This window comes from Wolffia australiana, chromosome 20, assembly GCF_029677425.1.
Source record: "Wolffia australiana isolate 7733 chromosome 20, ASM2967742v1".
Classification (NCBI taxonomy): Eukaryota; Viridiplantae; Streptophyta; class Magnoliopsida; order Alismatales; family Araceae; genus Wolffia; species Wolffia australiana.
Window position 1 is genome coordinate 6,459,274 of NC_135854.1, and position 144,179 is coordinate 6,603,452.

The 144,179-nt window shown below is 39.1% G+C and overlaps 6 protein-coding genes across 10 annotated transcripts; 2 read left to right on the forward strand and 4 right to left on the reverse strand.

Moving 5' to 3' along the window:
* Positions 1-25,047: 25,047 nt before the first annotated feature.
* LOC144716295 (beta-galactosidase 7-like) lies at positions 25,048-31,307 on the reverse strand. 2 transcript variants are annotated; one of them, XM_078591412.1, is made up of 11 exons: positions 31,124-31,307; positions 30,244-30,387; positions 30,073-30,169; positions 29,265-29,405; positions 29,072-29,175; positions 28,246-28,341; positions 28,075-28,175; positions 27,219-27,325; positions 26,266-27,127; positions 26,099-26,198; positions 25,048-25,357 (listed from the first exon to the last, which is right to left on the reverse strand). In XM_078591412.1, exons 6-9 carry the CDS (start codon positions 28,339-28,341, stop codon positions 27,093-27,095), a joined length of 339 nt encoding a protein of 112 aa, XP_078447538.1. In that variant the 5' UTR covers positions 29,072-29,175; positions 29,265-29,405; positions 30,073-30,169; positions 30,244-30,387; positions 31,124-31,307; the 3' UTR covers positions 25,048-25,357; positions 26,099-26,198; positions 26,266-27,092. The 2 variants fall into 2 exon arrangements, with proteins under 2 accessions (XP_078447538.1, XP_078447539.1); XM_078591413.1 differs by lacking the exons at positions 29,072-29,175; positions 29,265-29,405; positions 30,073-30,169; positions 30,244-30,387; positions 31,124-31,307 and having other exon boundaries at positions 26,266-27,146; positions 28,075-28,156; positions 28,246-28,820.
* A 3,056-nt stretch (positions 31,308-34,363) lies between these two features.
* On the forward strand, positions 34,364-39,765 carry LOC144716174 (uncharacterized). The gene is made up of 3 exons (XM_078591247.1): positions 34,364-34,546; positions 36,484-36,584; positions 39,170-39,765. Exons 1-3 carry the CDS (start codon positions 34,449-34,451, stop codon positions 39,667-39,669), a joined length of 699 nt encoding a protein of 232 aa, XP_078447373.1. The 5' UTR covers positions 34,364-34,448; the 3' UTR covers positions 39,670-39,765.
* A 7,357-nt stretch (positions 39,766-47,122) lies between these two features.
* TAPX (thylakoidal ascorbate peroxidase) lies at positions 47,123-51,618 on the reverse strand. 2 transcript variants are annotated; one of them, XM_078591046.1, is made up of 13 exons: positions 51,406-51,618; positions 51,166-51,303; positions 50,475-50,595; positions 50,304-50,404; positions 50,139-50,226; positions 49,621-49,688; positions 49,458-49,544; positions 49,057-49,131; positions 48,876-48,953; positions 48,686-48,790; positions 48,546-48,620; positions 48,131-48,199; positions 47,123-47,355 (listed from the first exon to the last, which is right to left on the reverse strand). In XM_078591046.1, exons 1-13 carry the CDS (start codon positions 51,583-51,585, stop codon positions 47,218-47,220), a joined length of 1,323 nt encoding a protein of 440 aa, XP_078447172.1. In that variant the 5' UTR covers positions 51,586-51,618; the 3' UTR covers positions 47,123-47,217. The 2 variants fall into 2 exon arrangements, with proteins under 2 accessions (XP_078447172.1, XP_078447173.1); XM_078591047.1 differs by lacking the exon at positions 47,123-47,355 and having other exon boundaries at positions 47,831-48,199.
* Positions 51,619-55,243: 3,625 nt separating this feature from the next.
* LOC144716152 (putative methyltransferase PMT26) lies at positions 55,244-73,541 on the forward strand. Of its 3 annotated transcripts, none has more exons than XM_078591214.1 (9): positions 55,244-55,359; positions 56,735-57,741; positions 58,116-58,265; positions 58,355-58,625; positions 58,715-58,825; positions 58,990-59,164; positions 60,155-60,427; positions 71,680-71,874; positions 73,091-73,541. In XM_078591214.1, the coding sequence occupies exons 2-9, from the start codon at positions 56,770-56,772 to the stop codon at positions 73,344-73,346; spliced, it is 2,403 nt and encodes an 800-aa protein (XP_078447340.1). In that variant the 5' UTR covers positions 55,244-55,359; positions 56,735-56,769; the 3' UTR covers positions 73,347-73,541. The 3 variants fall into 3 exon arrangements, with proteins under 3 accessions (XP_078447340.1, XP_078447339.1, XP_078447341.1); XM_078591213.1 differs by having other exon boundaries at positions 55,254-55,589; XM_078591215.1 differs by lacking the exon at positions 55,244-55,359 and adding an exon at positions 56,234-56,341.
* Positions 73,542-127,990: 54,449 nt separating this feature from the next.
* Positions 127,991-131,203, reverse strand: LOC144716050 (putative transcriptional regulator tpeD). The gene is made up of 5 exons (XM_078591065.1): positions 130,613-131,203; positions 129,731-130,553; positions 129,503-129,570; positions 129,116-129,428; positions 127,991-128,139 (listed from the first exon to the last, which is right to left on the reverse strand). The coding sequence occupies exons 1-5, from the start codon at positions 131,201-131,203 to the stop codon at positions 127,991-127,993; spliced, it is 1,944 nt and encodes a 647-aa protein (XP_078447191.1).
* A 9,119-nt stretch (positions 131,204-140,322) lies between these two features.
* On the reverse strand, positions 140,323-141,081 carry LOC144716051 (uncharacterized). Its single transcript, XM_078591066.1, has one exon. The coding sequence runs from the start codon at positions 141,079-141,081 to the stop codon at positions 140,323-140,325; it is 759 nt and encodes a 252-aa protein (XP_078447192.1).
* Positions 141,082-144,179: the final 3,098 nt, after the last annotated feature.

The window sequence follows — 144,179 nt, forward strand, 5'->3', positions numbered from 1 at the left end:
TTATTGTTATAATGTGTACGTATCTGATTATAGTAGTCTATTTTTTACCTGGCCTTCACTATCGAGTGAAAATACTTTGTATTTTTATCCCCTTCTACGAGCCATTTTTTATTTGCCTTTTGTTTTAGAAACATTTCTCATTGTTCCTCTCTTTGAGCCAAATCTTTCTTTAATTGGATCCAAATATTGTGTTTGGTTTCATCCCAACAATTTAAAAGATCTATTTCCAACAAGTCAATTCGATTTTTCAATCTCTCTTTTTCTTTATAGATGTTTCCAAATGATATTTTATTCCATAGCTTCAAAACCATCTTTATAGATTTAAGTTTCATACTTAAATTCTCCATGGGTTCAACATGACTTACCTTATGCCAGTTATTCTCTACTAGTTCATAAAAGTCAGGATGTCAAGTCCACATGGATTTAAAGGGGAATGGTGGTTTCCTTAGATGTTGATGGGATTGATGAAATCGAATAAGCATTGGGGTATGGTCGGAGAGCCTTCTAGGAAGGTAGCTAATTTAATATGCAGGAAGATTGTTAGTATGAATGTTCATGAGAACTCTATCAAGTCTTTCATAGATCCTATGGCTACCCATACGATCATTACACCAGGATAATTGATTACCTTCATGTATAGGTTCCATCAATTGTAACTGCATAATAGTATTGTTAAAATTATCCATATCACTAATATTTGGGGCATTACCTCCTTTTTTCTCCCCTGCATGACGGATAATATTGAAATCACCACCCATTATCCATGGTAAATTCAGATTACTGAATTTATGGATTAGATTGTTCCATAATACTTCCCTAACTTCAGAGCGTTATGAGGCATATATGAATGTAAACATCACAATATGTGTGCCCTCTTGCACAGATGCCGTAATACTTTGTGAACATTCATCTATAATTTGTACAGTAATTTCTTTGTCCCAAAAAAGCCATATTTTGCCATTTACTTGTGCCCTATTGGTATCTAGCCCAGTCTTTTTTCTATATTTTTCAATATGCATCTTATTAGTTATGGGTTCAATGATTCCTACAATTCTGGCTTTATATTGTTGAGTCAACTGTTTTAAACGCAAAGTTGTTTCTGCTGTTGCTATTCCCCTACGATTCCAGATAATGGTATTTATCATTTTATAAATTGCATATGACGCCTCATATCCTCTAGGGGGCTTGTAGTAACAAGTGAATTTGGTTCATCAAAAAAATGATTGTGTTGGTTTGTTCTCAAATGGGTATCGAATGTTGGTAAGGGTTGACCTTCAAGATTTGTGATATCTTCATCATTTGAGGTTACATTTACTAGGTAATCATCAATAGTCCTTACCGTATTTCCTTGAAGTATATCTAATGACTTAACTCGCCGGGGCTTGAAGAGAAATACTGGGCTAATGCAATATCTATTACTTCGTGAATACTGTTTTTCATTTCTAAGGTTGATTTGTGTGATTTGTGCGGCCTTAGTTATCTCATTAACTGAGAGAGATCGTTTTAATTTAGGAATAGGATTTGTAGTGTTCTCTATAATAGGGGTAATGTCATTGGATATGGAGGTTAATGTCTGAAAGGAATTTTTCACATCTATTCGGTATGTACTTTGTGTTGAGACATTTGGGGTAGGTTTTTGAATTTTTGATCCTATTTCGAGATTTGTCTTGTGAGGTGTAGGATTGATTTTCTGTATCCATTGGAATTTTTCCACAGATGTAGATTTTTTAATGTCATTGTAGTTGTGTAGAAAATGTTGAGGCTGTCCCACATGAGTGGGTGATCGTTTGAATCGAGCACTTGCATACGAGCTTTGTTGACCATATCTGTAGATTTTCCTGCATGTATCCACGTTAAGTCCAACAATGTGACAATGTGAACAGAACATAGGCTGCTGTTCTACAATTATCCTTTGTTTAATCATACCCCGGGATCCGTTTTGGATAAGTATTAACTCCGGGATTGGTTTTTCCACATCCACTTCCACACAAGCTCTTGCATACCCTGGACATGTAAAGTTACTTACTCCTTCATCTGTAGCAATGAATGTTCCCACCATAGATACAATAGATTTAAAGGGTGTTGGGTTGAAGAATTGAGGACAAAGGCCTGGGAACCCGACCCATAGTGGAATACGAGTAGATTCTTCTTCTAAAGAGAAGTCAGGTGTCCATCTAAAGATTCTCATTATAGTGCGATCTAATCTCCAAATATTTCTACTCCAAGCCCTCTTGAAATCCTCTGTATTTCCAAATCTAATCAAGACATGTCTCACAAATAGGGCAGTAACAGAGATCATATTCATGAAAATGCATAAATTTTCCATCTCATGCTTAATATGTTCCACCTCAGGTCGTCCATATGTAAATTTACCTATTATTGATTCCTCAAATGGCTTGGCCATTTGGACTATTTCCTCATCTGAAAAACTAATCATTTTAAGCCCTTTATGCATGATGCATTCTCTAGGTGGAATTGACGTGTTGAACTTTGGGATAAAGTTGCACACTTTCCTTGATTCCGTTACAAGATCTATATTTTGTCTGGGCTTTAAAAGAGCTTCTTTATATGAATTACGTAAGAGTGACCCATCGGTAACAGTCTGATTTGGGTATGGGTCTTCGTTGATATCTATATTGGATGTATGGCTGTGCTGTTTTTTGAGTTGATCAGATATGATAGGCCTTTCTAGACTTGCATTGCTGAATTTTGTATGCTTCATTTGTTGGATTTTATAGATTTTATGTTTCCTGATCCACCTTTCAGCTAATTTTTTAAATTTAAATGGAACAATGGGCAGGGAAGGGTATTTGTTGTATCGAAGTGGTTTCTTTATAATTTGAGGTGATAGTTTAGTCCTTACAGGTTGACTGGGATTATGCTTTCTTAGATGATGATTCAAATCATTCATTTTGATTTCCTTCATAACTTCAGTTTCATCCTCAAATTTTCGAATCATTCTATAATTCTCTTCGTTCATCATATTTTCAATGCAAACATCTTTCTGCCCTTCCAGCCGTGTATCTAAATTATCCTCCCCGGTTCGTTCTCTCCCCATATGATTATCAATTTTCCTCAATGCATGTAACAAATTACATTTAGGGGTCATAAATTCATCCTCTATTTTTGTATCTGTTTCCTCAACCATCACAGACTCCTCAGTATCCAGCATATCACCTCTAGGCGTAGTCAATTGCATTACTACTTTCGGTTTTTGATTCTGAATCATCAAGTACCAAAGTTGGGCGAGGTGACATTTTCCAGTAAGTTTGACTTCTCGTAATTCTCGTTCCAACATAGCCCATAATACAGCTGACCATTCAATTTTGATGAGTCTTCTCTCTTGTACATATTCAAGTGCCTTATCTATAATCTCCAATGTATCAGTATTATAAATTCCTCCCATCGATCTCCAATACTCGAATATGTATGTGAGCCCTTGGCAAATTTGATCACATGATTCATTTTGATAAACTATACATTCAGAGTGTCTATCCTAAAACTTCTCCTTCTTCCAATCAATTCCTATTGCTCTAGCCAAATCTGGGCGGCTCATTGAAATTCTATTCTTATTTATCCAACTGGCCCTCTGTTGTGGTATGTAGCTAGCAAATAGTTGCTGAAGGAAATCTTCCTGGTTTGGGATATCTAATTTAATTCCCGCAATACTCGAAATCCCTAAATCTTCTAATACACCTTCAAGGTTTTTCCATTCAAACTCTGTCATAAGTGGGAAAGGGAGGACTTTTAAATTGACAGTTAGAAATTTCAATGTGGCATCATATTCTAATTTTTGTTTAGAGGTAAAACTTTTCCTTCTAGAGTCAGAGTGATTTACTGTTGTTTTCATGGTGTTATTGTGTTCCATGTTCTTCTTTCCTATTTTTTCTTAAACTTTGCTCTTTTTTGTTTTTTTGTTTTTTGTTTTTGACAGAACCTCTACCTAAAATGGCACTCACTGTTCAAGATGATAAAGTATATAAATAGCTATATACTTACCCTATATGTATTTTATGTTCTGATTTTGTTTCTAACTAGGGGACTACGTGGTAGTTTGGTTTGGTCTAATTTAGTTTATACTTAGCCAAATAGAGCACTAAATGCATGAAACAAATCCACTCTCGTTAAACCAAAACAAAACACAGTTATGCCTCCCAAGCATTTAAACCACGGATGAACATTTAACTCGCGCGCGAACCTTTAAATCAAAACATCAAAAATTAATATTGATCTAGTTGGACATACCTTTTGTGTTACCTGATTCTGTAGTCTATCTCTAGCTCCAGCAGGAGATGCCCAATCCGAGATGTCCGGTGGCTCTGAGACGTCTCTATTGTCGTACTATTCCTCTGGAAGCTCGTCCTTCACCACTGTCTCTGTCTGTTTTTGTGCTCTCCCCTCCACCTTGACCCTCTATTCTCTTCTTTGATCCTCCACCTCCTCGCCTTCCTCCCCTCAATTTCAACTTCTCCCTTTTTGCTTGACCACCATCATCCCTCACCCTCACCCTCCTCAACTGCCCCACCTTCCTCCGACCCTCAGCCTCGATCCACCTCTTCCAATTCTCAACTCTCACCCCTCCCCCATGCTGAATCCCTCCTTCAATCCTCACCCTCGTCCCTCCCTCACCCTCAACCCCTTCTTCTCCAACCCTCACCTTCCTTCACCTTCCTTCTTTCCTCCTCCTTCAACCCATCTTCCCTTGCTCGCCCTCCTTCTCCCTTCCTCGCCCTAGATCCGCCCCTTCCTCCCTTCCTCGTCCTAATCCACCCCTTCCTCCCTTCCTTGTCCTCCCTCTTCCTTCCTCGTCCTCCCTCGACCTTCCTCAACCTCTCCCGACCTCACTCGCCGTTCCTCGCTTCATCAATTACTTTCTCGCTTTCTTCATTTGTATTCCATTCCTTTGTGATGGTCCCCCATTTAACTTTGATAGGCTCCTCCCAGTTTTCATCTCTGATTTTGGTTCCCTCGTTCGTTGACTATTCTTCTGGTTACATCCGTCATTGGTCCAAGCTTACACCATGAGTTACCTTTGATACAGATCATGCTCTAATTCCTTGAATGACTAGTACCTGCCACTCCCAGATTAAACATAGAAGACCATAGTTCATATCTTGTTTCCTCTGCAATTTAGCGCTAACTATCTAAAATGATAATGTCATTTAAATAGGATATGGAGTAAATTTAAACAGGATATGTAGTCAAGATTAAAGTTATAGATCAGCTCAAAACCTTAAAGCAACTAGTCACTACTAGTCAGACTTTGGATCTAAATGGAGTTTTTCAAATTTTGGCTTCCCCTTGTTTGGAAGTTAGCAACATGGGGGCATGATCTGATAGCCTTTTAGGTAGATATCTAACTTCTATAGAAGAATTAGTATGCGCAGCTGAGTTGATTAAAATCCTATCTATCATTTCATATATTCTGTTGGCACCTTGTCGGCCATTACACCATAATAAAATGTTTCCCTCATGTGAAGGTTCAATCAGATCTAGAGACGTAATCAATGTATTAAATGCCTCCATTGCTATTGGATTAGGATCCTTTCTCCCTCGTTTCTCTCGACTATTCCAAATGATATTAAAGTCTCCCCCTATGATCCAAGGATTAAATATGTTACTGAAGCGACAACTGAGATGATTCCATAGGTTTTGTCTCACTTCCATACGATAGGATGCATAGACAAAAGTGGCAGTTAGTACACTGGTTCCCTTGGTGAATTCCATTGTAATACTTTGCTGACACTCCTCTAAAAACATAACAGTCAGGTCATTCTCCCAGAAAATACATATCTTTCCTCTCTCTTGAGTACGATATTTTCCTAAACCAATTTTTCTACTATATTTATCTATTTGTTCCTTCTGTACTATTGGTTCTAGTAAACCTAGTATTTGTATTTTATGTGTTCTAATTAATTGCTTTAATCTAAGGCTAGTTTCTGCTTTGGCTATTCCTCTACAGTTCCATATCAAGATGTTAAACATTTATCTTTGCAACATTTAGGCCTTTCTTCTCTAAGGGGCTTTGATTTTTGGGTGATTTGTGAATTGACATGTGTGCTTTGTCCTTTCCCATCGGTAAGTGCTGCGGACTATGAGGTCTTATATTAAGATTGTGTGGAATGGTAGTATCTTTTTGTGGTGTGTCATTCTCCAAGTAATTTTCTATATTTATTTGTCTTGTAGTCCACATATCATTTAGGGAACTCGATTTCCTTAAGGGGTGTATTGACTTTGGATGAAACTCCTTGTTGATATCTGTATTGCTTTCCTTCACTAGGTGCCTTCCTAAATTCTGATCTAGTTGAATCTCTAATGACTTCCTCATGCGAATCTGTTAAGATCCCAAAACTATTGCTCCTGCTTATGTTTTCTTGGGTTTCTACTATTTTTGTTTCCCATGTCTGTTTGATTTTTTCAGGATCTGTTACCATATTGGGGAGAACTGCTGTAGTAGATTTTTCTTTCCATTCAAAGCGAGGTTTTCCTCTCATTCCATGTCCATCAATCTTGTTGGTCTCTGTTTTCTGCACCCACTTTAGCTGTATATTTTGGGGTGTCCTTTTCCCTTTTGTCTTCCAACATCTTTGGGATGAGTGGCCTACAATTTGGCAGTGTGTGCATAACAATGGTTGTTTTTCTACGACAACTCTTTGTTTGATGAGTTCTTTGGACCCATTTTGGATTAATATAAATTCCGGTATTTTCTGCGAGATATCTATCTATCTATCTATCTATCCATCTATCTATCCATCTATCTATCTGTCTATCTATCTATCTGTCTATCTATCTATCTATCTATCTATCTATCTATTTATCGATCTATCTATCTGCCTATCTATCTGCCTATATCTATCTATCTGCCTATATCTATCTATCTGCCTATATCTATCTATCTATCTATCGATCTATCTATCTGCCTATCTATCTGCCTATATCTCTCTCTGACTCTGAGTCTCTCTCAATCTCTCTCTCTCTATCTATGTGTCTGTCTCTCACTCTATATCTCTCTTTTTCCCCTCACTATCTATCTATCTCTCTGTCCTATCTCTACCCCTCTCTACTTATCGCTCTCCCTCCTCTGTATCACCTCCGCTATCTATCATTCTCCCTTCTCTCTCCCCTTCTTTTTCTATCTATCCCTATTTATATCTTACCCTATCTATCTGTTTATCTCTCTCTAGCTATATCTTTCAATCTCGCTATCTATCAATCTCACTCTATATCTATTTATGTCTATCTATCTGTTTATCTGGTTCAATCTAACTTTAGACCTCTGTGGCTATTTCTTTCTATCTATATATTTTTGTCAATCTCTCTCTCTTTCTCTCTCTTTCTTTTGCTCTCACTATCCCCTGATTTCTCCTTTAATTTCTATCTCTTTCTCGCCCTTTTCAATACCTCCTTCAATAAATAGATATAGACAGGTAGAGGTAGAGACATGGAGAGATATAGAGATAGAGTGACCAAACACAGGTACAGAATGACTGTTTCCGTCTCGGTATCAGTATTTGGCCAATACCTATATTTATAACTAAACTTTGGTACGGTCTCGGTTTGGTTAGCAGTCTGGCTCAGTTCGGTAAGACCTATATGTTCGATCACATGCCTCTGAAAATGTCATATTGAAAGTTTTGAAATCAGAGTCAAAATTTTACGCACACTAATTGAAAGAGTTAATAGACAACTAGACAGCATAAAGATTCCACTTTTCAATGAATTGAGTAAATAACCAAAGGCGAAACTGTATTTTTGCACGTTCTTATATATTTATATTGAAATTTATGTACTTACATTGTCATAGATTTACATATTTACATAGTCATAGATTTACAAAATTATATATTTAAATATTTAGGTATTTCACAATCACATATCTAGGTGTTTAAATTATTGGGTAGTTATGTATTTGAATATTAACATATTTTTGTCCTTTGTGTAATTTTGTATCTATATTATTTGTGTATTTTTTTATTTATATTATTTTCATAGTTAAGTTATTTTTGTCTTTATTTTATTTACGTATTTATGTTATTTTCATATTTATTTATAATATATATGTGATTCGTGTCATTATTCATGCACAAGTTTGACCTTAGCCGTGTGTGGTTGGTGCTAGGCCTGCCGCCTAGCGCTGCGACTGGCTTTGGCGTCGGCTGCCGCTAGGGCTGGAAAAAGACCTTATGGATGTCCAAAATCAAAATTTTGGACGTCCTATTGGATCATTTCAATTCCCTTTGAACCAAGGCAGTCAAAAACCTAGTTCTCATACCATTGTAAAGCTCATCTGTGAAAAAAATGGTTTCCATAATGCACAAGCGTATGAATTGATTAAAAAATAATATTTAACATCAATACATCCAATGTACCATTTGGAGGACTTTTTGCACCCTTGACGTGCTCTAAAGCTTTTCACGTGCCTGGCGACTACAAGTATCCACACAATCACTTGACACTTGGATCCCCACTTCTTTTTCTTCAACTCTCCTTGAAAATCTTGAAGATCTTCACAACGTGAAGATACTCCCCTTGTTTCAGTGGCTAACATAACAGTGGAGTAAGGGGGGGCTCTCAAATCTGGATGGCATGAGTGTTTGAAATGGGTGCCCATTCCCTATTTATATTTTACTTAAGTTCCTCTCAGGAACCCATCAAGTAAAATATATTCCCCGATGCCCTTATGATCTTATGCGTGTGACCCTCTAGGCCCATGTATCATTCTAGTTAATTACTTTAGTGGCCCAATAAAAATTATTGGCCAACCTTATTAATTAACTATATCCACATATAGATTAATTGACTACGGATCAATATAACCAAATTGATAGATTAAGTTTCCAGCCCGTGGGGATGCAAAGCTACACCTCATCCTCTAGAAGATACCAAGTAGTGTTTGAATTGTCTCGTGGAACCTTTACCATCATAGGTTACCATATATGTATAGTTCATCATTCGCACGAAACTCCAGAGCAAATTAGGGTAAGGTTTATCGTCAAACCCTACTCCGACCTTCAATTAGCATTGATGCGTAACAGCGATCATTGGATAATGCCTCGTCTAGTATCCTCACTACCCTAGCGAGGAAGTTTTCTACATCATCTTCCTTGACTAAATCTTATCTTATAACGGGGGCGGATATTCTGATCTTGACCACTCAATCACCTTCATGAGCTTCTCACTACATCTGAGCTATGACTTATTTGAATCCCATGATTAAAGGCTTGAAAATCGTACTCAAAATGTAGTCGTCCATTCAGAAGATGCCCTTGGTGTCTTAGGTCAGTGGATCATTGATAATCTCAATTTTAGGGGTTTAATTCATCATTTTTAATTGAGATAATTCAATAAAAATATATTTAACCGTGCATACTTAACAGTTTTTAGTTAGTGATGAGTACAGATCATCTCCATAGGGAACGGTGATTAAGGAATTCATTTTCTTACTATAGTGATTAGCGATACGAGAAGAGATAAATGCGAGAATAGAATAAGCGAGATGGTGATATCAAGGAAAAATAAGTAGAATTATGTGAAGTGTTACGGGATTAAGGTGGATGATGTGACGGATACTATAGTGATCGAATGCGCGAACGGTATGATGATAACGATAGAGATGAGATAATGGGGACGTAAGTACGTAAAATGATAAATGATAATTTATAAGAAACTATAATTATCATAACGATGATGTCGGGAGAGAAACAACGTAAGGGGAAGACACTTACCTTAGATCCTTACGTCCAGCCAAGATCACGGTGATCTACGCGTGCCAGTAGGCTCCCCCTCTTCTTTTATGCTTCTTCCCACACACCCAAGATACCAAGAACAAACTTGATGGATCTCACAACTCACTCTTTCACTCAGCTCACACAAGTAGGAAGCAAGTTCAAGATGAATTTTGCAGTGATCTAGGCCTCTATTTGTAGATCTGAGGGTATAGAGGAGAAGAGGAGGGGAAGACAAAGTAGTGCTAAATAAGTCAACTCAATCAGAGTTGTAGATCCAAAATTATGGCTGTTTAAAGTTGAAGCAATCCTAGCCCTTGAAGGTTTCTCTCCCCTCATCATCGTCATCATTTTCAGTGCATTTTGAGAAGTCAAAGTGCTCTGTATTCCGCAGTTTTTGTATTCCGTACAGCGCTCTTTGTATTCCATGCCACGTGTACCTAAAAAGAAGACACAAAGACAAAAATGGAAGAAAAGACAGAGAAAAAGACATCCCAAGCATTGCTAATGTGCTAAACATTGTTTGGCAAGTTGCCTTGAAGTCCACTGTCTTCAAGGAGGATGGAGTTGTAGTTTGTCATGTAGATGAGACTAGCATATATTATTTGGATGACATTTATGAGGCTACAATTATCCAGGCAGACATTGCCATTCATAATCATGAACTTTTCACGGGGGATGATATCACATGATTGAGAACCTTAGTCACATGCATCCCAGTACTGGCACATGGAGTTACCCTCAACTAGTTGCGCTGGCATAAGAGTTTTTCTCTGGATGCACAACTAGTGGTCCAATGGAGCACTTGTTATCTTTAGGATGTGCAGTTTTCACATTCAAAAGGGCATGCCTTGTTGCAGAAACCATTGAGATTCTTATCACTATGAAGTGCTGATTACATGATGACTCTCAAATATGTCATCAAATAATTAATCTTCTTAGTTTTCATTCATCGAAATTAGAATGTTAATTCATGCTAATATCATGCATATCCATCATTTTATGAAATCACTAACCCCACTTGATTCTTTGAATCAAGTGGAAGATATTTAACATTTTATGGTTAGTGAACATTCAGAGACAGGTTAAGAAGATCAAGGAAAGAAATGAGGATCAAGAGGAGCGGGCGAAAATTCAAAGAAGCAAAAATTACGAAAATGCCCCTGGGCATGACTTAAGAGAAACCTATAAATACTCTCTTGAGAGTTGAGTTTAGGCTGTTCAGAATTTTCTCTAAGGAAACTAGGGCTTGGAGAAGAGGATTTCTGCACCCTCCAGGAGCTGATGAGCTTGTGGAGTTGGAGAGGAAGATCAGACTGAAGATAGCTTGGATTGAAGACCTACGCCTCGCCGCAAGGACGTGACACCCGGCATAGAGAAATCTCAAGCTTCAGCCTTGTAATCCCTCTCCATTTTAGACAGTTTTGGTTGGGTTGGAAGAATCTTCAGATCTTCCAACAATTCCAATCAACATTGTTTCTGTTTAGTTTGGATTTGAAAGTTTATCAATTTTTTTTAAGTTTTGTTCTTGTTTTCCATTGCCACTTCGTTCCTGTTGTTCATCCTCTCCGTCCAATCGAATTCTTCCCCCGAAAGAGCCAAGCTACCCAGCCTCAGCAAGTTGAGCAGCCCTACAGCTGCGTGGCCGTTGCTCTGCGTGCCTTAGCAGCGCAGCAACGCTCGCGCGCAGCCCTGCTGCGAGCGCTCGACGGCGGCGCGCGGCCGAGGCCACGCATTGCAAGGTCGCGTGCGAGCGCAGCTGCATCGCAGCCTGCGTGCGCAGTAGCGCCGCGGCCGCGACGTGTAGCTGCAGCCACGCGCAGTGGGGGCTACGCGCGTGCACGCTACCTGCAGGTGTGCACGTGCAGGCACATCCCCCTCGGCAGCTTAAGCTGCGGGTGAGGCGGCCTGCACAAACGCTCACCACCTGTTTGGCAAATTGCCAAACAGGCTGGCGAGAGCGTGAAGACTGGTAAGCTGAGTCGCTTATCAGTCGTCTGCTCATTCCTTAAGTAGAGGTTACCACCTCAAAGTTAAGGTCGCCTGCGCATCTTCCCTGAAAGAATTTATTGAGTTCTATTGATTAGTATCCTATAAAATGCAAGTGCAGACCTACAACCTGAAAGTTATATTGCATTAAAATGAATTCCCTGCTGATTTCCTTGCTCCCTGTGGATCGACCCTCACTTGCCCTAGGCCGTGAGGTTTATAAATATTGTTGTATAAGCTCTCAACCTCACACGATTATCTTGCTAAACAACCAGAAAATTCACCTAAAATTTGAGCTTATCATTACATACATAAAATCTCAACTTCATAGTGTCAATGGTGACGAGGGGTTTTCTGATGATGAATAGGTGTGTTAGTTAATAGTTATCATCTTCAACATCCATATCGCTTAGTGAAAATTATGTTTTTGTTATTAACTATTTATTTTTTCATATAACAATATTTGCCTCACAACACTAGTGGAATGGAGGATACCAATATGGACGTAAGTAGTTGTACCACTTGATAGAGTTTTGGTTTTGAGTTTACTGATGATCTGTCTAGACTTTCCATTGGAATAATCCATACCAGTTGGGAAATCTTCTTGTATGTAAGAACAGATCTTTCGAAGAATAAATGGGATCAATTCTTGTTTCAAGATAGTTTATAATTTAACCATAATCAAATTATAAAATAATTATTTTGCACATAATATATCAAATATATTTAACATTTGACAATAGTTTATATTCATTTTGGCATCATTGTATCTCAATAAGACCATTAATATCAAAATAAAATTTGATTTTCACCGTTATATCTCTCATTTTATTCTAAACCTATACCAACTTTTATTTCTGATTTGATTTTGCTTCTCTACATAATTTAAAATTTAAATATGTCATAAGCTGCATTAAATAGATGAATCTTGGTCAAATAATGAAAGTTAATATATCATAATGCACCATTAAGTAGACACCCTATTCAATAGATAGAGCTCCATTGTATAAAGAATGCTAGTATATCAGAATGTTTATCATTAGTTAAACATAAATAAATTTTGAGAATTTCATTGTATAACATGAGGGAATGATTAAGGAAACAAGTGTGGATAGAGAAAGTCTAAAAAAAATTATTAAACTCCTTTTACATATAATGAAACATATATAGTGATATACATACTATTATGTGCATGAATGCTCACGCCAAAATAGTGAGAAGTATGATAGAGAGAGGCATACCTAATTATACACATATATACAGACAACGATTGTTTTCAAGATTAATACATAGCAAGATAGATGGAGAGGGATCAATCAACCTTGAGCGTGTTGCGAGGATACTGCACTAGTCTGGAAAAGACGATCTTCCTCTCACTGCCACCGAGGACCGATCTTCCGTCGTACGTCCCATAGCCCGATGACGATGACGCCGGCGGCAGCGTCACTCCCTCTGCCATCACCATTGCCAGCACCGTCGCTGAGACCAGCACCACTGCCACTCCCATTCTGACAGTTTCACTGTCACAGATAGAGATCGAGAGCGAGAGAGAGATAGAAAAACTCAGATCAAAACTTCCCAGAGAGAGAGATAGAGGGCTTGGTGTTTATGTAGGAGTGGCAACAACTCTTAGGTGTGATAACCTCACCATCCACTAACGAACCCTTGCACGCCTGTTGGATTGCAGTAAGGTCACTGCCATGACGGCCTTTCCCTCCTTGACTCGTTCCCCTGCTTCTATTTATTTTGTGTTGTCCGTTGTGTATATATTGGAAACTTGCTCGTTCATCTCCTGTTCATTTTTTTCTGTAATTTGAATATTAGCTGTCCAATTTTGGCAGAATTCATTTTAACTTTGGACAAACATTTCTCGAGCTATTTTTTAGCATTAGTGAGCTTCTTTCAAATTCACTAACTAAGGCAAAGAATTTAAATTGAAAAAACCTTTTGGAAACTAGTTCATTATATCTCGCCTATCATGCGTAATTGCATGCAGCGTCGCCTGTCGTGTGCAGCCGCCCGACCACATAGCCGCCGCGCTCAGTCAGTGGTCGTACGGCTGCCGTGGCAGTCCCCTGCCGCACGGCCGCTGCACACAGCCACCTGCCTGCTCGATCGCCACAAGCAGCCGCTCCCGCTCAGGCACTGCATACAGCTGCCCACCCCCTTGGCCGCCGCGTGCAGCTGCCTAGCCCCCACGGCCACTTGCAGGACCGCTTGCGTAGTCTACTGCCCACGTGGTCGCTGCTGCAACCACCTACCTGCTCGGCCCTACTGCAAGGGGGCAACTCCTACTTTGACCCCCTGCCAATTGACTGCGTAGTTGGATTCACATCCACCATGTCAAAGTGCACGTCACTTGCTCCCACCATTGACGAGTCGACAACTTTCCGCATCAACCCATCACGCTACGCTGGTGCTAAAGGTCCACTCTTCCCTCTTTGGTGTTCTGCCTTATTTCCTCCAGTGTTTTCTCGTATGTTTTTCCACCACCATCGGGCTTAGTAGAATAGGTGTGCGTATTCTCATAATCAACCATTTGAAATATTAGATTTGGAGCTTTGTTTTCACCGCGATGGTTGTAAGATAGTCCTCCCGTCCTCGGCCAAGGAAAGGGACTGCACCATCAACATTTTGTATGACATTAAATGTTCAAAGTTGATCATGTTTATTTGTGTTCTGTTTTATCCATCTTTAGTTGAGTTAACCATCCTACCCACATCAGTCCTAGTCATCCTACACCACGCAAAGCTGATAGAGCAGCTGATGAGGCTTGCTGATGGGCAGTAGAGGGGTACACCGATCAGAATGGGTCCATGGCTACAATTTAATTGCAGCTGTTAACCTAAAATAGAAGAAGAATGGGATGGCCAAGGTGCAATCTTGTCCCTTTTAGCCCCCGACCATCCTCCTCGTTGGCCGCCCTGTAGAAGCCGCCGACGAGGGGAACATAGGCTGGCCCAACGGCCTCTGGAATGTCGTTGGATCTAACCTACCCCGCTAAGGGGTCAAGAGAACCTCTCTCGATCTTTTAAAAGAGAATTTTGACACCTAATTGCTATCTTTCGACCAAAAGCCACATGGCGGTGGGGATCCCATCCGATAGCGGTGAGAGCCGAAGGAGGGTCGTGACAACCACCTGCCTTCTCAAGAAGCTCCGGGCGCCACCGACAGAAGAACGAAGGAACTCCTAAAGCGAAGCTTGGCGGTGGCAATCGGCCCTGCCACTATCGTATTTGAATCGGTACGTTCATGGATATCTACAAGTTGATTTGTATATTTTCTTTCATCTCGATTCTTTAGAATTTGTTAGGAGTCAAATTTTTTGTTGAAATTGGTACCGTGGACTCTTTCAGCGTTTCATCGAACATATCATGTGTTTGATGAAGATTTATTGACTTATCTAAGTCTGACCTTATCAATCTTATAAGATTTTTAAAAATTCATTGCCCCCTATTCCAACTTCAATCGAGCATTCTGTCGAATACCTCACGCGCTTCGATAGAAACATCCTCTTATCTTCGATTTTGTTATAAAATCTACATAAAGTACATTAGAAAGCTTACTATCAATTTAATAATACACACCTCCCTTACTTTTTGATCTCCTTTCGGGTATTTGTCAAACACCTCTCGAGTGTTTGACTAAATCATCCTTTATTTCATTATATCGACTAAATATAAAACATATAAAAATATAAATCATATATAAACCTATAAAACTACCTATATTAATCCTTTAATAAATATCTTAGCTATATAAGTAGTATTCTATAATTCTAGCCTATCCTATAGTTATATAAATACTTCTTAACCACATTTTTTACTCCTTTATATCTCTCCATACTTATTTAAACTCTGACTTAGTATATTATATTAGATATTTACTTACTCTCTCTTTATATATATACTTATATATACAAATACATTTCTAGCTTTATTAATTATCCTCAATTAAATATACCTATACCTATCTATCTAGCTTCTCTTCATTATTCTAAACCCTAATTTTATTAAAGTAGTTACTGATATTAGGTAGCCCTCAACTTCTTCTTTCCTCTTATTAAACTACTAACTCTTAGTAAATGCTATCTATATTTCACTAACTATATGCATATCATCCTTAAATATAATATCTAATATAATATATGATTTTCCTTCTATACTCATCTTATTAGACTAATATTCCCTCTACTTTTTAATTATTTTTCTCTTCTTATACTTATTATCTTTAATAATATTATTGTATCTTATTCACTAAAAACTCAATTATTGAATACATCCCTAAAAGACAGTCACTGTGGAGAGGACCTTACTCACACTATACATTTGAGTAAGTTTATATATTTAATCAAATTTATTTGATTGTAGGCAAATTAAATTCACAACCACAATTAAAATTTGTACGCAATTTGCCTTCATCAGCCACATAGAGAGAGAGAGAGACATACAGACAGACAAACAGATAGACACATAGAAGACAAATAGAAATAGAGAGAACCACGACGAGAGAGAGAGGAGAGGTGGACAGAGACAAAGAGAAACATATGGATATATGGAAAGCTATAGACAGAGATAGACGAACAAACAGAAACTAAAGAGAGAGGTCGCCACAGTGAGAGATAGATGGATAAAGAAAGCCATAGAGAGGGTAAGACATATAAAGAGATAGATAGATAGAGAGAGAAAGAGTGAATGAGATAGAGAGAAATACATAGATAAAGAGACATTCAGAGAGACATGCAAGAAGAGAGAGAAAAAGGAAGAAATAGAAAGGGAGAAAGAGAAAGAGAAAGATGGAGGAAGGAGAATTGATATAGAGTATAACAATACTTAAATTATTATTTAATCCGTACTAGATTCTTAGGCATATATTTATTTAATCTCATGCATTAAATGAATATTATCTATGGTTATTCCTAACTTTCTTCAATCATAACGACTATAGGATTCATCTCTACGGGGGGTCCCTATTCTGGGGGACTCTCTCTATTTTCCTCAAAAAAAAAATAGGATTCATCTCTAGTCACTATATTTAATCCTAGCTGTTTGATATATCATGTACATTTATTATGTAGGCATCAATTATGATTTTATTGATGTCTTTTAAAAATTTTATTGTATCGAATCAAACTCTGTTCAATTAGTCTAATTTTAATCAAACTCGGCTGAACTATTCAATTTTTAATCATCTACGTATCTGTTCTGTCATTAAAGGCCACTCCATCATTCTAGTTTTTATCATCCCAATGCCCATCCCATCATTAAACTCTTAATTAGTCCAAATTTTCAGCAATCCATTGTCTGTACCGCCATCAAAGTTTGCTCAACTAGCTTATTGTTAATAATCACACCATCCATCCGATCATCAGATCCCACTTAACTAGTCTAACACTTACTGTCGGATTTTTCAGATCATTTTCGTTTGTCTTAAGATTCTCTCATCAGATATTTTGTTTCCTTGTTCTCTACTTCTCTTGTTTAATATCTCATTAAACAGTTCACCCAAAAAAAAAAACTTGTCTAACACTTGTCAAATAACCTATTTTTAATCATCAGTCCTGTCATCAACCTGCACTGCTGTAGTCTTATTCCACCCGACTAAAATAGTCATACATCCTCTTATCAAACATCCAGTTTAATCATACACTTTGTTATCAAACTCCTCACAACTAGTCAGACTTTGGATCGTCCCATCATCTGCCCCGTCATCAAAATTCTCACAACTAGTCTAGTTTATTATCCTCCCACCGGTTGTCCCATCATCCAACTCCATTCAACTAGTTCAATTATCCAACCATCCATGCTGTCATCAAACTCCACTCAATTATTTGGACTTTTGATCGTCCCATCATCCACCTTGTCATCATACTCCCTCAACTATTCTTGTTTGTCATCCATTTGTCCCATCATCAAACTCTGCTCAACTAGTTGAGTCATCCAACTATCCATTCTGTCATCAAACCCTGCTCAATTAGTGGAAGAATCGTCCAATCATCCATCCCGTCATCAAATCCATCTCAATTAATATATTTTTAGTCATCCCTCCGTCTATTCCGTCATCAAAATCTGTGCACTTACTCTAATTTGTAATCCCCCTACCATCCATCCCGTTATCAGACTCCACTCAATTAGTCCAAATTTCAATCAGCGCGTCATCCATCCTGTCATCAAACTCCACTGAATTGGTATCCTTTTAATCATCCAACCTCCATCACGTTATCAAACTCCACTCAATCAGTATAGTTTTGTTGTCCAGTGTCCATCCCGTCATCAAACTCCACTCAATAAGTTCAATTTTAAATCATCCCTCCATCCATCCCATTATCAAACTTCACTCAATTAGTCTAATTTTTTATCCCACCATCCATCGCATCATCAAACTCTGCTCAATTAGTCTAAAATTTAATCATAATCCCTTAGGAAGGGAGGCCATTTATTGTGTTCCAAACCGGCATCGGTCCCCAAACTACTCCTGATAAAAATATATATATATATTGATCTATCCTCCCTTCATCTATATCTATATCTTTCAGTTCTGGTGTTCATATATATGTTGTTCAAGGTTGGAATCTTTGGATACTTGGGAAGAGTGGCAAGGAAATGCTGAGAGCCTTCTTCTTGGCCTCTACTTCTTCTTGCGAGAGAGGAATCATCTCTCTCCGGTGAGGGATGAGAAAAAGAAAGATGACGAAAGCCATGGCAATGGAGGGAGAAGAGGAGGAGAGAGAAGAGGAGTACCGCGTGGGCATCTTCTCAGGTTCTGGAAAGAGTGTACCGTCAAAGGGAGTCAACGTCGTTCTTGTCATCGTCGTTGTGGGAGAGGGATGAAGGAGGATGATGACAAGAGCTCATCTAGAAGATGATTGAGGGCCTAGAGCCACATGATAAGGGTGGAGTTGACAGAGAGGAGTCGCCGAGAAGAGGAATGGGAGGGTGTGAAGTGAGCGGGCATGACATTAGGGCTGTCCACGCATTCAAGTTTGTGAGGAAGCCCACGGGTGGTGGTGGTGGTGAAAAACAATGGAGAATGTGATGAACACACATGGGTACACACTAGTTTCCTTTCTCGATGTGTCTCGCTCTCAATTTGCCTCACTCTCTCCCTAACTCTCTCTGCCTCTTTCTCTATATATCTCTCTCTGACTTTATCTCTGTCTCTCTCCCTCTCTCTCTATCTCTCTATTTCTCTCTTTATGTCTATGTCTCTTTCTCTATCTCCGTGTCTCTTTGTCTGTCTCTATCTCTTTCTGTCTATGTCTCTATCTTTCTCTCTTTATGTCTACCTCTCTCTTTCTCTATTTCTTTGTCCCTTTCTCTCTCTCTCTCTTATGTTTCTCTTTCTCTCTCCTTTTCTCTCTGTCTCCCTCTGTCTCTCTATATGTCTTTCTGTATCTCTCTGTCTTTCTGTCTGTCTGTCTGTCTGTCTGTCTGTCTGTCTGTCTCTCTCTCTCTCTCTCTCTCTCTCTCTCTCTCTCTCTCTCTCTCTCTCTCTCTCTCTCTCTCTCTCTCTCTCTCTCTCTCTCTCTCTCTTTCTCTCTCTATCTATCACTGTCTCTCTTGCTGTGTCTCTCTATGTCACTGTCTCTCTCTTTATCCATATCTCTCCCTGCGTCTCTCTTTATGCCGATGTCTCTCTCACTGTCTATCTCCCTCTCTCTAGCTGTGTCTCTCTTCATTTGTAGATCTCTCGCTTTGTCTCTCCCTCTCTTGCTCACTCTCATTCGCTCTCTCTGTGTTTGTCTCTCTCTATGTCTGTCGCTCCCTCTATATTCGCTCTCTATCAACTGATTCCTCCTTTTTTTCTTTTGATCTCTCTCTCTATCCCTCAGTCTGAACTCTCTCACTATGTGTTAGATTAAAGCTCTGATGAAACTTGATATAGCTTCTTTTTCTACTAATATTCTCTACTACATCTTCCCTCTTTGCTCAGATTTTATTCACGTGTTACCACAATTACTCACTTACTGCTGGAGCTGCTATTCTAAGCTCAGCCACTTCTGTTTCTTCAAACATAGAGCCAAGCTTTCATTCTACTACGTAAAATGCCAGGCTTTATGATTTGGTGTGCATTATGATATTCAGTCTTCTATAAAGACTTTTTATGCAGCAAAAAAATTGAAGTGTTACAATCTATGTAAGCGATGACAAAGTGGCTACCACTCCAAGAGTTGAACCCACGTAGGTGGCTACTTAACTAGCTCTACCAGAATAAAGTTTGCTTTTATGTAAAGGTATATATAAGATTATACTTAGGTGCCTCTGCTCTTGCTTCTGAGTTTCATGCATAAATTTCTATCTCCTTGATCTCTTCTTCAATTTCTCCTTGATCTCTCCTTCAATTTCTTTATCCTTCTCTCTCCTCAATATCTCTTTCAATAAATGGCTCAAAGCAAAAGACCTCATCGTCAGCCACCCTATAGAACATGGACAACACAGAAACCAACAATAGGAACAGGACTACGGATGACGAGTCAGAGTAAAACCGGAGCTCCACAGTATCCCTGATGGAGAATTCCATCTTTAAGTCGCACTTCAGCAGAACCTTCTCCTTGCTCCCCTTGAGAGAGAAGGACACATCTCTAGAGAATAGAATACGGCCACCATGGTCAAGGGGTCAACCAGGAAGTCAACGCCAGACTTGGGCCCAGACCTGTAGACCATAAGATCGTCGGCACCACAAATGAGAGAGCCGATCTGGAAGACAATGGCTGGGATTTTAAAGGGATCGACAGTCTGTCGGCAGCGCGCTAGGAGGCTGCTATCGGCTAAGGATCTCACCACAAGGCGGCGGCCATGAAGGAGATAAAAGAAAACAAAAGAAAGAGATGGTTCGGGGGGAATGAAGTGAAAGAAAGAGAGAGTCAGGCAGGAGGGACTGTAACAGAAAGAAAGATTTTGGGAGTAGGGGAGAGTAGATGAGAGAGCAAGAGGGTAATAGAAAGAAAAAGTTTGCGAGGGAGAAATAGAATAACAAAAATTAAGAGAGAGTCAAAAGGGATATTAACTGAAAGCAATGTAGATAGAGAGTGAGTAAGAGAAACAAAGAGAGAGATAGGTAGAGAGAGTAAGACAAAGAAACAAAGAGATTAAGAGGGAGTTAGGGTAAGTTAAAGAGAGATAGACAAAGAGAAACAAAGAGACCTCATGGGGAGAGAAAGAGTAAGCAAAAAAGAGAGAGATTAAGAGCGAGAGAGAGTAAGTGAAAGAAAGTTAGAGAGAGAAAGCGAGAGAAACAAAAAGATAGTCAGGTAGAGAGATCATAAGAGAAAGAAATAAAGATTTTGGGAGGGAGAGAGACAGTAAGAGAAAGAAAGAGATTTTGGGAGGGAGAGAGAGATAGAGAAAAAAAGAAGATTTTGGGAGGGATAGAGAGTAGGTGAGTGATAGACACAAAGAAAGAGAGTTTAAGAGGGAGGGATATAGAATATGATAAAGAAAGAGAGAATTAGAGACGGAGTGAGAGGGAATAAGGGAAAGAAAGAGAGATTTTGAGAGGGATATAGAGTAGGTGAGAGCGAGAGAGAGAGAAAGAGTTTTAGAGGAAGGGAGAGAGAATAAAAGAAAGAAAGAAAGATTTTGTGAGGGAGAGAGAGAGTAGGTGAGAAAAAGAGAGAACGGCAAAGAAAGAGAGTTTGAGAGGGAAGGGGAGACAATAAGAGAAAAAAGAGTGAGATTAAGAGAGAGAGAGAGAGAAGTAAAGAAAGACAAAGAAAAGGAGTTTGAGAGGGTGGGAGAGAGAATAAGAGTAAAAAGTGAGATTAAGAGAGAGAGAGACAAAGCCAAATAAATAGAGTATGAAAGAGAGTGCCAACCTGGTAACTGATACGATCGCTCTAACTAGAATTGGATGCACTTGATAGATCCAATATCTCGTGACATTCACTGATAGATGAATGTACGATATAGATGAGAGGGACAGATGGAGAGAGGTTCCTAAAAGAGAGGGAAAGATCAGGAATGGTCGGGAGAGGCCGAGCAGAAGGGGAAGGGACCGGCCAGGGACAAGCCGCCTTTAGATACGGTGAGGTAGAGACAATCTCGAGGAGGAGGATTGTAGAGGGGGATGGAGCTTGGATATATGAAGTGTTGAAAGGAGGGAAACAAACAATCACTTAAGATCAACTTTTAGTCTGCCCTCCCAGGAGGGCTGTGCTATTTAAAGAAATATGGTAAGAGAATGGCCTAGATGCCTTTAATTTTCAAATGACAATAATGCCCCCAACGAGGGCTTGGGATCCTATCAATAATCTCCCTTTCAATGACTAGCTTGTCCTCAAGCTGAGAACAAAACAGCTCATGGACCTGGAAGGTCCTCGTCCAAAACAACAGCAGGATCATTATCGCGTAGTCCTAGATCATCTAGTGGATAGGTAAAGTTGTGGATATGGAGGCCCTTCGTGCAATGATGCCCCAACGTGAACTTGTCATTGCAGTGGAAGCGAAGACCTTGTGCCCAGTGGCGAAGAAATTCATCATCCGTGAGTTGTAGGCAACGTGTTGGAGGTACCCGGTCTCTCCCAGCTCGAGGGTTTCCTGATACATAAGGGGGAAATCGAGGAGGCACCTCTTCAAGGAAACGCAACGGCTGCTCTGGTTGGTGGTCCCCTTGATCTTGTAACTCGACAAGGGTAGATTCCACTTCGATGGAACAAGCAATCAACTTGTCAGTAGTCCTGGGCAGGAGACGCTTTACCTCGACACATACAACGGGGTGGAGGGGGGGCGTGTAGGGCATGCACTGCAGTGTTGTCAATGAGGGCGAGTAGGTAACCCATGAGATCCATGAAAGAGGCTATCAATTCGTCCACCGTCCCGGTCCATTGAAGGTGAACGAGGTGATGATACGCCACAAGAGGGTTGATGTTGAAATAACGATTGAGTTGTCGTTTGAAATCAGCCCAGTCTAGAAAGCCTGCACGATCATCGATGATGGACCATCGAGAAGACCTAGCATGAGGTCATCAGCAGCCGCATTGTGGAGCCTGGGCTGACGCGAAGGACCCAAGCTTCAAGTACATGGCTTGACGAATGGTCCTGACAGTTTGTTTGTTTTTGCATTTTGTCTGAATGGACCTTTTATGCCCCCCGTGTTTGGGGCTCCGTTGTCTTTGTTTTATGTTTGTTCTATCCAGGCCATGAGGGGAATGTCTCTCTTTGGACAGTTCCCGTAAGTGGCCCATTAGGGCAACCACCCTTACCTATATAACGGATGGTATGCCCTAATGGCCTTTTTGGACTTCTTGGTTGAAAATTTGAGTTTCTTTTCTCTTTGGAGTTCCACCATCCCTGCTAGGGAGATTATCTTCCTGTTTATGTTAGACTAGTCTGAGAACGACACCCGCCCATCGATCACTGCCATCGCTAATTCACGACCACAAAGACAATATTGCTGCCGGAAAAACTGCTTAAGTCACTGCTATCGACGACCTATCTTTCTGTCACTAGCATCACAGCCTCTGGGACCCTCTCACACAACTGCTTTGCGCCTGTCTACCAACTCCCTCAACTGCCGCTGCCATCATTCTGATTCCCTGGGGCAGCCTTGCATAGCCACCTCCCCCCACATTCATCGCTGCGACCACCAGTAGCCAACTATCTGTCACTGCTTGGTGCCACGCACGACAGCAAATTGGACGCAACGGCCTCTCACCAGCCGCCGATGGACAATGTCGCCCTACCTCACTGACGATCGGGTCGCGGGTTTAACGGCCGCCCCTTGGGCATTCGCCTGGTCCTCAAGACCTGCTTGACTGACAACTAAGGTGTCCCTTGGACTCTCAATAAATCCATGACAGGGCTGCCCTCTGAAAGCATTAGTCCATGCGAAGACTGCCCTCAAACTGCGCCCATCCACGCCAAGACCGTCCTACAACTAGATCATCTTTTGTCTTTCCGTGGGCTGGGGTTAGTTCTGACCACCCGCTCATTGTGCCAGCCTGGACTACCACCGCCCCTCAATAGACACTCCCGACGGGTTCCATATCTGTCCCTTGAATTTGCTTTTGCGTAGTTCGAGAAATCTCTTCCATGTCACTCTTTCTCACCCCTTCCCCGTGTGTTTGATCAGCTTGATTATTGTTTTACTATTGTCCCTGATGCTCCTCTGTCTGCGCTTAGTGTCATAGAGTTAGCCACGATCGCGAGGATAGGGAAAACCTCGTTCTTGGTGTGTAAATTGGGTCTGCTATCGACGAAGGTGGTGGACATGTTAGGGTTGTAAATTTATTTTCATTTCGTCAGTATTTGAGCAGATTTTTGGGTCATTGGGGGCATGTCCAGTCCCTAGACCCCTCGTGTTGTCTTTCAGGTCCGTCAATCCTTGTCGGTAGCAACTTGCGTGCTCTTCAGTTGATTTCAAATGATTGCATCATCATTCATTTTGTATTTTCACACCCTTTCCCCTTGTGGTTAGAGTATGATAGCTATATAGATAGTTAGACATAGCTGGATAGATAGATAGTAAGAGACGGATAAAAAAAAATAAAAAAAGAGATATTGCTATCTAGATAGATAGATCGGTAGTTAGACAAAGTTAAACAAAAAAGAGGTTATCATTATTTAGATACATAGACAGGTTGGCTAGTAGTTAGAGAGAGATAAACAAAAAATAAATAGAGATAAAGGGCGAATAACTAGTTAGATGAGTAGATGCTTAAAAACAGAGATAGAAAAAAGTATAGAGAGATAGATATAGGCAGATAGATAGATATAGGCAGATAGATAGATCGATAGATACATAGATAGATAGATAGATAGATAGACAGATAGACAGATAGACCAATAGATAGATAGATAGATAGATAGATAGATAGATAGATAGATAGATAGATAATTAGGTCGACATAGCAAGTTAGAGATCGCTGGGTAGATAGATAGTAAGAGATAGATGAATAAAAAAAAAGAGAGAGATTTCTGTCTAGATAGATAGGTTGGTAGTTAGAGAGAGACTAAAAAAAAGAGGTATATCGTTATGTACATAGATAGATAGGTTGGATGGTAGTTAGCGAGAGATAGACAAAAAATAAGTACAGATAAAGAGGGAGTGACTAGCTAGAATGATAGATAGTGAAAAAGAGAGATAGAAAAATAGTATAGAGAGAGAGATAGAGCTAAACGATTAGATACTTAGAGGGAGAGATACCACAAAGATAGAGCGTGAAGGCTACATCAATATATGTATTTCGAGGGACATGGATATATGCGATTGGTAGGCAGAACACAATTAAGAATGACAGAGATAGCAATATATATACGTAGAGCGACAGATAGACTGATTAATAGACAGAAAAAAAGTAGAGAGAGAGAGAGAACAGATAATGAGTAATTTAATCTGAAAATTAACATCTACTCCAAAAAATGATAACATTTCCTACCCAACATCCATTCAGATTCCATTTAGGGCTTGATTCTAAGGCTGGCATAGAGACCATGCGCTTGAATCTCTTTGATGAACCCTAAAAGATCATATCCTCCCTTAAAAAACATACTGCAATCGAGATTGGGAATTAAGCGAATGTGAAATATCTGCTGCACAAAAAGCCTACCCGTCTCTGAAGAGGCCAGTGTAGGTTCGAGAAAATGTAGGTCTGGATCGCGTCGAGCTCTTACTCCTTGGCTTTTTTTAATCAAATACCACCACATCTGCAAACAAACAGCTAGAGAGCAATTTCTAAGGAGATAGGTAGATAGATCGACAGGGATAGCTAGATAAGTAGAAACTGAGTGAGATACCTATATATTTAGATTGGCATCTAGAGTAGATAGCCATATAGATATATGGTTAGAGTAAGATCGCTAGATAGATAGTTAGATAGACATAGATAGTTGGAGATATCTGGATAGATAGCTTTTTAGAGACAGATCAATAAAAATAAAAAAAAGATATTACTATCTAGGTAGATAGGTTGGGAGTTAGAGAACGATAAATAATAAATAAAAAGATGGATATCGTTATCTAGATAGATAGATACGTTGACTAGTAGTTAGAGATAGATAAACCAAAAATAAGTAGAGATATAGACCTAGTAGCTAGCTAGATCGATAGATGGTTAAAAAGAGAAATAGACAGAAAATATAGAGAGAGACACATAGAGCCAAACATTTAGATAGATAGAGCTAGATATACCACATGGATAGAGAGCAATCACTACATATACATCAATATATGTAATTAGAGGGACATAGATATATCAGACTGGTAGATAGAACACAATTAAAAATGACAGAGATAGCTAGATATATACATACAGCGATTGATGGACTGATCAATAGACATAAATTAAATAGAGAGAGAGAGATATAGTGTTAGATTTAAAAGAACGGATAATAACAATTTATTCTTGAAATTAACATCTATTTCTGAAAAAAAGAAACATATATTACCCCAACTTTTAGTCAGATTTCATGTAAGGCCTGATTCTCAGGCTGGCGTAGAGCCCTGGCGCTTGAATCTCTTTGATGAACCTTACAAGATCACATCCCCCTTTAAAAAACACACTGCCCCTTAGAAACCCTACTTGTTGAATATCTGTTACAAAAAAAAATCCTACCTATCTCAGAAGAGGCCCGTGTGGGTTCCAGAAAACGTAGGTCTGGATCGCGTCGAGCTCTCTGTCTTTGTATTTATGAATCAAATACCGCCACATCTGCAAAAAAAAGCTAGAGAGAGAAATAGCAGAGGAGATAGGCAGATAGATTGATAGGGATAGCTATATAGCTAGATTGGCATCAATAGAAGATAGCTATGTAGCTAGATAGATAGTTACATAGACATAGAAAATTACAGATCACTGGATAGATTGATAGTTACAGACAGATAAAAAATATAAAAAAAATAGATAATGCTATCTAAATAGATAGGTTGGTAGTTCGAAAAAGATAAATAAAAGAAAGAGGGATTTTATTATAAAGATAGATAAATGGGTTGGCTAGTAGTTAGAGATAGTTTAACAAAAAATAAGTAAAGATAAAGAGGAAGTAACTACCTACATCAATGGATTAATAAAAAAAGAGATAGACAGAGATAGAGCTAAACGATTAGATAGATAGAGTGAGAGATACCAAATAGATCGAGAGCGATTGCAAGATATACATGAAGATATGTATTTAAAGAGACATAGATATATGAGATTGGTAGATAGAACACATTTAAAAATAACAGTGATAGCTAGATATATGCGTAGAGTGATAGATAGACTGATCAATAGACAGAAAAAAATAGTATAGAGAGAGAGAGATGCAGTTAGATATACATAGAGACAGAACAAAAAATAATGAACAATTAAATCTTGAAATTATCATCTATTCCTTAAAACGATAAGATTTCTTACCCGACCTTCCATTCAGATTCCATGTAGGGCCGGATTCTAAAGCTGGCCTAGAGACCCTGTGGTTGAATCTCTTTTATGAACCCTACAAGATCATATCCCCCCTTAAAAAAACATACTGCAATTGAGAGTGGGAATTAAGTACGTGTTGAATATTGGTGACAAAAGAACCCTACCTGTCCCTGAGGTGGCCCATGTAGGTTCCAGAAATCGTAGGTATGGATCGCGTCGAGCTCTCCCTCCTTGGCTTTCTGAATCAAATACCACCCTTGCGAAAAAGCACCTAGAGAGAGAAATAGATAATGAGATAGGTACATAGATCGACAGGGATAGCTAGATATGTAGAAAGTGTGCAAGATATCTAGATAGATAGATTGGCATCTAGAGTAGATAGGTAAGAAGAAAGTGGGCGCGATATCTAGATAGATAGATCGGCATATAGAGTAGATAGCTATATAGATAGATGGTTAGAGTAAGATAGCTAGATAGATAGTTCGATAGAGATAGCTAGTTAGAGGTCACTGGGTCGATAGATAGTTAGAGAGAGATGAAAAAAAAAGAGATATTGCTAACTGGATAGATTGGTTGGTAGTTAGAGAGAGATTAAAAAAATAAAAAGAGGGATATCATTATCAAGATAGATAGATAAGTTGGCTAGTAGTTAGAGAGAGATAAATAAAAAATAAGTAGAGATAAAGAGCGAGGAACTAGCTAGATCGATAAATGGTGAAAAAAAATAGTCAAAAAGTATATATAGAGAGAGATAGAGCTAGACTCTTAGATAGTTAAAGCGAGAGATACCACATAGATAGAGAGTGAAGGCACTAGGTATATGTGATTGGTCGATAGAATACAATTTAGAATGACAGATATAGCTAGATATATACATTGAGTAATTGAAAGACTGATTAATAGACAGAAAAAAAATAGAGAGAGAGATGCAGTTAGATTTACATAGAGACCTAAGAACAGAAAGTAAACAATTTAATCTTGAATTTAACATCTATTCCTCAAAAAGATAAGATTTCTTACCCAAACTTCCATTCAGATCCCATGTAGGGCCTGATTCTGAGGCTGGCGTACACCCCGTGCGTTTGACTCTCTTTGATGAACCCTACAAGATCATATCCCCCCTTAAAAAACATACTGCAATTCAGATTGGAAATTAAGCGCATGTAGATTATCCGCTTCTAAAAACCCTACCTGACTCTGAAGAAACCCGTGTAGGTTCGAGACAATCCAGGTCTGGATCCCGTCGAGCTCTACCTCCTTAACTTTCTGAATCCAATACCGCCACATCTGCAAGAAAATAGTGAGAGAGAAATAGCTAAGGAGATTGGTACATAGATCGCGAGGGATAGCTAGATAAGCAGAAAGTGGGCAAGATATCTAGATAGATAGATTGGCATATAGAGTAGATAGCTATATAGATAGATGGTTAGAGTAAGATAACTAAATAGATAGTTAGGTAGAGATAGCTAGTTAGAGATCGCTGGGTAGATAGATAGTTAGAGACCGATAAATAAAAAATAAAAACAGAGAAATTCCTATCTAGATAGATCGGTTACTAGTTAGAGAGAAATAAATGAAAAGTAAAAAGAGGGATGTTTTCTCGATAGATAGAAAGATAGGTTATCTAGTAGTTAGAGAGACATAAACAAAAAAAAGTAGAGATAAACAGCGAGTAGCGAGCTAGGTCGATAGATGGTTAAAAAGAGGGATAGACAGAATGTATACAGGGAGAGATAGAGATACACACTAAGATTGATAGAGCTAGAGATACCCAATTCATAAATAGTGATCGCTAGATATACATCAATAAATGTATTTAGCGAGACTTTGATATACAAGATTGGTAGATAGAAAACAAATAAAAAGGACAAAGCTAGCTAGATATACATATACAGTGATTGATAGACTGATCAATAGACAGAAAAATAAATAGAGAGAGAGAGAGATACAGTGAGTTATTCATAAAGACCGAAGAACAGATACTAAGCAATCAAATATTGAAATAAACATCGATTACCTAAAACAAGAAGATTTCTGACCCGAACTTCCATTCAGATTCCATTTAGGGCTTGATTATGAGGCTGGCATAGAGACCTTGCGCTTGATTGTCTTTGATGAACCCTACAAGATCATATCCCCCTTAAAAAACATACTTTGATTGAGATTGGGAATTAAGTGAATGTTAAATATCCGCTACAAGAAAACCCTACTCGTCCTCGAAGAGGGCAATGTAGGTTCCATAAAATGTAGGTCTGGATCGCGTCAAGCTCTCCCTCCTTGGCTTTCTGAATCAAAATTTTTTTTTGAAATAGCTTTCTGAATCAAATACCGCCACATCTGCAAAAAAACAGCTAGAAAGAGAAATAACTAAGGAGAAAGGTACCTAGATCCAGAGGGATTGCTAGATAAGAAGAAAGTGTGCGAGGCATCTAGATATATAGATTGGCATCAGGAGTAGATAGCTATATAAATACATGGTTAGAGTAAGATAGCTAGATAGATAGTTATATAGACATAGATAGTTAGAGATAGCTGAATAGATAGATAATAAGAGAAAGATAAAAAATAAAAAAAGAGATACTGCTGTCTAGATAGATAGGTTAGTAGTTAGAGAAAGAGAAATAGAATGTAAAAAGAGGGATGTTGTTGTCTAGATAGGTTGATAGATAGGTTGGCTAGTAGTTCGAGAGAGATAAACAAAAAATAAGAGGAGATAAACTGCGAGTGTTTATTTAGAGAGACATACATATATCACATAGATAGAGAGCAATCGCTAGATATACATCAATATATGTATTTAGAGAGGCATAGATATATCAGATTGGTAGATATAACACAATTTAAAGCGACAAAGATAGCAATATATACATAGAGCGATTGACAGACTGATCAATAGATAGAAAAATAAATTAAGCGAGACAGAGATGCAGTAACATATACATAAAAATATAAGAATAGATAGTGAACAATTTAATTTTGAAATTATCATCTATTCCTTAAAACGATAAGATTTCTTACCCGAACTTCCATTTAGTATCCATGTAGGGCTTGCTTATGAGGCTGGCGTCGAGACCCTGCGCTTGAATGTCTTTGATGAACTCCACAACATCATATCCTCAATTCAGAAACATACTGCAATTGAGATTGGAAATTAAGTGCATGCTAAATATCCACTAGAAGAAACCCTACCTGTCCCTTAAGAGGCCCGTGTGGGTCCAATCTATGTATCTAGATATCTTGCTCACTTTCTATCTATCACTCTGTCTGAATCACGTTGAGTTCTCCCTCCTTGGCTTTCTGAATAAAATACCGCCATATCTGCAAAAAAAACATCTACACACAGAAATAGCTCAGAAGATAGGTAGATAGATCAAAAGGGATATCTAGATAAGTAGAAAGTGAGCAAGATATCTAGATACATAGATTGGCATATAGAGTAGATAGCTATAAAGATAGATGGTTAGGGTACGATAGCTAGATAGATAGTTTGATAGAGATAGATAATTATAAATCGCTGGATAGATAGATAGATAGTAAGAGACAGATAAATAAGTAATAAAATAAGATATTACTATCTGGATAGATAGGTTGGTAGTTAGAGAGAAATAAATTAAAAAATATATAGAGGGAGATTGTTATCTCATTAGATAGATAGGTTGGCTAGTAGGTGGAGAGAGGTAAATAAACAATACGTACAGATAAACAGCGAGTGGCTGGCTAGCTCGATAGCTGGTTAAAAAGAGAGATCGACAGAAAGTATAGCTAGAGAGATATAGCTAAACGATTAGATAGAGCGAGAGATACCAGGGAGATAGAAAGCGATCACTAGATAGACATCAATATATGTATTTAGACAGACTTAGATATATCAGATTGGTATAAGAACACAATTAAAAATGACAGAGATAGCTAGATATATAAATAGAGCGATTGATAGACTAATCAAAAGACAAATAATTAAATAGAAAGAGAGAGATGCAGCTACGTATACATAGAGAAGCAAATACAGATGATGAAGAATTGAATACTAAAATTATCAGCAATTACTTAAAACTACAAGATTTCTTACCCGAACTTCCATTCAGATTCCATTTAGAGCTTGATTCTGAGGCTGGCATAGACACCATGCGCTTGAATCTCTTTGATGAACCCTAAAAGGCCACATCCCCTCTGAAAAAACATACTGCAATCGACCTCAAAGCCCTCTACCTCTTCAACAACCATCTCTCCCTCGCCTTCATCCCCAACCTCAAAGCCCTCTACCTCTTCAACAACCATCTCTCCCTCGCCCTCATCGGCGAGGGAGAGATGGTTGTTGAAGAGGAAGAAGAAGGGGCTCAGCGTGAAGGACGTGGTGCTGGTCGTTGTCGGGGCTGTTCTCGTCCTTCTGATGGTGGTCTGCTGCCGCCACTCCCATTCTGACAGTTCTCGGGATCAGAGATAGAGAGCTAGAATGACAACGGAGTTCAGAACTGGCAGTTCATGCCATGACAGGTCAGGACATGGCTATTTATATACATATACACAGACAACGATATATATCGATAGTAGGCGAGACTGATAGATACAGCCAGACTGATTGATATCTATCGAGGTAGATCGAGAGAGAAAACGACGCAGAGATCAACCTCCGGAGGAGACGATCAGAGATAGAGAGCGAGAATGAGAACTGAGTTCAAAACTGGCTAAAGAGAGACTGAGAGTCGGGTATTTAAAAACGAGCGGCAACAGCCGCCGGTGCGGTTACTAACGAAGGCTTTCCCTCACCGCTTATTAACGAAAGCTTTCCCTCCGTCGTTCGTCTGCTTCTATTTATTACTTGTTGCCTGTTATGTATATATATACTGGAAACTTGCTCAATCATTTCCTATTTCTTATTCTTCCTGTAATTTGAATATTAACTTTCCGATTTTCAAAAATTCGTTTTTACTTGGGATATGCAGTTGTCGACTTTTTTTTCAGCTCTAGCCAGTTTCTTTTGGATTCATTCACTAGTGTCAAGAGTTTTCAAACAAAAGAAAATAATATTTTGGAAACTTGATCGTTATATGTTGCCCCTTATATAAATCCGAAACTTGCTTATTCATCTCCTGTTTCATATTTTTCTCTCTAATTTGAATATTAGCTTTCCAATTTTGGAGAATTCGTTTATCTTTGGAATATAAATTTCTCGTTTTGCTTTTAGCACACGCGAGATTCTTTTAAATTTATCCCCGCATGTAAAGAATTTACAAAGAAAAATAATATTTTGGAAACTTTCTCCTTATATGTTGCCCCTCATATAAATCGGAAACTTGCTTAGTCATCTCCTCTTTCTTTTTTTTCTCTCTACTTTGAATATTAGCTTTCCAATTTAGAAGATTTATTTTTTACTTGGGATGTACATTTCTCGAGTCCTTGTCAGCATTAGTGAGCTTATTGTAAAATCATTCACGTGTGTAAATAATTTATAAATAAAATTATATTATGCAAACTTGCTCATCATAGGTTACCCCTTAAATATATTTGAAACTTGCTCATTCATCTCCTGTTTTCTTGTTTTTTTGCATTTAATTCGAAAATTAACTTTCCAAATTTGAAGATTTAATTTTTACTTGGGATGTACATTTCTGGAGTTATTTTTAAGCATTATCGAGCTATTTTTAAAATCCATAAAATTATGTAAAGATTTTACAAAGAAAATAAAATAATATTTTGCAAACTTGCACGTTATATGTTGGCCGTTATATATGTAGGAAACTTGCTAATTAATATCATGTTTCTTATTTTTCTCTTTAGTTTGAATATTAGCTTTCCAATTAAGAAGAATTAGTTTTTTCTTGGGATGCGCATTTCTCCATTTTTTTGCATTAGACAACGTCTTTTAAATTCATTCACTAATGTAAAGAGTGTATAAAGAAAATAATATTTTGAAAACTTGCTCATTATTTGATGCCCGTTATATATATTGGAAACTTGTTCAATCCTCGCATGTTTCTTTTTTTCTCTGTAATTTGAATATTAGCTTTCCAGTCTTGAAGAATTAATTTTACTTGAAATGTACATTTGTTAACTTTTTTCTAGCCTTAGTAACTTTCTTTAAATTCTATTCACTAAATTGCGTAATTTGGAAAGAGAATAATCATCTTTTCTATTTTTCTCAACATTGATGTCGAATTTGGCTATAACTGGATATTTCAATATGGTGCTTAAATTTAGCATTCATTGACAAGTTGGGTAAATCTTGAACCTTATGGGATTGCCAATGTAGCCTCAGAAAAGTGTATACTTATATCACTACTCGTTATCATAAAAGATGGCAGTTACAAATGTGCTATTGAAGAATGGTATGAGTGAGTAATATATTTGTTCTAAATAATACCATTCCTCTCTGGAAATGAATTTTTTACTCATAGTAAACTTGATTTGGCGATGAGGTTAATACCAAGTTTAAGTGGAAACTTTCTTCAACTTAATTTTAATATTTAAATAATAAATGCAAGGAAGACCTTTTAGGGTAAGAAAACACATTGTCATATCCCTTCCTAGAAATTGAGAAGATACGATAAACCACAATAAATGGAACATTTTCTTGTTTATGGTATCCAATCAATTCAATAACTGCTGAAAATTCCTTGGAGCATGAAACCAATCTAGTACTTTTCGATCTGATTATGATGAGCCTGCTAAAAAGAATCCCCAAAAATTCCCATACCAATTTTGTTGTGTTGGTTTTCCTTGAAGTTTCTCACAATTTTGCATATTAATATCTGTCTGACTATATGATATGCCATTCATGCAAATAAAATAATTATTCTCTAGCTGTCGTATTGTTGGTTGGATCAAACCACCAAATCCATGCAGGGAACGGATGAAGTAGCTTGTCCTGGACACAGAGAGAAAGCAAAACTAGGTCTTTATTTTGGTCAGAATGAGAACCTCTATTATTTCAGGTTTATGTGTATTCATCAAATATAATCAAAATAAATGATATAATCCATCTAACTATAATTGGTTAATGACGTTGTTGAGAAGCCGATTAACTTAAAAGCAATATGTCCCATCTATTTACTTCACCTAATATAAATCCTATCAACAATGTATCTACCTCAGTGTACTCTAGAATTTAGTTTCATAATATAGATTTCTTTTATGACTCAACCCTGCAAAACCGATCCACCAATCAAAATCCAAATAAAAAATGCGTCTATATTTCACCCTAAAATCCAACGGCGATGGCCTGCGTAAAACGACGGTTAAAACAAACGGTTGGTTTATGAATAATATATATACATGCATTATTACTGTAAAGTGTTCTTCATCGTCGCACAGATCTCTGTTTCTGTTTTTTGCTGTTGGAAAGATGAGGAAGGAATGAAAATAGAGAAGTCGAGAGCAGAGGCGTCGTCCAGGGGATGGGGAACGTCATCCAATCGTTCTTCTCCGGCGTCATCCACGCCGTCGGCAACGTCCTCGAAGCCCCCCTCGATTTCCTCTCCGGCAAGTCCTGCAGGTTTTATTTCCCCTCTCTCTCTCTCTCTCTCTCTCTCTCTCTCTCTCTCTCTCTCTCTCTCTCTCTCTCTCTCGATATCTCTCTCTCTCTCTCGATCTCTATCTCCATCTCCATCTCAATCTCCGTCTCTCTGTCTCGCTCTCTCTTCACCTATATCCCTCTATCTCTATCTATCTCTCTCTACATGTATCTATCTCACTCAATCTCTCTCTCTCTAACCGTATCTATCTCACTCTAGCTTTCTCTCTATCTCTATCTATCTTGCTCTATCTCTATCTATCTCGCTCTATTTCTCTCTATCTCTATCTATCTCGCTCTATTTCTCTCTATCTCTATCTATCTCGCTCTATCTCTCTCTCTATATCTATCTATCTCGCTCTATCTCTCTCTCTCTGTCTCCATCTATTTATCTCGTTCTATCTCTCTCTATATCTATCTATCTATCTCGCTCTATCTCTCTCTATTTTTATCTATCTATATCGCTCTTTCTCTCTCTATCTCGCTCTATCTCTCGATATCTCTGTCTATCTATCTATCTCGCTCAATCTCTGTCTCTTTTTTCCCTCTCTCTCTCTATCTCCATCTGTTTTTCTCTCGCTCTTTCTCTGTCCCCATGTCTCTACTTCAATTTCTATCTCTTTTTCTCTCTGCGTCTCTCGAAACCCTTATTTTCTCTCTCCTACAAATTGACGGAAACCTTCAGGTCTACGTACAGGTTTCTCTCCCTCCTCCTCTTTCTATCTCTTTCTCTCTCTTTGTACGAAACCCCAAACTTCTCTCCTAAAAGTTGACGAAAACCTTCAGGCCTACGTGCAGTCTTTTTTCTTTCTCTCTCTCTCTCTCTGTCTCTCTTCCTCTCTCTTTCTTACTCTCTCACTCTCTCTTAGTCTCTCTCACTCTCTCTTACTCTCTGTCACTCTCTTCTCTTATTATTCTCTTACTCTCTCTCTTACTCTCTTACTTTCTCCCTCTTACTCTCTTTCTCTCTCTTTCAATGTGTATCTCTTTCTCTCTCTCTCTTTCAATTTGTATCTCTTTCTCCCTGTCTCTCTATCGAAACTCTTATTTTCTCTCTCCTACAGTTTGACGAATACCTTCAAACCTACGGACAGGCTTGTCCCTCTCCTCTCTCTCTCTCTTTCTATCGCAATCCTAATTTTCTCTGTCCTCAAATTGGACGAAAACCTTCAAGCCTACGTCCAGGTTTCTCTCTCTCTATCGAAAACTTAATTTTCCCTCTCTTCCATTTGACCAAAACCTTCCAGTCTACGTGCAGATTTCTCTCTTTCTTCGTCACAGACACACTCTCTCTTTATCTATCAATCTATCCATATGTCTGCCTCACTCTCTCTCTCTCTGTCCATCGGCCTCTATTAAAACCCATATTTTCTCTCTCCAGTTTGACTAAAACCTTCAGGCCTAACTGCATGTTTATCTCTCTCTCATATACTCTTTTTTCTCTTCATTCTCTCACCCTTTCTCTCTCTCACTCTCTATCTCTATCTCTCTTATCTCTCTCTCTCTCTTACTCTCAATCTGTCTCTCATTCTCTCACTCTTTATCTCTCTCTCACTCTCACTCCCTCTTTCTCTCTCTCACTCTCACTCTCTATCTCTCTCTATCTCTCTCTATCTCTCTCTCTATCTCTCTCTATCTCTCTCTCTATCTCTCTCTATCTCTCTCTATCTCTCTCTATCTCTCTCTCTATCTCTCTCTCTATCTCTCTCTCTATCTCTCTCTATCTCTCTCTCACACTCTCTATCTCTCCCACACACTCTCTACTCTCTCTCTCTATCACTCTAACTCTTTATCTCTCACTCTAACTCCATATATCTCTCTCACTCTCTATCTCTCTCCCACTTTAACTCTCTATCTCTTTCACACATTATCAAACCCTAACTTTTCTATCTCTCCTGGAATTTGACAAAACAATTAAGGCCTACGTGTGGGTCGACGTGGGATTTCATCTGCTACATCGAGCATTTTTGCGTTGCCAACCTGCTCAAACTCGTCGCTGTGCTCTTCCTCTTCTACCTTGGTCAGTGATCATCCTCTAATACTTCATCTTTTTCTCTTTCCTCTGCTTTATTGAGTTCTAGTGGCAAAGAGATGTCTGAGAAAGGAGAAAAGAGAAATAGAGAGTGAGAGAGAGAGAGAGATAGAGAGAGAGAACTAGCTGCTATAAGGAGAGACATAGACAGAATTTGAGACATATAGATATATAAAGATAGATCCAAACAGAGAGACATAGACAAACAGACAGAGGAAGATATAGAGAGGGCTAGAGAGAGAGAGATAGACAGACAGATAGACATAGAGAGACGCAGATAGATTTAGGGCGAGCTACAAAGAGAGAGATAGATAGACAGCCAGAGACACGGGGAGAGACAGATAGATATAGATAGAGTCACGGAGAGAAATAAATACAAACAGACAGGCAGAGAGATGGACACAGAGAGACAAGTAGATTTAGAGATAGAACCAAGAGAGATAGACAGGCAGAGACAGAGAGAGTCATAGAGAGAGAGAGAGAGATAAACAGATAGACATAGAGAGAGAACCAAAGAGAGAGAGAGATAGTCAGACAGAGAGTGATAGAGACCTATAGATATAGAGAGAGCCAGAGAGAGTTAGACATGCAGACAGAAACATATAAAGAGGTCGCCACAGTGAGACAAAGAGAGAGGAGAGGCCGAGAGACACCAGATTGACGGACAGGACGAGAGAGATGGAGAAGAAAAAAAAAGAAATAGAGGGAGAGGGAGAGATGGAGGGAGGAGAAATGAGGCAGAGAATAATGATAATGAAATATTTATCGATCCCTACTAGTTTTGGTTCAGATTAGTGGTATTCATAGAACAGTTCATGTATCTTCCAGTTGTCAATGTTCTGTCATGTTGTTCTCTGCTTAGACATTTAATCTCAGCCATTAAATGAATCATATCCTTGTTAATCCTATCTTTATTCTATCTTGGACACTAGATCAATACTCTGAAGTCTCTCTGCCTGTCGATATATCCTGTATATTTATTATGTGGGCATGTGTTCTGATTTTCTTGTTGTCTTCAAAGTTTTTCTTGCATCTCACCAAACTCTACTCAATATCAATTGTCCCCCCGTCCATTCCATCAGTAAACTCCATCTTAACTAGTATATATTTAATCATTAGTTCTGTCACTGAACTCTACTCCACTAGTCTAGTTCTTATCATCCCAACCACGCATCACATCATCGATCCCATCATCAAACTCCACTCAGGTAGTCTAACTTTTGAAACTCCAATTATTCAAATGTTTAAGTGTCCCCTTGTTTGTCCAATCATAAAATTTTTCCCAACTGGTTTATTATTAATCATCCCACCATCCAGCCCATCATCAAACTCCACTTAACTAGTCTAACTGTGGCAACTAATCTATTTTTAATTATCAGTCCCATGATTCTGCCTGATTAAACTATGTTTTAGCATCCCTCCTATCATCAAACTCCACTCAATTAATCAAATTTATCATCTCATTATATTTTCCTTCATCAAACTCCGCTCATCTAGTCTAGTTTATCACCCCCCCCCCACCATTCATCCCATCATTAAACTCCACTGAACAAGTCTGCTTTTAATCTTCCCACCTTTCATCCAGTCATTAAACTCTGCCCAATTAGTCTAACTTCTAATCTTCCCACCATCTGTCCCATCATCAAAGTATTCTCAACAAATATATGTTATATTAGTAAACCTTCCACCATCGATCCCATCATTAAACTCCACTCAAGTAGTCTATCTTTTGAAAGTCCCACCGTCTGTCCCATCATGAAACTCCACTCAATTAGTATATTTGATATTTGTAATCCCCCTCCATTCCTGTGTCAAACTCTGATCAATTAGTCCAGATTCAAATCGTCCCACCATCTGTCCCATCATTAAACTCCACTTAATTCGTTTACTTTTAAATTTCCTGCCCTCCATCCCTTTATCAAACTCCACTCAATAAGTCTAAGTTTTAATCATCCCACCATCCATCCCATCATCAAACTCCACTCAATAAGTCTAAGTTTTAATCATCCCACCATCCATCCCATCATCAAACTCCACTCAATAAGTCTAAGTTTTAATCATCCCACCATCCATCCCATCATCAAAGTCCACTCAATAAGTCTAAGTTTTAATCATCCCATCATCAGTCCCGTCATCCAAATCCTCCCAACTAGTATCTTTCAATTGTCCCATCATCCATTCCATCATCAAGACTCTAATCATTTAGTCTAAATTGCAATCCCTCCACCATCCATTCCATCATCAAACACTTCTCAATTAGTACAAATTTCAATCATCCCACCATCCGTCCCATCATCAAACTAAGCTCAATTAGTATACTTTATATCATCCATCATCCATCCGCCACTCAATCACTCTAATTTTTAATCGTCCAACCATCCACCCCATCATCAAACTCCGCTCAATTAAACTCAATTTTAATCATCTACCATCCATCTGTCATCCGTTCCATCGTAGCTCCTCAGACAGGGAGGCCCATTTCTTCTGTCCCAAACCATCATCCGTCCCCAAACCAGTTCAGATTAAAAAATATCCTCATCTCTCAGCCCTTTATCTATATCTCTCTCTTTCAGTGCTGGTGTTCATATATCTACTGTTCAAGGCCGGAGTATTCGGATGCTTGGGAGGAGCGGCAGGGAAGATGCTGAGAGCCTTCTGCTCAGCCTCTGCTTCTTGCTGCGAGAGAGGAGTTGTCTCTCTCCGGCGGGCGATGAGAAGAAGGAAGATGAACAAGTCCATGGCCATGGAGGGAGAAGAGGAGGAGAGAGATGAGGAGTACCGTGTGGGCATCTTCTCCGGTTCTAGAGAGAGTGTGTATCGTCAGAAGGAGTCGACATCGTTCTCGTCATCGTTGTCATGGGAGAGGGAGAGGAGGAGGAGGAGAGCTCATTTGGAGAGGTCACTGAAGGCAAGGAGCCACAGGATACGAGTGGAGTTGACGGAGAGGAGTTGCCGAAAAGGGGAATGGAGAGGGTGCGAGGTGAGTGGGCATGGCGTTAGGGTTGTCCGGGCTTCCAAGTTTGTGAGGAAGCCCAGGGGTATTGGTGGTGGACAACGGGGGAGAAGGTGGTGAACACACCTGGGGCCTTGCTAGTTTTATCTCTCTCTCTCTCTCTCTCTCTCTCTCTCTCTCTCTCTCTCTCTCTCTCTCTCTCTCTCTCTCTCTCTCTCTCTCTCTCTCTCTCTCTCTCTCTCTCTCTCTCTCTCTCTCTCTCTCTCTCTCTCTCTCTCTCTCTCTCTCTCTCTCTCTCTCTCTCTCTCTCTCTCTCTCTCTCTCTCTCTCTCTCTCTCTCTCTCTCTCTCTCTCTCTCTCTCTCTCTCTCTCTCTCTCTCTCTCTCTCTCTCCCTCTCTCTCTCTCTCTCTCTCTCTCTCTCTCTCTCTCTCTCTCTCTCTCTCTCTCTCTCTCTCTCTCTCTCTCTCTCTCTCTCTCTCTCTCTCTCTCTCTCTCTCTCTCTCTCTTTCTGTATCTCTCTCTCTCTGTGTCTCTCTCGCCCTGTCTCTCTGTCTCTCTCATTCTCTCTTTCTGTGTCTCTCTCTTTCTGTATCTCTCTATGTGTCTCTATCGCTCTGTGTCTCTCTCTTTCTGTATCTCTCTATGTGTCTCTATCGCTCTGTTTCTCTGTGTCTCTCTTTCTGTATCTCTCTTTTTCTGTGTCTCTCTCTTTCTGTATCTCTCTCTTTATGTGTCTCTCTCTTTCTATATCTCTCTCTTTGTCTCTCTGTTTATATGCCTCTCTCTCACTGTCTCTCTCTCTCTCTTTCTGTATCTCTCTATGTGTCTCTATCGCTCTGTTTCTCTGTGTCTCTCTTTCTGTATCTCTCTTTTTCTGTGTCTCTCTCTTTCTGTATCTCTCTCTTTATGTGTCTCTCTCTTTCTATATCTCTCTCTTTGTCTCTCTGTTTATATGCCTCTCTCTCACTGTCTCTCTCTCCCTCTGTCTCTCTCTGTTTCTCTCTTTCTGTGTCTCTCTCTTTCTGTATCTCTCTCTTTCACGCTCTTTCTCTCTCTTTCCATTCCTCTCTCCCTCTTTCTGTTTCTGTCTCCCTCTTTCTGTGCCTCTCTCTTTCTTTCTCTCTCTATCTCCCTCTTTCTGTGCCTCTCTCTCTCTTTCTCTCTCTGTCTCTCTCTTTCTGTGCATCTCTCTCTAAGTCTCTCACACTATCTCTCTTCTTCTCCCTATTTGTGTGTGTCTCTCTCTCGCTGTCTCTCTCCCTCTCTCCCTCTCTCTCTTGGTCTCTCTCTCTCATCTTTATATCTCTCTCTTGTTCTCTCTCTCTCTACCTCTCTCTATCTCTCTCTCTGTAGCTATCTCTCTCTCTATGTCTACCTCTATCCATCCTTCTCTCTCACTCTGACAAAGTTTAATTTGAAACTCATGACAAACCTTAACCGAAAATGTAAGCCATCTGTCATAGCCCATCATCAATGTCAACCATCAATGATGTTCCAATAAATATTATTATCATCGTCAATCACAATATATGAATTGATAATCTAATGAGAAAGGCTGTGGGGTTTGAATCAAGGACCCAAGAGGAGCCAAACATTTGTCAATTTTTCAGTGGAAGCCAGCTGGCTATCAGCTTCTGCCCATCGTTTCATGAATTCAAATATTTTATTATGTAGAAATTCTTTTATACATCTGGATGCATTTTAAGACAGTTAATCATTTGATTAACCCTGTATTTTCCGTCTGATCCTCTCCATGTAAATAATTACATAAAGCAGCATAATTTGGCTAAAAACCTATTTTTTCATAGAAATGATTGATATGAATTATTTTAGGTGAAAGTTAAAAAGTATAAACAAAATTATGGTTATATGTTCATATTGACAGTAAAATTGACATTTAGACGGTTTTCTTGGGAAGGTTAGACGCTTGGAATTATGGTAATATGTTCATACGGGTTAGTTATAAAAAAAAGGGTTGGAGGATCAACTTAGTCATTATTGTTTGATTAAAACTAAATATGTATACAAAATAAACTAGTTCTTCTCTATCTAATCCAACATCCCTACTCATATTATGTTCACCAAAGTTTTTGGACATGATATTTATAAAAATGGAATTATATTATTAAAAATAACATCATTGGCTAAGTTTCAATAGCTATTCAAGGACTATTTAATTTTCAGCAAACCTGTAACTTGAGATTTAATAGTCAAAGATGATTTTCTTATTGGAGTTGGGCCTGCTTGACATCCTGCCTAGGCATGGACTGCATCACAAAGCCCCCACAATGACACTTGGGATATTTATGCTCCTCCCACACCCTAAAAGTTCTCCAAACATTAAACTTCAGTGCATGTTGTAACAGTCTACAAGCACAGCCCTCGGGTCATTCCCACCTGGCACCCTTGTTCCTTTCAAAAAAACGTGATGAGCTTATTGCACCTAAAAAATGAAAATCTTCATATTAAATTTACATATTAATACATGCTATTTAGTTTCATGACATATATAATTTAAATATTTGATTGTCCATTCAAATTCCCGTAATTTCTGAGCATCGAAATTTGTAAGTACATTAATGAGAGTTATATGCATAAAGCCAGAGAAAAAATCAAATTAAGTGGAAAATTTACGTTAAAGGAGATTTCATGAGGAACTTGTGAATATTTTTGATATAGTCAATCATTGTAATATGAGGAAATTTCCCATTCAAGTTAATTTATTTTTCTCTAGTTCATTTGGAATCTCAGGAGAATGAAAAAAAATTTCTACACCATATTGGTCTTACGATGAGCTAACTCATGAGAGGAGTCCTACAAACAATTTTTATACTCTTCAAATCATGTGATATTCTCTCAGGATATTTTATGAATTCTGTCTCCAGAAAATTTTGAGAATGATCTCATTTGGTTGGTTATGGAATGGATTATATAGAGACACTCACATTAGATCAGTTTGATAAAATAACCATTCAATAATAGCTTATAGCTATTACAGTTTTCTAAGTGAAGAATCTGCCATGGTACATTGTTATTCTTTTATCATTATATTACTACGAGAAAATTAGTCCCTTCATAAATCTAAATTTGTGTCTAGGTTATCTTTGTAGTGATAGATAGTCACTTAAAGAGGTTTTTTAGACACAAAAGTTTTTATTGTTGAGGACTAAGTCACTCTTCAATCCATCTTCATATGTTTTATTTTTATTTATAGTGATTTAATATATGAGAACTTGGACACATTCGATGATCCCCATGGTCTCTTTAGGTTCATACATAAGCCTTTAAAACATAGTTAGCAGCTAGTGACTTATTAAATTCCTTCAACTCTCCAGAAATGTGGACACTTGAATCAATTGATTACAGGAATAAGGTGAAGAAGAAATGCAAAAGCTTCAACTAGGAGGATCTTAAATGGTTGAATGTATATTTGTCAAATTGATATGGTCTAGTTGAGTTTCAATGAGTTGGATGCAAAATTATTTACTTTAAAATGTACCATCTATTGGGAATCATTCAAATAAAGAATTCTAAGAGCATAGGTAATCTCTTATGCTTAAAAATGATTAGAACGGATATTCAATTAACTTGGTAAGTATATAAAATTATTCTAGAAGTAAATTTAGTTAAAATGATGAATAATCAAGAGATATATGATAAATAAATTTGATAGATATTGAAATAAATAACTTCAAAAATATTTATATGTATATATAATGAGTTAAAATTTGTAACTTTAATTTATCGTTAATATTTTAATAAAAAATAAAATTATATGACTAGCTAGTGAGGAGCAAGGTTCATCTTTACATGGAATGGATATTATGGTGTTGGTTAGTTTAAATTAGTAATCAAGGGATAACAGTCAAGTTTTGTGATAGTGGAAAGTTATTCTGTTTCCCTTTGGCACTCTAACTTTGATCAATTTTGACCAATAGGAAACTTGACGGTTATCACTTTCACTTTATTCCCATCGTTCTATGAAGGTAGGAACTACAGGGTTTTGGTGACTGGATTGAATGATGGAAAAAACTTATCTATGTAATGGATGTTGGTTTGTATTGACCTAGATCTGGATGAAGACGAGGATTCCACGCAGTGGAAGACATGTAACAGAATCGAACAACATGGATAAAATCATTCAAACGAGGAACCCGTGCACAGATTGCATCCTTAATTTCTTGGATCTCAGAGAGAGACGAGTCAAGCTGCTCAAGTGTGCAGCATCTAAACGTATCCACGCGATCCTCGACACGTCGGATCTCATAAGTCTCATTGATGAACCCCGTTCTACCTCCATCGTCGTCGTTACGCCATCCCGATCGCATCAGGCATGGAGAGGGGATGTGGGGAGAAGGGAGAAGGGGAAGGCTTGGGAGAGTTTCGTTCAGGGACTTCCCTTATTTATACTAAGTACGCATTTTTCATTAAAACCTCCAAAACGTAAGTTATCCTCTGACATCCAAAAGACCTTTTGCGTGTGACGCTCTAGGCCCATGTATCAGTCTTTTAATGACTCCAACGGCCCAATATCTTTTTATTGGTCTTCCAAATTAATTAAGTGTATCATCATATAGATTAATTAACATCAAATCGATTTAACCCAATCGATAGGTCGAGTCTCCAACACGTGGGGTGTCAAGCTGCACATCGTGTTCTAGAAGATACAAAGGAGTGTATATCGACTCACTCATGAAACCTATTCATCTTTGGTTACCTTGTACGTATAATCCCTCATCCACTTGATGCTCCTTGGATGACTTAGGGTATGGTCAACTATCAAACCCTAATCGCTCATCCCAATTATTAGTGATGCATTCGTAAATCATCATAGAACTCTTCTCTGATATTTTACTCCCTTGGCCAACGACTTCATCGCATCGTCTTCCTTGAGTTGTCACCTCGTATATTGAGGTTGGACGATCCCATTTTGACCACTCAATTATCTTCGTGAACTTCTTAATGCACCCGAACTAAGAACGTTTAGAACCACACGATTTGAGGCTCATTGTCCATAGTCAAAGTACAATTGTCAGTCCACAGGATGTCTTTGGTGTCTCAGGTCTAAGGACCACTTACACAACAATGACGTGAATTAAGTTGATTAACATTTTGCTATAATACAACTCAGGGATTCGTACAGATCAATTTAGTGAACTCTTTTTGCTAAATAGCACCCACTATCTATCCTTAGTGTCGTCGCACTAATGGCTATGGGACCGGCCATACTCATCATATGAGTGAGGCTAGATAGTGTTATTCTATACACATACTTCGACTTCCTTCTCTATCTTTTGAATAGAAACATTTAGAACGCATACTTAAAGACTAGGGATCTGTGTATTACGATCTCATCATAATTTATTAAGTCAGATAATGTATTCGTGGACTTCACTATAAGCATCACAAGTGCACTATAATGAATATGATGTATTAATGAACATGGAAAGCGACATGGAATGTGTGATTGGCTAGCCGACCATATTATTTTCATCAACAGAAGCATTGATCGATTACAAATTGATCTCTAAAATATAATACATCACATGTACCCTATGGGGAACTTGTTTCGCCCTTCACTTGCTCCCTTTTGGATTGTTCTGAAGCTGCTCATATGCCGGGTCTCTATAAGTATACATGCAATCAAGTTGCTCTTAGATCTCCAATTCTTTTCCAAATCTTCTTGAAATCCTTGTAGACCTTCTCACCATGAAGGCTCTCTTCTTGGATGAGTGGAGAAATCTCGGAAGGAAGAAAGGGGGTTGCACAGATCTAGCTGGCTTAGGTTCCTAAAAATTGGTGCCCCTCTTCTATTTTTAGTTTACCATAGATTTTTCATAAAACTCAATTAATAAAATATATTTACAAATGCCCCTATGATCTTATGCGGGTGACCCTCTAAGCCCATGTATCATTCTAGTTGATAATTTTAGCAACCCAATAAATTAATTATATCAACATATAGATCAATCAACTAAGGATCAATTTAACCCAATCAATAGGTTTAGTTTTCAGCCCATGGGTACCAAGTAGTACCACGTACTCTAGAAAGTTTTTGAACTCTTTCATGGACCCTTTACCGTCATCGATTATTGTCTATTATTCTCCTTCATCTGCGTATGAGTCATGAATGACTTTGGGTATGATTTATCATCATGCCCAAATCCATCATTCAATTAGTACTAATGTGTAATGTAGATCATTTAAGAACTTCTTCTCCAATATACTCACTCCCCTAGCCTTGGATTTAGCTGCATCACTTACTTGAGTCAATATCCTCTTATATTGAGAGTGAATGATCCCGTCCTGACCACTCAATCATCTATATGGGCTTCGTACTATATCCGAGTTATGACTTGGTCAAAACGTAGTTGTCCACCCATGAGATGTCTTTGTGTCGTAGGCCAATAGATCATTTCTACAAACATGAGTTAAATTAACTAGATTAATATTTAGATGTAATATTATGCAAGGATTCATACGGATCAATTCAGGGAACTCTTTCTCCACCCATCACCACCATTTGTCCTTAGTTTCTCCACACTAATGGCCTCATGATCAACCATACTTATCGTATAAGTATGATCAGATATTGTTATTTTATCTAGATAATTCGACGTCCATCTCAACTATCTATTGAATTGGAATATTTAGAATACATGTTTAAAGACTATTGATTGATGTATTATGAACTCTTCCTAATTCACTAGGTCCTCGCATGTATTCATGGACTTCATTATAAACATCATGCTGGAATAATATTGAAGCAATATTTTAGTCAATGAGCTACTAAAAAACATGGCAGTGTGATTGGCTTGACGGCCACATAACATCCATCAGGAGCAATTATAAGATGATTTTTACAACAATAGAGGGATTATTTTATAGACAAGATGGTATAAATGTATAGCCACAAAATTCTTTTGTATTGTCAAATATTGTGATTTAAACTTGAATCATTCGCCATCCTTGCATCTTTATCTCCCCATTTCTCTACGTTTGGGCTTGACATCATATCATGCAATGCTCATGTTTTTAGAAGATAATACATTAATTTCCATTTTTTTGATGATGAATTTATATGTATGTTTGGAAAAAGTGCATCCTTGAATTTTTTGAAAAGTATATTTTGGAATCAATATTTTTAAATTGATGCTTTGACATTGCATTGATCATAATGCTAATTCCTTCCTTTTTCATGTTGACGCAGGTCCTCTCACATTGATCATAACCTCATTGATTGTGCCAACCTCTCCCTGTATAATTAAAAAGAAGAAAATCTCAGCTAATGATTCCCACTATGGGATCAAAATTTAAGATGTTGTGATGGAACCTTTTCACGATGATTTGACGGCTACTCATTGCATTATGGATTGGCTACAACTAATGACTAACGACTAGCCGCGATAAAACAAGAAGAAATACCTAAATAAATTTAAATAATTTAATAAAGGATGCCTTTACTTTTAAAAATCTAATATAATTCCACAATTTTCAAACTAAATATATTCCATTTTAAAAGATCTTTTTTACAAATACGATGTTAGAAAAGTCAATAAAAATAACTTAAAATACAGAAAATTCATAATATCATTCCACAAATAGATGTTAACATTTTAGGGATGAAAAAACCGTCCCGTTTGTGTCCCTGCACTATAGTTGTAACTTCAAAAAAGTATTTTTTGGGCATTAAATGTTGTGATTTTTTGGCAATGGGTAGTTCGGATTTTCGCCTCAGGACTGCCTGTCTTAAGGGACCTGGGGCAGTCAAAAACTCGCCCCTCGGGGCAAACTTCCACACTGCAATGTGCAAACCACCCCCCATTATTTTGCAAAAAATAACATAGGGCAGAACTTTAAGGTTCAAGTGGACCCAAGAAACAAAAAAAATATATGATTTTTTTGAAATAATATTTACATCAAAATAAATTAATGCTTTTATGTTTTATAATCATAAACATTATAATTATGTTAAAACATCATTACGTAGTGCCTTGAGGGCATATCTACAGAGTATCTTGGTATCATGAACAGACAAGGCATCTACTAGTCATACGAGGGCTCATCAAACAGCATTGCATCGATTCCTATCTTCACAACAAACTGCAAGAATGTATTGTACGACTCTTTCTACATCGTTTTATAATACTTCAAAATGACTTTAATCTATAATATATATTTCTGTCTAGTCTAAGTTGGATGGTCAGATAAGAATTTACTGATTACCTTCATCTGTGCATATTTTATAAAATAAACAAGGCATTTATAGACAACAAAAAATTAAAAATATAGAACATAACATCTCATAGAATCAAAATATGCATCAGATTTTACAAGCAGCAATGCTATAAAGTTTGCTTTATTGATCCCAAAGGATGGTGGGGTTGGAAAGGTGTTTGATCTACTGGAGTGCAGCAAGTTCTCATAGTTTATTAGATGTGCATGCAGGGGATTTAATATTCTATAGAGAGATGATGAGAGGGAGAGAGGCAGCATTTAATTTGCAAACAGGGAGCTCAGGAGGGCCAAAACAGCGACGAAGATGATGATATTAAGGAAGTAGTTGGATTGTAGGGGCTTATCTGGGCTGCCACCGAGACCTTCATACTCCGCACGAATCTTCTGCTTCATTGCGCTTGACAGTTCCTTCTGCAAAATAAAACAATTACATCAAGATAAGACTCCACTCGAAAATACGAGTAGATATGTGATATCCAAATAATATGTCAATCGTGGAACGACGCAAGTGCAGTGACAATGTAGTGGATAGACGAGGGAAAGCGATACACTCGCGTCCAGAAACTGTTTCTTTATTCCAATCCATACATGCCTCTTTAACGTGCACGTATCGCTCCTCTCCTTTTCAATTTTTGATAGATTGTTGTGAGGTTTTTATCACATTACATTCCCTCTCTTCTTTATCTCTCTCTACTGGTTTCTTCTCAGAGCTTAATTTTGGATGAAATAATGGAATAATAAAAAAATAATCACAAACCTTTCCAGAGGAATACTTGGCAGCAACAAATTTCTCAGGCACAGGCTGCTTGGGATTGTCATCGATGGAAAAACCCTATAAAAATATAATCATTAATATATTTATTGTTTCACCATTTCTCGTAATATGGAGAGACTTACTTCCGGAGGATCAAACTTGGCGCCGAGATTGCTGAGCTTTGCATGGGCCTCAGCATAGTCCTTAAAGAATGCCTCCTGATCTTGAGCATACTTCTCAGCATAGATCTGGATAAAATTGATATGCAGATTTTTTATACATACCATTTTCTTGTTTGGAAGAATCATATGAGATGCAGAAATCTTGGTTTACCTTGAAAGATGGGTCCTCAAATAGAACAGCATCAGTCGGCAAGACCAGAAGATCCTCGTCTCTCTTCTCTTTGATTTCCTGTAACCAAAGAATTTATCAGAAAACATCATAATTTATTCAGTAAAACATAAATAATTCTCAAATGAAGTTTTGATTTAGGAGGAAAGATCAAAGTTCTAACCTTGAAATAGCTGTTGTCAAACTTCAACCACTGCACAGTCCATGATTGACCACCTGGTGCTCCTGGGCCATCTTTCTAGTTACATCAGAAAAAAGATCAACGCAAGATATTAATAATTATGTGTCTAGCTTAGTAATTCTTTTTCCCTTTGTGGACCTTTTAAGGATTCTTCTGAGTCAGTAATAATTATGTGTCTGATCTTTGTCTATAAATAATGAAGATTACACCATGAAATTTGAGCTTGTTGAAGAAAATTTATTGCCCTACCTCGATGTTTCTTTATTTCTTCCAACTCCTATTTCAATTTTTCTCTTCATCCCAAAATGCAATGTATTGCAATGTTTAAGATTACTTGATTAATTTATTCTAAGAGGAGCCAGATGTTGTATTTGTTGCGATACCGTATATTTAGTCTCTGGCTTGCCCCAGCCACTTCTTTCTGGTCTCGATCTTCCAAGGGTATGGGCACCAGACAAGGCGACTATTTCCTGAGATGGTGGATCAGCAGAAAAGTCAGATTTAAATGGGGTGGGTACGACTATACATTACTGGATTAGAGATAACCTTATCATCTAGCCCCATCCGATTGAAAACTGTCCTAAGATGGGTTGCTGGTGAAGGGGGCCCAGCATCTGCAAGAATCTCAATGCACTAATCAAATAGAACAAGATGAAATAAATCGAAAATTAGATTCTTTTTTCGAGAACGTTAATCAGAACTATCTATTATCCCGTGGATTACCGCCTCACTTCCCGCATCTTTATTATGATATTAAAATTCGAATAAGAGAGTGATCAACAATATCATGGTATATTGTCCATTAAGACTGATAAATCCGATAAAATGCGCATAACCATTTTTTTAATGTACATAATTTAAGAATTTAGGACAATAATTGAGGTTCTCTCGACTGTTTTGAGAAACGGCATAATTTCATACATACTGGTTGTGAAACGTTGTGAAACCCTGAATTTAAGAACGAAAATAAAAAGTGAAACTTCTGATGGAGGAGATAAATTCTGAGAAAGAAAAATTAAATTATTTATAAAAAACTCATGTGAACAAAGTGATAAGATGGTCACCTGGAAGCTTTCCCTCCTCGGGACATTGATCTGGACTGGTGACATCGACACGGCCATATTTCATGGGGATTTTAGGGCCTCCGGCTTCCTAAATCCTACTTTCCAGTCAAGTATCACCATTTACGAGCCCAAATTATAGAACAAATCTAAGGACGGAGCAAGAACCTCAATTGCAGTGGCGCTGGCTAATTGGAAGAGGTCTGCGTAAGTGATTCCTGGGTACTTGTCCTTGATTGGTTGAAGAAGATTTAATGCATTGACAAGGCCTGTGGCACCAAAACAGCATGATCAAGCACAATTGATCAGATCTAAGGTATGCTTGGGTCTGGAAAGTACCGGCATTGGCTCCATGCTTAAGCTCTGGTTCAAATCTCAGGCTACCATCTGCTCCTCCTCTCTGGGGCCATTCTTCGATGTTCTTATCATACGTTCCGGAGTCATGCCAGCCAAGACGAATCTAGGCGACGAAAAGTGTGAAAGAACCATTGAAATCGTTAGTGAAGAGGGGAATGCGCACTAAGTTAGTGATGTCACTACTTTGTGCTGTTAATTCATGTGGCTCAGTAAAAAAGTTCCTTGTCACTTGGTATTCATCTTTAAGAGCTGAGCTTCCAGCTGTTTTTCTCAAAGCTAGAGGCATCTCACCCCAGTATCTTTTAAAAGTTTCCATCTTTTTGGAGGAGCACAAAGCTTAAGAGTTGATATTTGATTCTTCATCCCATCTGGAAACATCTCTCTCCCTCGTAAATTCGTTATCTTCTGTCCTTCTCGGATAATTTTTTCATAAAATTTTAATTTTAGATTCTTTTTGTTGGAGGAAAATAATTTAAACACAAATTGAGAAAAAAAGTCAAGTAAAATGCTTAATTCTTCATTGGATTCACCTCCGGAGCTGAGCTTCTGGCAGTTTTTTTTTTTTCCCAAACTGAGGCATCCGTCAAACATATGTTGCGACAATCTCCCATCGAATCGAGGAGCACGAAAACCAAAAAGTGAAATTAAATGCATAACGCGGAAGAGGAACTACCAAAATCGGATGGCAGAATTTCGACTTAAGAAGTTCCCTGATGTCCTCTCTCGCGCTCTTCAGCTGGCCAGGATCCGAGCTGACAGAGGTCGAAGACACGGCATCCGACGACACGCGCGCAGCTCCGCCGCGGACATTCTGCGATCAAAAACCTTAAAACACGCGCTCAAAAAAGAAAGCATCAAATAAACACAAAAATCAACGCTCAGATCGTCTCAAAAACACGTTCCACAAGCTTACTTTTGGCGAATCGACGCGAAGAGGTTGAAATCGAGAAACCTTGAGGGAGCAACGCGCAGAGCAATCTTGCGATGACTTTCTCGGCAATCTCGTCGAGGAGACGAAGATCGCCGAGGAGCTGAACAAGGAAGAAGCGCCAATGGCGGAGACGGAGACGCGCGATTGCAGAGTTGCCGCCATAGCTGAGCTGAATGCACACTCTCGCCCTTTCTCTCTCCGTCGAGCCCTTTAAGTACCGTCATCGGCCGATCCAGAACCAGCGAATCAAAAATTGACACCTGTCGCGGTTGGTTGGCATCTTTTGTCTGACGTGGACCGAGATCTTTTCATGGTGTGTGCTAAACCTTTGCCCAGTCGGCTAGGGCCAGGTCTTGAGTTCTCCCTTGTCAGATATTAGCATAATGATCTATGTTAGTGTTTGGTTAGTTCGTGTTCATTGATAATTTATTCACAAACTAATTGGCTAAAACTCGTCAGAAGACTGATATCATTCTTGTTCAGCTTAATTTCACCCGTCTCTTTTATCTCCCATCATAGTTTGCAAATATTCTTCGCCTGGGGTTTTCCTGTTCGTGTTCGTGTTCGTGTTCTTTTGCGATTAAATGAAAACTTTTTTCCAAATCCCTACTGGATTCCGGTAGTCTATGACTAAACTGAGACGGTTGCTGTTCAGAATATCGAAAGTGGGAAATCCAACATCCTCTTTACTAATATCTGATATTGGTTGTGAGGAAACCTAGATCTGATGTCGGATATCATTACGGGTATGGGTTTTCTGATATTAGACAAATAAATTTAAATATAATTTAAATAATTTTCTGAATGAATACGTAATTAAGTTATTAAAGCTTCATCTTCTTCTGTAATTGAATAAAAGTAAATATTATTTTGTTTAGTTATACATAATGATAAAATTCCATCATGTATTAGGGTGAATTATAGCCATAAAGCTACTTTAATATGGCCTTATGCTAGTCATAAATCACAACTTTGTGACAGCATGTTGGCCTGAGACGAGTGGCGAGCCGGCAGTAGTATGAGGCAGATGATGAGGGGGGTGAGCAGTGTGTAATGGCCGGGTGAGGTATCCTCCTTTTTATTCTTCTTCCCCTCAGCCTCCTCCTCCAACCTATTTTATGTCTTCTTCTTCCTCTCCATCTCCTCATCCAAATTATTCTTCTACTTTTAACCAGAGTGAACACATTACTTGTTTTGTTTACATGGCTAGTATGCCGTGCAGCATCATCGCGAATACTACGTAAGTTAACTAAGGAGATGTGGATCTATACAAAGCGAGAGCAGCATAAAGAATGAGAGAGAGAGAGAGGGAGAAAAAGAACAAGAGTGATGGATAATGTGCAAAAAACCATCCAACCTATAATGTTATTCTAAGGTCAAAACAATGTTCCTTTTTTCTACACAAATGGGTGGTTCAAAAATTGAAACCCAACTGTGCCAAACTGCTGCCGTTCTAACACTCTGCCCAATGCCAGCATGAACTAGACAAGGCATGTGAGAACGTGCATCCCAAGGGAGGTCCTTTCAGGTACTGAATGGAGAACATGCGTGAAAATGTACCGCATGGTTGGTGAGCGCATCCGCCATCTAGTTCCCCTCTTGCTATCTAATATTTATGCACAATGATAGTAACTATGATGACACAAGTTAATGATGGGAAATGGCGAACCTCATTGATGAGGATTATGACTGTCTAGGGGGGGGGCATCGATTATCATGGACATCACAAAAATAGTTGTGAAAAAGGATATTGATCACGACAGTCATCAATTGGGATGACAACCATGACAATCATCATGGATAAGGATGGAGACCAGGACAGCATGTAGTTGTCAACTGGAATGGCACATGATGAAACAAAATTGGGGGTTTTCATTTTTTCTTCTAATTAATTTCATTTTAATCAATGAGTATTCATAAAATTTCAATCTCACTCAGAGATATATAGAAGAGAGTCGGGTCGTCTTCCCATGGACTAGTATTTTTGAGCTAGAGTTTATTAAATAATTTGATATCCAGGAGAACAAATATTAAGATAGTAATAATGGTGGGGATATTATTATTAATAGAAAATTTTTAGGAAGAAATATAAGAAAAGTTATGTGTATGTGGATACTAAAAGATAGGGAGATAGTTGGAGAGAGAAAGAGGTATCATGAGAGAGGAAAATAGTCCAAAATAAAGAAGATTACAAAACATTCACTACCTGTTTACATAAATTCCAACAGTAAGATAGAAGAGATTTATTCAGATTTTTAATGACTTACCAGATTTTACTTCCCAACTGAGGTTTTCATTGGCTTCACACCTCCCTCTTCTGGCTGCATCACCCTTCAGGTTCATTTTATAAGTTTCATCCCGCTTTCTCTTGTTCCACACTCTTTCCTTTGGTGCACAGAGCTGTTAGTCCCTAGGAAACAAGCGATCAAGGAACGAATTAAAAATCATTAGAGGAGACTCCATTTATATTTCAAGAAAGCTTTTAGTTTCTTAGAAGCAAGATCTTTGAAGGAAATGGCCAACGCTACAGAGCGACTTGGGAAAAAATTGTACAGCTTTGCCCATGGCCGTTTGATTTCCACTGTAGAGAGTTCAACGGCTGCGATTAAATTGCAGTAGTGACCCCTCTTCAGTAATGTTGGTCCTTGATGTCCAGAAGCATCTGCGCGCCAACCACTACTGCCATATGCCATCTTTAGATTCGTCCATGTCAGCAACCACAATCACCGATTCGCTACCTTTCCCACGTGTGCACGTGTGAGACCCTTCGCACTGTGTTTACCTCTCTTTGTGATGGGACGTGGTCTTGTAATCATAAGCTGCACCCCAAATTCCCCATGTATGGTGATTCAATTGTGGTCATAAGCATCCTCGGAGGGACCTCACAGGGCTGCATCTTCTATTATGGTAGGTGTGCATGTTCCATTGGCTGCTGCTTATTTAAAACCCATTTTTTAAAGAATTTTATTCTCTATTATAAAACTAGCATACATCCAAAATAATCAAATCGATTTTTTTAAAATAAAAAAATCCACACTTTAGAATGAAACTAAATTGAGGTTTTACTAACTCTTCAGTTTATTCATAAATCATGCAAATTTCAGAAAAATTAGGAAATTTTTATATACTTTGTGAATTAATGTGCGAAATGGGATTGCAAATGAAACACCAACCCATGCATTATTTCAACATTTGGACATGATCTAACCATTGAAATCATAAAAAGTACATGCATGGAATTTGACATGAGTGCTCTCTCTCTCCCTCTTCGTGTATGTGTGTGTCTCTCTCTTCTGTCTTTACCTCTCTCGCTCTCTGTCTGTTGCTGCCTCTCGCTCGCCCTCTCTGCCTATTTTGTCCATTCCGTCATCCCCTGTTATCTGTTCTGTAATTTGTCTAGAAAAATGACAAAATGGGACTGACGAAAGAATGGTGAAGATGATGAATTTGGCCGAACCATGATGAGGATGAGATCAAATTCAACGGACAGATAACTGAACACATGGCCATTCCGTCCCGTTCCGTCAAGCAAATCCGTCATCCGTCCAACAAGCCTAGCTAGGCGGCAACTTGATTCTGTCCTCTAAAAAATCAACCAATAGAAATAAACCACGTGTCAAAGACGGGTCCCACTGCCCACCTTGTCATTGTTTTTTTTTTTTCCCACCTTGTCATTGTAGGAAAGAGTTCTGCTGCTCCCTAGAATCACTTTAGATGTGGATAAATCCCGGCGAGTTACGAAGAAAGGATGACGATAAAGCCCACACTAAACTGTTCTTGAGGATTAGGTTAAACCACTATTTAAATGCGAGAGAGCCGTTGGATGCCCGATCAATCGTACTTCCATCGTTCTCAGCCGTAGAAAATCGCGGGAGCTGGAGAAGTGGCCACCGTCGGAGAGGGCGCGAGCTGGCGCCAGATCCTGCATTACCGAAGGTTGATTCCATTCTATGGTGTAGTTTTGATCCTATCATCGATCCATTGTCTGATCATGGCGTGGTAGAAGGAAGACGAGGAAGCTCGAGATGACAGCGGCTTTCGAGTAGCATTGTCTCCTGATCGAAAGAGCCGTGCATTTTGGTTTTTGCCTCATTCAATCTCTGTGCATTTACGCTGATGATGGAGTTTTCTAGAGTTATTAGAAGGCTCTGCCCGATCTAGATTAGGTATGTCTTTGATTTGATCTCTTGCTTTTTCAAAAGAGTTGCTGTACCCTGGACTGCCATTGTTATTGGGATTGGCTCACGAATTTGTGCTGGTCTGGAATGCGTGTTATTGAGTAGTGTTGATCCTATGATCGATCCAATGTCCGATCACGGCGTGGTAGAAGGAAGATGAGAAAGCTGGGGCTGAGTGCGGCTTTCGAGTTGCATTGTGGCCTGATCGAAAGAGCGGTGCATTTTGGTTTTTGCCTCATTCATTCTATGGTCTAGAAATAGCTGAATAATCTGGTTGATCTAGACTAGATGCGTCTTTGATTTTATCCTATTCCTTCTTGAATTGAGTTGCTGTACTCTTGACTGCGATTAGTTTGGAATTTGCTCACGAATTTATGCCGGTTTGGAATCCGTTTTATTGACTTCTGTTGTATTGCGTCCAGATCGATAGAGAGCCTCAATTTCGTTTTCTTCATTCACTCTGTGTTCTAGAATTATTTGAAGACTCTGCCCAATCTAGATTAGATACGTCTTTGATTTCATCTTATTCCTTTTTTAGTTGAGTTGGTGTACTCTTGACTGTGATTTGTTTGTAACTTGCTTACAATTTGTGCTGGTTTCGAATGCATGTTATGGAGTAGTGTTGATCCACTCATCGATCCTTTGTCTGGTCATGGCGTGGTAGGAGGAAGACCAAGAACCTCATCTAGAGGGAGGCTTTTGAGTTGCATTACGTCCTGATTGAAAGAGAGGCGCAATTGGTTTGTCTTTACAACAAGGATCAAATTTTCTAGAGTTATTTGAAGACTCTGCCGATCTATGCATTAGTGATGTCTGTGATTTCATCTTTTCGTTTCGAAACTGAGCTGCTTAACTCTTGACTATGATTTGAAATAGTTGTGGCCTCAATGTGTTGTGTTTTTTAATCTGTTTGAGGTGAGGTTTCAATAATGTTGCTCTATATTCATTCCATTGTCTCCACTATTCCTCGTTGTCCTGCTTCACTTTATCTGCTTCATGACTCACATTGTTTCTACTTCCTTGTGCAATTTTTTTTGTCGTTATTCTGGAGAATTCAATCACTTGTTCTTAATGATGATCTTGTTTATCACTTCAGCAATGAAAGTATAACTTACTTGAATCTTAATTTTCAGCCATTGAGTGAAAGCACAATTCCCCATTCAGTAAGATGGCTCTAGGAAGAAACTCTCGTTCAGAGAGGAGGTCATCGCCCTCCAACTGCTCCACAGTAACTCTTGTTGTCTTTGTCGGGCTTTGCTTGGTTGGAATATGGATGATGACTTCTTCGGACGTAGTTCCCGGCGATGTATCAAATTCAGAGTCCCAATCTGATGTAAAGACCAAAGTTGAGACTGACACATCATTTGATGAGAGTGTTGAGGAGCTAGCCAAAGATGATATCAAAGTCAACAGCTCTGCAGAAGATGGGAGCTCTCAAACTTCAACCGAGCAAGAAGACAGTGGTGATCAGGTTGAAAGTCCCCAGGACAAAAGTACCGATGTTTCATCGCCAGTTCAGGCATACGAGGACACTGATGCAAATGACGGCCAATTCAGCACCGATGGGGATACAAATCAGGATCCCCATGAAAGTGGAAATGAAGAACAGGAAGAGAAGCCGGTTGAAGTAGGCGATGAGGAAAAGGTAAAGGATGCCCATGAAGCAGAAACAGAGCAGAAGAAGCTAGATGGATCAGAATCATGGAAGAAGTCTGGCCAGGAAAAGGGTATAGATCTCAAAGGCAAAATAGAGACGATGAATGAGACTGTTCCAAGTTCGACTGATAATCTAGTAGAGAAAGAACCTGGGAAGCATAATTTCAGTGCTGCAGTTTCCGAGGAGACTACTGTCTTGACAGGGGCATGGTCAACACAAGCCGCAGAGTCAAAGAACGAGAAGAAATCTTTGGAGAGTCTCTCAAGAGGAAAAGAAGAAGCATTTAGTTGGACACTCTGCAACGTTAGTGCACGCACGGATTACATTCCCTGTCTTGACAATGAACTAGCCATTAAGAAGCTCAGAAGCACCAAACACTATGAACATCGAGAGAGACACTGTCCTGAAGAAAGCCCGACTTGCCTTGTCCCCCTGCCTGTGGGTTACCGGCAGCCAATCAAGTGGCCTCTTAGCAGGGACAAGGTAAAAGCATTGTGGCTAAACTATGACTTAGCATGCAACATGTATTATATATATCTATAAATCTCTCTGTATATCTATATACCAATCTATCTATGTATCTGTCTGTGTATAAGTCTATGTATCTATCTTTCTATCTATGTATGTCTATATATCTTTTCTTAAAAAAATCAATGTATCTATCGAAATACTTATCTATCTATCAGTCTGCAATCTATCTTATCTATGATTACATCTGTCTATCTATCCATCCATCCATCCATCTATCTATCTTTTCTTTAAAATTATCTGGGTCCTGTGCATGCACCTATTTCTATATTTATCAATCTATCTTTACCTTTACATGTCTATAATTTTTTTTTGATTTTTACTTGCAGATTTGGTACTTCAATGTTCCTCATCCTAAACTTGCAGTGGTTAAAGGACATCAAAATTGGGTCAAGATATCTGGAGAATACCTCACGTTCCCTGGTGGCGGCACCCAGTTTCAGCATGGCGCACTCCACTATATAGATTTCATCCAGGAGGTGACTCTTACAATCAATTCCGGCTTTTTTTTTCTTTCTGTGAGTTGAATAATGCACAAAAGTTGATATTTTAAAATTCTTGTGTACAGATCCTGCCTGACATAGCCTGGGGAAAGCAGAGTCGTGTCGTACTAGACGTGGGTTGTGGAGTTGCCAGCTTTGGGGGTTATCTCTTTGAAAGAAATGTTCTCACAATGTCATTCGCCCCAAAGGACGAGCACGAAGCCCAAGTCCAATTTGCCCTCGAGAGAGGAATTCCAGCCATCTTAGCTGTGATGGGAACGAAGAGGCTCCCCTTTCCGGGCAATATTTTTGATATAGTCCACTGTGCGCGCTGTCGTGTCCCTTGGCACATTGAAGGCACGTGCAAAACTCATTAAAATCCTAAATTTTATTCTTTTCCTGATAAATGATGAAAATTTAGGTATGTTTTGAATTATCCATTGCAGGTGGTAAGCTTCTCTTGGAACTCAACCGAATGCTGCGCCCTGGGGGTTACTTTGTCTGGTCCGCCACCCCAGTTTATCAGAAACTGCCTGAAGATGTTGAGATCTGGGAGGGTGAGTTATTTTTCATATATGTATTTCATGAAATAAAACTTCCTCCTTAAAGATGAAAAGTAGCGGCCTTGATATCAGCTATAGCTTAATTTAATTCAAAAAATACCTATATTTGTTTTTTCATTTGATTAATGCCATTGTATCTTGGGTTTGCCTGATGACAGCCATGAGTCAGCTGACCAAGTCCATGTGCTGGGATTTGTTAACTTCAAAAAAAGACAGTGTGAATGGAGTTGGTGTTGCAATCTACCGAAAACCTTCTTCAAATGAATGTTATGAAACCAGAGAGACAAACGAACCACCCCTCTGCCCAGATTCTGATGACCGTGATGCTGCGTGGTATTTCTCCGTGCTCATCCATTTTTCAATCCCTTCCCTTTGCTCTTCAATTTCTCTTTATTCATCCTTCTTTTGATTTATATATCTTATTTTTATCTTCATTTATATCTTTTTTAATTCTTCTTTCTATTGTTTATTTTACATTTTTCCTTATTCTTTATTTTCATTAATCTTTAATTCTTTTGTAATTTGCATTCCCATTTTTGCTTAATTTTTCTATTTTTTTTAATTTTCCTTCTTCCTTTTAATTTTATAGTATTTATTTTTAATTTTGATTCCTTTTTTGTAATACATTTATCTTATTTTTCTTGTTTCTTTGTCCTATTTCTTTTATCCTTTGGAATTTTCTATTATTTCGTTTTTCATTTTCATTCATTTTTCATTTTCATATGTTTTCATTTTAACTTATTTGAACTTTTTTATTTTCAATTTCATTTTTTCGAGTTTCTTCAATTCATTTTTTATTTTTATTTGTTATTTTTCATTCTTATTGATTTTATCTTTTATTTGTATTATTTGTTTCATTTTTAATTAATTATCGTCTATTTTTTATTAAATTTATATTAATTTATTCTTTATTATTTTGATTTCGAATTTTATTTCTATTTTCGTAATTTAGTTTATTATTTTCCTTTTTTGTTTGTCGTTTTTCATTTTTCAAACAATCAATTTCATTTTCATTTTTTCTTTTATAATTTTTGGCATTTAATTTTTATCATTCATTTTTATTTTTTGTTTCTTATTCTTATATTTAATTATTGAGTTTATTTTATTATCTTTTTATTTCGAATTTAATATTTCTCAATTTTTTTTATTTTTTTCATTTCATTTCTTTTTCATTTTTATTTGTATCATTTTTCTTTTGTCTATTCATTTCGGTATCTTGTCCTGTCTTTTAACTCTCGTCTACGTTATCAATATTGTATTAACTCATACTCAATGAGCGCAGGCCATTTGGATTTAGACTGAGCGCTTTGTCACTTTGTTCAGGAACATATCGCTACAAGCATGCATGCATCGGGTGCCAAAAAATCCAACAGAGCGAGGATCAGAGTGGCCCAAAACGTGGCCAAAGAGGTTGCAGGCCACACCTTATTGGGTGAATGCTTCCCAGACTGGTGTCTATGGAAAGCCTGCCCCGGATGATTACCAGGCTGATTATGAGCACTGGAAGCACGTTGTCACATCCTCCTATCTGAATATTACAGGCATTGACTGGTCAACTGTGAGAAATGCAATGGATATGAGCTCAGTTTACGGGGGGTAAGCACAGAAAAAAAAGTCCTTCTGTATTTGTTTTGGTGATTCTCATTGGGTTCATCGAGATCTGGTGAAGATTAATCTGCGCCTTACACAATATGAATTCATATTCTTCTCAAAATCCGGTTTTGTTTAATTACTTTACTGACGTCATAATTTCTCAGATCGGGTCAGATTCTGACACTATCTTGCAGATTCCCTTTTTCCCTCATTGTTAGTGTATTAACTGAATAATTACGTTTTATTCTCTTTTATTATTATATCATAATGTCATGACAAAATCTCCGCTAGTAATTTCCTATTGTGCCGTCTCAGAAAAAAATATACTGTTATCTTGAATTTTAGTAGCTTTCGTAAGACTCCTAAAATTGTATCATTTATTGTCAGCAAGGGACCTCGTCAAGTCAATATATTTTTCTTTATGTTTCTTTTATTTTTTATCTGTATTTCCTGTTAACTACTTTCTATGTATAAGTGTCTCAGGCCCAGTAAGTGGGGTCCTCTGTGTAACCCGTAAGACTATGGGTACAAATTAAGAAAGTAAGTTCTTTTTCCTTCCAAAACCCTAGCCGACGAAGTCCAGCTGTGGAAGCTCGACCGTGAGGGAGCTGGACTTTGTTCCTAACATGGTATCAGAGCTCCAGGCGTAGGACGCTCAGAGGAGAAATCTCCCGTCTGCTTCACTCCTAGTTCCCGCTGTGGCGCAGGAGCTCCTCAGCGGGATCGGCTTCATCTGTGGTCGACACTCCAACGCAGGAGAAGAGTCAAACTACGACAGAAGTCAAAACGAAGCTCTGTCGAGTACCTGTGGTGGAAATATTCTACGGCTGAGTGGCGGAAGGCCATTCAAAGCTTCACTGACAAGCGACTGATTCTCAAATATGGCTGGGGAAGCAAACCAGGAGGTTATCGTTCAGACTACTGAAGCTGGACGAGAGACCTTGAACCAGGTAATCTTTCCTATTGTGCCGGAGACAGTCAAATTCAACGGCTTTAATCTACTTGATTGGAGCAAATATGTTGAGATGGTTCTTGAGAGCAGGGGTCTCGATGATCACCTTATGCATGAGGTTGTCTTGAGTAACCCGAGATATGAAGTCTGGAAGCGTGAAGACGCAAATGTTCGTCAGTGGTTGCTGAGCAGTATGACTGGAGATCGATTCCGGAAATATCTATATCTGAAGACGACGAAGAAAATCTGGGATCATCTTCAGAAGAGTAATGTGAGAAAGAGCAACACCTGGAGAATATTTGAGCTGGTTACTAAGGCAACTACGCTGGTGCAGGTTGAGATGTCAGTTGCAGAATACGCAGAAGAACTTCAAACTCTGTGGTTAGCAATTGATCATTTCAGACCAATCAAAAATCCTGAGGAGTGGCAATCAACTCTACAAGATCGTATGTTCAGATTCCTGATGGGACTGAACAAAGAATATGAGAGTCTACTGAGACAGATTCTCAACCGTGAATATTTACCCAACTTGATAGTACTTGATGAAGAAAGCCGCATCAAGTTAATTCCAGGTGGTGGGAAAGATGAAACTGGAGCAGGATTCTTTGCATAAACAAAGCAATCAAAGGGAGCATCGTCAGAACGTGTAGGTGCAAGTGGCAAATATGACAAGAAGCCAGGGGAAGATGCTCAAACCCAGAAGGGTCAAGGTGGCAAATATAAGTCCAACCTTCAGTGCTCATATTGTAAGAGGAGAAATCATACAAGGGAACATTGTTGGATTTTAAATCGACACCTCAGGCCTGTCCAAGCGCATGCTACAGATGCTAAAGAAGCAGATTCAAGTGCTGGGAAAGGTCAAGCAGACGGTCTCAGGACGGTTCATATTGAAGAATATGATAAATTGAATCAGGAATTCGACATGCTGAAGACTATGATCAGCTCTACATCTATGGCCCGTGTGGGTGAAACAACTTCTTACTCCTCTAATATTTACTCCGACTGGATTTTTGATACAGGTGCCACGGATCATATGACTCCCTACTATAGGAAGTTTCATAATTATGCTCCTTATGAAGGGAGTAGACGGGTGTTCACTGCAGAAGGAGAGATGTTACCTGTCAGCCGCCTATGATGTTTTATCATGTATCTGTATTTATACGTGTTTGTATTGTCTGTAGACTTATGTCCTTATCGGATATAAGTGAAGCAGATCCAGGCTATCGGGTCCACGATAGCCTGGATTACTGAAACGCCCAGGCTACTTATAAAAAACCCTAGGGTGCGGTCTGATGCATTGAGTTCTACAGTTCTACTCTTAATGTGAGTTTCTTCTCTTTGTTCTTCCATTCTCTACCCTAAATCCGGATTAGGGTTTAACATTACCGGTTACTGGGATAGGCGATGTTAAAATTGCTAATCTGGGTTTTATTAAGCAAGTCTTGCATGTCCCAGGACTTCAGGCACAGCTCATATCTCCTCAGAAACTTGTTAAAGAGTTACATCTTATTTTTACAATGACGTCTGATGGATGCTCGGGAGCTGGAGTGTAGCAGTCAGTTGGAGCACATTAAGCTGATGCAATATCGTCTTGGACATCCGTCATTTGAACTGTTGAAACTCATGTTTCCGGTGTTCTTTAAGAAAATAAAAATTCTTCCCATGTCTTGTGCGATACGTGCCAATATGCTAAACATAAGTGCGTGCCCTTTTCTGGGAAAGGAGAACAAAGTACACAACCTTTTTATCTCGTTCATTGTGATGTTTGGGGTCCATCCTCAACTACAACTTTGACGGGAGCAAGGTGGTATCTTATATTTGTTGAAGATTGTACTAGGCTAACATGGGTTTATTTATTGAAATCCAAATCTGTGGTTGCTGAAGTAATTGGCAATTCCTTTCGTATGGTGAGAAATCAATTTGGTATCTCTATCAAGCGACTAAGGTCGGATAATGCCAAAGATTTTTTCAACAAGACCCTGTCATCTCTATTTGCTCAGGAGGGTGTGGTACATGAATCGTCCTGCGTGTATACTCCACAGCAGAACGGGGTAGCAGAAAAGAGGATTGGTCATGTAACTACAATGGCTCAATCATTGCTCTTACATTAAGGAGTGCCCATGAGTTTCTGGGGGGAGGCTGTCTTGACAGCCGTGCATATAATTAATAGATTACCATCAAAATCTTTGGACTACGATAGTCCCGGAAATCTAATGATAAAATTTTATCCACATGCTCTGTTGAAGACTGATTTGATTCCAAGGGTATTCATAATCCAAGAGATAAATTCAGTCCTCGAGCTGTGAAATGTGTGTTTCTGGGTTATTCTTATACTCAAAAGGAATATAAGTGTTATGATCCGTCTTCAAGGAGAATGCTGATATCAGCGGATGTTACATTCCATGAAAGTGTAAGTTTCTTCAAATCACAGGAGAAGCTGAATGAAGAAATCCGTGAACCACCTCTGCCTGGTATTCTGGATATGACCATGAATCGTGGTTCTCCCATTGCCCTGGACAAGACTCAAATCATAACAGACATTCGAGATGAAAGAATTCCAAGGACCGAATATAATCAGGAAGAATCATCAAGTGAAGCTGGTGAGAATGAAAGGGGTGAAGATGAAGAATCTCCAGAGAAGGAAGTAATCGACACTCTTGATAGATCAGCTGAGGTGGAGGAAGATGATAGTGGATGGCCCATTGCTCTGAGGAAGGAAAAAGGCAGTGTACTCAGAAGAACAAGTGTCCACTCTCCAATGTGGTAAGCTATCAACACTTGGGATGTGCGTATAAATCTTTTATTACAGCTCTTAATTCTGTGTCTATTACAAGAACACATGACGACGCACTCAAAGAGATGAACTGGAAGAAGGCTTTGGATATTGAGATGGAAGCACTAATAAGAAATAACACCTGGGATATTGTTGATGCTCCACTTGGTAAACGGCCTGTGGGTTGTAGATGGGTATTTACTGTGAAATATCAAGCTGATGGTACTCTAGAAAGATATAGAGCAAGACTTTGATACGGTTCCCATTAGAATATATGAGAGAAGGAAAAGAAGAGGAAGCCAAATAAAGCATGTTGACCAGTCAACAGGCACCAGAGGACCTGGTGGCCCACATGATGCTGATGTGGCCACTAGCTCCCAGTCTTGACTGGGAGTGATAAGAGAATAAAGGATGCCTATAAACAAGGGGGGAGACCTCCAAGAAAGGCACCGATGGTCAGTTAGAGTTCTTGAAGGTCGTGGGAGAGTCTTGGACAGACCAGCTGTATGCGGCAAGGGTCTTCTAAGGTCGTTCACACCAACAGGGGGGGCTAGCTACTGGAGGATCTACATCGACGGGAATTCTGAAGACGGATTTGTGGGTGGAACTAGCGATATTCCATCTGTAAGTACTTTTCTTGGTATATTTTTACCAATTCGATACAGACCGTATCATTTGGTATCAGAGCCGAGATCTTGGGAAGAATGACGGTGAAGGAGGTAGAAGCTCGTTTGGAGGCCAAAGATGCAGAGATTGCAGAAATCAAGGAGGAGCAGAGGGAATTAAGGAAAGAAATTGGACTTTACCGTGAAGAGCAGCAGGACAAATTTGACAAGTTGATGAACGCGATATCTATATGTTTTGATGCGCTGGAATCAGGCGGGAAATCAAGAAATGTGGAAGCAACAATGAAATCAGGAAGGCAGGAGAGCCAGCATTCAGAAGAATCCAGTGCCGCCGACAAGATGGATCGACGCACACCAAAGGCAACGGGATCTGAGAACAAAAGGAAGACAATGACAATAGAAAGCAAGATAGAGGCACCAATTTTTAAAGGCGAAGATGTAGAAAGATGGTTGAGAAGCGTGGAACGTTATTTTCGAGTTCACCGAGTACCTGACGAAGAGCAAGTGGACAAGGTGATGAGCTGCCTAGAGGGTGAGGCGTTGCAATGGTACATTTGGACTGAAGACCGCTATACTTTTGTTGACTGGACAGATTTCAAACTATGCATTGGCAAGCGCTTTAGTGACGATTTACCGGAAAATGTATTACACCAATTCATGGATATCAGACAGCGGGGGAATATAAAAGAATACTGTCGTGAGTTTGAAAGATTATCGGTATATCTACCGCCCCTACCGGATCTGGTGTTGGAAGAAACTTTCATTAAAGGCCTAAAGCCAGATATTCAAGTAGAAGTGATACATGAAAAACCAAGTGGACTGATGAGCATTATGGAGACTGCTAAATCCATAGAACGGAGACTACATGTCATATATCAGACATGGTCAGCTACCTTATCCAAAGAGCTGAGAAATCAAGGAGTTCAACAATTCAGCGGTTGGTCAAAGAGGAGTCCAGTGACCACTGATAAGGAGTCTCAGTTTATACACGCACAGCCAGGAAAAAGGGCAGACGGCCAAGAAAGGAGAAATGGCCCAATACACCAGGGAGAACAGCCGGCGAAGAAAAGATTGCTATTAACAGGAGAAGAGTTTCAGCGGAGAAGAGAGAAAGGATTGTGCTATCACTGTAACGAAAAATTCGGCCCAGTTCATAGATGCAAGAAGACCCTGCAGATTTTGATTGTGAATGAAGAGGAGCAGGAAAAGGCAGAACCCGAGGACATGGAAATTCGAGAGGAAGCTGAAGAAATTTTGCAACCTGAAGCGCAGTTACTATCGGCGCACGTCTCCCTCAATTCTATGATGGGTTGGACACATCCGAAATCCATTAAGTTGAAGGGGAACTTACAAGGACGGGAGATCACTGTGCTTATTGATAGTGGAGCCTCCCACAACTTCTTATGTACCAGTCTTGTAGAGGAGTTTCAGCTTCAACGTGATCCAACAGTACTATTTGAAGTCATATTAGGCAATGGTGAAGCAGATAAAGGTCAAGGGTTATGTGTGGGGGTTAACTACTCTCTACAAGGGAATGTGATGACTACTGATTTCTTACCCTTCACATTGAAAGGCGTAGACATGATATTGGGAATGGCTTGGCTGTACTCTTTAGGATGGACCATGGTCCACTGGGAGATGCACATTTTGAAATTTAAAAGAGGAGAAGAAGTTGTCACATTGAAGGGTGATCGTAGTCTTTCCAAGTCAGATATGAATATGAAAGCTGTTGACAAGGCGTTGAGGACAAGCAATCTGCTAATGGTAGAACTTTATCACATGGACTACCAAACATCACACATTAAGTCAGCTCCAGAAAAGGAACTAGAAGATGAATTGATGAACAAGTTCCCTAAAGTCTTTGCGCCACTAACCGGACTACCTCCGAGCAGAGAAACAGATCATACGATACCATTGTTGCCACATGCTCAGCCTGTAAATCAGAGGCCTTATCGATACTCTCACCTACAGAAAGATGAGATTGAAAAGATTGTGAAGGAACTCTTACAGTCAGAGTTTATTAGACCATCACATAGTCCTTTTGCCAGTCCAGTCTTGTTAGTTAAAAAGAAGGATGCAGGATGGAGATTTTGTGTGGATTACAGGGCCCTTAATAAAATTACAGTGCCTAATCGTTATCCCATTCCTGTGGTGGAAGAGCTTCTGGATGAACTACATGGAGCCTCAGTATTTTCTAAATTGGACCTCAAGTCCGGGTATCATCAAATTAGAATGAAGGAGGAAGACATCCCGAAAACTGCCTTCAAGACACATGAAGGGCACTATGAATTCAGAGTGATGCCATTTGGGTTAATGAATGCACCAGCAACCTTCCAATCCTTAATGAACCAGCTTTTCCATCAGTTCCTACGTCAGTTCATATTGATATTTTTTGATGATATTTTGGTTTACAATCGCTCCTTATCTGACCATAATGGGCATCTGATGAAGGTGTTTCAGGTCCTAGCTGGTAACGACCTACACATAAATCCAAAGAAGTGTCAGTTTGCATGTGAGGAATTGGAGTTTCTCGGACACCGAGTTTCTCACCAGGGTGTAATGACAGATAAGGCAAAAATTGAAGCCATGGAACAGTGGCCAGTCCCTAAAACTCTCAAAGAACTTCGTGGGTTCTTGGGCTTAACTGGGTATTATAGAAGATTTGTCAAGGACTATGCACTGAAGGCACGACCTCTGACCACACTACTCAAGAAGGATGCCTTTGAGTGGCATTCAGAGGCACAAATTGCATTCGAAACCTTGAAGGAGGCTATGGTATCTGCTCCTGTCTTGGCACTCCCTAATTTCACCATACCCTTTATTATTGAGACAGATGCTTCGGGCCTAGGAGTGGGGGCTGTGTTAATGCAGAATGGTCGTCCTATAGCCTACTACAGCCATGCATTACCGAAAAGAAGTCAAGTGAAATCAGCATATGAGAGAGAATTAATGGCCATCGTTCTATCCGTCCAAAAATGGAGACACTATCTGACACTTTTGCCATTCACTATCCGTACTGATCAGTATAGCCTCAAGTATCTGCTGTGTCAGAAGCAAATACAGGAACCATACAGTAAGTGGGCTTATAAGTTGTTGGGTTTTAACTTCGAGATTGAGTATAAGCCAGGCAAGAGCAATGCAGTGGCAGATGCCTTATCCATAGCTCCAGTATTAGCTGAACTCCAAGGGTTACATGTCTCTCGCACCTGCTTGTTGGACCAGGCCCAGATTCTTCAGGAAGTCCATCGAGACCCCAAGTTTCATCAGATAATCACAGAAAAAGAGTTGAGCCCAGTTAGTCACCCAAAGTTTAAGCTTCACAATGGACTGCTTTTATTTAAAGGGAGATTGGTGTTAACAGCCGACTCCTCCCTCCTTCCACAAATTTTACAAGCATATCATGATTCGGCCTCGGGTGGTCATACAGGGTTCCTCAGAACTTACAAGAGGATTTCTCAAGATCTATACTGGCCAAGAATGAAACGTTGCATCAAGAACTATGTTGATCAATGCCACATTTGCCAAGCTAACAAAATATCATCCTTATCTCCTGCGGGACTCTTACAACCCTTACCCATTCCGGAAAGAATATGGGAAGAAGTCTCTTTAGACTTTATCGAAGGCTTACCTGCATCGCAAGGGTTTAATTGTATCATGGTTATAGCAGATCGATTGAGCAAATTCAGCCATTTTATTCCGTTGAAACACCCATTTACTGCAGCAATAGTGGCAGAACACTTTGTAAAGGAAGTTGTGCGTTTACACGGGATACCCATTGCTATTGTTTCTGACAGAGACAAGGTATTCACCAGTGCATTCTGGAAGGAGTTATTCCGTCTGCAAGGCACACAGTTAAGAATGAGCTCCTCTTATCATCCGCAGACTGATGGCCAAACAGAAGTGGTCAACAGGTGTTTGGAGGCATATTTGCGATGCTTTACTTCTGAAAAACCAAAGACTTGGTCAAAATGGTTACATTGGGCTGAATATTCTTATAACACTGCTTTCCATTCCTCCATTCAGATGACCCCTTTTAAAGCAGTATATGGGCGGGATCCCCCGAAACTACTTCAGTATGGTTCTCAACCGTCTCCCATTGACTCTGTGGACACATTGTTGAAAGAACGATATGATATCCTCCATATACTAAGAGATAATATTTTGGCAGCTCAATCAAGGATGAAGAAGAAAGCAGACCAACATAGGCGTGATGTGCAATTTGAAGTGGGAGACAGAGTTTACTTGCGACTAAGGCCCTATCGTATGAAATCGCTAGCAAAAAGAATCAATGAGAAATTATCCCCCAAATATTTTGGGCCTTTCCGGATTTTACAGAGAGTGGGACCAGTCGCCTATCGGCTTGAATTGCCCGAAGGATGTTCTCTGCATCCAGTGTTTCACATTTCCAAACTCCGCAGAGCATTGGGGTCAAATGTGCAAGCTCAAGTACTTCCCCCCACCTTCTCCAGTGACATGGAATGGCCACTGTATCCAGCAGAAGTGGTAGCTGCCCGGAAAAGAAACAGACAAGTGGAAGTTTTCATCAAGTGGGATGGCCTCCCTGAGGAAGATGCATCTTGGGAACCCCTGAAAACCATACGCGCCCAGTTCCCTGATATTCACCTTGGGGACAAGGTGATAGTGGATGAGGGGGGAAATGATACGGTTCCCATTAGAATATATGAGAGAAGGAAAAGAAGAGGAAGCCAAATAAAGCATGTTGACCAGTCAACAGGCACCAGAGGACCTGGTGGCCCACATGATGCTGATGTGGCCACTAGCTCCCAGTCTTGACTGGGAGTGATAAGAGAATAAAGGATGCCTATAAACAAGGGGGGAGACCTCCAAGAAAGGCACCGATGGTCAGTTAGAGTTCTTGAAGGTCGTGGGAGAGTCTTGGACAGACCAGCTGTATGCGGCAAGGGTCTTCTAAGGTCGTTCACACCAACAGGGGGGGCTAGCTACTGGAGGATCTACATCGACGGGAATTCTGAAGACGGATTTGTGGGTGGAACTAGCGATATTCCATCTGTAAGTACTTTTCTTGGTATATTTTTACCAATTCGATACAGACCGTATCAGACTTGTGGCCAAAGGGTACACACAAGCCTATGGAATAGACTACGGAGAGACCTTTGCACCAGTTGCCAAACTCAATACAGTACGTATTCTGATTGCTTTGGCAGCTAATTTTCATCGGGCATTATTGCAGTACGATATAAAGAACGCATTCCTCCATGGCAATTTGAATGAAGAGATCTATATGGAGTTACCACCTGGATATTATAAGGAAGAACCTGGGAAGAAGGTATGAACTTAAACAGTCCCCAAGAGCTTGGCTTGGCAAATTCTCATGCAGCTTGATCAATATGGGATACAAACAGAGCAATGGTGATCACACTGTTTGTGAAACGCTCCAAGTCACAAACAATCTCAATATTACTTGTCTATGTGGATGATATAATTATCACTGGGGATGATGAAGTTGAAAATAAGGCCTTAAGTGCCAAATTATCAGAACTCTTTGAAATCAAAGCACTCGGAAGACTGAGATACTTTCTAGGAATTGAGGTGGCGTATTCTCCACATGGGATATTTATATCACAACATAAGTATATTCTTGATCTTCTAAAAGAGACCAGAATGGAGGGGTGTAAGCCATCCTATGTACCCATTGATCCCAATGTGAAATTGGGTTTATGTGAAGAACAGCCCGTTGACAAAGGGCAATACCAAAGGCTGATTGGAAAATTGATCTACCTCAATCATACCCGACCTGATATAGCATTCGCAGTCAGGCTATTGAGTAGATTTATCGACAATCCCAGGAAATCACACTTAGAAGCCGCATATAAAGTATTGGTGTATTTGAAGGGGTCAGCAGGCAATTGAATTTTGTATCAACGTCATGGAGGAGCAGACACTGAAGTATACACAGATGCTGACTGGGGATGATCAGTGATAGACAGGAGGTCAACATCAGGCTATTGCTCATTTCTAGGGGGTAATTTGATAACCTGGAGGAGTAAGAAGCAACCGGAAATTTCATTATCCAGCGCTGAAGCAGAATATAGAGCATTGGTGAAAGGTATTAGTGAGACATTGTGGATCAGAAATATTCTCACTGAACTTGGGCTGGAGCAAAGGAAGCCTACGTTTCTATATTGTGACAGTAAAGCAGCAATCGATATTGCCCACAACCCTGTTCTACATGACAGAACAAAGCACATTGAGCTAAACAAACATTGGACCAGGGAGAAGATCGACCAGGGCCGTGTTCTGATTAAACAAGTCAAATCTGCTAATCAAGTTGCAGATGTCTTCACCAATGGACTGACCAGAACACTGTTTGATTGCATACAGAGCAAGCTTGGGATCAGAAGCATCTGTTCACCAGCTTGAGCGGGGGTGTCAGCAAGGGACCTCGTCAAGTCAATATATTTTTATTTATGTTTCTTTTATTTTTTATCTGTATTTCCTGTTAAGTACTTTCTATGTATAAGTGTCTCAGGCCCAGTAAGTGGGGCCCACTGTGTAACCCATAAGACTATGGGTACGAATTAAGAAAGTAAGTTCTTTTTCCTTCCAAAACCCTAGCCGACGAATTCCAGCTGTGGAAGCTCGACCGTGAGGGAGTTGGACTTTGTTCCTAACATTTATCAAAGGCTGATTATTTTTGATGTTTGAGTTCTGGTCTAATCTCCAAAGTCTCTCTTTTCCCTGTAAATTTTCAGGCTTTTGTCTTCTTGCTTTATTTCTCCATTTTAGCAAAGGAAAACGATTTGAGTAACAATGGATAATCATTCCTTAAATATATGTACATATTTTCATTTTACCAAAGGAGAATAACTAGAATGTCTTTCTTGCTGATATTCTCTCCTGCTATATCATCATCATCTCGCAGATTTGCAGCAGCACTGATTGATCTCAACATCTGGGTGATGAACGTTGTCCCAATCCATTCGCCGGACACGCTTGCCATCATTTATGAGCGCGGCCTGTTTGGAATGTACCACGATTGGTGCGAATCGTTCAGTACCTACCCCAGATCTTACGATCTCCTCCATGCCGACCATCTCTTCTCCAAGCTCAAGCACAGGTCAGACTCTTCCCCATTCTCAACCGCATGAAGTCAGTATTAGAGAACCTTTCACACTCTTGCCCCTTGCCTGTCGGATTCCATGAAGATGAATGTTACAAAGTCAAGGAAGATGCATCTTCATGTTAGTGACTCAATGAGGTGAGGATTTAGAATTGTACGAATTCAGACAGGTTTATGCTTAATCGTAAAATGTCATCAAATGAAGCAAGAATGCTGAAAGTCAACGATCTTGGATTATTCACAAATGCTTTGTGATTCGATCTTGTCGGGTTCTCTGTGTTAAACATAAACCATCAGATTTCCATGCCCTCTTGAAGGGATGAAAGTCTGTCAAGTGTTTTAAATGGGCTGAGGATTTGACCTAGTTTCCTTTCTCTTGTTCCTTTATAGTTTTTCAAAATCATTTTTTATGGTTTCATCCATGATTCTCAGCCAGTAGACTTTATAATCAGATTTTCGCACGGTGTCTGCCACTGATCTGATAGTTCGTCTCAAGATCTCACGCATGATTCAATTTCTCCAGTCTGTGGTGCTGGAAATGTCAAGGATAGATTATAATCTACCATTATTTTCACACCCAGTTGACGTCCTATGAGCTGAGGAGATGAAATTCATGTGAGGATCTTCGGGGGAATGGACTTCCCCTTTTTTTCCTCCCTTATTTTCTAACTTTGTTTGAAAATTCTTTCAGAAAAAACATTTTTGATATTTCCGATCAAGTTTTTCTTGTGCCAATGCAACTCATCTCTTGTTGCTGTAGAAAAATGAGATTTTTTCACTTGATTTAGGCTAACAAATTATATTTAATCATATTGAAAAATCTAGATGCGATTTCAGTTCTACGATTTTAGGACAGAATATTCTCATTTTTTCCCTTTTTCCTTACCTTCTTCGGAAAAAATCCCGCGCAGTTCATGCTGTGCCTCTACAACTGACATTTTATTACTATAGAAAAATGAGATTTAATTTCATTTGATTTATGTTGACAAATGATTTTGAAAAAATCTAGATATATGTTCAGTTCATCCTTTCCTTCTCCTTCTCTCTTTCCTCTTTTATATCTCTCTCTTCACAATTCTGACCGCAAGTTCAGATTAAGAACTCCCTCGCGCAGTGATAATGATCAAACATTGGTTTATTTCTGTTCATAAATCAGGAAAATGATAAGAATGGGATTTATTTATTTTCAAATGATTCATATGGGAAAATGCAGATGCAACTTGCTGCCTGTGGTGGTGGAGGTTGACCGAATTCTGAGGCCGGGCGGGCATCTGATCATGAGAGACACGACGAAGGCGATCGAAGAAGTGGATACGATTGGAAAATCTCTGCATTACGAGACACGGATTCTGTACTTGAATGAAAAGGGCCTACTGTTGATGACGAAGACTGGATGGCGGCCCGAGGAGCCATCGGTCAATGCGGCCGCATCCGCCCAAGCCGTAGTCAACAACCAGACAATCCCATAACTCAGGAGGTGATTGACCTTGTGTTGTGATTTGGACTTGGATAGCCTTCATTGTTATTCTCTTTTATTGATTTTATTATTTATTTTTTCCATGTAGAAACCCTGATGAAATAGATTCAGGATGTTGACGTTTTTATTTTTTTGAATGTATGAACTAGAAATTCAATTCATTTAATGATATTTTTTCTGTTCTGGACATGAACTTATCAAAGGAAGCAAAGAAGTAGGTGAAAAAAGGAGACACGTGAATAAAGTCTGCAAATATAGTTTGGTGAGGTCTACTTAGTGCCTGATTTAAAAAATAATACCAATTTTAAATGACCAAGTAATTGAAATAATGTGATGGCTAGATACATTTCAAGTAACCCATTTTATCAAATGCAACTGCATCCAAAAGATTTATGTAAAATTAAAAGGTACACATTCATATTACAATATTACTAATGAGAACAATATGTTAAAACATGCAAAAAAATTTAATCAAGGATGTAACTGAGTTGCATAAATCACAATTATACATAAAGTGTCAAATCAGCACCATTGTATACTATAAAGTTTTGATTTAACAAAATATCAATTCAAAACGATGTAAGGCATCATAATTCACACAGGCTAAGAATTAAAAATGGGTGCTTTTTACGCGAAAAAATATATTATAGTTTTTTCTCAAATATGTTGCTTGAGTGATAGTTATCAGATTCAGGCATGACTTAAGAGCAGAGCGAAGAAGTGACTTTAGGCATGACTTTTGGCGCAACACTAGGAACACTATGAGTAGGCAGACACACTTTCTCTCCAGCTCTCTTTCTCCTCCTCTTAGTAAATCTATCATCTATCTTTATATCTCTTCCTTCCCTCACCTATCTCTGTTCTCTCTGCATGAATTTGCCTGTAGAGTTCCACATGCAGAGATTTGTGACTAATATTACCAACAAGATGAAGGGCGAGAGCCTGTTTGCTTCTCAAGGCGGCCCTCTCATAATCACCAAGGTAAATTTTCATAGCCTTATATTTTAATTTGGAATTTCTTGTATGAAAAATAATATGGTTTAATATAGATAAAAGCTATCATTTACTCCCTAGCTAAAATGATCCATTACGTTAAGGGGGATTAAGATGGGTTATATTCAAGAGAGACCAGATATGATAAGGATGCTTCTCCTGCCTCTAAGGGCCAGTCCTTGAGTCAAGTATGTTCTCTTATTTTCACATTTATGTCTATTAGTAATCTCTTCCGTTCCTGAATGTACTATCAGCTATTGATTCATCACTAGTATATTAATACAAGAGATCCCAAAGAATTTTTCTATATTTTTAATCAAAGAACGTATGGTAATGATCTGGAAGACCACTGTAGATTGAGAACGAGTATCGGCCGGTGGAGGCTGCGTTCCACGAGAAGGGCCCTGTTAAGGCAGATATTGCGAATCAACCCATGTCTAACCCACATGTCTCAACAATCGAGACGATGTAGTGTCCCAAGACAGGGTTGGCTAAATCCAACCCTAACTCAACCAGAGTTAAAGCCAACGAGAGTCCCTCAAAGTCCTATAAATAGGACCCTTGTCTTTGTGTAATAAACACCTGTGTTCAGAATATCTATCTACATTATCGTTCTTATCTTCTCTCTTCCTGTATTTCTCTCCTAATCGTGTTCCTCATCTATCTTTGTTCATTGCTATTGTGATCGATTCTCTCTCTTGACACTTAACAGGCCCGCCCTACGTTTGATGGGCGGCAACGACTGCGGTGGGGCTCAATACGGGCGTTCCATGGATGATGTGCTAACAAAACGATGCCTCATATCGCGTGGTATGTTATTCGATTGTGTTTTTCAACTGAATTTATTGTAGGAATTTCGCATTCTTCTGACATTTTCTGATAATTTTAGATTACTTCATGCAATGGATGAACTGTGGAGACATGCTAAGGCCCCAATTTCCCTGGCAAACCATCAATTTGGATGGAGAACTGGATGTCTCTGTAGTTTTTATTCTTAATCCACTTTGTGTCTTCCTGAGTCCACCTCTCTCTCCCCCCCCCCCCCCCCCCCCCCCAAATTACTGATTTAACTCTATGATATTTACATATTTGTATGCATCATTAAATATGTGGGGTATCAAGCTTCAGAGACTTAAATATAATCTAAGATTGATATTCTATTTTTGGGTATTTAAGTGAATTTTTAAGGATTTTGTTCTAGGAGGTGAAAAGCAAAGGGGTTTTAGGGACACAGATAAATCTAGGCTTTGGTGATCAACATGTATTATTTGATTTTTGTTTTTATATTAAAAACTTAAATTAATGAAAAACATTGAGCCTCATACAAACATATATCCCAGTGTATAAGACAAAAGGGATCATTTCTTATAGTATCAACTCATTCAAACATATATTCCTGTGTATAATACAAATGTGATCATTTATTATTGTTCAAACTAAGCGGTTGTGATACACCATTGTGGGGGGCCCTCAGCACTTATGCCTTCCATTTGTGTTTTCTAATTACTTTTTGTATTTGTCGACATAAAATCACCAAAATATCTTTGGCCAGATATTTTTGACCATGATTTAGGATCCTAACATCCCATATGTCTAGCCAATTACGAGTCCCTGGCACCATTTAAATGCCTTTTTGTAAATGGCTTTACACAAGTCAACTCTTTTTAAATTGTCATGAGTTGCTTCTCAACCTCACCTCATTCAAAAAAAAACCTCACTGACCCCCTTACAAAATGCCACTCAATCTCCTTCAAACACTATTTTGATTCAATATAATATCCATACAAATATCCAATGCAATTTATCCACTTTAATATTATATTTATTTATTTATTAAATCTCGCTTCAAGAATATGTATAAATAAATATCCATGAAATTTTCAATAAAATGATTTTTCTGTCTGTTGAAGACACAAATCATAGTGAATCCACAACATTTATCAAACTCCATTGAAGACATAGAATTCATGGAATTCAGTAAAGTAGAGTCAAGGACGTGTTCACAGGGGCTAGGGATTAAAAAAAATAAAAGATAGCCAGTGATAGATACGGAGGAAGAATACTTATTTTATAAGATAGTAGGCAGAGATATAATGAAATTAGTGGGAGGAGAATTGGGAATAGATGAATATAACGAGGTAGAAATGTGACAAATCAAGGATTAATATGGATATATATATTTATTAATATGTGTAATAGTAAAATATGGATAGTGTGTAATTATAGTACGTATATGGCAAGATGAGTGAGCGGATGAATGGACAGGGATAAATATTTGTGTGATGGAGAGGATTGATGATTAACAAAATGGCGGAAAATTTTCCTTCAGGATGAACTCTTATGCCTCTGAATTGACTCCAATCGTCACACAGCTTAATTTATCAAGAAAACTTGATGCATCAAGGAATTAACTCTTTTAATCCACCTAAAAATGTAGGATAAATTCTAGAATGTCTCTTACATACCTAAAGGGGTCAATTAAAGATCGAGGAACAAACAATTGAAGGAATAATAATACTTCTTTCAAAATTGGGCTCCAAACACATTCTTGATACATCTGGATCACACATAATTTTTATCTGTCCTTAATCCAAATTATTTTGTGCATATTATTGTGTCTTGTTCATAATTCTTCTTCAAGTAGTCACCATTTGACACTCAGATTTCCATGCCTGATGACACATTAAGGGATTCTTCTAAATGTGCTCTGGATCATTTTGTATTCTATGACCCACTTTGAATCTCATGGCACCCCTTTAAGATGTCACTACCAGTATACGTTTAAAATCACAAGATTACACGATTAGAGACTCATTGGCCATAATAAAAGTAGAACTGTCCATCCACAAGACGTCTTTGGTGTCTCAGGTCTAAGGAGCACTTACACAACAGTGATGTGAATTAACTTGGTTGACATTTTGATGTAATAACATTCAGGGATTCGTATGGATCAATTCAATTAACTGTTTCCACTAAATAACACCTACTATCTATCCTTGGTGTCTCCACACTAATGGCTATGGGACATGCCATACTCATCATATGAGTGAGGGTAGATAGTGCTATTGTATATGGATACTTCAACTTCCTTCTCGTGTATCTTTTGAATAGGAATGTTTAGAACACATGCTTAAAGACTAGTGATCTCCGTATTACCATTTTTCATAAGTCACAAAGTCCGATCATGTATTCATGGACTTCATTATAAGCATCACACATGCACTATAATGCATATGTTATACCAATGAATATCGAATGAGATGTGGAATGTGTGATTGGCTTGTCGGCCACATATATTTCCATCAATTTTCTGATTTTTTCTTCTTTTTTAATTATATAAGGAGAGGTGGGACCGTGAAAAAAGGTTGGCACAATCAATGAGATTATGATCAATGTAAGAGGACTTGCGTCAACATGAAAAAAAGAAAGGAATTAGCATTATGATCAATGGCTGTCAAAGCATCAATTTAAAAATATAAATTACAAAATATACTTTTTTGAAAATTCAAGGATGAGCTTTTGCAAACATACACATATAAATTCATTATGAAAAAACATGGAAATTAATGTATAATTTTCTGAAAATTTTAGGATTACATAATATGATGTCAAGCCCAAATGTGGAGAAATGGGAAGATAAAGATGCATGGATGAGAATGATTCAAGTTTAAATCACAATATCTGATAATCCAAAATAATTTCCTGGCTGAATTTTTTTGAGTAGTTTTTTTGCTCTGTCTCTCTATCCATTTATACAATCTGATCTATAAAATGATCCCTCTATGGATGTAAAAATCATCTTATAATTTCTCCTGATGAATATTATGTGGTCGTCAAGCCAATAACACCAATATTTTTTTATTAAAGTTCATTGAATAAAATATTGCTTCATTATTATTCCAGTGTGATGTCTACAATGAAGTCCATGAATATTTGTGATAAGCTAGTGAATTAGAAAGATTTCATAACACAACGATCAATAGTCTTTAAACATGCATTCTAAATGTTCCAGTTAAATATATAGTTGAGATGGATGTCGAATAATCTAGATAAAATAACAGTATATGATCCTACTTGTATGATAAGTACGGTTGATATTTGTGGCCATTAGTGTGGAGAAACTAAGGACAAATGGTGTTGATATTTGGACAAAGAGATCGCTGAATTGATCCACTTGAATCCTTGCATAATATTATATCTAAATGTTAATCAGGTTGATTCAAATCATGTTTGTAGAAGTAATGTATTGACTTGAGACACCAAACACATCTCATGGATGGACAACTATGTTTTGGCTATGGCTTATGAGTCTCTAACCAATGGATTCGAACAAGTCATAGATGGTTGAGTGGTCAAGACGGGATCATTCACTCTCAGTATAAGAGGATATTGATTGAAGGAAGTGATGCAGCTAAATCCATGACCAGGATAGTGATGATATTGGAGGAGACGTTCTTCAAGGATCCACGTTACAAATTAGTACTTATCGAATGATGGATTTGGCTTGATGATCAATCATACCCAAAGTCATTCGTGACTCATACGCAGATGAAGGAGAATAATATACAATAATCGATGACGGTAAAGGGTCTATGGAAGAATTCAAAAATTATCTAGAGTACGGGGTACAGCTTGGTACCCCATGGGCTGAAAACTAAACCTATCGATTGGGTCAAATTGATCCTTAGTTGATTGATCTAAATGTTGATATACTTAATTTATTTGGTTGCTAAAGTTATCAACTTGAATGATATATGGGCTTAGAGGGTCACACACATAATATCATAGGGGCATTCGTAAATGTATTTTACTGATTAGGTTTTATGAATAATCTATGGTAAACTAAAAATAGAAGAGGGGGAATAATTTTTAGGAACCTAAACCAGCTAGAGCTGTGCAACCCCCCTTTCTTCCTTCTTAGATTTTTCCACCCATCGAAGAAGAGTCTTCATGGTGAGAAAGTTTACAAGGATTTAAAGAAGATTTGGAAAAGAATGGGAGATCTAAGAGCAACTTGATTGCATGGATACTTATAGAGGCCCGCCATATGAACAGCTTCAAAACAATCGAAAAGTGAGCAAGTGAAGGGCGAACCAAGTTCTCCAAAGGATACATGTGATGTATTATAACTTATAGATCAATTTGTAATTGATCAATGCTTCCATTGATGGAAATATATGTGGCCGGCAAGCCAATCACACATTTCATGTGTTGTTCCATCTTCATTTATACAACATATTCATTATAGTGCACATGTGATGCTTATAATGAAGTCCATGCATACATGATATGACTTAGTGAATTATGATGTGATCGTAATATGGAGATCACTAGTATGTAAACATGTGTTCTAAATAATCATATTCAAAGGATACACAAGAAGGACATCGAAGTATCTGGATAGAATAACACTATCTAGCCTCATTCATATGATGAGTATTGTCGTTCACATAGCTATTAGTGTGGAGACACTAAGGATAGATAGCGAGTGCTCTTTAGTGGAAAGAGCTCACTGAATTTCTCTGTACGAATTCGTGAATGGTATTATACCGAAATGTCAATCAAGTTGATTAACATCACTATTGTGTAAGTGGTCCTTAGACCTGAGACACCAAAGATGTCTTGTGGACGGACAATTGTACTTTGACTATACCCAACGTGTCCCTAATCATGGAATTATAAACAGTGTTAATTCGGGTGCCTTAAGAAGTTCACAAAGACGATTGAGTGGTGGAAATGGGATCGTCCACCCTCGATATACGAGGCGACTGGTCAAGGAAGAAGATGTGATGAAGTCCTTGGCCAAGGGAGTGAAATATTGGAGAAGAGTACTTTGATGATTTCCGAATACATCAGTTCTAATTCGGACGTCTGAAGATATATTTAAGTTTAAGGGGTTTTATAAAAAATACCCACTTAGTATAAATAGTGGAAGGGCCTTAACAAAATTCACCCAGGTCATAATTTTTTAGGGCCTTCCTTTTCTTCTCCATTCTTCCCACTGCCCCTCTCCATCCTCGATGTGACTGGGTGATAAGCCTAAAATTGATGTGTAAATATGTCAATGTTTGGTCTTTTAGACGTAAGCAATAAAATTTATAAATTTCCCTTAATCACTAAATACTAGGTATAGAGCAAGCAATGGGTCTAACCACAAGGAGGCAATCTGAAAGAGTTTTTATCCAATTTAAAATTAATTAATTCAAGAATGAATTAATTTTGCATTTAATAGACTTTAATTATGTTTGATTCTGTTTATAATTAATCAAAATTAAGTACCAACTTAATTTTGCTATTATAATTTTCGGCCAAGAGACTCAAGATAGGATAATTTTGATTATAATATCAGATTAATTTGGATGACCCATTTCCCAATCAAGGTTATTTTTAAGACAATTTTTATGTATTAAAGTTGGGAATTAATAATCAAGAAAGGGATTTTTTGAAATTGGATTGAAGATGGACAATTTTTTTGATGAAATTTTGGATTTAGGTTTTTGATATATTGAATTGAATTTCTTAAAAATCAAATTTGAAATCTAGAGAGAAAAAATAGGTTATCTAACCTAGAGAGGGAAAGTAGACTAATTTGGGGGAAAATGGATTAGAGATGAAATTCGACCCTATTTAAAGATCAAAAAATCCTGAATGGATCAAAATCAATGTAGGACAAAAAATCAGATCTTGAATCAAAATAAAAATGCAATCCTAATTTATTTCAAATCATCTTTAAGGGCATGTACATTTCTCCCATGCCATGGAGTTTTAGAATCTTTCAAGGAGTTCAAAAAGCAAATTAGAAACTTACAACTTTCAATGCCGAATCAGGATCTGTCGACTTCAAAAACAACTCCTGTGTCCTTCCTGATCAAATCCTTGGGAAGAGCTTTAAAAAGTAAATTTTGCCATCTTCGTGACCTCCTTAAAAAAATCCAATCATTTGGACTGTAGAGGGTGAAATGACAAACCTACCCTCGAAATTTGGGCGCAATCGGACGGCTAAATCTCAAGATATCGCAGGTTTACTGATGTTTAATCATGGCCAGTGGATCATTTATCTCTCTTAGGAAAATGTCATTTTTCTATTGGCTGAAATTTTATTTCTTGTTTTCTCTGCCCTCCAATCTCATTCTGACACGTATTTGCGTGCTTCCACAAGCGGCAATCATTGCTTAACAATGCTGCATATAAATGACTAAGAAAATGCCACGTCGCCCTTTGTCAGGGTCTTTTTGAATAAAAAATGTAAAGAGGTAAGCTGACCAAATTTTTTTAATACAGGCAGAGCCAAGTTCTGTGTGCATTTAATGCACACGGAGTATCGACGGCCCTAAGTATTAAATCTTTTTTTTAATATAAATGCACGTGGTGTCGGTTAGCCGTGTGCAATCAATGCATGTGACTAACTGACTACATGCACTCACCGGTTGTTCTTTCCAAAATAATGATTTGCTCATTATGGCATCGTGCTTTGTGATGCCATAATGAGCCAATAAAGCACTCATTGAAGGCATTCAATCATTCGTCTGAATTTTTGGGCGAATGACATGGATGCCACGAAATTCATTAAAAACTCCTTTCAAAATTCTTAAATAAATCGTAAAAAATATTTTTTTACTTCTAAAACTCATTTCTTGGCTAAGTAATGGTCAAAATATTATAAACAAATATGGAAAAAATTCCAAAAAGTTAGTAAAACCGTTACCAACCTCTAGCCAGGTATTTTATGCCCTGTAAAAAATATTTCTTCAATGCACTGAGGTTAAATACCATGTAAAATTACTAAAAAATTAGAAACAATCAATAAATCAAAGTGTGTCATTTATCTCCATTTATATATGATAACATGCAAATATTGGTCATTAAAACACATAAATGTCATGTAATATACATCACTTAGACATTATAATTTGCAAGTTATCACCGGGATGACGTAACGAAGACAACGGAGATGGGATGGGGCACATCAAGAGAAGGAGGAGATTTGACGTTTTGAGGACCGTGTGGATACACCTAGAGGCTGCACACTTGAGAAGCTGAACTTATCTTGCTCTGGAATCCAAGAAATTACGGATGTGATCCGTGCATAGGTTCCTCATTTCAAATGATTTTATCGACGACGTTCGATTCTAATACGTGTCTTCCACTGCGTGGAATCCTTGTCCTCATCCAGATCTAGGACACTTGAACCAAACATCTGTTACATAGAAAAGTGTTTTCCATCATTCAATCAAGGCACCGAAACCCTATAGCTCTTCCTTCATAGAATGATGGAAATAAAGTGAAAGTGATAACCACCAAGTTTTCCTTTTGGTCAAAATTGATCAAAGTTAGAGTGCAAAAGGAAAATGGAATAACTCTCCACTGTCACAAATCTTGACAGTTATCCCTTGATCGGTAATTGAAACTCATTAACACCTTAATATCCATTCCATGCACAGATGAGCCTTTCTCCTCACTAGCTAGTCCTATAATTTTATGAGTTGATTTGTTAATTTTTGTATTAAAACATTAAAAATAAATTAAAGTTGAAAATTTAACTCATCATATATAAATATAAATAGTTTTGAAACTATTTATTTAAATTTTTAGAAAATTGTTTTATCATATATATCTTGATTATCATCATTCTGACTCATGTTACTTCTAGAATTCATTTATCTACTTACCAAGTTAATTGAATATACATTCTGATCATTTTTAAGCATAAGATATTACTTATGCTCTTACATTTCTTTATTTGAGTGATTCCAAATAGATGGTACATTTTAAAGTAAATAATTTTGCATCCAACTCAGTGAAACTCAATTAGACCATATAATCATGAGAAATGTAAATATTCAACCTTTTATGATCCTCCTAGTTGAAGCATTTGCATTTCTTATTCACCTTATTCCTGTAATCAATTTGGTAACTGCGGTAAATTTTTATAAAAATAATAGACTGAAAATTTTATTAGAGAATAAAAATACACTTAAATGAGATAAGTGTGATTCAAGTGTTCACATTTCTGGAGAGTTGAAGGAATCTAAGAAATAAGTCACTAGCTGCTAACCGTGTTTTAAAGGCTTATGTATGAACCCAAAGAGATCATGGGGATCATCGAATGTGTTCTAGTTCTCATATATTAAATCACTAAAAATAAATATAAAACATATGATGAATTGAAGAGTGCTTAGTCCTCAACAATACAAACTTTGGTGTGTAAGAAAACCTCTTTGAGTGACTATCTATCCCTAAAAAGATAACATAGACGCAAATTTAGGTTTATGAAGGGACTAATTTTCTCATAGTGATATAATGATTAAAGAATAACAATGTATCAAGGCAGATTCTTCCCTTAGATAACTGTAATAGCTATAAGATATTATTAAATGGTTATTTTATCAAACTCAACTAATGTGAGTGTCTCTGTATAATTCATTCCATAACCAACCAAGTGAGATCATTCTCAAAATTTTTTTGAGACAAAATATGTGAAATATCCTGATAGAATATCACATGATTTGAAGAGTATAAAAATTGTTTGTAGGACTCCTCTCGTGAGTTTCCTCATCATAAGACCAATATGATGTAGAAAATAGATTTCATTCTCCTGAGATTCCAGAGGAACTATAGAAAAATAAATTAACTTCGATGGGAAATTTTCTCATATTACAGTGATTGACTATATGGAAAGTATTTAAAAGTTCCTTATGAAATCTTCTTTCACATAAATTTTCCACCTAATTTGAATTTTTCTCTGGCTTTATGCATATGGCTCTCTTTAATGTACTTACAAATTTTGATACTCAGAAATTATGAGAATTTTAATGGACAATAAAATATTTAAATTATATATATCATGAACCTAAATCGCATGTATTAATATGTAAATTTTATTAAAATATTTTCATTTTTTAGTTTCAATAAGAGCATCACATTGTTTTTGAAAGAAACAAGGATCCCTATAGACAATTACAACCATGCACTAGACGATTACAACCATTACAACCATGAGGGCTGTGCTTCTAGACTATTAGAACCATGCACTAGATGTTACCTGAGAACACCCTAATTTTGGTCTTTATTTCAAGCAATTTAGCACAATTTCATGCATCTAACGAGATTAAAAGGGTTTGTTATCATATATTTACATGAAAATAATGTTTTCAAGTGATTTCTGATTTTCCCCTAAATTTTTGTTAATTTTATGAATTTTAAGGGATTTATTTGAGCTTGAAATAACTATTTTTAAATGAAAATGGCAGGTTTAAAATTTAATTTTGAGGTTAATTGTTACGGGGGTGAATTACTGAATTTTCTAGAAATTTATGGATTTTTAAGGATTTTTAAGGATTTTTTGGAATTTATTTAAGTGAGAAATGAATTTTTCAAGAGGAAAAGGATATATTTATAAGGATAAAACAAGTTTTAAAACAATTTTTACTCTTCAAGGGGCTTTTCGTAATTACGAGTTGCAATTATATCTCTAAAAACAGCTCTTGGTATTGGCATAGACACATTATGTAAATTTGCCAAGGACTTAAGTGAAAATGAGCATGGTATTTTTGTGATTTCAGGAAAAATCGGAGGAGAGAGATTGTGCAAGGGGCATATACACAATTACTTTTGGGCAGCGTCAAGCGGCAATTTCATGTTTTAAAGTGACCAGGCGATACAGAGACATTCACATTACCACTTAAATAAGTTTACCACTTAAATAAGCAGTTGGTGATGGCGGCCATGGGGTAGTAAGTTTACCGCCCGTGCGGCACATACAAAGCGCATGCACGGGAGGTGACGTGGTGCGTTTTGATTCATCAAAGCTTTGAGAAACGCACGTTATATGTGTTTCTATTTTTATAACCATTGTTTTTGGATCTTTTTTTCTGTGTTTTTATTTTCGCCAGGGGGTACGTGGTGCTTAGAGATCAAACCCGAAAAATGGTTTCCAATTGCTCCCGCCAATCCGCATTCGACACATCATGGCATGTGGAAGAATTAAATTAATAAATAAATGGATTTAAATCCAGTGGTTAAAATTGGTTTGAATTCATTTATTAATAACTCTTGATCCTAAAGTCCGATTGAGATGATTTTTTTATGGATTTGCTCGTCTTGATTCCCTCTTTCTATCTATATGTTGGATCATTTAGATCAAGCCTACATTGATGGATAAAAATTAATTACTAATTAGGGGTAAAAGGGTAATTTTTACCATTTAACCTAAGTATAAAAGCCAAATTTTGAGAGGAGGGGGTCATTCTTGATGGTTCTCTATCACAGCTGCAAGACAGAGAGGAGCTCCTGCTTGGATCAACCTGTTTTGTACGTTTTGCTTCTTTGTATTTGAACTTTTGGTGTATTTGGATGATGTTTTAATTAAATTCCTTCATCGTTCTTCTCGAACTTGGTCAGAACTTCTAAACCACTAGGCTTGAGCGAAATGTAAAAGCCCTTACTGAGATTGAGAGGAGAGATTGAGAGATTACCTAGCTAATCCAAGTACACATTAGAAAAAACTTTTAAAAAAGATTTAATTTTTAAGAGATTACATTAAACCCTTTTATTATCTAATATTGTAGTTACTTCTGAATTATCAAACCTACAAAACCAACCAAAACACACTCAAATTCCTTCCTGAATCCCTCAAATTGACTACTTTGATCCTTTAAATTGGATCAAGTAATTCAGTTTAGAGCCCATATTTATTCTATTCCTCTCATCTCTCCTACCTCCCTTTCTAAATTCCTTGTCTAATTAGATTGACTTGATTTTCATTGAAGATCAAATTAACTCCAATTAGGGTTGAATTAATCAAGAAAATCATCAAATCGGATTGCTTACTAGCTTCCCTTGGACGATACCTTTACTTATCACTAAACATCTTAAGTAGGAGTTTATAGATTTTATTATATAAGCTAAAATTTACAACGACAAGGGATTAAATTTGGTAAAATTGACCCCAACTTTTGGCTTATCATTACCCATAGGGGTTTTATATATGTGAAGTTTAATGTTTGTAAAACTTTTAGGGTGTGGGAGGAGCATAAATATCCCAAGTGTCATTGTGCTGGCTTTGTGATGCAGTCCATGCCTAGGCGGGATGTCAAGCAGGTCCAACTCCAATAAGAAAATCATCTTTGACTATTAAAGCTTAAGTTACATGCTTGATGAAAATTAAATAGTCCTTGAATAGATATTGGAACTAAGTCAATGATTTTATTTTTAATAATATAATTCCATTTTTATAAATATCATGTCAAAAACTTTGGTGAACATAATATGAATAGGGATCTTGAATTAGAGAGAGGAGTACCAGTTAATTTTGTATAAAATATTTAGTTTTAGTCAAAAAATAATGGCTAAGTTGATCCTCCAATCTGTTTGTTTATAACTAACCCATATTTAAGTGTCAAACCTTTCCAAGAAAACCATCTAAATGACAATTTTACTATCCATATGAACAAATAACCATAATTTTCTTCATGCTTTTAAGTTTCACTTAAAAAAATTCATATCAATCATTTCTATGACAATATAGGTTTTTTAGCCAAATTATGCTGCTTTATGTAATTATTTATGGGGAGAGAATCAGACTGAAAAACAGGGTTAATCAAATAATTAACGGTCTTAAAATCCATCCAGATGTATAATCTAATTTCTATATAATAAAAGATTTGAAATTCATTAAACAATGAATAGAAGCTGACGGCTAGCTGGTTTCCCCTGAAAAAATAATGAATGTTTGGCTAATCATGGGTCCTTGATTCAAACCTGACAGCCTTGCTCATTAGATAATCAATTAATATATTTTTATTGACAATGATGATAATATTGATCGGAACATCATGGATGGTGACATTGATGATGGGCTATGACAGATGGTTTACATTTTCCGTTGACGGTTGTCACGAACTTCAAATTCAACTTTGTCAGAGTGAGAGAGAGATGGATAGAGGTAGACATAGAGAGAGAAAGACAGAGAGAGGTAGAGACAGGGAGAGAGACAGAGAGAGAGAGAGAGAGGGAACGAGAGATATATATATAAACACATAGATAGATATAAACATGGAGAGAGACCGAGAGAGAGAGAGAGGGAAAGAGGGAGATAGAGAGAGACACTGAGAAGGGAGACAGAGAGGGACTAAGAGGAGAGAGGGAGACACTGAGATGGAGAGAGAGACATCAATAGAGAGAGAGAGAGAGGGAGACATGAGAGAGACACTGAGAGAGGGAGAGAGACAGCGATAGAGAGAGAGACACACAAATAGGGAGAAGGAGAGAGATAGTAAGAGAGATACAGAGAGAGCAGCACAGAAAGAGAGACAGAGAGAGAAAGAGAGAGTCACAGAAAGAGAGAGCCAGAGAGAGAAAGAGAGAAAGGTACATAAAGAGAGGGACAGAGAGAGATACAAAAAGAGAGAGATATAGAGAGCGAAAGATACAGAAAGAGAGAAAGAGAGAGAGAGACAGATGGAGAGAGAGACGAAGAGAGAGAGGCACAAAGAGAGAGAGACAGAGAAGGATAGATAGAGAGAGACATAGAGAGATACAGAAAGAGAGAGACACAGAAATAGAGACACACAGAAAAAGAGAGACACAGAAAGAGAGAAAGAGAGAAAGAGAGAAAGAGAGAAAGAGACACAGAGGGAGAGAGACACATAGAAAGAGATACAGAGGGAGAGACACACATAGAAAGAGATACAGAAAGAGAGAAAGAGATACATAGGGAGAGAGACACATAGAAAGAGATACAGAAAGAGAAAGAGAGAGAGATAGACAGAGAGAAAGAGAAAAAGAGACAAAGAGAAAGATAGATGGAGAGAGAGGGAGGGAGAGATAGACAGAGAGAGACAGAGAGTGAGAGGGAGAGAGGGAGAGAGGGGGAGAGGGGGAGAGAGTGACAAAGAGAGAGAGACAAAGAGAGATAGAGAGAGAGAGAGTCAGAGAGAGAGAGAAAGACAGAGAGAGAGAGAGAGAGACAGAGAGAGAGAGAGAGAGAGAGAGAGAGAGAGAGAGAGAGAGAGAGAGAGAGAGAGAGAGAGAGAGAGAGAGAGAGAGAGAGAGAGAGAGAGAGAGAGAGAGAGAGAGAGAGAGAGAGAGAGAGAGAGAGAGAGAGAGAGAGAGAGAGAGAGAGAGAGAGAGAGTGAGAGAGAGAGAGAGAGAGAGAGAGAGAGAGAGAGAGAGAGAGAGAGAGAGAGAGAGACAGAGAGAGAGAGAGAGAGAGAGAGAGAGAGAGAGAGAGAGAGAGAGAAAGAGTCTGAAAGAGAGAGAGTCTGAGAGAGAGAGAGAAAGAGAGAGAGAGAGAGAGAGAGAGAGAGAGAGAGAGAGAGAGAGAGAGAGAGAGAGAGAGAGAGAGAGAGAGAGAGAGAGAGAGAGAGAGAGAGAGAGAGAGAGAGAGAGATAGAGAGAGAGATAGAGAGAGAGAGAGAGAGAGAGAGAGAGAGAGAGAGAGAGAGAGAGAGAGAGAGAGAGAGAGAGAGAGAGAGAGAGAGAGAGAGAGAGAGAGAGAGAGAGAGAGAGAGAGAGAGAGAGAGAGAGAGAGAGAGAGAGAGAGAGAGAGAGAGAGAGAGAGAGAGAGAGAGAGAGAGAGAGAGAGAGAGAGATAGAGAGAGAGAGAGAGAGATAGAGAGATAGAGAGAGAGAGAGAGAGATAGAGAGAGAGATAAAACTAGCAAGGCCCCAGGTGTGTTCACCACCTTCTCCCCCGTTGTCCGCCACCAATACCCCTGGGCTTCCTCACAAACTTGGAAGCCCGGACAACCCTAACGCCATGCCCACTCACCTCGCACCCTCTCCATTCCCTCGGGCAACTCCTCTCCGTCAACTCCACTCGTATCCTGTGGCTCCTTGCCTTCAGTGACCTCTCCAAATGAGCTCTCCTCCTCCTCCTCCTCCTCTCCCTCTCCCATGACAACGATGACGAGAACGATGTCGACTCCTTCTGACGATACACACTCTCTCTAGAACCGGAGAAGATGCCCACACGGTACTCCTCATCTCTCTCCTCCTCTTCTCCCTCCATGGCCATGGACTTGTTCATCTTCCTTCTTCTCATCGCCCGCCGGAGAGAGACAACTCCTCTCTCGCAGCAAGAAGCAGAGGCTGAGCAGAAGGCTCTCAGCATCTTCCCTGCCGCTCCTCCCAAGCATCCGAATACTCCGGCCTTGAACAGTAGATATATGAACACCAGCACTGAAAGAGAGAGATATAGATAAAGGGCTGAGAGATGAGGATATTTTTTAATCTGAACTGGTTTGGGGACGGATGATGGTTTGGGACAGAAGAAATGGGCCTCCCTGTCTGAGGAGCTACGATGGAACGGATGACAGATGGATGGTAGATGATTAAAATTGAGTTTAATTGAGCGGAGTTTGATGATGGGGTGGATGGTTGGACGATTAAAAATTAGAGTGATTGAGTGGCGGATGGATGATGGATGATATAAAGTATACTAATTGAGCTTAGTTTGATGATGGGACGGATGGTGGGATGATTGAAATTTGTACTAATTGAGAAGTGTTTGATGATGGAATGGATGGTGGAGGGATTGCAATTTAGACTAAATGATTAGAGTCTTGATGATGGAATGGATGATGGGACAATTGAAAGATACTAATTGGGAGGATTTGGATGACGGGACTGATGATGGGATGATTAAAACTTAGACTTATTGAGTGGACTTTGATGATGGGATGGATGGTGGGATGATTAAAACTTAGACTTATTGAGTGGAGTTTGATGATGGGATGGATGGTGGGATGATTAAAACTTAGACTTATTGAGTGGAGTTTGATGAAGGAATGGAGAGCAGGAAATTTAAAACTAAACAAACTAAGTGGAGTTTAATGATGGGACAGATGGTGGGACTATTTGAATCTTGACTAATTGATCAGAGTTTGACCCGGGGACGGAGGGGGATTACAAACATCAAATATACTAATTGAGTGGGGTTTCATGATGGGATGGATGGTGGGACTTTCAAAAGTTAGACTACTTGAGTGGAGTTTGATGATGGGATTGATGGTGGGATGATTAGAACTTAGACTAATCTAGAAGAGTTTGATGGCCAAAGGAAAGGTGGGAAGACTAAAAGCGGACTAGTTGAGTGGAGTTAGATGATGGGATGAACGCTGGGAGGGTGATAAACTAGTCTACTTGAGTGGAGTTTGATGAAGGAACACATAATGAGACGATAAATTTGATTAATTGACTGGAGTTTGATGATAGTATGGATGATAAGACATAGTTTAGTCAGGGAGAATCAGACTACATGAGTTCAGGTGGATGACGTGACTGATGATTAAAAATAGATTAGTTACCAAAGTCAGACCAGTTAAGTGGACCTTGATGATTGGGATGGATGGTGGGATGATTACCAATAGACCAGTTGATCAAACTTTTATGATTGAACAAATGAGGGGACACTTAAAAACTAGACTAATTTATTTTTCAAGAGTTAGACTACTTGAATGGAGTTTGATGATGGGATCGATGTTGTGATGCGCGTTGGGATGGTAAGAACTGGACTAATGGAGTGGAGTTCGATGACAGAACAAATGATTAAATATATACTAGTTGAGATGTAGTTTACTGATGGAACGGATGGGGGGACAGTTACTACTCAGTAGAGTTTGGTGAGATGAAAGAAAAACCTTTGAAGACATCAAGAAAGTCAGAACACATGCCTACATAATAAATATACAGGATATATCAACAGGTAGAGAGACTACATAGATCTAGTGTCCAAGATTGAATAAAGATAGGATTAACATAGATCGGATTCATTTAATGGTTTAGATTAAATATATAGGCGGAGAACAACATGACAGAACATTGACAACTGGAAGACACATGAACTGTTCTATGAATACCACTAATCTGAACCAAAACTAGCAGGGGTTAATAACTATTTAACTATTGTTATTCTCTGTCAAAATTCTGCCTCCTCCATGTCTCCCTCTCCCTCTCTTTCTTTCTTTCTCTCTCCTTCTCTCTCGTCTTGTCTGTCAATCTGGGTGTCTCTCTCTCTCTGTACCTTTCTCTTATTCACTCTGCATCTCCTCTCTCTTTGTCTCTATGGCGACCTCTCTATATGTTTCTGTCTGCATGTCTATCTCTCACTCTGGCTGTCTCTGTATCTATAGGTCTCTATCACTCTCTCTGTCTGTCTATCTCTCTCTCTTTGGTTCTATCTCTATATCTACTTGTCTATGTGTGTTTGTCTCTCTGCCTGTCTGTCCGTATTTATCTCTCTCTATACTCTCTCAATCTCTCTCTCTCTCTCTCTGTCTGTTTGTCTATCTCTCTCTTTTTAGCTCCCTCTATATCTATATGTGTCTCTCTATGTCTCTATCTGCCTGTTTATCTCTCTCTCTCTGGCCATCTCTATATCTGTCTCTCTCTGTCTCTGTCTCTCTCTCTGTGTCTCTGTCTGTCTGTGTATGTCTCTCAGTGCGGCTCTATCTCTATACATATATCTGTCTCTCTCTATCTCTCTGTCTCTGCCTGTCCGTGTATGTCTCTCAGTGCGGCTCTATGTCTACATATAGATCTGTCTCTCTCTATCTCTATCTCTCTCTCTATCTCTGTCTGTATGTGTATGTCTCTCAGTGCGGCTCTACCTGTATATACATATCTGTCTCGCATGCAGTCTATGTCTCTCTATCTATCTCACTGTGGCTGGCTCTCTTTATAGCAGCTGGTTTTTTTTCTCTCTCTCTCTCTCTCTATTTCTTTTGTCTCTCTTCTCAGACTTATCTTTGCCACTAGAACTCAATCTAGTAGAGAAAATAAAAATATAACGTATTAGGGGATGATCACTAACCAAGGTAGAAGAGGAAGAGCACAGCAACGAGTTTGAGCAGGTTGGCAACGCAAAAATGCTCGATGTAGCAGATGAGATCCCACGTCGACCCACACGTAGGCCTCAAATTTTTTGTCAAATTCCAGGAGAGAGAGAAAAGTTAAGGTTTAGATAATATGTGAAAGAGATAGAGAGAGTGAGAGAGAGATAGAGAGTTAGAGTGAGAGAGAGAGATAGAGAGTGAGAGAGTTAGAGTGAGAGAGAGAGATAGAGAGTGAGAGAGTTAGAGTGAGAGAGTGAGTGAGAGATAAAGTCTTAGAGTGAGAGAGAGAGATAGGGAGTGTGTGAGGGAGATAGACAGAGTGTGTGAGAGAGAGTGAGAGATAGGGATAGAGAGAGATAGGGGGAAAGTGAGAGAGCGAGTGAGAGAGCGAGTGAGAGTGAGAGAGCGAGTGAGAGAGAGAGAGAGAGAGAGAGAGAGAGAGAGAGAGAGAGAGAGAGAGAGAGAGAGAGAGAGAGAGACAGAGGGAGAGAGAGAGAGAGAGAGAGAGAGAGAGAGAGAGAGAGAGAGAGAGAGAGAGAGAGAGAGAGAGAGAGAGAGAGAGAGAGAGAGAGAGAGAGAGAGAGAGAGAGAGAGAGAGAGAGAGAGAGAGAGAGAGAGAGAGAGAGAGAGAGAGAGAGAGAGAGAGAGAGAGAGAGAGAGAGAGAGAGAGAGAGCGAGAGAGAGAGAGAGAGAGAGAGAGAGAGAGAGAGAGAGAGAGAGAGAGAGAGAGAGAGAGAGGGAGATGGACAGAGAGAGAGAGAGAGAGGGAGAGAGATAGATAGATAGATAGAGAGAGCGAGAGAGAGAGAGAGAGAGAGAGAGAGAGAGAGACAGAGAGAGAGAGAGAGAGACAGAGAGAGCGAGAGAGAGAGAGAGAGAGAGAAAATTAAGTTTTCGATAGAGAGAGAGAAACCTGGACGTAGGCTTGAAGGTTTTCGTCCAATTTGAGGACAGAGGAAATTAGGATTGCGATAGAAAGAGAGAGAGGGAAGAGAGGAACAAGCCTGTCCGGAGGAGTGAAGGAATTCGGCAAACTGTGGGAGTGAGAAAATAAGAGTTCGATAGAGAGGGAGAAAGAGATACAAATTGAAAGAGAGAGAGAGAGATACACATTGAAAGAGAGAAAGAGAGTAAGAGGGAGAAAGTAAGAGAGTAAGAGAGAGTAAGAGAATAATAAGAGAAGAGAGGGACAGAGAGGAAGAGAGAGTGAGAGAGACTAAGAGAGAGTGAGAGAGTAATAAAGAGAGAGGAAGCGAGACAGAGAGAGAGAGAGAGAAAGAAAAAAGACTGCACGTAGGCCTGAAGGTTTTCGTCAACTTTTAGGAGAGAAGTTTGGGGTTTCGTACAAAGAGAGAGAAAGAGATAGAAAGAGGAGGAGGGAGAGAAACCTGTACGTAGACCTGAAGGTTTCCGTCAATTTGTAGGAGAGAGAAAATAAGGGTTTCGAGAGACGGAGAGAGAAAAAGAGATAGAAATTGAAGTAGAGACATGGGGACAGAGAAAGAGCGAGAGAAAAACAGATGGAGATAGAGAGAGAGAGGGAAAAAAGAGACAGAGATTGAGCGAGATAGATAGATAGACAGAGATATCGAGAGATAGAGCGAGATAGAGAGAGAAAGAGCGATATAGATAGATAAAAATAGAGAGAGATAGAGCGAGATAGATAGATAGATATAGAGAGAGATAGAACGAGATAAATAGATGGAGACAGAGAGAGAGAGATAGAGCGAGATAGATAGATATAGAGAGAGATAGAGCGAGATAGATAGAGATAGAGAGAAATAGAGCGAGATAGATAGAGATAGAGAGAAATAGAGCGAGATAGATAGAGATAGAGCAAGATAGATAGAGATAGAGAGAAAGCTAGAGTGAGATAGATACGGTTAGAGAGAGAGAGATTGAGTGAGATAGATACATGTAGAGAGAGATAGATAGAGATAGAGGGATATAGGTGAAGAGAGAGCGAGACAGAGAGACGGAGATTGAGATGGAGATGGAGATAGAGATCGAGAGAGAGAGAGAGAGAGAGAGAGAGAGGGGAAATAAAACCTGCAGGACTTGCCGGAGAGGAAATCGAGGGGGGCTTCGAGGACGTTGCCGACGGCGTGGATGACGCCGGAGAAGAACGATTGGATGACGTTCCCCATCTCCTGGACGACGCCTCTGCTCTCGACTTCTCTACTTTCATTCCTTCCTCATCTTTCCAACTGCAAAAAACAGAAACAGAGATCTGTGTGTCGATGAAGAACACTTTACAATAATAATGCATGTATATACTATTCATGAACCAACCGTTTGTTTTAACCGTCGTTTTATGCAGGCTATCGCCGTTGGATTTTACAGTGAAATAAGACGCATTTTTTATTTGGACTTTGATTGGTGGGTCGGTTTTGCAGGGTTGAATCTGATAAAAAAATCTATATTATGAAAATAAAATCTAGAGTACACTGTGAAGTAGATACATTGTTGATAGGATTTATATTAGGTGAAGTAGATAGATGGGACATATTGCATGAAGTTAATCGTCTTCTCAACGATGTCATTAACCAATTACCGGTAGATGGATTATATCATTTATTTTGGTTCTATTTGATGAATACGCATAAACCAGAATTAATGGAGGTTCTCATTTAGACCAAAACAAAGACTTAGTTATGCTATCTCTTCGAGTCCAAGACAAGCTGTGCTTATTCCCTTCTCTGCATGGAACGGATTTGGTTGTTTGATGCAACCAACAATAAGACAGCTAGAAAAATAATTAACTGATTTTCATGAATAACATATAATTTAGTCAGATAGATATTAATATGCAAAAATTGTGAGAAACTTCAAGGAAATCCAACACTACAAAATTGGTATGGAACTTTTTGGGGATTCTTTTAAGCAGACTCATCATAATCAGATAAAAAAATACTAGATTGGTTTCATGCTACGGAGAATTTCCGACAGTTACCAAATTGCACGGATATCATAAACAAGAAAATGTTCCACTTATTATGGTTTATCGTATCTTCTCAATTTCCAGGAAGGGATATGACAATGTGTTTTCTTACACTAAAAGGTCTTCCTTGCATTTATTATTTAAATATTAAAATTTAATTGAAGAAAGTTTCAACTTAAACTTGGTATTAACCTCATCGCCAAATCAAGTTTACTATGAGTAAAAAATTCATTTCAAGATGGGAATGATATTATTTAGAAAAATATATTACTCACCAATAGTATGTTTCAATTGCACATTTGAAACTTCTAGCTTTTATGATAATCAGTAGTAATATAAGTATACAATTTTCTGAGGCTACATTTTCAATCCCATAAGGTTCAATATTTACCCAACTTGTCAATGAATGCTAAATTTAAGCACCATATTGAAATATCCGGTCATAGATAAATTCGGCATCACTGTTGAGAAAACTATAAAAGATGATATTTTCTTTCCAAATCCTGCAATTTGGTTAATAAAATTTAAAGGCAGTCACTAATGCTAGATAAAGATGAACACATGTACATTTCAAGTAAAATTTAATTCTTCAAGACTGGAAAGCTAATGTTCAAATTACAGAGAAAAAAGAAACAGGCGATGATTAAACAAGTTTCCAATATATATAATGGCCATCAAATAACGAGTAAGTTTTCAAAATATTATTCTCTTTACATTAGTGAATGAATTTAAAAGAAGTTGTCTAATGCAAAAAAAGGGAGAAATGCGCAGCCCAAGAAAAAACTAATTCTTTGTAATTGGAAAGCTAATATTCAAATTAAAGAGAAAAATAAAAAACATAAGATTAATAACGAAGTTTCCTACATAAATAATGGTTAACATATAATGAGAAAGTTTCCAAAATATTATTTTATTTACTTTCTAAAATCTTTACATAAGTTTATGGATTTGAAAAAAACTCGATAATGCTAAAAAATAACTCCAGAAATGTACACCGCAACTAAAAATTAAATCTTCAAAATTGGAAAGTTAATATTCAAATTAAATGCAATAGAACAAGAAACAGGAGATGAATGAGCAAGATTCAAATATATATAACGGGTAACCTATGACGAACAAGTTTGCAAAATATAACTTTCTTTGTAAATTATCTACACAAGTGAATGAATTTACAATAAGCTCACTAATGCTGACAAGGACTTGAGAAATGTACATCCCAAGTAAAAAATAAATCTTCCAAATTGGAAAGCTAATAGTCAAATTAGAGAGAAAAAGTAGAAGCAGGAGATGAATGAGCAAGTTCCTGATTTATATAAGGGGCAACATATAAAGAGGAAGTTTCCAAAATATTATTTTTCTTTGTAAATTCTTTACATGGGAGAATAAATTTAAAAGGAACTCGCTTGTGCTAAAAACAAATGAGAAATATAAATTCCAAATATAAACGAATTCTCCAAATTTGGAAAGCTAATATTCAAATTACAGAGAAAAATAAGAAACAGGAGAGGAATAAGAAAGTTTCCGATTTATATAAGGGGCGACATATAACGATCAAGTTTCCAAAATATTATTTTCTTCGGTTTGAAAACTCTTGACACTAGTGAATGAATCTAAAAGAGACTGGCTAGAGCTGAAAAAAGGGTCTAGAAATGCATATCCCAAGTAAAAACGAATTTTTGAAAATTGGAAAGTTAATATTCAAATTACCGGAAGAATAAGAAATAGGAAATTATTGAGCAAGTTTCCAGTATATATATACATAACAGGCAGCAACACGTAATAAATAGAAGCAGACGAACGACGGAGGGAAAGCTTTCGCTAGTAAGCGATGAGGGAAAGCTTTCGTTGGTAACCGCACCCTCGGCAGTTGCGGCTCTTTTTTAAATACCCGATCCTCATTCTCTCTCTTTAGCTAGTTCTGAACTCGGTTCTCATTCTCGCTCTCTATCTCTGATCCCGAGCATTCATTGTTCGAATGGGAATGGCGGGGCGGTGCTGCCGGCGATGATGGAGGAGGGCGCGGCGTCGTCGTCGGGCAATGTGACAGACGACGGACGCTCGCTCGTCGTCGGCGTCGGCGGCGAGAGGAAGATCGTCTTCTCCCCAGGTTGATCTCTCCGTTGTTTTCTCTCTCGATCAACCTCGACATATATCTATCAATCTCTCTATATCTATCAGTCTCGCCTACTATCGCTGTCTGTATCTATGTATATAAATATCCATGTCCTGATGCATATTGTGTTCTATCTACCGATCTCATATATCTGTCTTTTAAAACACCTATACTGATGTATATCTAGCTATCGCTCTCTATCTATCTGGTATCGCTCGCTCTGTCTGTCCGTATAGCTTTATCTGTCTTCCTATTCTTTCTGTCTATCTCTCTTTTTAACCATCTATCGATCTAGCTAGCAACTCGCTCTTTATTTCTACTTATTTTTTGTTTATCTCTCTCTAACTACTAGCCAACCTATCTATCTGTCTTGATAACACCATCCCTCTTTTTATTTTTTATTTATTTCTCTCTATTTACCAACCTATCTTTCTAGATAGCAATATCTTTTTCTTCAATTTTTATTTATCTGAAGGGAAGTTTCGGTAAGAGATCTTATCGTTTTAAAGAATAGATGATAATTTCAAGATGAAATTGTTCATTATCTGTTGTTTGTCTTTATGTATATCTTACTGCATCTCTATATCTCTCTATTTATTTTTCTGTCTATTGATAAGTCTATCATTTGTTCTTTGTATATAAAGAGAGAGTAAATAAATATCTAATATAATATACTAAGTAAGAGTTTAAATAAGTATGGAGAGATATTAAGGAAGAGTAAAAATTTGGCTAAGAAGTATGTATATAACTATAGGATAGGCTAGAATGATATAATACTACTTATAGAGGTAAGATATTTATTATAGGATTAATATAGGTAGTTTAAAGGTTTATATATGATTTATATTTTTTATATGCTTTATATATAGTTGATATAATGAGATAAAGGATGACTTAGTCAAAAACCCGAGAGGTGTTCGACAGATACCTGAAAGGAGTAAGGGAGATGTGTATTATTAAATTGAAAGTTAGTTTTTCTAATCAATTTTATATAGATTTTATATCAAAATCAAAGATAAGAGGGTGTTTCTATCAAAGCACGTGAGGTGTTCGACAGAATGCCCGATTCAAGACGGGATAGAGGGGAATGAATTTTTTTAAAATCTTATAAGATTGATAAGTTCAGACTTAGATAAATCCATAAATCTTTATTGAACACATGATACGTTCGATTAAATGCCGAAATAGTTCGCGGTACCAATTTCAACCAAAACTGGACTCCTATCCAGATTTAACTAATTACAAAGAATCCAGATAAAAGAAAATATACAAATCAACCATAGATATCCATGAACGTACCGATTCAAAGACGACAGTGGCGGCGCCAAGTTTCTCTTTAGGAGTTCCTTCGTTCTTCTCCTCCGTCTAGGTGTGAATCCAGGTATGCTCAGACTTCTCTCGGTGCCGCCTGAGCTTCTCGAGCAGTGAGGAGGTTGTCAAGACCCTCCTTCGGCTCTCACCGCTATCAGATGGGATCCCTGACGCCGTATGGCTTTTGGTCAAAACATAGCAAATAAGTTGCAAAAACCCCCTTTTAAAGGATCGAGAGAGGTTCTCTCGACCCCTTAGAGGGGTAGGTTAGATCTAACGACAATCCACAGGGCGTTGGACCAGCCCGTGTTCCCCTCGTCAGTGGCTTCTATAGGGCGGTTGACGAGGAGGACTCCCGGGGGCTAAAAAGGACAAGATTGCACCTTGGCCATCGCATTCTTCTTCTATTTTAAGTCAACAGCTGCAATTAAATCGTAGCCATGGATCCATTCTGATTAGTGTACCCGTCTATTGCCCATCAGGAAGCCTCATTAGCTGCTCTGTCAGCTTTGCGTGGTGTAGGACTGACGCGGGTAGGATGACTAACAACTAAGGATGAATAAACAAACCACAAATCAACACGATCGACTTTGAAAATTTAATGTCAGAGAAAATGTTGATGGTGCAGCCCCTTTCCTTGGTCGAGGACAGGAGGACTGTCTTACAACCACCGCGGTGAAAACAAAGCTCCAAATTGAATATCTTGAATGGTCGATTATGAGAAGACGCACACCTATTCTACTCAAACCGACAAGGGTGAAAAAATATACGAGAAAACAGTGGAGGAAATAATGCAGAACACCAAAGAGGAAGAGTGGATCTTTAGAACTCGTGTAGTGCAATGGGTTGATGAGGAAAGTTGTTGACACGTCGATGGTGGGAGCAGGTGACATGCGCTTCAACACGATGGATGTGAATCCAACTGCGTAGTCAATGGGTAGGGGGATCAAGGGAGGAGTCGCCCCCTTGCAGTAGGGCCAAGCGGGTAGGTAGCTACACTGGCGATCACATGGGGGGTGACTGCGCAGGCGGTCGTGGGGCTGAGCAGCTGTGCAGACGGCTGTGGGGGCTAGGCAGGTGGGCGCAACGGCTAATTGGGTGGGGGACTACGCGCAGCAGCCGAGCGGGAGTGGCTGCTCGTGGAGATTGAGTGGGCAATCCGGTCCAACAGGAAGCTACTTCAAAATCCCTTTTTATATCTCTTTATTTTGAAGGCCATAAGCTTTTTTTTCTTTTAACTTGAGATGATAAAACAATGGCTTTCATACGTGAAACAATTTTTATAATAATAAAAACATGCCATATTAAGGATTTTCATGAAATAATGCATAGAGAGAAAATTTATAGTGAAATAGGGATAATATAAATAAAATGATGCATATAATGGCTCCAAACTGTGTTGATTTTTACTACTAAAAATCCCTTTATTAGTGGCTCTCTCTACATTTGTATGTCGCTCTGTGTTTGTATGTCTATCTGTCTCTCTCTCTCTCTCTCTGTAGCTCTCTCTACATTTTTGTATATCTTTCTTTTCTGTTTGTCTCTTTATTTTTCTCTCCGTGTCCCTCTCTATATCTACTCGTCTCTCTCCCTCTGTCTATGTCTGTCCATTTATGTCTCTCTATGTGGCTCTCTCTCCATATCTATAAGTCTCTAATTTTTGTATGTTTGCCCATCTCTCTCTGTGTCATCTCTGTCTATCTCACTTATCTTCCCTAGTAGATATCCATAGTGCAGAGGAAAGAGAACGAGCAACATTGTTGGGAAAACTAGAAAACATGGTTATTTTATTCCCAAATTATGAAATTTAGTATATGAATTTCAAATAAAGTCGCTAATGCTAAGAAAGAACTCAAGAAATGCATATCCCAAGTAAAAAGTCATTCTTCAAAATTGAAAAAGTAATATTCAAATTACAGAGAAAAATAAGAAACCAGTGATGAATAAGCAAGCTTCCAATATAAATAACAAGCAACAGATCACGAGCAGGCTTCCAATATATTTATCTTGCAACATATAACGAACAAGTTTCCAATATATAGCTTGGAATATATAATGAGCAAGTTTCCAAAATATTAGTTTCTTTTTCAATTCTTTGCATTAGTTAGTGAATTTGAAAGAAGCTCGCTAATGCTAAAACAGAACTTGGAAAATGTATATCCGAAGTTAAAATGAATTCTTCCAAAATTGGATAGCTAATATTCAAATTACAGAAAAAATAAGGAACAAGAGATGAATGAGTAAGTTTCCAATATATACACTACGGGAAACACATAATAAATAGAATTGAAAAAGGTTCATTGCAATCCAACAGTGACCTATCGAGTGAGGGAAAGGCCGTTATGACAGTGACCTAACTGCAATCCAACAGGCCTGCAAAGGTTCGTTTGTGGACGGTGAGGTTATCCCACCTGCAGCTATTGCCGCTCCTACATAAACACCCGCCCTCTGTCTCTCTCTCTCTGCAGTTTTGATGTGAGTTCTCGCTATCTCTCTCTCTTTTGATCTCAATCTGTCATCACAAAACTGTCAGAATGGAGTGGCAGTGGTGCTGGTCGCAGCGGCGGTGCTGGCGGCGGCTATGGCAAAGGGGGCAATGCTGCCGCCAGCGTTGTCATCATCGGGCTATGGGACATATGACGGATGATCGCTCCTCAGCGGTGGCAGTGAGAGGAAGATCGTCTTTTCAAGACTAGCGCAGTATCCTTGCAGCACGCTTGAGTTATATCTATCCTTCTCGATACATCTTGCTATGTATTAGTCTTGCCAACTATCGTTGTCTGTATATATGTATATAATTAGGTATGTCTCTCTCTATCCATCTATCTAGCTATCTATCTCTCTCTATAGTTTATCTCCCTATGGATCTATCAATCTAACAATATCTTTCTCTTTGATTATATATAGCTCTCCCTAGTTTTTTATCTCTCTATCAATCAATCAATCAATCAATCAATTTCTGTCTCTATGTAATCTAGCTATATATCTATCTGTGTTTATTTGTCTTATACCTATCTATTAACTTATAAATCTCTCTTTGCATTAATCTAGCCAACTATTGATCTCTATATATGTATATAAATAGCTATCCCTCGCTCTACCAATCCATGTAGCTCTCTCTTTGATGTAACACAACGGCCTGGATCAAACGACTCGTGTCACACCACAGGGAGAGATGTGAATGCGAGATGCAACAAGATCAAATAATGTGTTCGTTTTGTAAATTTCAAAGAGAAGTATGTCGAGATCCTTATGATCTGGGGCGAAAGCACAGATGATGACACGAGGGGTCAGGGCAGGCACGGGTTCCCAATGACCCGAGTGTTCCACTCAAAGGCCGACAGTGGGGAACGTTCATTGTTCATGACCGTCCACCTCGACCGACACGAGCGACACTGATCTGACACCATCGAACAAAAAACCCTAACACGTGAATGGTGGCTAATCCTATAATAGGTCTCGGGCGATGGAGAAGTTAAGACCAGCACTGAAAAATATAATAATATTGCAAAGAGAGAGGAGAGGGCATGTGACCTGTTGTTAGGCCCCTTATTAGGGGGGATTCCTTGCCCAGAGGCCTGCGTGCTTATTGGGAAGGTTTGTCCACATAATCGACTCATGAAGTCCTAAGTACTGAGTCAAATGGGTAACGATGCCCAAATACCTGATCTATTAGGCCATTGCCACTGTCCGCGATGATTCACGACAGATTGCGCACGTGCCCGTCCACGCCCAAGGCAGGACGGAGCAGATACAGTCCGCGCGTGCTGGGCGCGCGGGCTGTTCAGCGAGTGCGCGCGTGCCAAGCGCCGTGCGCCAAAGCCAAGCGCCACGCGCGGGCGTCAACGCCACCCGCCAGCGCCGAGCGCTGCGTGCAGGGGCGGGAAGCGCTGCGCGTGGGTGCGGGATGCGCAGGCCGGGCGACATGCCGCGGGCGCAGCGCGCGGAGCACGCGAGGTACCGCGTAGCGGCCGCGCGGGCGACGTGCGCATTGCGTGTGCGGGGCGCGTGGCTGGGAGACATCGCGCCAGGAGACTAAGGCATGTGGCGCACAGAGGGAGCCGAGACAGCACAGTGGGCGCGCGGCGCCCAGCTCGGGGCGTTGAATGCGGCGGCGTCGCGCAGACTGCGCGCCAGAGTGTAGACATGGGTGCTGGTGGCGTGTGTGATCGTCAAGGCAGGGGTGGCATGTGTGATCGCCACGCCCGCGGCACGCGGCGCCCGGCCCGGCGCACGGCTGAGCGGTAGAGCGGGCGCGCTCATGCGGAGCGGCGGTCCTGAGGCGGTGTGGCGACATTACCTCGGTGCAAGGCGCCTCGTCTTGTTCCTTGTAACACCCCTCATCTTCCCCCATGTAATCAACAATGTATTCTTGACGATAGCAATGCAATGACCCTATTCGCTGACGGTGCCTAGCACCAACCACTCCTCTAACCCCTTCTATGCGATCTTAAGCAATCCCAAGAGCTTCCGCTGCAAGAGATCAAGGCTGCTCAGTGTTCTGCCCAAGCACTGAGGCCGGCTCACGCCAATTCCAAACCAAGAGTCCTAGCTCGAGATTTGACCGTGTGACACCTGTGGATAGGGAAGGACACGGTCTGACTGAAATTCGAGCAGACCGGACCAAACCGGACCGTCGATCAGCATTTTTAGAGCTGATCGGACGTTCGGTCCCGGTTCCGGTTCGCATGCTCGAACCGGACCGATGACCGCATCCACTGCCTCTCCCCCTCTCTCAATCTCTCCCCCCCTCTCAATCTCTCCCCCGCTCTCGTTATCGTTCTCTCCCCCTCTCTCGCTCGCCTTCTCTCCTTCTCTTCCTCTCTCCCTCTCTCTCTCCCGCTCTTCCTCTCTCCCTCTCTCGCTGTCGCCGTCTCTCCTGCTCGTCCTCCCCCTCTCTCCCCGTCACCCCCTCTCCCCGTCACCCTCTCTCCCATTCTCTCTCTCCCCGTCACCCTCTCTCCTGCTCGCTCTCCCTCTCTTCCCGTCACACTCTCTCCTGCTCTCTCTCTCTCCCTCTCCCCCCGTCACCCTCTCTCCCGCTCACTCTTTCCCCGTCACTCTCTCTCCCGCTCTCTCTCTCCCTCTCTTCCCTCACCCTCTCTCCCGCTCTCTCTCACTCTCCCTCTCACCCCATCAACCTTTCTCCATATCGTTCTCTCTCACTCTCCACCTCTCGTTCTCACCCTCTACCCTGCTCTCCCTCTTGTTCTCTCTCACTCTCCACCTCTCTTCTCAACCTGTATCCTGCTCTCCCCCTCCCTCTCCTTCTCTTTTACTCTCTCCATCTATCCTGTTCTCCCTCTTTTACTCTCTCCATTTCTCCCTCTATCTCTCTCACCCTCTATCCCGTTCTCACTCTCTCCATCTAGTTCTCTCCCTCTCTCTCACCCTCATCCATCTCTCTCTCTCTCTCTCTCTCTCTCCCTCTCCCCATCTCGTTCTCTCCCTCTCTCTCATCTGCTCCCTTTCTCTCTCTCTCTCTCTCCTCTCACCTGCTGCCTCTTTCCCTCTGGCAGTCCCTTTCCTTTGCACTCTCTCCCTCTGAGTTCCCCCTCCCCCTCTTTAAATCTCTCACTTTCTCTCCCTCTCTCCTCTTTCAATCTATCACACACTCTCTCTCCCTCTCTCCTCTTTCAATCTATCACACACTCTCTCTCCCTGTCTCCTCTTTCAATATCTCACACACACTCTCTCCTTATCTCCTCTTTCAAAATCACACTCTCTCTCTTAGTCTCGCCATTTTGCTCACCCTCTCATTCTCCCCCTCTCTCGTATTATCTCCATCTTGCACGATCTCAGGCTTACTCTCCCTATCTCTTTCTCCCACTCTCTCCTTGTCTTGCTCTCACTCTCCTTGTTTCGCTCTCTCACTCTCACCCTCTATCACTCTCGCATTATCTCCCTCTCACCCTCCTCCCTCTCTCCCCTTCTCATTATTTCCCCTTTTACTGTCTTACACTCTCATTCTCTCCCTCTCTCCTGTCTCTCTCTCTCTCTCTCTATCATTACCAAACACTACTTCTGCACCTGAGCTGACATTCACATGGAGTCTAGTTTGATGCAATGAGTTTACCAAGTCAACCTGACATTGAATTTCACCTTGACTAGTCAACATTACCGACTGGGGACCGGACCGGACCGAGATCGAGACCGGACCGAACTTCAGGTCTAGGTTTAGGTTTTTGACAAAACCGGACTGTGACCGGACCGTGTCCTTCCCTACCTGTGGACCGACCCTCATAGTTTGAGAAGGCTGTGACCGTCGCGGATGAGCAGAGGAGTCCAGGGCGGAAATATCTCCAAGTGAGCGATGACATGGTGGGCTTTGTGTTGGCGTGATAGCGGCGAAGGCAGAACTGCTAAGGGCCAGCGGTGTGGGCTCAAGCCGGATCGGGTGATGCTTCGGTCTGGCGGCAAGTCAGGGTGCGGACAGAACAAAAGCAAGGCCTCCATGAAGCCACGCGGTGGATTGATGATGGTGACCGAGGGTGCATTCAGATGGTCCCACATGTCGGTAGATGAGGGTGAACAGCAATATCACCACGCCGTTGGTGCAATCGAGTCATCTTTGGTGCAGGCAGGAGGCGTGGCCAGGAGCTAATCCACAAGCTTTGATTACAACAGTGTGGATGCGACCAAGTAATAGAATTGGAGGTCCACAATCTGGGGGAATCGGTTGTGGGCTACTGGAGGCTACGCGGTCAGGCGTCGTGGAAGGCCAGTGGGTCGCCTAGTCAACAAACGTGCTTAGTGGAGGCTTCGTGCCATGAACAGTCAAGAGGAAAAGGGCTCAAAGTAACGACCTCACCTCGTCCATGAGAGGATTGTGTGGGGTGGGACTTGACCACCTATTGACCCAAGAGTCCGAAGGCAGATTTACACGGGATCAACGTATGCCCGCTTGATGTATGGGAATTGTTGGCTGCCTACGATGCTGACAAGGTTGGAGTCTGAGCGGCGCTCGAGCACATGATAGGTGGAGGAAACTGTAGTTAGGGGGGGGGATTGTTGCACGACAGCAAAGGGAGAGGCCACCAGCAGCTGGGATCCACGACGAGCGATCAGGGATGTGGTTGATAGTCGCGAGAACTTAGGGGGTGGCACCAGTATGTGGCGACCTGCGTCTGTAGTTGTACGGCATTGAGAAGGATGACCTAGTGCCACCAATACGCCGTTCGAAGTGTAACTCTAATGTTTGTGCTACTTTCGGTCAGCGGGACTTGAGTTTGTGCGGAGTAAGCTTTTGACTCCCGCGACAGTCGGTCAATGGTGGCTGGTGGATGATCGGCGCAAGGGCTGAACCGCCAGTGGACCTTGGTGTTCCCAATGTAGAGTAGAGTTAGACAGACGAGAACACAACGCCTCCCCTTCGGTTGGGGGGGGGGGAGAAATGAGAAACCCTAGGGGAAGCAAACGTGGTAATCTTTTTTTTCTTCAAATAACTCTATTTCAAAATAAGGTATCACTCAACGTCGCTAAAGAAGATGTGAACGTTCCCCTCTCCTTTTCTTGTAAAAGAGGGTGGCTTTAAGGGGGCCCTAATGGGCCCCTTTAGGGGAAGAAGTTAGTCTTCCTCCCTAAAAGGTCCTTTAGCTGGAGAAGCTCAACATGGCTTCCCCCATTAAAGATGTTAACAAAACAAGATGAACATACATAGAAACACACATGGGGGAGGCCCTTGCTTACGCAGGAGGGGGCCTCCCGAAAGTCAAAGGGGACAAATGAAATAAATCGAAAATAATGCAAAGAGGGGCCCGTACATGGGACGGCCCTCTATAAAATCAAAAGAAGACACAAACACAAAATGAAACATTGTGAAGGCCGTTTCCTCAAACCTGGTAGTGAAAACTCAGGTTCTTCACGTCAGCTTGGGATCCACGAAGTGGCTGATGACAAGTCTGGACTTGCTTTTCTGCATGGTCCTCCATCTCTCTCTCTCTCTCAGTTTATTTACCTCAATATGAATCTACCTATCAATCTCTTTCTATCTCTAGGTACATATCTACCTATATATCTCTCTCTACTTTTTGTCTCTCTATCAATCAAATCGATCAATCACTTTATGTCTTTATGTATATCTATCTATCCATTTTGCTCTCTCTATATATATTCTTTCTACCAAGATATCTCTTTAAATAACTATTTATCTATTTATCTAGCGCTACTCTCTCACTTTCTCTATTTTTAGCTATCACTTTTTGCCTCTTCATTTCTTATTTATCTCCATCTAAAAGTCTATCTATCTAGAAAGCTAGCTTTGCTCTCTCTCTCTCTCTCTTGCTTTCCCCTTATTTCTCATTATTTTTAATGTAATTCTCTGTAACCACTTATTTATCTCTCTATCTATATAGCACTCTACTCTCTCTCTTTATGGAAATCTCTTTCTTTATTTATTTTTATTTATGTCTATCTAACCATTTGTGTAGCCACTATCTCTATCTAAATATATATATCTATCTATCAAGCTATTTCACTCGAACTATCTATTTATACATCGATCCACTCTATAAGGCTATAAATCTAGCTTTCTCTTTAACCATCTACTATTTATTTCTAGCTATTTCTTGATGTATATATTTTGTACCCAGATGTGGCCATGCCTGATTCAGAAAGCCAAGGAAGGAGGACTCAATGCGATCCAAACATATGTTTTATGGAACGTACATGAGCCTCTTCAAGGACATGTAGGGTTTTTTTGTAGCATATATTGAGCATGAGCGTAATTCCCAATCTCATGTGTAGTATGCTTGTTAGGGGAGATACCCTCTTGTGTGGTTCATCAAGGAGATTCAAGCGCAGGGTATCTATGCCAGCCTCAGAATCGGTCGATACATCGAATCGGAATGGAATTCGGGTAAGAAATATTATTTTTATAATGAACAAATGATAATTTCCAGTGTTAAATTGTTCATTGTGTGTTATTGCGTGATAAAGGGTCTTCCCTTTTGGTTGCGCAATGTTCCGGGCATCATCTTTTTTCCCGAAAATGAGTGATTTAAGGTGGCTGAATTCCTTTGAAATCACCTCTGTCTTCTTTTGCTTTTTTGCTCTCTCTCTCTCGATCTATAAATATATTTATATACTATTTATCCATCATTAAATCTCCCTCCATCTCTCTCTAATTATATATCTCGTGGTATGCTATTTGATTTTTTTTTTCTAGTGAATGTTTTTTATCGTGAATGTTTTTTCTAGTCAATACTTGACTGTTGTTTCTCAGAATTTCACTTTTTTGGGTCAATTTTTGATAAAATTCAGATAAACTCATGCAATGGGATGAATTGCGGAGAAATGTTTAAAAGCCCCAATGCCCCTAGCAGACCCTCTCTTTTGACAGAGAACTAGACGTCTATGTACATTTTCTCCTGAACCCACTTCATGTTTTCCCAAACCCTCTACTTGAAGAGACAACATCTAGAGACGTAAGAAGAGTAGATATAGAAGAAAGAGGCATTGGAGAAGAAAGTTCCATAAAATGAACCAACGGGATGTCCATCATTGTATAGGATACAAAGAGGATCAGGGCATATCTTGTATTTATGGTGGTACATATCTGCCTGGGTCATGATGGCGCGTATGGGCTGGCATGTCACGCTCTAAAGGCCACTGAGGCTAGTCTAAAGATGATGTAGTAGAGACATCCATACAGTATGTCAGCGTCAGGTGAGGAGACATTAAGAAAGGGTGGTTGGAGGTAGAACGACAAACAAGGGGCAATGGTGACACATTTCATACAGAATGGCGGTGCCAGGTGGCCGGACATGTCTCAAGTTGTGCTCGTAGAATTGTCTCTATAGAAGGCACATGTCTTGAGTCGTTTGACAAACTGTCCATTAGTATATTAACAGTCGCTGCATTAACATGCCCCTGCAAAACCAAGATAGGAAGCACATTTAGTTTTGAGCACAAGCACTTAAAGCGCTGTTTGGCTAGTGGCTTAGTGAGCAGATCAGCAAGTTGATCGTTTGTGGAAATAAAGGAAACTTCAAGGAGACCTGTAGAACTCTGCTCACTTATAAAATGGAAAGCAACTTTGAAATGTTTTGTTCGTGAATGATAAACTGGGTTTTTAGTGAGATAGGTGGCACCCTAATTGTAGCACCACAAAGTGGTGTGACATACCTGGATGAATTTAAAGTTGATTAAGTAAAGATTCTATTGACAGAATCTCTATGATTGCATGTGCCACTTATTTGTATTCAGCTTTGGTGCTGGAGAGGGACACTGAAGATTGCTTCTTGCATGACCAACTTACTAGGTCTTGACCAAGGAAGACAAGATATTCTGGGGTTGACTGTCGAGCAGTAGAATCCCTTGTCCAATTGGAGCCACTAAAGACATTAAGATGCATAGGGGAAGAGCAGAAAAATGATAAATAATGATCAGCGGTCCCTTTCAGGTATTGTAATAGAATTTTGACACCAGCCCAATGGGTATTGTGGGGATCATGCATGTTTTAACATGCATGATTCACAGTGTAAGCAATATCAAGCTGCGTAAGAGTGAGGTACTATAGAGTCCCAACTATCTTGCAATAAAACATGGGGTCAAGCCACTCTTTACATTTGTCGGTTGTAGAGGAAGAAAGACTACAGGGAGTACGAGTTGGTTTACAGCCTTCCATTTTGGCAGTATGAACAATCTGCAACAGATACTTAGGCTGAGAGAGAGCAATACCTTGGGATGTAGGAATTATTTCAATTCAAAGAAAGTATATGGTGTTATCGAGGTTGCAAAAGGTAAATGCATTTTGGAGTGAAGTAACTGTGTTGGGTTCTAGAGGCCTAGATTTTGATGAAGAAATTGTAATGATACACAGCGGAAGACTTTTGCAAAATCGAATGACATCAATAAAATCATTAAAACGGAGTACCTTTGCATAGATGGCATTTATGACTTCTTGGATATGGGATCAAGACAAGTCAAGCTACTCAAGTGTGCAGTTCTATACGTATCCATGTGGTCCTCGACACTTTGGATCTCCTCCTCTTGACGAGCTTTGTTCTACTTCCATCATTATCATTATGTCGTCCCAATGGCATCAAGAGTGGAGAGGGGGGTGTGAGGAGAAAGGAGAAGAAGGGGAAGGCCCCTAATTGATTCTTGCCTCGGTGAATTTTGTTGAGGGCCTTCCCCTATTTATACTAAGTGAGTGTTCTTCCTAAAAAACCACAAAACGTAAGTATATCTTATGACGTAGAAAAGACCATTTGAGTGTGACCCTTTAGGCCTGTGTATCTGTCTAGTTAATGACTCTAGTGGCCCAATAATGTTTCTTGGCCTCACAAATTAATTAATATTGGATCGATTTAATTGAATCGATTGGTTGAGTGTCTAACATGTGAGGTGCCAAGCTAGACCTCGTGCTCTAGAAGATACAAAGGAGTGTGTATTGATTCACTCATGGAACGTGTTCATCATCGATTATCATGTACGTGTAATCCCTCATCCACTAGACGCTCCTTGGATGATTTAGGGTATTATCAACTGCCAAACCCTAATCATTCACCTGAGTTAGCACTGATGCATTCAGAAATCATCAAAAAACTCTTCTCTGATTTTTCAATGTCTTAGCAAAGGACTTCATGGCATCCTCTTCCTTGAGCTGTCACTCAAGGGTGGACGATCCCATATTGACAACTCAATCATCTTCGTGAGCTTCTTGATGTACCCAAACTAAGACTATTTAGAATCCCATGATTAGGGATGCGTATGTCATAGTCAAAGTACAACTGTATATGCACAAGACGTCTTTGGTATCTCAGGTCTAAGGACCACTTAGACAACCATGACGTGAATAAACCTGATTCACAATTTGGTATCATGCTATTCAGGGATTTGTACGGATCAATATAGTAAAGTCTTTTCACTAAAGAACACCCACTATCTATCCTTGGTGCTTTCATTCTAGTGCCTACGGGATGAGCCGTACTCGTCATAAGAGTGAGGCTAGATAGTGGTATTCTATCCAGATACTTTGATGTCCTTCTTGCATATCCTTGAAGTAGGAATGTTTAGAACACATGCTTAAAGACTAGTGATCTCTGTAGTACGATCTCACCATACATCACTAAGTCTGATCATGTATTCATGGACTTCATTATAAGCATCACATGTGCACTATAAGGAATATGTTCGATTAAGGAACATGGAACAAGACGTGGAATGTGTGACTGGCTTGTCCACCACATATATTTCCATTAAATTTTTACTATGGCATCATGATCATCAGATCCAATAACTAGAGGAAGAAAGAGCTTAGAGGAAGATACACTAGTTAAAAAGAGAGAAGTATCTATCATAGAAATTTTAAAAAAGCTAATCGGAACAAGAAGTCAAATAGTTGTTGATGCCACATATGGGGAGCTTGTTTAAGACCATATAGAGGCTTTTTGAGTAGACATACCTGACGAGGATGAGACGGATTTGTAAAACTAGGAGGCCACTTCATATAGACAGTTTCATAAAGATCTCCATGTAAAAAGGCATTGGAAATATTGAGCTATTTAATTTTCCAGTTACTGAAAATAGAAAGAATAACAAAATTCTAGTAGTTATCATTTTTGGTACAGGACAAAATGTATCTAGGTAGTTAACCCCAAGGGCTTGAGTATAACCATGAGCAACCAGCGTTACCTTACATCACTCTAGTGTAACATCAACATTTTCTTAAACACATCAAGAACCTATGATACTAGCTCCAGATGGATGGTTTACAATAACCCGTGTTTTATTTTCAGTAAGTGCAAAGATTTCATCCTCCATGCCTTGCCTCCATTCTATTTGAATTAAGGCATGTGATACACTTGTCGGTTCAGCATAAAGATAAACATAGGATGTAGGATGATCCTCTGTGTAAAGAGTATCAGAAGAAAATAAACTGCGCATAGGTTCACAGGATAAATGTGTATAATTAATATATCTTACATAAAACAGGTGGAAATAGGTGGAGTGTATGAGCTGGTATTTGTATGAATTGATGACATTAACGAGGGTAATGGAGACACAGCAGTAACTAGAAGCACATAAGCAGAAACATCATGACTAGTGGATGTGGTTGATGACAAAAAATTATATTGAGTAGTGGAAATAATATTCAGAAAGGAGTGATTAGTGGGAGCAGGTCCTAGCAGCCTATCAGAAGGTTGCGGTTGCTGAAAAGAGTGGAAAAACATGAATATAGATTCATCAAAGATAACATCACATGAGAGGTAAATATGAGAATTTGAAAGAGAAATACACCTATAACCTTTATGTAATGAACTGTAACCGATGAAAACACAACGTTTAGATCTAAGGGAGAGCTTGTTTAAGACCATAGAGAGTTTTTTTTAGTAGACATACCTGATGAGGATGATACCAGTTTATAAAACTGGGAGGTTGCTTCATGTAGATAGTTTCATGAAGATATCGAGCTGTTTAATTTTCCAGTTATTGCAAACAACAATAAATAGCAAAATTATAATGGTTGTCATTTTTATTACAGGACTAAATGTATCTTGGTAGTCAACCCTAGGGACTTGACTAAAACCTTAAGCAACCAGATTTGCCTTAGATCAGTCTGATACTATGTTTAAAAAAAGCCAGTATCGAGAGAAGGAAGAGAAGTAGATGTAGAAGAAAGAGGAATATGAGAAAAAAAGTCCCATAAAATGAACCAACGTGATGTCCATCCTTTATAGGCTACAAAGAGGATCACGGTGTATCTCGTATTCATGGCAGTACATAACAGCCTGAGGGCCATCATGACCAGCGGCATGATGGTGCATATGTGCTGGCCTGTCGCGCTCTGATGACCATTGAGGCTGGTCTACGGACAACACAACAGAGACGTCCATACGGTATGGCAGCGTTAGGTAAGGAGACATTGAGGAAGGGCGGCTGGAGGCCAAACAAAAATCAAGAAGCGATGGCAACACATTTCATATGGAATGGCGGCGGTAGGTTGCAGGATATGTCTCGAGTTGTGCTCCTGGAGGCGTCCGTACAGAATGCGCATGTCTCAAGTCATTTGATTGACAGTCCGTTAGTGTATTAACAGTTACTACATTAATACCCACCTCTCTCTCTCTATCTCTATCTCTCTCTCTCTCTCTCTCTTAGTCTCTCAATCTCTCTCTATAGTGCTCTCTCATGGATAGACTCTATATATCTCTCTCTCGCACTTTCTAACTTCCTTTCATTCTCGTCCTGTCAGTCTAAGGGACTATCGCTCTCTCTTTCTTTCTTGTTTTCAGTCTTTCTGATAGACTGTATTTCGCGCTTTCACTATCTTTCTCTTACACGAACCTCACTCTTTCTATCTCGCGTTCGGTCTCTCCAAGAGACTGTATCATTATCTTTCTCATTCTATCTCTCCGAGAGGCTGTATCTTTCTCTTTCTCATTTTGTCTCTCCGAGAGACTGTACCTTGCTCTTTCTCGTTCTTTCTCTCAAATAGATATTCTGTAATTCTTTATTTCTCTTATATCTATTTCAACCTCTAATGTTTTATATATCTCTTTATAGAGATATTTTCTCTTTCTCTCTCTCTGCCTCCCTCACTCTGTCTGTGTTTCTCTTACTCAGTTTGCCTCCCGAGCAATTTCTTTCTCTATATTATTCTCTCACAGTGTCGACTCTCTCCTCCTTTCTCTTACTCTCCCTCCCATCCTGAAATTTTGTTTCTTTCTATTTCTCTCTCGCCCTCTCTACATTTAACTTACTTTCTCTCTCTCTCTCTCTCTATTAATATTTCTTTTATCTCTTATTCTCTATCCATTCCTCTCAAACTCTCTGTTTCTTTGTCTCTCTCTCTCTCTCTCCTACTTTCTCTCCCTCCCATCATGTCTCTTTGTTTCTCTAATGCTTGCTCCCTCATTCTCAAATTATCTTTCTTTGTCCCTCTCTCGCGCACCTCTCTATCCATCCGAAGATATCTCTTTCTGTCTCTCTCTCTCTTTCTCCTTTACAGACTCTCTCTTTATTTCTCTCTGACTGTCTCTTTCTTTCTCTTACTCTCTCTAGATCTCTTTCATTTACTTTCTTCAGCCTGACTGTTTCTATATTTCTCTCACTCTCTGGCTAGATTACTTTCACTTACACTCTTTCCCTCTTAATCTCTCTCTTTCTTTCTCTTACTCTCTCCCTCCCCATGTCTGTCTTTTGTTTATCTTGCACTTACAGCAATTCATTTTGAATCCCTCTCTTTGTTTCTTACTCTCTCTCCTCGACTCTCAGTTTGTTCCTCTTACTCTCTCTATCTATATATAGATTGTTTTGACTTACTCAATCTCCCTTTTTAATCTCTCTCTCCCCCCTTCCTAACTCTCTCTCTTTCTGTTTGCTACTCTCTCTCCCTCGCAAACTCTTTCTTTTGATGAATTTCTTGCTCTCTCTCATTACTCTCCCCCACCCCCAAAACATCTTTCTTTCTCTTACTGTCCCTCCTGCGTGACTCTCTATTTCTTTCACTTCCTTCCCCCCAAACCATCTCTCTTTTTTGTTTACTCTCTGTCACTCCCAAACTCTCTATTTCTTCCTCTTTCTATCCCTCTCTCTCCCTCCCAAACTCTCTTTCTTGCTCTTACTCTCTCTCCCTCCCAAACTCTCTTTCTTGCTCTTACTCTCTCTCCCTCCCGAACTCTCTTTCTTTCTCTTACTCTCTCTCCCTCCCGAACTCTCTTTCTTTCTCTTACTCTCTCTCCCTTCCACTCTTGGATAGCGCACACCCAGATTATTGTACAGGTAGGCTTGGACAAGTAACGTGAATACACCATATTAAATTAACAACACAACCTTTAGCACCTCGATGGCTCCACTCTCTACAACTGGCTCAGTTGAAAATTTTACTACCATGAAAGCTGATACATGCTATTTATGGTACTCTACAAGGTAAAAATAAAATATCCTCTAAAACCCCCATTTTGTTTACAGTGTGACTTACACTTAATTGCTCTTAAAGACTCAAATCACAGATATTAGCCTAAAACAAATGCGTACTTCGAAAATTATGTATCCATTTCATATGCAGTTCAAAAAATAATTTTAGTACAAACTACATCAATTTTTTTAGTGGATAATTACTCATCTTTCCTTGTGGCTTAGATGATGTCTTACTTAAAAAAGAAACAGTAAAAAAATACAATAAATATATTTTCCATTTTTTAAAAAATTACAGGTTCCAGTGCGCACCAAACTCTGCAAATCGGTTATTCACGACCGATCAATCTCCCATGTGATTTACACTTTCATCAATGTATACAGTGGTAAGAAGTTATTCTACCAGTTTTTTCATTGGGAAAACATATTATTGAGAATATATTATCATATTGCATAGGAAGCTCACAACACGTTATCAGGGAGAAAGGCACTGTTTTGGAGAAACCCGTTGTATTTAAATCTCACAAGAATGAGATATCATTACTAAGTTCATGGTCGGAATGCTATTATGAAGTAGATACCTTGTTGACAGGACTTATATTATGTGAAGTAGATGGATGGGACATATTGCATGAAGCTAGTAGGCTTCTCAACGCTCTCATTAACCAGTTAAATTTAGAAGGATTGTATCATTTATTTGGGTTCTATCTGATGAACACGTATAAATTGGTTCTTCCATTTTCCGCATGGAATGGATTTGGTTGTTTGATCCAACCAAAAACAAAGACAGCTAGAAAACAATTCATTGATTTTCATGAATAATGTATACTATATTCTGACAGATATTAATATCCAACAATTGTGAGAAACTTCAAGCAAACTAACCTTAATAAAGTTAGAATGAGAATTTGCTGAAATTATTTTAAGCAGACTCAGCATAATCAGATCGAAGAATACTAGAATGGTTTCATGCTATGGGGAATTTTCAGTAGTTATCAACATGTCGGGATGCCAGTAACAAGAAACTGTTCCATTCATCGTGTTTATCATATCTTCTCGGTTCATAGGAAGGGATATGAACATATATTTTCCTATCCAAAAACTTCTTCCTTGCACTTATTATTTAAAGATTAAACTTCAATTCAAGAACGTTTCAGTCTAAACTTGGTCGTCACCTCACTGCCAAATAGGGTTTACTATGACTAAAATTTTACTTCAAGAGGATTGACATATTATCTAGAAAAAAAAGATTATGCGCCCATAGAATATTACAAAAGTTTTTTTATACGAGTAAAATTTATTTTTAATAGCATAGAGATGTTATTTAGAAAAAAAATTAGTCGCCCATAAGATGTTTCAAAAGTGGATTTGTGTTTGCCTCCTTTTATGATAAGCAGTAATACTGTGTATGCATTTCTTCGAGGCTACATTGACAATTGAATGAGGTCCAAGATTTTCCCAATTTGTCAATCAATGCTAAACATAAGCATCATATTCAAATCTCCAGCCATATCTAAATTCGACAACGCTGGTGAGAAAACAAGAAAACATGATTTATTTTCTTTCCAAAATTTGCACTTTAGCAACTAAGTTTAAAAAACTGAATAACATTTTACAAAAATGATGAAATGTGCATCCCATGGAAAATCAGATCTTCCACATTGGAAAGCTGATATTCAAATTACAAAGAATAATAATTAACAGGTGATGATTGAGCAAGGTTCCAATATATATAATGAGCAAAATATAACTCGCTAATGGTATAGAAAATTGACAAATGTATATCCTAAGAAAAATGGGATTCTTCAAAATTATTTTTATTGTAGATTCTTACAGTAGTGAATGAACTTAAAATAAACTCGCTAATGGTATAGAAAATTGACAAATGTATATCCTAAGAAAAATGGGATTATTCAAAATTGTAAAACTAATACTGAAATACAGAGAAAAATAAGGCATGAATGACGAATAAGGAAGTTTCCAATATGTATAATAAGCAACATATAACGAATATTTTATTTGTAAACTTTGTACATTAGTGAATGAACTTAAAAGAAACACCTAATCCAGAAAAAAAAATATTCAAGAAATGCATATCCCAAATAAAAACTAAATCTTAAAAATATTCAGTAGTGAATATTGAAAGTTAATATTCAGATTGCAGATAAAAAAGAAACAGGTGATCGATGAGTAAGTTTCCAACATAGATAGTGGGCATCATATAGCGAGCAAGTTTACAAAATAAAATTTTGTTTGAAAATGCTTACACTAGTGAATGAATTTAAAAGAAGGTTGCTTATGCTAAAAAAAGGTGAGAAATGTATTTTCCAAATAAATATGCATTTTAATTGGAAAGTTAAAAATAAGAAACATGCGGTGGTGAGAAATTCCTAATTTATGTAAGGGGCAACCTATAACAAGCAAGTTTCTGACAGATAATTCTCTTTTTAGATTCTTTAAATTGGTGTATGGATTTAAAAGTAGCTCGCTAATGCTGAAAAAAAATCAAAAAAATAGTATCCCAAGTTAAAAAGGATTCTTCAACATTGGAAAGTTTATATTCAAATTACATATAAAAACAAAAAACTGGTGATAAATGAGCAAGTGTCCCATATATATAACTTGCAACATATAATGAGGGAATTTCCAAAATATTATTTTCATTGAAAATTATTTACATGGGTAAATGAATTTCAAATAATTTCTCTAAGGCTAAAAAAAACTAGAGAAATGTAAATCCAAAGTTAAAACGAATTCTTCCCTATTGAAAAGCTGATATTCAAATCACAGAAAAAAAATAAGGAACGGGAGATAAATAAGGAAGTTCATCATTTAATCACTGCCATAATACATATTGCTATATAGGGTATCTGATAACGAATGTTGAAACAAGACTAGTAATTGTAATATAATGTATTTAACATATGCTTTGGATCAACCATACAATGGTAGAACCAGCCATCGGAAGCAACACGTGTAAAAGGGGTTATTATTCTTGAAAAGCTAGCTCAAGTAATCATGATAAACATAGCAAGCAATTTTTCTTTTCATTGATGGATGTAAATCTTATTTCAAAATATTCATGTACTTATTTAATTTTTTGGGTGCAATTGAACCATAAAACTCTGCCCTAAGTTATATTTTTCCAAACAAGTGAAGATGGTTTGTTTGATGCAGTACATAACTTTACCCCAAGTAGGCAAATTTCTGACCACCCTAAACCCCTTTTTGATTGGTTCGAGGGGGCCATTGTGGAGTGAAAAAGGCAAATTAGGGTGTTAATTTTGTGTTTTTGTAAATTCAACTTCCATAGATCAGATAAAAATTACAATTATATAAACTCACTCAAATATGTGGTAGCGGATAGTGAAGCTTTGCTTTCTCCACAAGGAGTGGAATTTCAAGATACATCTAACTATTGAGTAGGATCTGGGAGAGTAATGGATAATGTTGATAATAATACAAATTAGTTATTTTTTTTTATGAAAACGTATAAGAGAAATTTATTATATACTATAATAACTGAATGGATAAAGCGGTAAAAACTAATATAAAGAAAAGGTGAGAAAGGGAATAAGTAGAATGAGGTAATAAGAAGAAAAAGAAAGAGGTAATAAGGGTGACATAGAAATTAGGCCGATACATAATAATAAGTAATATTAAGTAGAGTAAGGAAGAACTGGACGAAGGTAGATGTAATATATAGGTAAGATATTTTTAAAAAATAAGATATATGTAAGATAATATATTTTTATATTATTATGTTTCATATTTAATTAATTTTATAGGTATTGAGTTGGGGAGATAATTAAATTTATGTACAGTACTATATTGAACGGAGAGAGTAAGATATGAAGTAGAATAGTTTTTTTAGGTTTTTATTTATTGTATAAGGGTAATAATCTTGAAAGATATTAGGTCAGAGAATATTCTTAGTAGAAGATATCTTCTGTACAATTATTTATTTTACTTAATACTAAGGGAATAGGTGAGGTACAAGAAATAACAATAGTTACTGTAGGCATATTAAGATTTAATGAGCTAGTGAACAGGGGCTTTTTTTTAAAAATGAAAATTAACAGGAATGATGGAGATGAAAGTTGACAATAATTATAATGGTATCAAGAATATATGACTTGACTATATAGAGATATTAATGGAATAGGCATATCAAGATTTAGGGGTGTCCACATCTCGACATCTACCTCTCTCTATCTATTTATTTATACCTGTCTCTTTGTCTCTTTATCTCCCTCTCGATATAACTATCTCTCTCCACTACACCATATCTACCTATCTATACCCCTCTGTGTCTCTCCTTATCTGTTTATGTCATCATCGCTGTCTCTGCTTTTTATCCACTCTTCGTATCCCCTCTCTCGCAATACTTATCTTTTTATTCACCTGTCTTTATTCTCATCTCTTTGTGTCTCTCTATCACTAGCTATGTATAACTATCTCTGTGTCTCTCTTTATCTATCTCTCTATATCTATCTCAATATCTATCTCTCTTCGTCTCCTTATATCTATCTGTCTATTCCTATCTCTTGGTCCGTCCATATCTATAGCTCTATGCCTACATCTCTCTCTCTATATATATATTTCAATCTCTCTGTCTCTCCATATCTATTGTTCTACACCTGTTTCTCTCTGCCTCTCTATCTCCATCTGTCTACACCTATCGCTCTATCTCTATATATATTATTTTACAACTATCTATTATTCTACAACTATTTGTCTTTGTCTCTCTATCTCTATCTGTCTGCACTTATCTCCCTGTATCTCTATGTTCATCTCTCTAGACTTATCACTCTATCCCTATATATCGATCTCTCTACACCCATCAATGTCTCTTTATATCTATCTATCTGCAACTATCTCTATGTTCGATATACATTTCTGTACACCTGTGTCTCTCTATATATATTTCCCTAGATCTATCTATATGTCTCTCTATATTTATCCATTTACATATCTTTCCATTTAGACCCATTCTTCATGTATCTCTATGAATATATCTACATTTGTTACTTAATACCTCCCCTAATGTCTCTCTTTTTCTTTGTCTCTGTCTCTTTGACTTTTCATGCATATCTCACTATACTGCTCTCTCTATCTGTTTCTTTAAGATTTATATTTGTGTCTCCCTATCTCTATCTATCTATGCATATCTCCCTGTGTTTATTTACATCTATGTCTATATGTCTATGCCCATATTTCCATTTTGGTCCATCTCTATCGCTTTCTCTTTATACATGTTTCTTTCTGTCTCCATTTTTCTTTCCTTTTATACCTATCTCTATGAGTCTCTCTATCTTTTATCTGTTACGTTTTTACATTATCTCCCTGTATTTTCTCTCTTTTCCTATTACCCTATGGTTTTTTTTCTCTCTCAATGTATCTGGGTGTCTCTATATCTATTTCATATACTTATCTCACTCTCCATATCTCTGGGTGTCTCAATATTTATTTGTCAATACCTCTATGCATATATCTCTCTCTCCCTATGCATCCTTTTCTTTAATTCTCTTTATCTCTCTCTGTCTCTCTATCCCTATTTCTATATACCTCTCTCTACTTAAATCTTCCTGTGTCTATCTATCACTATTTCCCTATACCTTTCCTACTCTATCTTCCTTTGTATATCTTTCTCTCTCTATCTCCTTCTACCTCTATCTCTTTGAATGTCCCTACTGCTCGCGTTGCCTTCTTGTTTTGCATTGTCTGGATTTCTTTTTCTTCCTTTCCACCACCATCTATTTGTCTCTCTCTCTCTATCTTTTTTATCAATATTTTATTACTCTACATCTCTCAGCTTCTCTCTCTAGATTAAAGATCCATAATTATTGCATTATTACCCACTAGTTAACAAGGATGATGGTTTGAAAAAAAATGATTATATTCATAATCTATGATTCTGTGGTTTCTTTATTTATTAGGATGCATACGTAAGAATGGCCAGGCCGAGAATCGTCTAATTGTGGGCTAATCTCTCATCATTTTCATACAGTCAACGAATAGTTTTCCTTATCACAAAAAAATTAAACGTATAGCATATGCATTAATGCGTTCAATTTGTGATAAGTGAGGAGTGTGTGTGTGTGAGAGAGAGAGAAAGAGAGAGTAGGGTTTTTGCATGAATGAAAGTCCACCAATGAGGACAATTTTTGTCATTGACAAAGATGATGACTACAACAGTGGGTGAAGAACACTGTTCTCAATATTTGTCATCACATAGTATCACAATGCTTATTGACAATGATGATAATTATCAAGGACTACGTATTTTTCTTGACAATGACATTGACACTAGTAGGTGATGACGACAATGGCGTTGATGGAAATGATAACAATGCTTATTGACAATGATGATAACTACTATTGACAAAAATGACAACTACTGTCAATCCTGAACTTATGGTGAGCATAACATTTACATCTGTGTTGACACTGGTGATGACATCTATCATCAATGAAGAGCACCACTTTTGTTTCATATGTTTTATATATTTTTAGATGAAAATGATGATTATTTTTGCAATGGTGGTGGACTAAGTAACAAAAGAGCTGTCAACAAGGACAATGATGGTTATTGATAATGACTAGAACTTCCAATGTGGACGATAACGATGATATCAATTAAAATCGTGATGCTGATAGCAAAATCAGCGTGTGTCAACATCACATGTCAGTGTTGTCTAGAAGTAACAGTTCGGTCATGTATCCTCTATCCAGTGTGTCATCTCCAGCCATCCAAAAAACCAATACGTAGCAGTGCTTTTGAGCTCTACTAAGGAGAACTATCCTCAGAGAATTAAACTATTGGCATTATCATGCCACTCAAAATCAGTCTCTTCCTTTTATTTGTTAATTTGTTTTTATTTCATTCTCTGTGTCCCTCTTTCTTTTACTCACTAATTTTCTCTTTATGTGTATTTTTCTCTATGTTATAATTCACAGCTCACCATCCATTCTATTCTTTGTCATGGACAACTTAAATGACTGACTATTGATGGAATCATCATGATGATGAACTCGGACAGATGATAGTAATGATGAAAATGACCTTTACCAACATTTGAGTGAATGGACAGCTTTTGAGTCATCTCACATTCGTCCAAATCCATCATCCATCAGACTTGTAACAACCTTAAGAGTGGCAGAGTAAAAGAGATAGAAAGAGAGAGAACAGTGGTGTAAGATGGAGAGAGGTCTAAGGAGTTGCATATGAGAAAGGTAGAGAGAAAAAGAGAGTGGGAATGAAGGAACATGCTTGAGAACATTTCTCTCATTCCCTCCTAGTTTTTCTCTCTCCTCAATCAGCCAGCTTTCTTGAATATTGTCTTACACATAGGGAACGACAAACATCATATCCCGTTGCACATGTTTATCTGAAATTAATCAAAATTTGATAAAAATGCGGGATTCCAAGAAAAAAGCTTAAGTAGAAAAAACAATCAAATAATGTACCACGGGATCTGGGACATCGTCTTGCTGGCATATCATCCAAGGAACTCTAATTTTGAGGCCCACGGCAGTCGCCCCCCCCCCCCCCCATTGAACGTAGGACGGGCCCTTCTTGTCAAATCCCACCTTCACTATCTGATATTCATTCTCGATCTACAGTGGTCGTCAGATGATCACCAGTTGGTTCCTTGTTTATGATGTTGAAAAAAACCTCAAGATCTCTTATATTGTCATCTTAATGATGAATCAGTGGTTGATAGTGCATTAAGAACAGAAACCATTATTAAACATATATGTGAAAATAATATAACATACTTGATTCAAGGACTGGCCCTTATTTAGAGGCAAGAAGAGCATCCTTATCCTCTTTGGTCTCTCTTGAATAACCTATCATTTGTCAACATTCACTAAGCCTCTACACATAATAATTAACTCCCACACTTGACGAAATATCTCTAATGAAATTTAATTGACCAAAGTAACATTATCAATAACTTTAGCTACGGAGTAATTGATAGCTTGTAACTTTAATAAAGCATTTAAATTATCCTATAAGAAATTACAAATTAACAAAATAAGGCTATGAAAATTTAATTATCCATAAAGGAAATTACAAACTAATACAATAAGGCTAAGAAACTTTACCTGGGCGATTATGATAGTGTCGCCTTGTGAAGCGAGCAGCCCCTCGGCCTACATCATGTCTGTAATCTTTGCTACAAATCTCTGCATGTGGAACTACACGGGCCGCTTAATGGAGGGAGAGCAGAGAAGGATGAGGGAAAGAAAGGGATATATAGATAGATGATAGATATACTAAGAGGAGGGGAAAGAGAGTAAGAGAGAAAGTGTGAGAGAGTAGAATAGAGAGAGATAGACATAGACAGCGAATGAGAGGGTTAGTGATAATGTCAGAGAGAATGAAGAGAGATAGAGAGAGAAAGAATTACATGTGTGTGTGTATATATATATATATATATATGAGAGAGAGAGAGAGAGTTGGCGCCAGATAGATGTTAAAAGAGAGCGAGATCAAATGGATAGAAATATAACTAGAGTGTGATAGAGCCAGATAGACAAATATCTATATGTATATATATATAGAGAGAGAGAGATAGAGAGAGAGAGAGAGTTGGCACCAGATAGATGTTAAAAGAGAGCGAGATCAAATGGATAGGAATATAACTAGAGTGTGATAAAGCCAGATAGTCGAATAAAGAGAGAGAGAGAGAGAAAGGTGTTGTGACAGAGCAAGATAGATGTAGAGAGTGCGATATTAGATAGAAATTACACACATTAAAAACATATAAACCTAGATTGCATAGAGACGGAGATTGATTGACTGAATGATTAATAGACACATAAAAAAGTAGAGAGAAAGAGATATATTTACATATAGAGAGAAAGAGATCGTTATAATGATTGATAGAGAGATAAACAAATAGAGAGAGACAGCGATAGCTAGATGCATATGTTCCCCCCGCCCTCAACCTATCGCTCTATTTCCTCTCTCCCCCCCTCTCTATTTATTGCTCTCTCTCTCCTCTCTCTCCCTCTATATCTGTCGCCCTCTCTCCTCTCTATCCCTCTCTATCTATCGTTCTCTCTCCCTCTCTACCTATCACTCTCTCTCCTCTCTTTGCCTCTCTATCTCTCTCTCTCCCTTTTTATATCTCTGCCTATCTATCCGTTTATCTCTCTCTATCTATCTCGCTCTATCTCGGTCTATCTCTCTTTACATCAACAACATGGTATTCAGGTTGTTTCCCTGTTCGTCTGTAAGTGACACTGGAGAAGATGATCCTTCTATAAACTTGATTAAATTGTACCCGCTGCAAAGGGGCAGGACGACGACTTTCTAGGATTGATAGTTGTCGGCATGCAACTTCATAGACACGGTCATTCCCGGTGGAACTGCCAGTGGAATGTGCCCAAGATTGGCGAAGCTCAGCGGCCTAAATGGTGTGAAGATGGGATCAACAACCTGAATACCATGTTGTTGATGTAGTGGAGACAGGCAAAGGTTCTGAGGAATGTGTAGTTAGTGTTAGTATTGTTGACTTTTCTACATACTTTTATGTCGGTTACTTTGTCGGTTGGAACATACGTTCCTATATATGTACCTAGTTTGATAATAAAAAATAAGTTTTACATTTCATTTTCTGTGATATGTGTTGTGTTACATATCCAAGAGAGTAGTGAGGTTTGTTCTCAAGACCCAACAGATTGGTATCAGAGCTAGAGTTTTCATAAGGATTGTGGAAGAGAAGTAAAAGTAAAGCTCCAAGAGAAGTAAGATAAAGTTGAGCTTATTTTTAGTTTTGGTTTGGTGTTGTTTTTCTTTTAAATGGCTGGGAAAGCACCTTGGGAAGGGTCTATCATTACTGCAACTCCTTTTAATGGAGAAAAATATTCTATGTGGAGTTCCAAGATGAAGTCCCTATTTAGGAGTCAAGATTTATGGGATATTGTTGAAAATGGTTTTATACCAGATGAAACAAAGAAAACTGAATTTAAAGATTTGAATAGAAAAGATGCAAAGGCTTTGTTTATTATTCAAGAATCTGTTACTGAAAAAGTGTTTACAAAGATTTCTAAGGCAACTACAGCACATGATGCTTGGTATATTTTGAAGAAAGATTTTCATGGAGGTGATAAAGTAGCAATGGTAAAATTACAAACTTTGAGAAGAGAGTTTGAATCTTTATCTATGAAGGTTGAAGAATCTGTCCAAGACTATTTTACTAGAGTTTTCTTAATTGTGAATTAAATGAGAAGATACGGAGAAGATATTTTAGAGAGAAAAATAGTGGAGAAGATCCTACGAAGTTTTCCCACTAAGTTTGATTATGTTGTTGCTGCAATTGAAGAATCAAATGATTTTAATATATATACTCATGATGATTTGATGAACTCTTTGATTGCTCATGAAGATAGAATGAACAGGGCAAAGGAAATATCAATTGAAGAAGCATTTAAGGCAAATATTGATTTGTCTAAAAAAGAAGATCAGGCTATGTTGTCACGCTCAAGTCAATTTCACACAGGAAGAGGTCGAGGAAGATATTAATGGAATAGAAGAGAGGATAATGCAAATCCAGAAGGAAAAAGAATATTTCAGTGCAGTTATTGCAAGAGATATGGGCATCTTGAAGCATACTGCTATTCAAAATAAAATTACCAAGCCAATTATGTGGAAGCTAAAGAACATGACGCATTTATGTCTAATATTACATCTTATTCTGATTTGAAAGATCTATGGTTTCTTGACTCAGCTTGCAGAAATCATATGGTTTTCAACAAAAATATGTTTGTTGAATTTGATGAGACACCAAGAGGAGAAGTTAAAGTGGGTGATGGAAAGAAAGAAGAGATTAAAGGAATAGGAAAAAGTGAAGTTCAGACTTTAGGAGGAAAGAAGAGACTGGAAGATGTATATTTTGTCCCAAATTTTCATCATAACTTATTGAGTTGGGGACAACTGATGGACAAAGGTATGAAATTTCATTTTGAGCATAATACGTGTATTGTTAAGAACCAAATGATGAAGTAAACCAAGATCAGTCGTCTCAAATTCAGACATCATTAGGTTCTTGAATTCTTGAATAAGGGAATCAGACGATCCCATATAAATCATGTCATCAACATAAATACTCACAATCATAATATCACCTTTGCTCCTCTTGATGTATAAGGTATGTTCATTTTCACTTCTTTGAAAACCATACTTTATCAAAAAATGATGTAACCTTCCATACCATGCTCTTGGTCCTGTTTTTCAAAATTTCTTTCAAAGCCATTTGAGGATTATTACAGAAAAGTTGGAATTTGTAGACAATTGACTATAAGAAAGACTCCTCAGCAGAATGGAGTTGCTGAAAGGAAAAACAGGACACTTGTTGAAGCTGCTAGGAGCATGATGCATGAAAAACATTTGACTACTGAATTTTGGGCTGAAGCTGTTGCGGTTGCAGCTTATATTCAAAATATTTCTCCTACGAAAGCCATAAATGATATGACACCTTTTGAAGCTTGGTATGAGAAGAAACCAGTTGTTGGCCATTAAAGAGTATTTGGATGCATTACTTATGCTTTAATTGATCAAAGTGAGAAATGTATTTTTGTTGGATACAGTAATGAAAGCAAAGGTTACAGATTATATAATCCTTTAACAAAAAAGGTGATTATTAGAAGAGATGTTATTTTTGATGAGAAAAGCTTTTGGGATTGGAATGAAAATCCTGCATATCAAGAAGGAGAAAGGAATTCAGAAATACAAAGAAAGAAATGGAGAAAGTATGATTCTATCCTTGACTCAGATAGAAATTCTGAATCAAGAATGATTGAAGATGAATCTCCATTACCACAGAGAAAGACAAAGTCGGTAAAAGAATTATATGAGACGAGTATTTTTGCATTTTTGTCACATGATGAACCAGTAAGCTTTGAAGAATAAAAAAGTAAGAAAGAGTGGAAGAATGCAATGGAAGATGAAATTAAGTCTATTGAGAAAAATGACGCATGGGAGCTTGTGGATTTGACATCTTCAATTAAACCTATTGGAGTAAAATGGGTTTACAAAATCAAGCATGCAGCAGATGGGAGTATACAAAGGTATAAGGCAAGGTTAGTAGCCAAAGGTTATGCACAAAATTATGGAATTGACTATTTTGAAACATTTTCACCTGTTGCAAGACTTGAAATAATAAGAATTTTGTTAGCCATTGCAGCTCAAAAGGCGTGGAGTATATCAGTTTGATGTTAAATCTGCTTTCTTGAATGGTATTTTCAATGAAGAAGTTTATGTTATGCAACCTGAAGGATTTGTGGTTAAAGGAAAAGAGGACAAAGTTTACAAGTTGTAGAAAGCTTTATATGGTTTAAAACAAGCACCAAGAGCATGGTATGGAAGGTTACATCATTTTTTGATAAAGTATGGTTTTCAAATAAGTGAAAAAGAACATACCTTATACATCAAGAGTATACGTCCGGGACGCGGACGGGACGAAGGTTTTGTCCCGAGACAAATTTTTTGTCCCGTCCAGCGTCCCTGGACGAAACTCCGGACGAAGTTTCGTCCGGGGAACCCGGACGAGACGACATTTCATCCCATTGGACAGAAAGATCGTCCGTCCGGGATGTTCGGACAGTGGACGATCGACCTGGACGATGTTTTTTTTGTTTTTTTTTTTCTGCGAGAATGCCAATGCGATTAAACAAGTGGATCCTCTAATTCTTGAAAGAGGAAGGGGCCGAAGAGAAGGACAAGGAAGGTTCGTTCTTTGAACGATTTCCAGTGCTGAAATTTCATTTCTTATATTTTTTTTTATTTAATCTGGTTGTTGTTTGGTTATAGGAATTCCTCCGGACCAGCAACTTCTGATTTTCGCCGGGAAGCAGCTCGAGGATGGCCGTACCCTCGCTGATTACAACATCTAGAAAGGTATTCAAGGATTGTTTGGTGGTATTCAACAAATTTATTTGGTAATTTAAAATCGGTTTTTTACGGTTGCAGAGTCTACCTTGCATCTCGTTCTGAGGTTGAGGGGAGGTATCTTTGAGCCTTCGCTCATGGCGCTTGCAACGAAGTACAACCAAGACAAGATGATCTTATGCCATCTTTCTTTTTTGAAGAACATCATATGTCTACTCTTTTTCTTATTCAGGAATTCTCTTCTCGATAAAAAAAAAAAGCGTATCCTCTAGTTAATCCATCAGATTGTTCCAGAATATCCTCTGATTAATAATAAATTTTGTTCAACAATTCATGATCCCCTTTTTACTATTAACGCAAACATCCTCTATTTACTATTTCATTTACCTAAAGCTGGCATTGAACTTCAACTCCAAGAAAATATTTAGATAAATCTAAAATCAAAACTCATTTCAATTTAAATTACCTAAAGCTGATAATTATAATTCTCTTCGATTTCTGTCAGGAGTCGTGTAATATTCATAATTATCTTCGATCTTATCAATCTCACTTGAGTTTTTCAGTGATTCATCAGTCAGTTGCGTTTCGCACTGGAGAACGAAGAAAAGGAAATTTTGTAACAATTTTAACATTCATAACAATTGCCCAACCTTCAAAGAGATTTCCACATTAAAAGAGATTAAATGTTGAAAGAACAAGGTCCAGAAACACTGTAGGTGAAAGACAAAATGAGATCGTTTTTCAGGAACGGGGACGGAAGGTTGAGGCGGACGTCGTGCACCCATCCATCGCCCTTGCGCAAAAGCAGTCGCCGTTGAGTAAAAAAACCTGCAGGTAGTGAGCACCTGGAACTCAGCAATCATAAAAGAGTGATTGAGCACTCCATAAACAAGCAGAGATGTGTGCTATAGAATGAAAAGAAGAAAGCCCTAAAATATGAAAGCAAGCTGGACGAATGGCAGGAAAGATAAGACGAAAAAATGGAGCCGATCTACAACCGGATAGAAAATTTGCGGAGCTGGGAAAAGAACTACAGAGTTCCTCTGTCGTTCCAGAGCTGAAAAAAGGGCTAGCGTGCTATTGGTTCAGCAGAAAGACGAAAGGAAGAAGAAAGTAAGAAATAAGGACTTGACGAAGAAGAAGAAGGAGAAGATTAAAAGAAGGAGAAGAAAATAAAAACAATGCAAATCATTATAAGAAAGAATAAGACAAAGAAAAGGAAGAGTGAAAAGAAGAAGAAGAAAAAGAATAAAGAGGAGACTTAGAAAAGGGCTAGCCTGCTATTGGTTCAGCAGAAAGACGGAAGGAAGAAGAAAATAAGAAATAAGGAGTTGACGACGAAGGAGGAGAAGATAAAAAGAAGGAGAAGAAAATAAAAGTAATGCAAAACATCCCAAGTTACTTATCCAGGACTATCAGTTGGACAATCACAGAAAACTACATCGCACAGATCCGTATGCGCAAGATCGGACCTTCCCTAGATCTTTTTATTTTCTTCTGCCAAAAACAAGAGAGAACCCAAAAAATCCACCAACAAGATTTCTCCTACGCAGCCCAATGTAATCATAAAACTCTTTAAAAACCAAAGCGAAGAAACCAAAAAGAGATTGTTAATCAACTCGCTGAAGCCGGATCATAAGATCAAGAAACATGATATGAAGGGTTAGAAGAATGACTTACTGTAAATGGAGAGGGACGTAAATCAGTGGGCCACCTTCCTCTTTTGCCGTTGTTACGCTGTCACATTGAAAGGAGCAAGTTAGAAAAAAAAATATGCTAAAACAAAATGTGTAACGTAACTCACCGTCCGAAGAGCTATCGTAATCCTCAAGGTCGTCCTCTAAGTCAGACAAGCACTGCTCTGCGCGACGGAACCATGCAGGGAGCATCATCAACTTCTCTATGCTGTCTACATCTAGGCGACCTCTACGGTACGTGGTGATGCCTCGACCAATGGCAAATAGCCGCTCCACTGGTGCACTTGTGGGGCTTACGACCAGAAATTGGGACGCAATGTTTATCAAATCCGGGAAGTACCGAGTTCCAACATCCTTCCACCAGCATAGTGGACTGTCTTCCTCTTCACTGCACGGGATATTTAGATACTTCTCCAGCTCCTGCCGAGGTGTTGCACGTTGGCGCCGAGACTTGCCCGGACGAATATACTATCGCTTGGTGGACGGAAACTAACCCGGACGATGTCTTCCAGCTCCCTCATCCTGCTCTGAATCACACCCAGTAGCGCTCGTTGTACACGCACTGTCGAGAAGACCGATGATGAATGAAAGCACGCCTTCGCGATATGACGGATGCACGACCTCTATCTTGGAGAATGGATCTAGGGTTCCCGTGGTCGCCACTAATTGATGGGCCCAAATGACATTTTCATACTGCATCAACTTACTATACATGGCAGTACAGGCGGAGCACAACGCTTCCCTCCACTCGTCATCCAAGGTAGACCCGGCATTAGTCATAGCATGCTCAAGTTGGGCCCTCAGGTCTGAGATCAACGACGTCACATCAGTGATCGGCAATCTCTTTGCGGAACAGACGTAGTCGGAACCTGCACATAGTGGCCCCAAGATACCGAGATATTCCTCGATTAAATCCCACTCCTCCTGACATAGCGCGTAGTCCTTACACGGTGTGGAAAGAAACCTCACAGCCATATGGTCGAGCACGTCCTTCTTCACAAGAGCCCGCTCTAACATCTTGAATGTGGAGTTCCAGTGTGTTGGGCAGTCCACTTTTATCTTGTTCGCATTAGGAAGTTCAAACATCTTGCACATATCTACATATTTCTCCATCCGTTGCGTGGACCCCTGAATAGCGTTGACGATGGCTCTGACGCGTGAGACGGCTACTCCCAGGGGTGCATAAGTCGGTGAACTGCAGTCGTCACCTTGCGAGTCGATGAGTTCATTCGTGCCCAACGCAGCATATGGCCGAAGATCTCGTACCCATAGTGTGCCAACTTTTGGTGCTTCAGGGTTACGTATGATCCTCAGTTCGGACTGGACTACAAGGTTGAGAACATGTGCTATGCACGGTACATGCCTATCCATAGTGAATTCTGGATTTACGGTCCGCAGCTGATCTACAATTGATGCCATCATAGTTTTGTTGTTTGACGCGTTGTCCGTCGTAATGGCACAGAGCTTCGACTCTATCCCATACTCATATGCAACCTCCACAACGAGCCTCGCCATGTTTGTGCTGCAATGAGACCCCTTGATCCGCTGGATAGCAAGTAGTAGATCCATAGCTTCCAATCACCGTCGATCCAGTGGGCGGTTACCCCTAAAAGGGAGAGGTTGTTTCCTGACGTCCACGCTTCCACTATACGTGAGACGCTATGAATTCCAGCAAACATCTCTACTAGCTTTCCTCGGACTTCTGTATACATGGTAGACGCCGTTGCTTTAACCGCATCAGGGCCACGGACGTCGCCAACCAACTGCGTCCCGTAGTACCATAATCTTCTGAACGACTTCTTCTTCACAAGTTGCCACGGAAGATCATTGTCACAAATGAATCTGACAAACTCTTCCTTTGTACGCTCCTTGGAGATGCCACATAAGTAAAGCTTGGTTGACAGGAAGTCATAATCGAACAACCTCCTCTGATTCCTGGGGACGCCCTTCAGTTCATCATGAAATTTGCGATGCGTCTTCTCTATATGTCTCCAGAACACATTCATGCTCCTGTCCTTATTCCGCCTGATAATGACCTTATGATCGGGGTTCTGCGTTAGACATAACGTACACTGGTACTCGTCCGGGCCGAGTTCAACAAATTGGTCTAAAACTTTAGACCGCTTGCGCCTACCACTTCCAGATGACACATTGTCATCGATCTCTACCGCGTAGCACTCCACAGACTCCGACATCGTGGCTCTAGCTGTTGACTTCGGAGTGGTAACAGATGTAGATTCCATATCTATAGCAGAATTAATCACAACATATTTTCGGTCATGTTAACCACACAAAGATCGAGCAAAAATTCACAACGTATTTTCGGTCATGTTAATCATTTGTAAGGATGACAGCTACGGAGAAAAAAAATTACACGGAGATGATCGAGCAACATTCGGGCCGACGCATAACTAATAAATCAACAAAGAAAGATCGCTGGACAGCTAGATTAACTAGAAAGAAAAATTATGTCAATTATAAGAATACACCAACTGTGAGATTCATTTAATCAAAAATATGCGGAACACATACGAAAAGGTATCCACACACAGAAATATGAGAAGGACAGACGAAGTAATGGGCACACAGGGAAGAATTAGAAACAGTACCGGACACGTAGTATTCAAGGACCGTTTCTTGGAAGAAAGGACACGCCGCAGCAAAGCCCTGCACCTGCACCGACCTGAAAAGGCCAAAATTTTATTCAGCCGTAAAAAAAATTTGTACTGACGTATAATTCGGCTATTTTGACAACACATACCTTGAATATTGGAATATACATATTCCTCTATTCAATTCGGCTATATACATATATATGAATCTATCTAACAGTCGATAACTATCCAGATCGACCGTTACATACACAAATAGATAGCTACGTAGATAACTACGTAGATAGATATATAGATAGATTTATAGATAGACATAAAGTTAGATACATATAGTGATCAACAGATATATAGCTACGTAGAGTGATAGGTATGAATCTATCCAAAAGATCTATAGCTACATAGACTAATATGTATATGTATGCATCTATCCAATAGTTGATACCTATCCAGATCGACTGTTACATAGATAGATATATAGCTACGTAGATAGATATATAGATATATTTATACATAGACATACAGATAGATACATAGAGTGATCAACAGATATATAGCTACGTAGAGTGATAGGTATGAATATATCCAACAGATATATAGCTACATTGAGCAATATGTATATGTATGCATCTATCCAACAGGTAGATATAGGTAGGTAGGTATCATCTGTATAAGTAGGTATCGACTGTTGGATAGATGCATATATAGGTAGGTAGGTACATATATAGCTACATAGAGTGATCGACAAATAAAACTGACAGAAAGATTGAGAGATATACCGATAGATATGTACATAGCTAGATAGTTCGACTCTTACATAGGTAGATTGGTACACAGATAGATAGAAAGATCTGTGGATATGCACATAGAGAGGTAGGATACCAGAAAGAAAAAACGCAAAATAATATGACGGAGAGATTGAGAGATACGTACATACATAGATAGATAGAAAGAAAGAAAATCAGATAGATAGATAGCTAGCTAGATAGTTCGACTCTTACATAGGTAGATTGGTACACAGATAGATAAAAAGATCTTTAGATATGCCACATAGAGAGGTAGGATACCAGAAAGAAAAAACGCTAAATAATCTGACGGAAAGATTCAGAGATACGTACAGACATAGATAGATAGATAGATAAAAAATCAGATAGATAGATAGCTAGCTATATAGAAGGAAGGATCGACAGATAGATACACAGATAGGTCAAATTTTAGATAGAAATATCTATAGAAAATCCGATAGAAATACCGATAGAGACGTAGATACATAGATAGATACGTACCTTGCGGGCGTGCTTTCGCGTCCCTATCACGAGCTCGATGGATGTTGAAGACGATCACACCAATTTGTGCCACCGATTCATGCTCCCGCTGATTCGTTCCACCTCTCCAAACCAAGAACCGTGCTCACGCCGATGCGTTTTCAAAGGGCTAGGGCAGGCGCGATGTTTTTCGGTTTAATTTCGTCCCTATGGGACGAAATTTCGTCCCAGGGCCATCGGACAGACCCAAAATTTGTCCCAGGGTATGTCGGACGGGACGATTTCAGACAACATTTCGTCCTGTCCTTCGTCCCGGGGAAATCGCTGGACGTTCGCCGGGACAAAGATCGTCCCATCTCGTCTGGCGTCCTCGTCTGGGACGATCCGGATGTATAATCAAGAGGAGCAAAGGTGATATTATGATTGTGAGTATTTATGTTGATGACATGATTTATATGGGATCATCTGATTCCCTTATTCAAGAATTCAAGAACCTAATGATGTCTGAATTTGAGATGACTGATCTTGGTTTACTTCATCATTTCCTTGGTCTTCAAATATTTCAAGATGAAAAGGGAATATTTATCTCCCAAGAAAGGTATGCGTTAAAAAAATTTAATATGATATCACGCAAGTCATGTACTACTCCTATGAATTCAAATGAAAAGTTGACTTTGAATGATGGAATGACATTGGTCGATGAGCAATTTTACAGAAGCATGGTGGGATGTTTAATGTATTTGACAAATACAAGACCAGATATTATGCTATGTGTGAGTTTGGTATCAAGATTTTTGAGTCATCCTTCTACCCATCATTTTGGAGCAGTGAAAAGAATTATGAGATATATATGTGGAACCAAAGATTATGGATTACTATATGATCGATCATCTAATCTTCAGTTGAAAGGATATGTGGATAGTGATTGGGCAGGAGATAGAGATGAAAGAAAGAGTACGAGTGGATATGTTTTTCTCATCTGCTCAAGAGCTGTTTCATGGAGTTCAAAGAAGCAAGAGACAGTGGCATTATCTTCTTCAGAAGCTGAATATGTAGCTGCAGCAAGTGCAAATCAACATGGAATATGGCTCAAAATGATTTTGAAGGATCTTGGTGTAGATCAAGAAAAAGCTTTTATTTTGTTATGTGATAACATGTCAACAATTGCTATGGCCAAGAATCCAGTATTTCATGGAAGAACCAAACATATAGAGATAAAGCATCATTATATTAGAGAACAAGTCAATGCCGGAGCAATTATTATGCAACATTGTGCATCTCTTGATCAAGTTGCAGATGGATTTACCAAGGCTTTGGCTCAAGGAGGACTTGAGAAATTTAGAGATCATCTAGGACTCAAACAGTCAACCTTAAGGAGGATATGTTAGTATTGTTGACTTTTCTACATACTTTTATGTCGGTTACTTTGTCGGTTGGAACATACGTTCCTATATATGTACCTAGTTTGATAATAAAAAATAAGTTTTACATTTCATTTTCTGTGATATGTGTTGTGTTACATATCCAAGAGAGTAGTGAGGTTTGTTCTCAAGACCCAACAGTTAGGAGGGCCACTGAATAAGATTTCATAGGGGGGATTTGTTTGCTAGAATGGATGTCGGACGAGTTCAATGCCAAGTAATGGACGGCACCAAGATCTTTGATCCCAAATTCGGAGAGTAAGCGAGATACGACAGAGGAGATGGCTAAAGGCTCGGGGGAGAGAATAAAAATGTCGTCAAGATAGATGAGGAGAAAAATGGGAGAGGTGGAGATATTATAGAAGAGAGAGCAATCTTTTTTGGAAGCAGAAAAACCGTTAAGGAAGAGAAAATTGCTGAGCGGGGTGAACCAAGGGCGAGGTGATTGTTTTAGGCCGTAGATTGATTTTTTTAAGGAGGCAGACGTGATCAGTGAATTGCGGATCATGGAAGCCAGGTGGTTGATCCATGTAAACGGTTTCTTGAAGGTGACCGTGGAAGAATGCTTTAGACACATCCAGTTGGCAAATATGCCAGTGATGGCTAATACCAATGGATAGGAGAATCCGGATAGTGGTGTGCTTGATAATAGTGCTAAAAGTATCAGTATAATTGAATCCTATCTGTTGACTGAAACCCTTTGCAACAAGGCAGGCTTTGAATTTTTCAATAGCACCGGTAGAGGTATACTTCAGACGGTATACCCACTTACAACCGATGACATGGAAGTTGGGGTGAAGAGGAACTAAGATACATGTATTGTTTGACAAGAGAGCGGTGGGTTCAGATTCCATGGCTTTCATCAAACGGGGATATTTGGCCGCAGAAGTGAAGGAGGTGGGTTTGGCTGGGTGTTGTGAGTAGGAGAGGAGACAGTTGGGAAGGGGATGATTGATGGAAAAATTTGAGGATAATGAAGACGAGGTAGTGGAGATGCGGTAGAGATCCCGGAGAGGACGGACTTTTAGGATTGCCCCCCCGGGTGGGAGAGTGATCCAAAATAGAGAGAAGATGCGAGTCAGGTGTGGATGGGCAGGTGGGATCAAAGAGAGAGGAAGATAAAGAACTGGAGTGAGGACTGGAGGGCGATGGTGACGAAGATGATAGGATATCATCTGATTGAAGGATAGGCGATTGAGGTGCTGGGTGGATCATTGGTGGATCGGAATTAGCCGACATAAATGGAGTGGGTGTGGAGGAGCTGGACCAGAAGAGGTGGAAGAGGAATTAAAAGACCCAACAATATCTGTATGATAGTTAGTAATAGATGAAAAGAGAAATGTATCTCTAAAGAAAATGACATGGCGTGAGATTAAGAATTTACCTGTATGGAGAGACAAGCATCGATTGCCCAAGTGAAACGGACTATAGCCCAAAAAATACACTTTTCTGATCAAGAATCGAGTTTATGTCGAGCATAAGGACGTAGAAACAAATAACAGATACAGCCGAAGGTTCTTAGGAAAATGTAGTTAGGAGGGTGAAGAGGAAGCTACAATTTCATGTTAAGATTGGAAAATCTCTTCATTGCCTTGTACATTATAGATATTTTCCAAACGTAAGGTCGTCATACATTTTATAAAAATATTGGAAATGCTCTCATTTCTAATTTGTATTATGCATCGGTTAAAAATGGTTAATTTATGTTACCTCCCACCCCTTATAAATACATATAGACGGATGCATAACTTCAGAGACCTATAGATAAAAAGATAAATAAATAGAATCGATATTACTTTTGCAATCCGAAAGAAAGCTTATCGATCTTCCAGGCAGTAAGTACACGTCTTCCCGAGATTGTACAGTTGCTATCTTCCTTCCTTCGACCAAGAGAAGAGTGAGAGTCAGGGAGTTAGAGATAGTGAGATAAATAAACGGATAGTTTGGGAGGGATAGAGAATAAGAAACACAAAGAAAGAGACAGTTTTGGAGGGAGCGAGAGTATGTGAGAGGAAAAAAAAGAGTTCGGGAGTGACAGAGAGTCAGAGAAAGAAAGAGAGAATTGTGGAGGGAGAGATAGTACGTAAAATAGAGAGAGATAGAGAGAGGGAGAGAGAGGTTGGAAGGGAGAGCGAGGGAGAGTTATAAAGAAGGAGATACACTCTCGCGGAGAGACAGAAAGCTAGAAGGAAAGAGCGAGGTTCCTCGGAGAGAGAGAGTGAAAGAGCAAAACACGGTATATCGGATCGACAGATAGCAATAAGGAAAAAGTGAGCGACAGTCCCTACGAATTACATAACAAGTATGAATGGAAGTTAGAAAGAGCGAGAGAGAGTGTAGACTTCACAGGAGTTCCTCGTACTCCTCTTACAATCCAACTCTATCAGAAGAATCGAGGCGTGAATGAAAAACAAGAATCAAAAGAAAATGTCTGGAAGTGACGATACATCGAGCACCTGGCTCGCGTCCTTTTATATCAAGTAGTCAACACGAAAAAGGAAAGAAAAGAAACAGTTACGACCGTCCCACGTGCCAATCAAGGTTTGTTGCGGTGACGTGTAAACGTCTGACGTGGAAGCAGGATCGCCGTTATAACTCTCGGCATTGGACGATCACGATCACACCTGGAAAACGGAAATAACGAACAGTGAAAGGAGGTCGAACAACCTTCCTTATTCTGGAATTAAAAACTTGGGCGTCCACAAGAAAGACTGGATCATAGTCTTCAATCTCACCCATGATTCAGACTCTCGTTGTGCACATCTACAATTCCTACACGTCTTCTCATGTCCAAAAACTTCACTCGCTTGAGTCCTTTGGTGAGCATGTCGGCAAGCTGGTCATCAGTCTTCACATACTCCACCAGAATCAGCTTTTCTTCAACACATTCCCTGATAAAATGATATCTGGTATCAATATGTTTTGTTCGACTGTGCTGCACAGGATTTTTACTTAGGACAATAGCTGATTTATTGTCCAGGTAAAGTTTCACTGCTTCTATTTCTTCTCCACATAGCTCTCCAATGATTCTTTTCAACCAGACGCCTTGGCATGCAGCCGAAGTAGCAGCCATGTACTCTGCCTCACAGGACGAAAGTGAGACAGTCTTCTGTTAATGTGAAGACCAGCTGACTAGAGCAGAGTTGTAGAAGAAGACTTCTCTTGATGTGCTCTTTCGATCAGACTCATCCCCAGCAAAGTCACTGTCACTATATCCCACCAGATTCTCTTTCCTGTCGCCTCTTTTATACATTAGTCCATATCCAAGAGTACCCTTTAGGTATCTCAGAATTCGCTTAAGAGCTGAAAAATGTTCTGAGGTAGGTCTGTCCATGAAATGACTCAAGTATCCAACAGCATAAGCTAAGTCTGGTCTTGTGTGCGTCCCATACCTCAGGCTACCTATGACACTTCGGAACTAGGTTGAATCCGTGCTAGGAGTACTTGTGTCATCAAACTTGAGTCTTGCTTCTATAGGAGTGTGTGCACTATTGCAATCCAGCATCTTGGCACGTCTGAGGATATTTTCTGAATATGCTTTTTGGGATAGAGATATGTACTCCTTCTCTTGTCTTATTCTGATCCCCAGGTAGCAGCTCAAGTGACCAAGGTCACTCATGTCAAAATGCTCTTTCATTTGACCTTTGAATCTGATAATATCTCCTTCTTCTTTCCCAGTAAGCAAAAGGTCATCGACATAGACTCCAATTATCAGATGAGTTTCTGCGGTAATTTTGAAATAAATAGCCTGTTCATGCTTGCTTCTTTCAAAACCCAAAGACATCAGACAATTATGGAGCTTGAAGTACCATGCTCGTGGAGCCTGTTTGAGTCCATACAGCGCTTTCTTGAGTTTGAGAACATAGCCTTCCTTCCCTTGAACCACAAAACCTTCTGGTTGCTTTACATACAGTTCTTCGTTCACATCTCCATTCAAGAAGGCTGATTTCACATCAAGGTGGTGGAGAGTCCAGCCTTTTCGTGCAGCTATAGCTATCATAACTCTTATGGATTCAAGTCTGACAACTGGTGCAAACACTTCACCATAATCTATTCCGGGTTTTTGAGAATAGCCTTTCACCACTAATCTTGCTTTGTATCTCAGGATACTTCCACTTGCGTCCTTTTTGATCTTGAAGACCCATTTTACCACAATTGGTCTGCAACCTTCTGGCGGTGCCATCAAGTTCCACGTAGAGTTTTTTGAAATGGCCTCCATTTCTTCCTCCATGGCCTGTCTCCAGACTTCTTCTTGTGAAGCTTCAAGATATGTCATAGGTTCTTCAGTACAAACAAGGCAGTCTTCTTCCGCACTCTGTGGACTGGTTTCTTCATATAACTGAGAGAGAGATTTGTATCTCTGATTTTCCAACATCTCAGAGCTAGAGCTTTGCTCCGAGATAACTTCAGCCGGTTGCAGGTTGTCTCCTTCCTCCTCATTCTCCACACGGTGCTCTTCTTCTTCTGTCTCGTTTCTAAATTCACCAGGACGGAAGGTGAGTGTCGAAAGCTGATCATCTGTATGTTTCCACTCCCACTTGGCGTCCTCTTCAAACACGACATCTCGACTGATGTGTAGGGATCCACTGATTGGATCGTAGCACCTGTAGGCTTTGGAGCCCAGTTCATATCCTACAAGAATCATTGGAGTGCTTCGGTCTTCCAGTTTCTTCTGAGGCATTTTAGTGCTCTTAACATGTGCTATGGACCCAAAAATCTGCAAATGAGTTACTGATGGAACTCTCCCCGTCCATTTTTCATAAGGTGTAATGCCCTACAAGGATGATGTAGATGACCTGTTCAGCAGATAGACCGCAGTATTCACTGCTTCACCCCACAACTCTTGAGGTAGATTTTTCTCCTTGAGCATGCTTCTTACTAAAGCCATTATAGTTCGATTCTTCCTTTCAACAACCCCATTCTGCTGCGGGGAGTATGGGGCTGTCAACTGATGCTTGATGCCATGAGAGCTGCAGAAAGAGAGAAACTCTGTTGAATTCAATTCTCCTCCTCTGTCACTTCTTATGCATTTTATTTTTTCCCCTTTCTCAACTTCTGCTAGATTCTTAAATTTCTTGAAATGATCCAAAACATTCGATTTCTGCTTCAGAAAAGCCACCCACATCAGCCGTGAAAAGTCATCCACAATCAGATAGAAATACCTGCTACCTCCCAACGTGGCTGGACTGATAGGTCCACAGATATCCATGTGCAGCAGCTCCAGTGGCTTTTGAGTCTTGAATTCTGATTTCTTTGGGAAAGAGGTTCGAATTTGTTTCCCTGCCAGACAACTTCGACAGACATGGCTTGGGAGTTTGATTTTTGGAAGTCCCTTTACTGCATCATTATCACCCATAATCTTCAGGGAATGAAAATTAAGATTACCATACCTGGTATGCCAAAGACGACTGGTTCGGTCTTCTTCACTTGAAAACAAACAATCTCCAGCCACTTGCAGCTTCAGCTGATACAGTCTCCCACCGGTGCGATTTACTTTGATGAGAAGATTGCCTTCACGGTCGTACATAGTGAGCCATCCATCTTGCATGAGCACCTTATAGCCTTCTTCATCCAGTCGTCCCAAGCTGAGAATATTTGCACGGAGTTTTGGAACATAGAGAACGTTCTTTAGAACCAAGATTTGTCCATCCTTCCAGGAAACAGAAATACTTCCCTTCCCTTCTATGTTGACTCGTGAGTTGTCCCCAAACTTCACGAATCCCTCAGTCGCTTCATCAAGCTTGGTAAACAGTTCACGATTGCCAGTCATATGATTTGTGGCTCCGGTATCTAGATACCACAATTTGGAATTTGAATGCTCAAGTTCTGCTCCTTGGAGTAGAAGATCACTCCTTTCCTCTTCAAACGCCATCAACAATGCTGATGTTTCTTCGTCTTCTGTTGTCGCCTGAGTGTGAGAGCTTTCAGCAAGATAGGCTTGATCGCTTCTTTCCCTTCTCTCATTCTGACATTCATAGGAGAAATGCCTGTACCTCTGACAATTGTAACACTGGATTTTTTACTTGTCAAAGAGTCTCCTCTCCCTGCCATCAGCAGACGCATTTCTTCCTCGACCTCTACTTCGACCTCGGCCTCTTCCTCTGTCGGCCGATGAAAAACCTTCTTCATTATCTATTCTGGCCTTACTCATTGCATTTTCCAGTAAAGCTTGCTCTTCTTCTCGAGATTCCCTGTCCCTGAGCCACATTTCATGCACCGTGAGCGAACCTATCACCTCATCCAAGCTTACTTTGTCCAACTCCCCAAACTGCTCTAAAGACAAAGTGAGCGCATCAAATTTGGAAGGCATTGCTCTCAAAAAATGCCTTACCACCTCCTTTTCTGCCATCTCCTCCCCAAGATTTCTCAGATCAGAGATAATCCGAGTGAACTTTGCCGCAAATTCATCGACAGAGTCGGGTTTGGACATGTTGAGCAACTCATACTCCCGCTTCAGAGCTTGAATACGGGACTGAATTACTCTTTCCACGCCGAGATTCCTCTGCCTGAGAATCTCCCAATTCTCCTTCGCCGTCTTCTTGGCGTCCAGCAACAGTAGCTGCTCCTCAGAAACAGCACTCATGATCGCCGACAACGCCATACGATCCTTTTTCTTGGTCACATTTTCACCAGCTACAGCCTGCCACAAATCATGAGAATCCAGATATACCTCCATCGTCATAGACCAGATCCGATAGTTCGTGCGCGATAGCTTGAGAGTTGGCAGCGACGATGATGGTTCTCCTCCAGAGATCGCTTCCCCGTTCTTCCTCGCCATTGACAGAACTCCTTGATGTCGACCTGCTCTGATACCACTTGTAGACTTCACAGGAGTTCCTCGTACCCCTCTTACAATCCAACTCTATCAGAAGAATCGAGGCGTGAATGAAAAACAAGAATCAAAAGAAAATGTCTGGAAGTGACGATACATCGAGCACCTGGCTCGCGTCCTTTTATATCAAGTAGTCAACACGAAAAAGGAAAGAAAAGAAACAATTACGACCGTCCCACGTGCCAATCAAGGTTTGTTGCGGTGACGTGTAAACGTCTGACGTGGAAGCAGGATCGCCGTTATAACTCTCGCCATCGGACGATCACGATCACACCTGGAAAACGGAAATAACGAACAGTGAAAGGAGGTCAAACAACCTTCCTTATTCTGGAATTAAAAACTTGGGCGTCCACAGGAAAGACTGGATCATAGTCTTCAGAGAGAGAGAGAGAGAGAGATAGAGTCTAGCGCGAGAAACCAAGAGAGAGAAAGGGTGAGAGATTGAGAGAGAGAAAAGAGGTGGGCTCGGGAAAACACGAAGTGGGTTCAGCAGAAAACGTACGTAGACGTCCAGTTATCAGTCCAAAGAGATGGTTTACCAGGGGAATCGGGGCCTTTCCACGAGTTTATCTCCTATCCGAAGTTCGTCCCATTGCAAAGAGATGGTTTCTCCGCAGTTCATTCCATTGCACGAGTTTATCTCTGCAGTTCTTCACAGTTCATCCCATGATAGATCTGGACATGGCTATTTATACACATATATACAGAGAGCAATATTAGGAGAGATTGATAAACTGATAGATATAGCGAGATTGGCAAACTGATAGATATATCGAGGTAGATCGAGAGAGAGAGAGAGGGAGTGATCAACCTCGGGCGTGCTCCGAGGACACTGCACTTATCAACCTCGCCGTCGCCGATGAGCGATCGTTCGTCGTACGTCACATTGCCCGACGACTATGCCTCTCCCTCCGCTGCCGCCACTCCCGTTCAGACAGTGCTCGGGATCAGAGATAGAGAGAGAGAGAGAGAGAGAGAGAGAGAAAGAGGGACCGGTATTTAAATAGGATCCGCAACAGCCTTTCCCTCCCTCGCTCGCTCGCCTGCTTCTATTTATTACGTATTGCCCGTTGCGTGCTTGCGTATGTATTGGAAACTTGCTCATTCATCTTCCCTTCCTTGCTTTTTTCCTGTAATTCACTTATTAGCTATCCAACTTTGGAAGAATTTGTGCTTACTTGGGATGCACAACTTTCGACTTCTTCTTTAGCATTAGCGAGCTTCTTTCAAATTCACTCACTTATGTAAAGACTTTAAGAAAAAAATTATATTTTGGAAATATGCTCGTTATATCTTCCCTCTTATACAGATCGGAAACTTGCTTATCCATCGCCTGTTTCTTATTTCTCTCTGTAATTTGGCTATTCACTTTCCAATTTCGGAAGAACTTGTTTTCACTTACCGTATACATTTCTCGGTTTTTTTTAAGCATTCACAGGCTTCTTTTCAATACATGCACTAATGTAAAGAGTTTACAATGAAAATAACATTTTAGATACTTGCTTGTTATATGATGCCCGTTATATATGGTGGAATATTTTCCATTCATCGCCTGTTTCTAGTTATTATCTGTAATATGAATATTAACTTTCCAATAGACAAAACCAAACTATTTAAACCTATTTAATATCCTTCCATGTTTATAAACAATAAGTTTTATTCAACAACGGGCATAATGATTTTTTCTCCCAATCTTATTGCTTGAGAAAAATATGGACAAAATAACATTATTTGATCTCATTTCATTTAAACAATATCATATTAAATCACTACTGTCTGAATACATCACATTGAAAATGTGTAACAGTGATGTTTATGGTGAAATTCAAATATATTCGAACAATCTAGTTAATAATCTCATAAGTTCGATATTTAAAATCTATAAACTATAATATTAATGGAAACATATAAAAAATATAATGTTATCATCCAGCTCTCAAGAGAAAAAATAAAAAAAAATTGGAACAAAAAAAATAGATAGATAGATAGATAGATAGATAGGTAAGGTGAGGCGGGGAAGGTGCAGCCACGGGATGAGGAAGGGAGGCGAGGAGGGTGTGAGGAAAGAGGAAGGGTGGGGCGGGGAGGAAGGGAGGCGAGGAGGTAAGGTCATGGGAGAGGGAAGGGTGGGGCGGGGAAGGTCCCCGGGGAGGAGGAAGGAAGAGGAAGGGAGGGGTGAGGGTGACGGAGAAAGGGAGGGAAGGGAGGGAGGGGCTGGAGGAAGGGAGGGAGAGGGGGGGACGGGGATGAAGGAGGGAAGAGGGAGGAGAGGTGGAAGGAGGGGAAGAGAGGGAGGAAGAAGAAGGGGGAGGGGGAAAGGGGGAGGAGGCAGAGGTGAAGGGGAGAAGGAGGGTCGAGGAAGTAAGAGGAAGGCTGAGCAGCGGAGCTTAGACAGCGCACAACAAGGGGAAGCAAAGGAAATATGTTGACGCCTAGCAGAGAGTATCCAAGTGGAAGAAGAGGACCGTGGAGGATAACGGAGGCAATCTAAGCAGATCATATTATTTCTAGCTGGAAGTCGATCCCATCAAACCTGTTATTCAGCTACATTATCGGGTATTCTCCCAGGTAAGATCACATTTATCAAGAATATAAATTTATGCTTTAGTTATTATTGCTTCATATATTGATGTTTCTTTTCCATATCTTTAATTGATATTAAAATAGTTGTGTAGTACACATTTTTAGAACTTACTGTCTTTGGGTACTATCACGCATATCCATTTCTGGATTCTTTAAACATAACTAGATCACACAAAACATAACATCCAAAACACGATAGACACAAAACCAGGAAAAAAATCCAACTAGGGGAAATACTATTAGCTATATACCTAGAAGTATCATTCAAGAGAGGGAGAGAAACACTAGGACGACAAAAAAAAAAAAAAAAGAGGGCAAAACACCGAAAACAAAAGGAAACATCATCAAGTGGAAGGCAATATGTCTATGACATCTCATCTTGTCACATGGAACACACCACAGGACTTGGTGTCTCAACCTAGATCTATTTCCAAGCAACAACATCAAGAATTTGAATCTCA

Excerpts from the sequence above, each read along its gene's own strand:
- LOC144716295 (XM_078591412.1), bottom strand. The coding sequence starts at position 28,341 with ATGTGGCGGTATTGGATTCAGAAAGTTAAGGAGGTAGAGCTCGACGGG. Across the intron at positions 28,176-28,245 it reads ACGGGTTTCTTCAGAGTCAG|GGGGGATATGATCTTGTAGG; the intron begins GTAGGGTTTTTA and ends ATGTTTTTTAAG. Across the intron at positions 27,128-27,218 it reads ATGGGCCACCTCAGGGACAG|GGTTCATAAAAGAGATTCAA; the intron begins GTAGGGTTCTTT and ends ATGATCTTGTAG.
- LOC144716174 (XM_078591247.1), top strand. The coding sequence starts at position 34,449 with ATGGGGAACGTCATCCAATCGTTCTTCTCCGGCGTCATCCACGCCGTC. Across the intron at positions 34,547-36,483 it reads CTCTCCGGCAAGTCCTGCAG|GCCTACGTGTGGGTCGACGT; the intron begins GTTTTATTTCCC and ends AAAACAATTAAG. Across the intron at positions 36,585-39,169 it reads GCTCTTCCTCTTCTACCTTG|TGCTGGTGTTCATATATCTA; the intron begins GTCAGTGATCAT and ends TCTCTCTTTCAG.
- TAPX (XM_078591046.1), bottom strand. The coding sequence starts at position 51,585 with ATGGCGGCAACTCTGCAATCGCGCGTCTCCGTCTCCGCCATTGGCGCT. Across the intron at positions 51,304-51,405 it reads TTCGCGTCGATTCGCCAAAA|AATGTCCGCGGCGGAGCTGC; the intron begins GTAAGCTTGTGG and ends TTTTGATCGCAG. Across the intron at positions 48,791-48,875 it reads TTGAGGACCCATCTTTCAAG|ATCTATGCTGAGAAGTATGC; the intron begins GTAAACCAAGAT and ends AATTTTATCCAG.
- LOC144716152 (XM_078591214.1), top strand. The coding sequence starts at position 56,770 with ATGGCTCTAGGAAGAAACTCTCGTTCAGAGAGGAGGTCATCGCCCTCC. Across the intron at positions 58,266-58,354 it reads ATATAGATTTCATCCAGGAG|ATCCTGCCTGACATAGCCTG; the intron begins GTGACTCTTACA and ends TCTTGTGTACAG. Across the intron at positions 71,875-73,090 it reads TTCTCCAAGCTCAAGCACAG|ATGCAACTTGCTGCCTGTGG; the intron begins GTCAGACTCTTC and ends GGGAAAATGCAG.
- LOC144716050 (XM_078591065.1), bottom strand. The coding sequence starts at position 131,203 with ATGTCGGAGTCTGTGGAGTGCTACGCGGTAGAGATCGATGACAATGTG. Across the intron at positions 129,429-129,502 it reads AGCTGGAAGACATCGTCCGG|GAGCTGGAGAAGTATCTAAA; the intron begins GTTAGTTTCCGT and ends ACACCTCGGCAG. Across the intron at positions 128,140-129,115 it reads TTACGATAGCTCTTCGGACG|GTTTTTTTACTCAACGGCGA; the intron begins GTGAGTTACGTT and ends CACTACCTGCAG.
- LOC144716051 (XM_078591066.1), bottom strand. The coding sequence starts at position 141,081 with ATGGCGAGGAAGAACGGGGAAGCGATCTCTGGAGGAGAACCATCATCG.